The 121,896-nt window shown below is 45.0% G+C and overlaps 3 protein-coding genes, 1 long non-coding RNA gene, 1 other non-coding gene and 2 pseudogenes across 14 annotated transcripts; 6 read left to right on the top strand and 1 right to left on the bottom strand.

The window, feature by feature from the left end:
- Positions 1–21,193: 21,193 nt before the first annotated feature.
- SETD4 (SET domain containing 4) lies at positions 21,194–45,292 on the bottom strand. Of its 10 annotated transcripts, none has more exons than XM_031665721.1 (12): positions 45,179–45,292; positions 43,733–43,828; positions 42,003–42,098; positions 38,766–38,803; positions 34,560–34,648; positions 31,976–32,405; positions 30,162–30,336; positions 28,178–28,259; positions 27,237–27,317; positions 24,814–24,937; positions 22,739–22,905; positions 21,194–22,615 (listed from the first exon to the last, which is right to left on the bottom strand). In XM_031665721.1, the coding sequence occupies exons 2-11, from the start codon at positions 43,803–43,805 to the stop codon at positions 22,771–22,773; spliced, it is 1,323 nt and encodes a 440-aa protein (XP_031521581.1). In that variant the 5' UTR covers positions 43,806–43,828; positions 45,179–45,292; the 3' UTR covers positions 21,194–22,615; positions 22,739–22,770. The 10 variants fall into 10 exon arrangements, with proteins under 10 accessions (XP_031521581.1, XP_031521582.1, XP_031521577.1 ...); XM_031665722.1 differs by having other exon boundaries at positions 43,733–43,841; positions 45,179–45,283; XM_031665717.1 differs by lacking the exon at positions 45,179–45,292 and adding an exon at positions 44,969–45,043.
- Positions 45,293–45,496: 204 nt separating this feature from the next.
- Positions 45,497–47,522, top strand: LOC116274609. The gene is made up of 2 exons (XR_004183383.1): positions 45,497–45,610; positions 47,008–47,522. It is a non-coding gene; the product is annotated as an uncharacterized LOC116274609 (long non-coding RNA).
- Positions 47,523–51,340: 3,818 nt separating this feature from the next.
- On the top strand, positions 51,341–51,443 carry LOC116274728. The gene has a single exon (XR_004183509.1). It is a non-coding gene; the product is annotated as a U6 spliceosomal RNA (small nuclear RNA).
- A 3,099-nt stretch (positions 51,444–54,542) lies between these two features.
- On the top strand, positions 54,543–57,856 carry CBR1 (carbonyl reductase 1). Its single transcript, XM_021935529.2, has 3 exons — positions 54,543–55,109; positions 55,643–55,750; positions 57,134–57,856. Exons 1-3 carry the CDS (start codon positions 54,821–54,823, stop codon positions 57,568–57,570), a joined length of 834 nt encoding a protein of 277 aa, XP_021791221.1. The 5' UTR covers positions 54,543–54,820; the 3' UTR covers positions 57,571–57,856.
- Positions 57,857–75,292: 17,436 nt separating this feature from the next.
- LOC116274610 lies at positions 75,293–75,933 on the top strand (annotated as a pseudogene).
- Positions 75,934–76,090: 157 nt separating this feature from the next.
- Positions 76,091–107,839, top strand: LOC101017796 (annotated as a pseudogene).
- Positions 107,840–109,238: 1,399 nt separating this feature from the next.
- Positions 109,239–120,923, top strand: CBR3 (carbonyl reductase 3). Its single transcript, XM_003895515.5, has 3 exons — positions 109,239–109,909; positions 112,190–112,297; positions 120,437–120,923. Exons 1-3 carry the CDS (start codon positions 109,621–109,623, stop codon positions 120,871–120,873), a joined length of 834 nt encoding a protein of 277 aa, XP_003895564.1. The 5' UTR covers positions 109,239–109,620; the 3' UTR covers positions 120,874–120,923.
- The last annotated feature ends 973 nt before the right edge of the window (positions 120,924–121,896 follow it).

Consider the following 121,896-nt stretch of genomic DNA (forward strand, 5'->3'; position numbering starts at 1 on the left):
AGAGCGAGACGCTATCACTACAAAGAAATTAAAAATTAACCAGGAGTGCCGGTGCACACCTGTAGTCCCAACTACTCAGGAGGCAGAGGTGGGAGGATCGCTTGAGCCCAGGAGTTCAAGGTGACAGTGAGCTATGATCACATCACTGCACTCCAGCTTGGGCAATAGAGCAAGACCTTGTCTCTGAAACTCTTCAAAAACAAAAAGCAAAAACATTTCAAAGGAAACCTTGAAGATCGGCTGTCCCAGGCCACTTCATTCTCACATGGCAGAGACCCTGAGCCGAGAGGCAGTAAGCCAAGTACCTCCCTGGCCTTGTGGATCCCAGCCTCAGGCCAGGTAGAGAATAAAGCTCAGGGGTCTGCAGGTACCAGAAGCCAGCCAGGGATAGATAGCAGATGTGTCCCCGAGATAGTGCCTGAGCCCAAAGAACAGACCACAAGTTCACCAGTTACAGACAGGAGAATCAGCATAGTGGGGAAGCTGTGTAAACACGCAACCCCACCACACAACCTGCGACATTTTAGGGACAACACAAGGGGCAGCGCTTTGAGCATGTTTCTCTTTGGGCTGTTACCAAAAGAAGCTATGTAAATTCAATGGGGACTTTTTAAATTAAATTGGATGAGACAGATTTAAACGGGATGGGATTAGAAGTCATATTTTACCCAATAACCTGTGGAGTGGGTGCAGGAAAAGACCAGATCAAAGTAAAGGCAGGGTGGCTCAGACCTGTAATCCCAGCACTTTGGGAGGTGGGTGGATCACCTGAGGTCAGGAGTCAAGACCAGCTTGGCCAACATGGTGAAACCCCATCTCTACTAAAAATACAAAAAAAAATAGCCAGGTGTGGTGGCTCACGCCTGTAATCCCAGCTTTTCAGGAGACTGAGCCAGGAGAATCGCTTGAACCTGAGAGGTAGAGGTTGCAGTGAGCTGAGACTGCTCCATTGTACTCCAGCCTGGGCAACAGAGCAAGACTCCGTCTCAAAAAGAAAAGAAAAGGGGAGGGGAGGGGAGATGAGGGGTTACATTTTGTCTGTAGCATGAATTAAAGAGATTACCTGGCTGGATGCAGTAGCTCATGCCTCTAGACTCAGCTACTCTGGAGGCTGAGGCAAGAGGATGCCTTGAGCTCAGGAGTTCGAGGTTGCAGTGAGTTATGATCTCACTGCTGTGCACTAGCCTGAGTGACAGAGCGACACCATCTCTAGTTAATTAATTGGCTAATTAAGTAATTGGTGCTCTTCTTGTTCCCATTTTACAGATGAGGAGGTGGGGCACAGGATGGACGAAAACTTTCCACAGTCACAGAACTAACAAGTGGTGCTGAGGACTCAAACCCAGGGAAGGCCACTGTAGAGCCCATGCTGGTCATCCATATCTCCAAGGCCCTGGTCAGAACATAGCTAAGCAGACGACTTGGGTCATCAGGGTGTCATTACATCCAAAGGAAGACAACCTGTGACGTTTCAAAAGCAAAAGTCCCCTACCAGTCAGTGAAGTTACCTGATTTCTCAGTATCTTATGCCCAGTGACACGATCTGCCCTCAAAACTTAAAAAAAAAAAAAAAGTAAACATAAACACATAACAGCAGCAGCAATAATTAAAGATGAGATGAGAACAATTAAGAAAAAAGGAAAGTTAGGTCTCCTGTGAGTGTTGTATTTTTAGGGAAAGAAAGAGAGGAAGAAGAATGATTTTTCTTTTGATGACTATATCAAACTCTGAGGTTTGATTAAAGAAATGACCTTGAACCACAGTAAAGAAAAATAAAAGACGATTTCCAGTAAGTATGCCGGTTCGAATTAATGATTTACTTTTTATTTTTAAACTGAATTCAGCAGAGATTTACATGCATTAGGTTACGATGATTAACATCTGAAATTTGACCTTGAAATAATCTTTACATTGTAAATTCTTAATGATCAAAACAAGGTTCTCAGTGATTAAAACATATTAGTAATTAATTATTAAAGGAGAATAATTGCAAATACAACATTCCTAAAATCTCAAGGCTTTTAAAGCATTTGTACAAATGACTGGACATTTTTTAAATTTGAAAAAAAAAAAAAAAAAGCCCTCCATCTGATTCTCATTTTCATTGTCAATACAACAACAAAAAAGGTATGCAATTCTCTTCTCATTTTCCATTGTCTTGCAAGCTAGAAATTCTCACAAGTACCTTTGATCCCATCAAAGCCAAAGAAAGAAAAGAAAATTGTCCTGTACAGATCTATGACATTAAAAAGTAATCCCCAAAACGTCTTCTCTAAGGTTAATAAAAAGTCAGCAGTTTTGATCATTTTTTAAAATCAATTTATAAATAATTTAGTCACTTATAGATGGGACATGATCTTCCTGCTAGCCCTAACTACTCTCATGCCAAAACTGGTCATAGCACAAGTGGAGCTACCTAGCAAGCTGATCCGCCCAAATCATTTCTACTGGGTTACAAGATTTTAAGAAATAACCATGTCTCACACCATAGAGAACAATAATTCAACCAGATATCTATCCCATGTATTGTAGGTACTCTCTCTCAAAGCTGTAACTCTTTTTAACTTGGATAGTCTCACCTAGAGTAGATCTCCTGTTGACTGAAGGAACCCCAGAATGTGTACAGGCCAGGGCTGATTGTGACTTCCACTGGCTGAGGTTGTCCCAGGGCCAGGACGAGGGTCACACAGGTGCACTAGCCTCCCAAGGGCTGAGCATGTGTGGTCAACCATCTGGAGGAAGATATAAGTACATCCCCTAAATTCTCCCCAATCCAGTCCCTTGTCCATGGAGTTTCATTAGAAGTGACAAAGTTGAATGAAGAAACACAAAAGCATTTGATCTCTGTCATTTCCTGCATTGTCAAACATTACTTTTTGCAATTTGCTCTTTGTTGATATTTAGCTTTTTTTCCCAATATAAAGGTGCAATATTTGAAATGGTACCTGTATTAATTTTCTATCACTGCATAATAAATGACCATAAACCTAGTTATCTTAGCACAATACGAATTTATAATCTCACAGTTTCTGAGGCCAGGAGCCCAGCACATGTTAAGTGGGTTCTCTGCTCAGGGTCTCACAAGGCTGAAATCAACTTGCTAGCCAGATTCATCTTCATGTGGAGGTTCAACCAGGAAAAGTGCCATCTTCAAGTTCCATCAGATCGATGACAGAATTCATTTTTCTGTAGCTCTATGACTGAGGTCCCCATTTTCTTGGCTAGCCATCATCTAGGAAGCATTCTCAGTGACTAGAGGCTGCTTTCAAGCCCTTGACACATGGTGCCCTCAATAGGCCCTCTCCACTTCAGATCTATCTCTTCAGGAAGGATCTAAAGATCTAGTTAAGGACTCACCTGATTAGGCCAGGCCCACCCAGGATAGTCTTTCTTTTAATTGCCTCGTAATCAGTTGATTTGGGACCTTGATTATACCTACAAAACCCTTTCACATTTGTCTTATAACATGGTATTCACTGTCCCATCCACACTTCAGAAGGAAGGAGATTATATAGGGTATGTTCACCAGAGGCAGGAATTGGGGCCATCACAGAATGTTATTGGTTGCATTCCTCTGGAGAACCCTGGCACATACACAAGGTTAGTGTGTGAGTTACAATTCGGGTCCACTGTGCATCTCCCCAAACCCAAACTGTCCCGTGTTTTAACTACCTTCACACGAGGGGCAAGAATGTTAACCCTCAAGGATGCTTAAACGTTCAGTTCAGCCCAGAGGGCTCCGGCAGACTTGAATTCCATGTAACCTTGAGGTTGTCATTGGTTTACTTTACCCAGAAACCAGTGACTATCACATCCCCCTTGGGAGACTTTTCTGTAGGCACAATTAGTGTTCTCAGCCTGATGACACAGAAAGTGGAAGACAATAAACAGAGAATGCTCCTATTGCAATGGATATGATATTAACTATCAGATATGCTTTCAGCGGCAAATGACTAAAACCCTAACCAAATGGGGCTTAAACCACAATAAAAACGTGTCCATATGAGGTATGGAGACAGAGAGGCTCCAGGTTGATTATTCAATTGCTCATAAAGTACATGGGTTCTTTCCTTCTTTCTCCTCCGCCACCCTTAGGATGCTGACTTGGGAATATCTCCCATTATATTCCCAGAGAGGCTGCCATAGATCCAGGTATCACACAGTGATGAAATCTAGAGGCACAAGGTAGTCCTTCTCACCTGCCTCTTTTTACCTTTTAGAATAGAGGCTGAGAAGAGCTAAATTGCACTGCAAAATAGTGAAAAACACCAATGCTTCACAAATTATTCCACAAAAAGAAGACGAAACACTTCCCAACTCACTCTGTGAGGCTAGTATTACCATGATACCAAAACCATCACAAAGATATTACAAGAAAAGAAAACTATAGGCCAATATCCCTTATGAATAGAGATACAAAAATCCTCAACATAATACTAGCAAACTGATAACAGCAACATAAAAACAGGTTTATGTACTGTGACCAAGTGGGATCTATCTCAGGAATACAAGGTTGGTTGATATGAAGATCAATCAATGTAATACACCTTAATGGAATAAAGTGCAAAAACCACATGATCTGACCTGAAAAAAGCACTTAACAAAACCCAAAACTCTTCCATGATAAAAACAATGAATAAAGTAGAAATAGAAGGGAACTTTCTCCACCTGACAAAGGGCATATAGAAAAACTCATAGCTAATATCATATTTTTCATTGTAAATTTACAAATCGTAATTGTATATATTTATGACGTACAAAGATTTATGATATATTTATACAATGTGGAATGATTAAATCAAGCTACTAACATACCCATCACCTCAAATACTTATCATTTTTTTGTAGTGAGAACATTTGAAACTTACTCTCAGCAATCTTGAAATATACAATACACGGCCCGGCGCAGTGGCTCAAGCCTGTAATCCCACCACTTTGGGAGGACGAGACGGGCGGATCATGAGGTCAGGAGATCGAGACCATCCTGGCTAACACGGTGAAACCCCGTCTCTACTCAAAAGAATACAAAAAACTAGCCGGGTGAGGTGGCGGGCGCCTGTAGTCCCAGCCACTCGGGAGGCTGAGGCAGGAGAATGGCGTGAACCCAGGAGGCGGAGCTTGCAGTGAGCCCAGATTGTGCCACTGCACTACAGCCTGGGCGACAGAGCAAGACTCCGTCTCAAAAAAAAAAGAAATATACAATACACTATTGTTAATTATAGGTGCCCTGTTGTGCAATTGGTCTCCGAAACTTATTCCTTCTAACTGAAACTTTATATCCTTTGACCATAACCTCCCTGTTCTCACAACCCCATCCTCCAGCAACCACCTTTCTACTCTCTGCTTCTGTGAGTTTGATTGTTTCAGATTCCATATACAAGTGAGATCATACGGTATTTGTCTTTTGGTACTTGACTTATTACATTTAGCATAATGTCCTCCAGGTTCATCCATGTTGTTGCAAATAAGAGAATTTCCTTCCTTTTAAGGCTAAATAGTATTCCATTGTATACATATACCACATTTTCTTTATCCATTTATCCACTGATGAACATTTAGGTTGATTGTGAATAATGCTGCAAGGAACACGGGAGTGAGGTATGTCTTTGACATACTGATTTCAAATTCTTTGGATACATTCCCAGAGATTACTGGATCATATGGTAATTCTATGTTTAGTTTCTTGAGGAATCTTCATACAATTTTCCATAATGGCCGTACTAAGTTATATTCCCATCAACAGTGTACAAGGAGTTTCTTTTCTCCACATCCTTGCCAACACTTAGCTTGCATCTTTTTTATGATAGCCACTCTGATAGGTGTGAGGTGATATTTCATTGTGGTTTTAATTTGCATTTGCCTAATGATTAGTAATTTGAATTACTAATTAGTAAATTGAATTACTAATTAGTAAGTTGAATGCTTTTTCATATAGCTGTTGGCCATTTGTATGTCTTCTGGTTTTTTTTGTTGTTTTTTTTTTTTTGAGACAGAGTCTCTCTCTGTCGCCCAGGCTAGAGTACAGTGGCATGATCTCAACTCACTGCAACCTTCACCTCCTGGGATCAAGTGATCCTTGTGCCCTGCCACTTGAGTAGCTGGGACTACAGGCGTGTGTCACCACATCCGGCTAATTTTATGTTTTTGGTAGAGACAGGGTTTCACCATGTTGGCCAGTCTGATCTGGAACTTCTGAGCTCAAGCGATCCACCTGCCTCGGCCTCCCAAAGTGTTGGGATTACAGGCGTGAGCCACCATACCCAGCCTGTAGGTCTTCTTTTAAGAAATGTTTATTCAAGTCCTTTGACCATTTTTAACTGTATTCTTCGGATACAGTCAACTGTATTATTTGGATATTAACCCCTTATCACATGTATGGTTTGTAAATATGTTCTCCCAATCTATAGGTTGTTTCTTCACTCTGTTGTTTCCTTTGTGGTGCAGAAGCTTTTTAGTTTGAAGTAATCCCATTTGTATATTTTTTTTGTGCCTGTGATTTTGGAGTCAAATTCAAAAAAATAATTGCCCAGACCAATGTCATACAGTTGGACCCTTATCTCTTAACATATACAAAAAGTAATTGAAATGAATCAAAGTCCTGAATGCAAGAGCTAAAACTCTAAAACTCTTAGAAGAAAAAAATAAGCCTTCAAGACCTTCAATTAGGCAACGGTTTCTTTGATATGACACCAAAAGCACAGACAACCAAATGAAACAAATAGATAAATCGGACTTCATCAAAATCAAAAATTTTGTTCTTCGAAGGACACTGTCAGGAAAATGCACAGGCAACCTACAGAATGGGAGAAGATATTTCAAATCATATATATCTGTTAAGGGTCTAGCATCCACAATATATAAAGAAATCTTATAACTCAACAATAAAAGGATAAATAATTCAATTGTTAAATGCAAATCAAAACCACTAGATACTTCCTCACACCCACTAGGATGGCTTCAATCAAAAAGACAAAAAAACAAGTGTTGGTGAAGATGTGGAGAAACTGGGACCCTCATACATTACTGGTGGGAATGTAAGATGATGCAGCCAATTTTTTTTTTTTTTTTTTTTTGAGACAGAGTCCTTGCTCTGTCACCCAGGTTGGAGTGCAATGGCATGATCTCAGCTCACTGCAACCTCCGCCTCCTGGGTTCGAATGATTCTCCTGCCTCAGCCTCCCAAGTAGCTCCGACTACAGGTGCATGACACTAAGCCTGGCTAATTTTTTGTATTTTTAGTAGAGATGGGGTTTCATTATGTTGCCCAGGCTGGCCTCGAACTCCTGACCTCAAGTGATCTGCCCACCTCAGCCTCCCAAAGTGCTAGGATTACAGGTGTGAGCCACCATGCCTGGCCTGTGCAGCCACTTTTAAAAACAGTTTGGCAGTTCCTCAAAATTCCACTCCTACTTATATATCCAAGAGAATTAAAAACACATGTTCACACTAGAACTTGTATAGAAATGTTCACAGCAGCATTATTCGTAAGAGCCAAAAAGCGGAAACAACCTAAATAAATGTTCATCAACTGATGAATGGACAAATAAAACATGGTATATCATACAATGGAATATTATTCCACATAAAAATTAATGAAGTACAGAGACATGCTGCAACATGGATGAACTTTGAAAACATTATGCCGAGTGAAAGAAGCCAGTCGCAAAAGGCCACGCATTGTATGATTCCTTTACATTCCTTTGTTATATGACCCAGATTCCTTTATTATATGAAATACCCAGCTTCCTTTATTATATGAAATACCTAGAATAGATAAATTCATAGAGACAGAAACTAGATTGGTGGGTGCCTGGGGCTGAAGGGAGGCTGTGGTAGGCACTGACTGCTGATGGGTATTTCTTCTAGGGGTGATGAGAATGTTCTGGGATGAGAGTAGTCATAGTTGTACGATGTTGTAATTATACTAAAAACTAGTGAATTTTGCACTTTTAAAGAGTGAATTTTATATGTGGATTATATCTTGACTTTTTTTTTTTTTTCTTTGAGACGGAGTCTCACTCTGTCACCAGGCTGGAGTGCAGTGGCGTGATCTCAGCTCACTGCAACCTCCTCCTCCCGGGTTCAAGCGATTCTCCTGCCTCAGCCTCCCAAGTAGCTGGAACAACAGTGTGTATCACCATGCCCAGCTAATTTTTTGTATTTTTAGTAGAGACAGGGTTTCACCATGTTAGCCAGGATGGTCTCGATCTCTTGACCTCGTGATCCGCCTGACTCAGCCTCCCAAAGTGCTGAGATTACAGGTGTGAGCCACCACGACTGGCCTATATCTTGATTTTTTAAAACACAATGAGAATTCGAAGTTCCCAAGAATGTTCTGAAAGGGATGTCGTCAGGATACGAGAGAAAAGAAGGAGAAGGGGTGAGATCATGAGGTCATGAGGAGTACAGGCTTATGGGCTGGTGCAATGGATAAGAAGTCAGCTTCACAAGGACTGGAAGGCCTTGAAACGCAGAGCTGCTAAGGTACAATTTTAGGTTGATGCTGCTGTGTGTAACAGGGCTCCCCTCCAATCCCTCTTGTGAGACCGAGGACACAAGCTCAGAAAACAGAAGGGAGCCTCACACCTAGCGAGGAGAAGGCACGCATGGGCGCTTAGTGTAAGGCGTGTTGGAGTGACGCAGTGAATGTCTTAATACTCTCAGCAGGCCGGGTGAGGTGGCTCACACCTGTAATCCCAGGACTTTGGGAGGCCAAGGCGGGTGGATTACTTGAGGTCAGGAGTTTGAGACCAGCCTGGGAAACATGGCAAAACCCCATCTCTACTAAAAATACAAAAAGTAGTTGGTCGTGGTGGTGGGCGCCTGTAATCCCAGCTACTCAGGAGGCTGAGGCAGGAGAATCGCTTGAACCCAGGAGGCGGAGGTTGCAGAGATCCAAGATCGCACCAATGCACTACAGCCTGTGCGACACAGTAAGACTCCATCTCAAAAAACAAACAAACAAAAAATCCTCCAAAGAGACTGAAACTCCTGTGGGGGCCATGCTCCCTTCAATAGCATACTGCTCCAGGATCATCCAACCTGTGTCCGAGTTGTGAAAACAGAACTCCTCGGGGATCTGCTATATCCAAACTATTCCAGAGTCCCAACTGATGAGCTTTTACTGCAAAAGCCATTGAGAAACAGATTCTTTTCTCAGTGCTCTTCTGAAGGGTGAGCAAATCAATCTTACTTCCTAGATGTGTCAGCTGGATCAAGTTACCCAGGAAGAACAGGAGAAATGAGTCCCTGACAGGTCCAGGTGGAAGTTCCGTCCACGGCTCTCAATCCAGCATGTTTTGTTCCAATCCACTATTTCTTTAAAATTGCTGAGTAAAATGTTGGATATGACTCAGGCATCCCGAAAGTCTCAAAGCTCTGAATATTCAACATCAATTTAAAGAAGACATAAGATACTAGGCTTTTTTTCCCCCATTGTCAAAATATGGGGCGTATGCCGTTGCAGGTTGAGTAAAAAACCATGATGCTATTTTATAGTCATGGAATCAATCACGAGAATTCACAGTCTTGTGAACAGGGACTTCTCATATTTGATAAATGACTTGATTGCTGTGTTTCTGATTAGTGGCTTTTCAAATGCATTACAAATGTTGCAAACATCCATTAGTCAGTATTTATCAACATTTTAGGAACTGATTAAAGTGAATCAGTGTTTCAGAAACATAGAGGAACTACTTGTGCTGTGAACTCAACAATGAAGACATCCAACAGATCCTTTGGGAAGAGAGAAATAGACAAGAATCTTAAACCACCTTTCTTTTGTTGTTGTTGTTAGACAGAGTCTCACTCTGTCACCCACGCTGGACTGCAGTGGCATGATCTCGGCTTACTGCAACCTCTGCCTCCCAGGTTCAAGGGATTCTTCCTGCCTCAGCCTTCTGAGTAGCTGGGATTACAAGTATGCATCACCACACCCAACTACTTTTTGTATTTTTAGTAGAAACGGGGTTTCACCATTTTACCAGGCTGGTCTCAAACTTCTGACCTCAAGTGATCTACCCAGCTCAGCCTCCCAAAGTACTGGGATTACAGGCGTGAGCAACCATGCCTGTCTTAGAAAAAAAAAATTATTTACAAAAATAGAAACTGGCCATAGGTTGCCAACTCCTGGTATAGAGTTTTGTATAACATCAAAGTGGCTCTTGGTATGTGATTGTTCCAGAATTCTCCCAGCACAGCAGATACAAGGTGGTCCTTCCCATGAGGAAGGACCTCAGTCCCTGGACTGCGTCATTTCCTTTGGGGATGTGCACGTGTGCCCCTGGAACATGGAGGAAGGCATATTAATAGGGGGTAGTATGGGTTTAAAAGCCTCAAAACTGTGTCATTGATGCTATGCTCTGTTCCTGGAAGGGAAAATGCACAGACAGAGGAACCAGCTGGTAGAGTATGATGATAACACGTTTAGGGTGCCCAGTCACCCTTCACTGCATGGCCTCAGTCACGTTATCCCTGCTCTCTGGGCCTCAGTTTAATCAGATGATTCTCATTTGCTGGCTATATGATGTCCTGCTCTGGAAAAGCATGTAGCTTAGAAATGAGACAGCATGTGAAGGTGTTACACCACCCCCCGTGGACGGCTGCCACCATCCTTCAGCATATTTTCATCCAGAAGAATAAACATCCTCAGAGAAATACACATGAAATGCAAAGCTTGAAGTCATAACTCAGTACATAACAACCTGCAAACCAGTGCAGGTTTACGAGCTAGCTAATAAAATAAATCATAGTCGTGTTTTTAAAATGACTTTTCATGTGTTGTCGTTACTTCTCAGGCATACTGTAAATTAACTGTGAAGTGCTACTTCCTGCAGGGAGGTTTTCCCCCCCCAAATAGAAAGAGGTTGTAAGGCTAAAGAATGCAGACACACATCATGTCTGCAAAAATCATTTTTAAAAAAGATCAAATGTAATATTTTCTTTCAACATGGACAACTGCTTTGAGATTTTCCATTCAAGCAGCCTTGAACACAGCCTCCAGCATTTGCCAATTACTCCTGACAAATACCATTTGGGCCTGAGTGATGTTGTAAGTGAAATAAAACAGTGGAAGGAAAAAAACCAGAACATGATAAAAGGAATTTTTTTTTTTTTTTGGTCTGCTGAGAACTTACTGTAAGTTATACATTCAGGAGGGAAGGTCCTGCTTCCTGCCAGTGACGGACTCCATGTGAGCTGGAGTTTGAAGGTGACTTTTGTTTGACAGTAATAGGAAGGGAAGACAAAACTCAGTTTTCATGTCCCTTGAAAGGGAGTCAGCTCTTTTTTCTCCCTCACAAGGAGGAAAAAAAGTATATAAACAAAAGAAGGGAAAAAGGGACACTAGGCCCTGTTCCCCGTCATTCTGCACAATACACACTAATGGCTGAAAACAATCCCATGAAATCAGCCAGGCCAGCATGCCCGGGCGGCCAGCAGCCCCGCCTGCCTCCATACGTGAGCTCTGAGCATGTTCGAACCAGCTGAAGGCAACCAAAGCCACAGGAAAGAGAGGGCACAGTCAGCTTTCAAAGTACAGTCATCTGTTCCCCCCCACACCTATATCTCCTGAAGTTTCCTTTTTATTTTATTTATTTATTTATTTATTTTTTTTTTTTTTTGAGACAGAGTCTCCCTCTTTTGTCCAGGCTGGAGTGCAGTGGTGCAATTTCGGCTCCTGCAACCTCCACCTCCCGGGTTCAAGCGATTCTAGTGCTTCAGCCTCCCAAGTAGCTGGGATTACAGGCATCCACCATCACACTCGACTAATTTTTGCATTTTTAGCAGAGACGGGGTTTCACCATGTTGGCCAGGCTGGTCTCAAACTCCTGACTTCAAATGATCTGCCCGCCTTGGCCTCCCAAAGTGCTGGGATTACAGGTGTGGGCCATGGCGCCCGGCCAAGTTTCCTGCTTTTCTGAGGTTCCTGTCCCAGAATCTACGATGGCCAAGACAAAGGAAAGGTGAAGTCCGCTCCCCCTCCACCACCGCCTTTCCCAACATCCTTCTCTGCTCCCTGTTCTTTAAGACTCTGGCAAAACTCAAGCTTGACCTCAGTGCTGTGGGGAATCAGAGAGCAGCCAGGGGAAATGACTGGAAAGAGCCTGGGTGGTGACTGTGCATGGTGGCTCATGCCTGTAATCCCAGCATTTTGGGAGACCAAGGTGGGAGGATCGCTTGAGGCCTAGAGTTTGAGACCAGACTGGGCAATATGGTGAGACCCCTGTCTCTACAAAGTATGTTTAGAATTAACCAGGTGTGGTGGTGCATATGCCTGTAGTTCCAGCTGCTCAGGAGACTGAGTCAGGATGGTTGCTTGAGCTCAGGAATCTGAGGCTGCAGTGAGCCATGATTGGCAATTGCACTCCAGCCTGGGCAAAAAGCAAGACCCTGTGTCTCAAGGCTGCGTGGAGACCAAGTGCCCGCATGGTATCCAGCAGACCGGGACCCAAAGCTGGTCTGTCTATCCCAGCCAGGAACCTCGGACAAGGAAGGGACTTGGCTAGCTAATAAAAATAAGCTGGACTGACGGACTGAGCTGGACTTTCCCCATCTGTTGGGAGGAGACTAGTGTAGCCACTGAGGATGAAACTGATTCGGGGCTGGCAGCCTGTGGTACCGTGCTGGCACCTGGAAATGCTAAGTCAATGCCACGGCCCAGTCTGAACATCCGGGGACCCCTCCAATCAGGGTGCACCAGTCCTAATGCAGCTGTGGGGCTCAGAGATTTTTGTAACCACACTGCTGCACTGGAACCTGTTTTTCCGAGTGAATGAGAAACTCACAATTGTGCGTGATTTAGGCTGGAGGTCGGCAGCCCCAGGGCACACAGGCTCCCCAGCACGTGGTGTAAGGGGCTGGTGGCTTTCTGTCCAGCTGCCTCCCACTTCAGGGTCTTTGGGAACTGCCATGCGCCAACGTAAAAGGGGAAAACCATGATCATCGTGCTGATAATCGGGTTTCGTAGGTCCTCTGAGCAGAACCCCAGCCCCGCCTCACTTTCTGTAAATGAGCCATCTCCACTGGCACCTCGTGTCAAGGAAGGGTGAACCACAACAGGGCTGAAGGGATTGCCGATGGACAGCCCAGAAGACGGGTCATAACCTATCCAACTGGCTTGATCCCTGGAGTCAGTCACACCTCTAAGACACTGCTTTTCTAACTTTCACATACATAGGAATCTTCTTCCAATGCAGATTCTGATTCAGTGGGTCTAGGCAGGGCCTGAGATCCTGAATTTCTTTTTTTTTTTTTTTTGTGAGTATGTGCGTATGTTTGTTTGAGACAGAGTCTCGCTCTGTCGCACAGGCTAGAGTGCAGTGGCATGATCTCGGCTCACTGCACCCTCCACCTCCCAGGTTCGAGTGATTCTCCTGACCTCAAGTGATCCGGCTCAGCCTCCCCGAGTAGCTGGGATTATAGGCGCCACCACCACACCTGGCTAATTTTGGTGTTTTTAGTAGAGACGGGGTTTCACCATGTTGGCCAGGCTGCTCGTGAACTCCTGACCTCAGGTGATCCTCGGCCTCCCAGAGTGCTGAGATTACAGGTGTGAGCCACCGCGCCCGGCCGAGATCCTGAATTTCTAATAAGCTCCCAGGTGCTGCTGATGCTGTGCTCTCAGATCAGCCTGTGAGGAGCAGGGTTCTAAGGCAAACAGCCCCAGTCAATGAAGCTGAAAGCACTTATTTAGCTTCCTGGGGGACATTTTTTGGTGGTAGTGGCCTCCTTTATAGACGTCTGCCCTGGGGACCTATAAAAGAAAGAAGATAAATCCTAGCAGTTGCCCCCTGCCGGTACTTTCCTCCTGCTGGTATCAGAGACACTGCCTTCTAATTCAGAGACGGTATTTCTTCTCTCGCATGATTGCTGCTATGGTTGAGTCAAGACTCCCCAACTGGACTACATGGTGGCTACCTATTCTTAACATTGAACCACAACAATCAAAAATCACTTGTGGCCAGCTGTGGGTGGCTCACGTCTGTAATTCCAGCACTTTTGGGAGGCCAAGGCGGTTGAATCACCTAAGGTCAGAAGTTCAAGACCAGCCTGGCTAACATTGCAAAACCTGTCTCTACTAAAAAAAAAAAAAAATACAAAACATTAGCTGGGAGTAGCAGCGTAGTGCACGCCTTCAACCCCAGCTACTTAGGAGGCTGAGGCAGGAGAATCACTTGAACCCAGGAGGCAGAGGTTGTAGTGAGCTGAGATTGTGCCACTGCTGCATTCCAGCCTGGCGACAGAGCACGAAACTGTCTCAAAACAAAACGTGTTATTCCAACCTGAATACTTTTTTTTTTTTTTTGAGACGGAGTTTCGCTCTTGTTGCCCAGGCTGGAGTGCAAAGGCATGATCTCGGCTCACCACAACCTCCACCTCCCAGGTTCAAGCGATTCTCCTGCCTCAGGCTCCTGAGTAGCTGGGATTACAGGTGTGAGCCACCATGCCCTGCTAATTTTGCATTTTTAGTAGAGATGGGGTTTATCTATGTTGGTCAGGCTGGCCTCGAACTCCTGACCTCAGGTGATCCGCCTGCCTCAGCCTCCCAAAGTGATGGGACTACAGGCATGAGCCACCACGCCAGGCCTACTCTTTTTTTTATTTTTTATTTTTTTATTTTTTGAGACAAATTCTTGCTCTGTCGCCCAGACTGGAGTACAGTGGCATGATCTAGGCTCACTATAACCTGGGCCTCCCAGATTCAATTTTCATGCCTTGGCCTCCTGTGTAGCTAGGATTACAGGCACGAGCCACCACACCTGGCTAATTTTTGTATTTTTTAGTAGCGGTGGGGTTTTGCTGTGTTGACCAGGCTGGTCTGGAACTCCTAGCCTCAAGTGATATGCTCACCTCAGCCTCCCAAAGTGCTGGAATTACAGCCATGAGACACCGTGCCTGGCCCCAACCTGAATACTCTTAAATAACGTCTGAATTCCATATACATAACCACCATCACCAGTGAGACAATTCCAATCAGATAAACAGTAATGTATACCTTTCTCTACTCCAATTAAAAAACAAACAAAAAAACCCCTTCAATATTGTGATATTGAATATTGGCCTCATCGAGGTCTTGGTAGCACTCTAGATCAACATGCCAAAGAGAAAACAAACTTCCACTCAAGACGAAGCCAGAATGTGTATCAACTGCACGGGGCCAGGGAAGAGAAGGGTATCAGGAGGGAAGAAAAGCATTACAGCAGCTTCCCAGTTCACAAGTTGAATTTGTCTGCACATAAAAGCAGATGACAGAGCCTCTGATCAAGTCCAGCTGACCAAAGAAATCATTTCAAGTGAGGCCACCAGCGTCAAGTCATCGTGTGATACTGTACTGATGTTGTACTGAGTCAGTCCACATCACCAGCCATTTGGGGATCTAGTGTCTCAGTCACCTGTGGACAGAGAAGCTCAAGGGCACCCTGTTTTTTTTTCACTCTACCTTGAGGCCCCAACCTCTGATCAATCATGCACCTACCTCTAACAACAGACGGGCCAGGCCTCCCCTTGGTCAGCAGAAATGGATTCTTTCCACCTTACCACAAAATGCTTCACGTTCTTATTCTAGAAACACCTGGCAGATAAGAAGCTGGGAGTCACTGGATGCGTCCCTCTGTCTTTGTTTGGGTGGTCAGTTTCAACTCCTTAAAAGCCATCCTTCTGGCCGGGCTCGGTGGCTCACGCCTGTAATCCCAGCACTTCCCAGCAATTTGGGAGCCCAAGGCAGGTAGATCACCTGAGGTCTGGAGTTCAAGACCAGCCCCATCTCTACTAAAAATGCAAAAAATCAGCCAGGCTGGTGGTGCATCCCTGTAATTCCAGCTACTTGGGAGGCTGAGGCAGGAGAACCACTTGAACCTCGGGGGTGGAGTTTGCAGTGAGCAGAAATCGCACCATTGCACTCCAGCCTGAGCAACAAGAGTGAAACTCCCGTCTCAAAAAAAAAAAAAACAAAAGCCGTCCTTCTTTTCTTGGTCTGCCTGAAACAGCCTGAGTCCACCTGCTATCAATTAGGATAGAAACTGAAACCTGCTACCCGGTGTGACAAGTCCTTTCCTTCTCAAAAGTAAGGGCTAAATATATGCCTTTATTTGTGGGCCTTCTGTAGGCAGAGCCAGGATGGTTCCTGCATGGTTCTCACCCCTCCTCCTCTCGCTATGACCTCTGAGCCACCGCTGCCCTCTCCAGCCCCTGCCCCACCTGGCCAGGTCCCTTCCAAAGCAGCTATCACCTTGAAGTGGTGTTAACCGCCCAAAGGAGAAGGTGAACGTTGGCATTATCTCCCAGAAGAAACGCAGAGAGCTGCTTTTGCCTTGTTTAGATGCTACTACTATTTGGGAAAACCACTCTCTGCTGCCTGACTTGACCGAGCCTCCGTACCCAGGTCAGCTCGGCGGTCCTCTCGCGCCATCTAGCGTCCCAAAGGTGGAAGTGATTCAAGCACGTTGCAAAGTCCCACCAGGATTCCACAAGATCCACCTGGTACTTCCCAAGCATCAGCCGACACACTCTGGACACGGAGAGGTGTGGCGCCTTTTAAGGGAGACACGTGGAATTAACATTTGCTAATCACTTGTTGTGGGCCGGGGGCACTCCAGCTGTATTTACTGAGCCAAATGATAAAGAGTTGATCTCTGGATTCGTCTGTGCTCAACATGAAGTGGTACTGTTTAAAAGACCACTTAGGCAGCATGAACTTGTGTAGTATAAGAATTGACACTCTTGGTTAGGCCTGGTGGCTCCCGCCTGTTATCTCAGCACTTTGAGAGGCCGAGGCGGGTGGATTGCCTGAGCTCAAGAGTTCGAGACCAGCCTGGGCAACATGGTGAAAACCCATCTCTACTAAATACAAAAAATTAGCCGGGTGTGGCGGCATGTGCCTGTAATCCCAGCTACTCGGGAGGCTGAGGCAGGAGAAGTGCTCAAACCCGGAAGGCAGAGGTTGCAGTGAGCTGAGATCACACCATTGCACTCCAGCCTGGGCGACAGAGCGAGGCTCTGTCTCCAAAAAAAATTAAGAAAAAAAAAAAAGAAAAAAAAGAATTGACACTCTCCAGCTTGCCTCCCACACCTCCGAAAACCAGAAAGTTCCAGCTGGGAAAAGGTAAAATCACTTGCTCCCATAACCCAGAGGTTCAGAAAGGGGACTTTGGTGAACATCGGTCACGTGGAAGCTTTAAATCTCCAACACCCCGGCGCACCCCAGGCCAACTAGCTCAGACCCCTGCAGTGGGAACCCGGCCTTAGAAGTTGTTAAAGCTCCGCGTGTGATTCCAGGAAACAGCAAAGCCGCCAACCACTGCTACAGCCTTTACCATCAGAGGCTTGGAAGGCAAAGACGTCCAGTGACACAGGTCTCAGCCACAGCGCGAGAAGCAGAAGTCTACGCTGCCTGTCCCAAACACACTCCCCTAGACCCAACCTGCTTCCTCTGTGACATCCTGAACTCCCTTTTATCTGTCAGCAGTTTAGTCTCCCTTTGTGATTATCACAGCAAAAACTGGAATTGTTGACTGTCCCAATCATTGCTGAGTAGGCTTTGTTTCTCTGGTCTTGGCCCTATCTTCTGAATCTGGGCATTAGGAAGAGATTTCAGGGTTCTGAGCAGTTTGTGTGGTACCGAGACAATGTTTTCAACGGCAACAGGAGAGCCTCTCCCCCAGCACGAATTCCACAGAAATGGGAGAAGGCCTGCTTTGGGCTCACTCACCCCTTCTCGGCCCTCTAATAACAGGTATGCCCTGTATGAGATCCGGGTTGTCAGTGTGATGAGGAGGGGGCTGTAAAACTGAAATGGGACCATTCAAGGCGAGGCTGCAGTGAGACAGACTGGCTCGCTCTTTGCCCTGCGGCTAGGCCAGGGGGTGGAGCTGCCCGGTTCCTCCAGAACAGCCTGCAAGGTGAGGCAGTCACGCGGCCTTTCACAAAGCAAAAACCAGACAACACAAATTGCTGGAAGGTGGCAGGTCCCCTCCAATACCCTAGACTGCCTAACTCAGGAGGCAGAAACAGGTATCACACATCAGAGGCAGGAACTCAGACACCAGACACTGCTGGGTTCTAATCCCTGCCATGTGATGTGGGAGAAGTCGTTTGACCCGTCTATGCCTCAGTGTCTTCAACTCTAACAAAAGATGGAATACCTACCTCATAGAGCTACTGTGACAATTAGATGAGAAAGGGATATCATGCCTGGCACCAGGAGGACACAGTGGCTGTGAGTCCCACTCCACCTTTTTTTTTTTTGACAGACAGGGTCTCACTTGTCACAGGTGGGTGACAACCATTTGGGTCAGTGGCATGCAGGGGTAAAAGAATTTACCAAGACAGCTGTAGGTAAAGAATGGCAGATTTACACGAAGAAGAATGAAAACACGTGAGGAGGCAACGGGCGGATCAGCAGAGGAGGAGCTGACTGCCAGAGACAAAGGTTCCTAGAGATTTATAGGATGGTTTCAGCTGCAGAAGGCTACACGCAATACTGATAACGCCAGGGCTGCAAGGAGCTAACGTGCCTTTTTCTATCAGCCAAGGTGTCTGATGATAAACGGAAGTGTTTGATGTTAAGTTGGGTGCAGGAGGACTGTGGGTAATGTACGTTATCTGCACTGGAGGGCTATGTGTCCTGGACCATGAAGAAAGGAAGGCTGATAACTTACCTGCTTTATCTCTTTAACTCCCTCAGTCCCACCAGCCTGACTCCTTTGGCCTAATTAGGTCTCCACAGATTTGTCATCCAGGCTGGAGTGCAGCTGTGTGATCATAGCTCAATGCAGCCTCAAGCTCCTAGACTCATGTGATCCTCCTGCCTCGGCCTCCAAAGTAGCTAGGACTACAGGCACGCAGCACCACACCCAGCTATTTTTTTTTAATTTTTTGTAGAGACGGGGGTCTCACTACGTTGCCCAGGCTGGTCTCAAACTTCTGGCCTCAAGTGATCCTCCCACCTCAGATAGTAACAGCACCTGTTACTATCTACCTTGTTAATTACAGCCATCAAGGTGTGGAGTGGTAACCTTACATTTTTATTAAATACATTGTATTTTGGGGACTTTTTTGTTTTTTGGTTTGAGACGGAGTCTCACTCTGTTGCCCACGCTGGAGCACAGTGGCATGATATTGGCTCACTGCAACCTCCGCCTCCTGGGTTCAAGTGATTCTCCTGCCTAAGTCTCCCGAGTAGCTGGGACTACAGGCGCCCGCCACCACACCCAGCTTATTTTTTGTGTTTTTAGGGGTTTCACCATGTTTGCCAGGATGGTCTCAATCTCCTGACCCCGTGATCCGCCCGCCCCGGCCTCCCAAAGTGCTGGGATTCCAGGCGTGAGCCACCGCGCCCGGCCCGGGAGTTGTTTTTCTTTTTTGTTTTTTGTTTTTTAATTTTCTTATAGCCTAATGTTAAAACTACATAGAACAAAAGGATACTAACACAAGAAAATAGTGAAAGGTTGTAACATGAAGATGAGAAACGCCCTCTGAAAGGTGAGAGGGATGAGCACAGGAGAGGAATGTGTTGGTGAGGGCAGGCGCTGGTGTGCTGTCGGTGGGACTCAGCATGTCTGGGGGACGCTGGCATGTGTGTGAGGGACACAGGAGTGTTGTGTGGGGGATACTGGCTTGTGTGGGAAATGCTGGCGTGTTGTCTGCAGGGACACTGGTGTGTTGTGTGAGGGGTACTTTGATGTGTGTGTGGAGGTTGCTGCCCTACTGTGGGGGGCTCTGATGTGTGTGTAGGGGTCGCTGTCCTATTGTGGGGGGCACGGATGTGGGGGGGCTCTGATGTGTGGGGGTCGCTGTCCTATTGTGGGGGCGCTGATGCATGGATAGACAGTGGGCCGGGCTGGAGAAAGATGCATTGTTCCTGCTCCTTCTTTCCTCCCTTTTTTTCCCTTTAGTTCCCACAGGGCGTTCTGGACTGTGGGCTGTAAAACAATCCTTTCACAAGGGATTCCTGACAAGGCTGTTCAAATATCAGCCCACAAGTCACGGGTTCTGCTACAGGTTCCCCCTCGGGACAAAACCTGCTGTCCAGCATTTACCTACAGTATGGAAGGCAGCAGCTGACCACCAAGGAGGAGCCAGAATTGCCTCTCTGGACCCCAAGGGCCCCCAAGGGGCACGGCCAGGAGTTTCAGTGAGAAAGCCATTTTCACAGAATTACAGACCTATTTTCTATTTCTATTTCCTCAAACATCACTGCCAGCCTCCAGACTTCACACCCTCCACAGAGGAGGGCCTATTCTATGCTTAGCTGGGAAGAGTATCGAGGAATGCCTCCAATCTCCAATCATCCTCAACCTCTTGCGGTCTGTCCCCTCAGGCCAAGTCAGCAGTTGGAGGTTTACCACCCAAACTCAGAACCTGACACCAACAGGGGTGCGAGTCTTTAGGAGCCTCAGGCACACCCAAAGCACCAGCAAAGAGAAAACCAAGAAAGAAAGATGGCAGGGGGCGTCCGGGAGGGCGGTGGTGATTAGAGAATAAGGAAGAAAACGGCGCCATTGGTTAAACAGCAGTGCAAGCTGCCTCTCCCTAGGTGGGGACAGATGGGCTTGCTGCCCTCAGAATGATTTTACAAGAACAGCTTGCCACTGGAGTCTTGGAGTCCAGAACAAAAGAGCAGCCAAAAGGAAGTGTGTGGAGGCACAGGTTTCTTGCAAAGGGTCTGTGACTTCACATAACTAGCATTGTCTACAGTCTCATACTACTATTCTTCAAATAAATGCAGATCTGCTGTGCTGATGGAGTATTACTCAGCTGTAAATAAATGCAGATCTGCTGTGCTGATGGAGTATTACTCAGTTGTAAACGTTTCTGGGTAGCTGCTTTTTGTCACTGTGTTTTTAATTTTTATTATTATTTTGAGAGACAGGGTCTCACTCAGTTGTTGGCCAGACTGGAGTGCAGTGGCGCGATCCTGGCTCACTGCAACCTCAAACTCCCGGGCTCTAAGCCATCCTCCTGCCTGACCCTTCCGAGTAGCTGCGGCTACAGGCACAGGTCAACCCGCCCGCTCATTTTTTTAATTGTTTTGTTGGGGGGGGGTGGGGGAGGCTCATTATGTCACCCACGCTGTTCCTGGACTCAAGAGATCCTCCCCCCTCAGCCTCCCCTAAAGTGATTACAGGTGTGAGCACTGCACCCACCCATTGTGCATTTTTTCTAATCACTAGATGAGGAAAGCACAATGACCATGTAGGGTCTGCAAAGTTTTTAATGTTCAAGGGGCTGTCCATTTTGAAAGGTGTAAAAGAATTAACATATTTAGGTGCATTCACAGGAAAGAGGAGAAAGAAATTCTGGCACAGCACAGGGGTCAGGAAACTTACGGCCCACCACCTGTCACTGTCAATAGTTTCCCGGGAGCCCAGCCTTGCAAGTGGTTGACATGCTGCTGATAGCTGCTCTGCAGAATCGCTGGGACTAAGGCCACAGGTCCAGAAAGCTTCAAACGGTCACTACCGGGCCCTCCAGAAGAGTCTGCCCACTCTCCATACAGCGTATGATGAAATACACTGCATTATACTGAATATTAAAAAAAAGAAATATACTGCAACTATTGAAAAATAAACACAAACTGTATATACAAACAGGGAAAGATGTTCAAGAAATGAGAAAGTTTTATTTTAAACTCTGCCTGCCTTCTGAGGCCAGCAGGCCCCGTTCATTTGGTTTTGCTGGGCTCCAGTGAGAAAGGAATTTCAGTTCTTGGGAAGAATGAACCCTGGGAGGGTAAACAGGACCCTGGGCAACACTGTCTACGCAGCGTCTCCGGCATGGGCCTGAACAGGACCAGCAGCCCCAGCGTTACTTATGCAGGCAGTCCCGAGGCCACAGGCAGCTGAGAGCTGTGCAGGAAGCGCCACTTTTCCCCACCCAGGGTCTGAGCAGGATCAAAACTCAAGAGTAAGAACAGAGGCCAAACCACCACCGTGGTTTGCAATCAGCTGACCTACACTGAACCCCAGAATCAAGCAGACAGGCCCACCGCGGATGGGCCAGCTCCCCAGGTTGAAAGGCCTGCCCAGGACAGCCACCAGAACAAAGCAGAAAGGGCCGCTGGCTAAGCCAGTCATTCTTCCCAAGTGAATAATTAGACAAGCGCCGCCTTGGGAGGCCAGGAGCATGTTTAGAGGACATTCCCTCCTCTTGGAAGCCCTGTGTCCCCTAGGGGACTCTTCAACGCCCACCTCAGTGCAGTCACACAGGGAACGGCTGGCAGCTGGGCCACCCTGGCGGGAACCCAGGACTACCTCACACTTCCCCACACCCACCGCCCAAAGCCACCCACCGCCAACCTGCCCCTTAACCCAACGGTATCAGAGCATCTTAAAAGCACAACCGCTAGACTCTGAGAGCTGCTGTGTCAGATAAGAAGCAGGCCCCGTGGTGACAGACCACACACGGACGCTCCTGGCTCCCTGGCAGTCCGCCTCTCTCCTCACAGTTCAGCACTTTATTCGGAAGAGCATTAGACGTGCTATCCAGACAGCTTGTCCACCTTCACTCACAGCCTCACAGTCCCAGAACCTGTGCTGCCCCCTGCAGAAATCCTGCACGTCCTGGGGGCGGCCACCGCCCCAGGCCACGATGACGCTCTTCAAATTAACTTCTGTTTCTGTAGGAAAAGCAAAAAGAAAAGGATGACGTTCCTAATTGTTGAGTAGATGCCACTCTCGACTCTAAACTATATAAATTTAGTCCATCAAACCTTAGTCTAAAATGTGTGACTAACACCCACCAGAGGAGGTGACCAAACGCACTTTGGTGAAATCAGGTAAAAGCTGTTTGCAAACTGTGCAGGGTCTTGGCGGATGCCCTGAGAATCTTTAGCTCTTCCGTCCACAAGGATTCCACCAAAGTTAGTTGATTTATTAGGGCCTCTTTTTCATCCTTCATATGCGACACCTGAAAGATATTTTTTAATTATTATTGCAGTTATATATATATATCATAGAATGTACCTTTTTAAGTGTACGGTTTTTTACACTTTTAAGTGTACGGTTTTTAAGTGTACGGTTCAGCAGCATGAAGTATATTCGCACTGTTATAGATCCACCACCACTCTCCAGCTCTGGAACTGTTTCTATCACCCCAAACAGAAACTCTATAACCATTTATCAATAATCCTATTCCCCTCTTCCCCAAACCCCCAGTTACCTCTACTCCACTCTCTGTCTCTATGAACTTGCCTGTTCTAGGAACCTCACAGAAGTGAAATCATACAGTATTTGTCCTTTTGTGTCTGGCTTATTTCATTTCCATAATGTCTTCTACATTAAAATCACTCCTTAAATCCCAGGCATGTTTTCATACGAATGAGCTGATTTCTCATTTAACTAAAACATTTACTAAATAAACGCATCAATGAGAAAAAATGCTTGAAGTCATACAGTAACGTTTACTTTTTACCTTTTTTACTTTTTACCTTTTAATAAAAGGTAAAGGCAAAGATATGGAGTCAACCTAAGTATTCATCAACAGATGAAGAAAGAAAGAAAACGTGGCATATATAGCCAGTGAAGTACATTCAGCCTTATAAAAAAAAAAAAAAGGAAATTTTGTCATTTGTAACAACATGGATGAACCTGGAGGACATGTTGTCACAGGGCAATAAGCCAGCACAGAATGACAAATATTGCATGATCTCACTATATGTGGACTCTAAAATCGTCAAACTCATAGAAGCAGGGAGTCAAATTGTGGTCACCAGAGGCTGAGGGGTTGGAGGGGGATTAGGGAGATGTTGATCAAAAGACACAAAATCTCAGCTGGACAGAGGATTAGTTCAAGAGATCTATTGTACATCGTGATGACTAGTTAGTAACAACATATTATGTACTTGAAAATTGCTAAGAGTAGATTTTAAGTGTTCTCACCACAAAAAAATAAGTATATGTGATCATGCATATGTTAAATATCTTCATTTAGCCATCTACAATGTATACATATTTTAAAACATCATGTGGTACACTATAAATACATATAATTAAAAATAAAGAGGCCAGTTGTGGTGGCTCATGCCTGTAATCCCAGCACTTTGGGAGGCTGAGGTGGGTGGATCACCTGAGGTCAGGAGTTCGAGACCAGCCTGCCCAACATGGTGAAACCCCGTCTCTACTAAAACCACAAAAATTAGCCAGACATGGTGGTGGGCGCCTGTAATCCCAGCTACTCAGGAGGCTGAGGCAGAAGAATCGCCTCAACCCAGGAGACGGAGGTTGCAGTGAGCCGAGATTGTGCCACTGTACTCCAGTCTGGGAGACAAGAGCAAGACCCTGTCTCAAAAATAAAAAGAAAAAATAAAGAAAAAATTGAGAGAAAAAGCATAGGGACAAGGTTAACAGTCAAAAATGGAGGCCGGACACAGTGGTTCAGGCCAGGCGCAGTGGTTCACACTTGTAATCCCAGCACTTTGGGAGGCTGAGGTAGGTGGATCACCTGAGGTCAGGAGTTCGAGACCAGCCTGGCCAACATGGTGAAACCCCATCTGTACTAAAAATACAAACATTAGCTGGGCATGGTGGTGGGCACCTGTAATCCCAGCTACCTGGGAGGCTGAGGCAGGAGAATCGCTTGAACCTGCGAGGTGGAGGTTGCAGTGAGCCAAGATCGTGCCATTGCACTCCAGCCTGGGCAACAAGAGTGAAACTCCATCTCAAAGAAAACAAAAATAGAGGTAATTACATCAACATTTATTTATTTAAGGGACTAAACAATGCTCTTATGAAATGCACTATCCCTAACAACATGTACAAAACAAGGAATTGCTGAATCCAGACCCTTCTTTAAGGATGTCACATTCTGGAAACATACCTTTTGAAGCATAGCATTAGTCTCTTCCATGAAATAATAGCATATTTTCTGGGCTATGTCCAAACTTGTCTTCTCATTCGTATCTGAAATTACTTCCCCAAGAAGTACTTTTTTCCAGCATGTACTAGAACCAAAATGTTCCATGACACAATTTTAGCAGGCTCTCAAAAAGCAGACTTTTCTATTTCAATGCAACACATAAACTCCTTCTCCTATTTCTCCAGGAGCATAATACAACTCTTTCCATAAGCAGACTCCCCAAACCTCCACGCCACTTGTAGCTCCTGTGTGGAAGCCGACCAGGTAATAAGAAAGGAGGAGGAGGAGCTGAGAAGAAAAAGCACGAGGGGTGGGTGCTCTCTGCAGGCAAGGACTGAATGTTATCATCATGACAAGCCTGTGTGACCCATAAGTGAATGAAGTCCTGCCCCCAGCCATGGGAACGAAGCCAGTGACAGAACAAGAGGGCGAGTCCACAGCCGAAAGGCAGAGGACTAAGGAGCAAAGGTGGGAGTTTTCCTTCTCTTCAAGTGACAGTCTGTCCAAAATAGTAGCAAACTGGGACACAATTCACAAAGCCAAATGCTCCACGTCTGGAAGGAGGAATCTACAGCAAGCCTCTATCCCCATGCAAGTCATTCCAAAGCTCTACTGCAAAGGCTCGTAGGAAATGGGGCTCAGTCAGCAGGCAGGGCCCACTCTGGCAGGTCTGCTGTGGCAGGTGCAAGGGAGCCACAGCAGGATGTGGAGCAGAGGTGGCAGCGCCAGACCTAGACACTAGAAAGAACTACCGGGAGAAAAGGATGGAGGACCGGATTCTGAACACCGAGAATCTGGAAGTGGAAGTGGCTTCGAAGGGGAGGAAAGATGGCTGCTGTGGAAGTAAACAGGAGCCCATTAGAATTCAGAACAGCTGGCAAGACACAGCCCGGAATAGTCTCAGAAGGCTTCAGCGTCAGAGATGACAGGTGAAATGAGTTCTCAGGAAAGAAAAAAAAATGATTGTCAGGCATGGTGTTCATGAATAACCATTATCTAATTTAATCTTCACAGTTACCTAGCAAAGAAAGCACGATTATCCCCATGCCAGGGCTCACTCAGGAAAGTTGAAGCACCCACCCTAAGTGACAGACCTAATGAGAGGCAGAAAGAACTGAAAACACGCATCAGCCAGAGCCCACACATGTTTTCTCCACCACCCACTCAGTAAGCAGTAACTCAAATGGAAGAAAAGAGGCCTAAGGAAGACCTCTGGGAAACAGCCAGTTGTTGTATTTAATTTTAGGCTGAAGTGTCCAAAAAGGACTCATACCTTGTTGCCAGAAGGATTTAAAGAAGCTTACATGAATGCACACGAAATTAAAGGTAAGATGAATGAAGGCAGAAAACAAGACAAAGGAAGAAGAGGGGAGAAAAGACAAGACACAGCAGGAACGGGCCAGTGTGAAACCGCACGCCCTAACATTAGGTACATTTGGATGGACCTCAGATTTGCCTCTCAGTTTTCCAGCGAACAAGAAAAAGAAGGAAACATCAGTTAAAGAATTCATAGTATCTGTAAGATAAAAACACTCCATTTGCTAAGAATAAAAACAAAAACTATATTTGGTGTTGAGACCAGGGAGAAATTTTACTCCAAAAGTTCCTAGAGAAAAAGAAGGAAGCAACATCATCTCATCCACAAGAAGAACAGGCATCACGGAAGGGGCACCGACTGCTCCCAGGCACTGTGCCTCATCTCAGTCAGTCCTCCCAACTGCTCAAGGACAGCCTGCACCATCTTCAAGAGGTTCTCCCTGGATATCTAGCAGCAGAAGGTTGAAGGCTGCTCTCCCTGCCAGGGACTCAGGCCGAAGCTGCCCCTGTACTGGGTACAGCACAGCTGGATGTGCCGACAGGTGGCTGCAGGGAGCAGGACTGACAGCAGGCAGGAACATGAGGGAGCCTGGCCAGGATGCAGACCCACACCGGGTGCTCCCCGACCTGCCTCCCCCATGGAAAAGTCCAGCTCTTCAGCCAGGCTTCTGGATCTGCCCCAGGGCAGGACCGACGTTAGGAGCTCGAGCTCTATTTGTCCTGGGCAAAACCTACCTACTCTCAGACTTTCCTCTGAACGGTGCCAATGCCCACACTTTCTAAAGGATTTCAGGTCACCAGGAGGAAAATATGAGTAGAAACAAAAAAATTATCAGAACTATGCATTCTGATTATGATTCTAAAACCAGAATTCCAAAACGGTTAAAACTGAGAAATGAAACATTCACTACATGGGCAAGTTACATAACAAAAAAGCAACTTCAATGTAGGACATTCCTTTTTCCACCCTGGTTGGGTATCTGAATGCAAGCCAAAACACAAACAAACGCTCCAAAGTTATATCTAGCCTGTTGCCTCAGCTTAAGACCAACACATGTGAAACTTACAATTTTTCAGCTTCCAGACATAACAACTTAAGGGCTGTGAGTAGCCTCCAAGATGGTCCATCCCATCCGAATGTCAAATTTCTGAAGCAGAAAAACAAATAATGACAAATCCGTCATTTCAGTATTTCATGACCTCATAGCAAATGACTGAAGAGTCAAACACATTTTTAAAGGGGTTGCTAAATGTCATGTAACCTGCAATCTTGGTCAAAGGACAGGAGAAAATCAGTCTGCAAATACTTAAAAAGAAAACCTAAGTAACAGAAAATTCTCTCCCCATTTTTTTTTTAAAGAGTAAACAGCTCTTTTGCAATAATTTTAGTAAGAAGCTTGAACATGAATGAGGGGCCTGAGGCAGGGCCCATGAGCAGGAGTTCCCAGTAAGAGAAACGCTTAAGAACTGGAACTACCCGGGCATCCCACAGATGGCAGCCATCACTGCCAGGCTGCTCTCACACCATGGCAGGATCATTTCAAACTTAATTTCATCCAGAAAAGAAAATCCAAAAGGGAGAGCCTTGAACCCCGTTTAGCCACTTGGCATGGAATCACCTGGCTACCCACCTACCCCAAGAGCCTGCACCATGGTGCCAGATGCCTGGGCTCTCCTGAGGGCCAGCCTGGCCTTTCCACATGACCACAGGGTAGACAGACTCATCCTGGGCCACCCATCAACACATCCAAGCTCTCTTTTGGTACCGTAATTTAATATTTCTAGCTTGTACCTTATGTCCCTAAAGAAGTTTCTTTCAAGTGTCTTCTACTCCTTATGTCCTCCACATCATCAAGCACAGTTTTACTGCACATAGTAAGTGCTCAATACCTACCCGTCAGCTGACACAGGGTCAAGAGGTGTCTCACCCCCATGGAAAATTTAACCCCAGGTTTTCCATGAACATTTCCTAAAGGAATAATTCTAAGAGGGAAAGAGAAACACTTACTCTATATAGCCATGATCCTTTAGAATAGAAATCTTTTTGTCCATCTGTTTATCTCTTGATGGAAGATATTTAACAAGTATTTCTATATTTAAAAAAAAATCAGACTGTTAGGGCGTAAATGTGGACAAAAGTATGTCTTCATTCCCTTCTCAACTCACCTCCTTTCCCCTTAGCAACCCAGACATGCACAAACAATTCCACCTAATTCAGAAGGAAGTCTACTCTTCGAGTCCAATTCAGTCACATCAGTACTGAGTCCCTGAAAGGCTATCAGAATTCCAAGGCTGGAGGACTAAACACGCATAACCTCAGCTCGTGCTCCCACTAAGTAAATCCACCAAAAACAAGCAGGTCATTAGGACATCAGCATGACTGTTGGAAAATTACAGTCAACAAAAGTAGAGGCCATGCAAAAACATGAGGAAAGGTTTACAATACTGAGCTTTTTCCAAACCAGAATTCAAAGTAGTCTGGATATTAGTGACTGCAACTACAAAAAACTTAAAGTAAATATGCACAAACTAACAAAGCTATTTGGAGAAGCAGGGTAATGAGAGATTTTTCTATTTTACTTTTAAAATGGAAATATAACTAAAATATAATTTTTGCTCAAATTAATTTATTCAACAAATGAATTCTTCTTGGACATCAATATTAAATTTATCAGGATTTTGAAAACATGAAGCCAATCTCAAAGCTGGTTTTCTAGCAGCAAGACCCAGTTTTTGCTTTTCTATTTTTATTTTGAGAAATCACATTATTATTCTGCCTTATAAGATGGAGTAGTAACAGCTTGGCCAAGTTTCTATTTCCAATCAAATCTATATTAAAAATGCATCAAATTATGTATTTAATAAATCTCTTGCCATTTTTTCATGGCCTAGAAAACTGCTTCTCTACTGTTTCACAAAGGGAAAAATCAGTCTTCTATGTACTTTTTTAACACTATATTTGGAATTTTCACATTTTAAGTGTAATGGCTAACTTACTATTTTAAAATAATAAAACTGGGCCAAGTACGGTGGCTCCCGCCTGTAATACCAACACTTTGGGAGGCTGAGGCAGGAGGATCTCTGGAGCCCAGGACTTGAAGACAGCCTGGGCAACATAACAAGCTTGTCTCTATCATATGAAAAAACACAAATTAAAAATAATAATAATAAAACCAGGCCAGGTGCAGTGGCTCACTCCTATAATCCTAGCACTTTGGGAGGCCGAGACAGGTAGATCACTTGAGGCTAGGAGTTCAAGACCAGCCTAACCAACATGGTGAAACCCCACCTCTACTAAAATTACAAAAAGTAGCCAGGCGTGGTAGCGCATGCCTGTAATCCCAACTACTCCCGGAGGCTAGGGCACAAGAATCGCCTGAACCTGGGAGGCGGAGGTTGCAACAAGCAAAGATCACGCCACTGCACTCCAGCCTGAGCAACAGAGTGCGACTCTGACTCAAAAATACAACCAATGATAAAACCAAAAATAATAAAACCAAAAACAAAAGAACATAGATGAAATCAAATGTCATCATGGCATCAACCTCCAGAAAAAAGGACTATAGATTTATCTCTGTGATTAGCACAGTGTCTTACACACAGTAGGTGCTTAATAAATATTTTTTATTCATTGCTCTCTAATTCTATTGTCTTTAGTGCCAGTGACAACATCTCAGTATAAACATTTCCATCCTTTAATACTGTATTTATTTCCTTAGCAGTTTTCCTCTTCTTCTATTCTATATTTTGACCCAATGCAATGAAAACTTCTTAATTCTTCTTATCCTAAATATCAGTCAGAGCTTTGTTGTTTTTACTTCAACACTGAAATTACAGTCAGTAAGAGTAAGGCTAGGCCTACCTAGAAGAAAATTAGTGATGTGTATGTCAGTCTTACGGTTTTGATATTTTTATTAAAACTGAAAATACACATCTCCAACTGGGAAAAAAAATTATACAGTGTTTATGTTAAGAACAAAGTTGATTCCCACCTCTTGAGACATAAACACAAGCATGAGGATTATGGACGGAAACAAATCCATATTCCAGGAACAGCCGCTGATTATCGTGAGGGCCGTAACAGATGAATACCTCTTCATGCTTTCTCCAACGTGAAGTCGTTCTAATTTCATAAGAGTGAGTTTCTTCATTAAATGCTGCTTTTACCTAGAAAGAAAAACTGTTAAAGGTTTTTTTTAAAGTAAGGTGTAAAACTACAAAAACTGATTAAGTTATTATGTAATATTAATGTGAGTCAAGTGCAGCTTTCAAACACCCATCAATAAATGTAACTATGCATAGGGAACATGCCACTTCCGGTTTCATCCACCTCGACTTCACCCTGTTGATGAGGGAGGGAGTCCTGCCCTAGGGCGCTGGGGATGGCCACACCACATCACCTGACACAGCGCAGATGAGATCATCAGCAGTTTATTGGTCACGTCCACTCATAGCCCAGGGAAGGAGGACATGGTGGTGCCAATAAACTTGATCTGTAAAAAGCTAGAGAGTAAACATGTTCAGCTTTGCCAGCCCTATGTGGTCTCTGTCACAAGTTGTATTTTTACAATCCTTTCAAAGTGTAAAAACCACTCTTAGCTCAGGGCTTTCGGGCCACATGCCCACAGGCTGTAGTTTGTGGTGTGGTCTTCCTACAGTAGACTATAAAATCATTAGTTCGGCACATAAATGCACCAAAAGTCCCAATAAAAATAAATCACTGCACTGGGGACAGACGGAGTTCCCATGTCTAGCATCCTATCACACTACACACCCCTGATATTATTTCATCAACATCAACCACAGAAACACTCATCTAATCCCAGGCTCCTTTGCTCCTGATTGTTAAAGATACTTCTTTCTACAAAAGTAACAAGCAGACAGCCCTTGTTCCTGGGCTAAGAAAGCAGAGCGGGAACCTCCCTAAGCTCTGATCTCATGTGGAGAGCACATGAGCTTAGCACGTGGGCTCACAAGGCATGACTGCTCTTCTCACAGTGGAGTGTCATGTAAAGGTGACAGCCAGGACACGGATCCCAGCCATGTCCCTCCACAACACACCCCAAAAGCGTTACAGGTGAGTCGACTGATGGACATTCTCCTGCTCTCCAAGCCAGGCCTCTACCCCTGCATGCCCTGCAAATAACACTCGTTTCCCAAATGAGCCACCTGGGGAAAAGGCTTGGGAGGATGCGATCTGTGACCACCTCCCAAATCGGGTTTCTTTCATTATTTCCCAGAACCCTTTCCCCACAAATACCCATCCATTCAATAAACATTTACTGAACACCTGCTATGTGCCAGGCCCTGCCATGAGCACTGGGGTGACAAAGAGGAACAAGACAAAGACCCCATTCTCAAAGATTTCAGAGCTCAGTGGGAAAAAAATCAAGTCAGTCAGCGATCAGAGCAAAGAGAAAAGCTGTGACAGCTATAACACCAAGTTTAAAAGCGACAGGGCAGGAAAGCAGGCTGGGCTTCAGTCCTGGTCTTGAAGGAGGAACGAGGTAGAAGGAAGGAGGGCTCTGCACCACCTGCTGGGAAAGACCGGACAGGGGATGCAACATGAGGTTCTGTAGGCCTGAAGAGCAAAGTGGAGAAAATGGGCAGAGGCAAGCACTGCAAGAGGGACAGTGGGGTCTGGAAGAACAACAGGAGCCTCCTGACGGCAGGCCATCCCAACAGGGTCACCTGAAGCTGCCGACGCCTCTCCCTGTGGTGTCACTCACCATCTACAGTCACAGGTTCCGGGCAGTGGAAGCTTTCCTATCCAAATAGAATAGCTGCTCCCTTGTCAGCTTCTCACCTGGACATGTGGGCTATGATTCAGCAGGTCCAGGTACGGAGCGAGTGCACAGGTGTCCGGCTCTGCAGAAAGGCATTCCCGCTGCCTGGGCCTCAGGTACACGGCTCTGGTGTTGACGGTGCACCAAGCCCACAGCAGGGCACTGTAGCTGAAGATGCTGTCAACAGCCTCCACAAACAGAGGCTGCAGAGAAGAGAAAAAGTCTCTGGAGGAAGCAAAGAACTCCTGCACATGGGCTCTCTGCTCTTCAGCCTTTGCTTTTAAAGATTTGGGAAGAAGGTTCACCACTTCCGGCTCCAAACAAACAGGGCAGGTATAGGCCTTGGGTAAAATCTCCAGGTAAGGCTTCCAAAGAGATCGGTCCCCAGCATGCTTCTCTGAAACTAAAAAGGTACACAGCGCCAGCAGAGGAGACGGAGGCGGCTTCCACCTTTGAAAATTAAAAGCCGGTTTAAAGGAATTACTTTGATTCAAAATATGAAATAAGCCAAGCAGTTTGTTTTGCTGCCAGAGGGAGTGTGTTCAAACTGTCAACACACTCAGTTTACTTAACAGACTCAAAAGAGTTCCTTCCTTCCTTCCTTAAGGCTCTTCCTCTCCGGGGGAGCACAGCCCCAGTGCCAGTGCTCTGAAAGAGCCATACTTACATGTCAGAAAAACTGACTCACTAGGCCAAGTTCCAGGTTTGTTTGCAAGAGATTCCTCGTTGCAAAAAAACCTCTTTGCTTCCAACTTGGTTCTCCAGTTACAAAGCTTTTGACCTAACTCCATTTGTCTCACCTAAATAAAGATATAAAATATGGTGGGGAAAAAATGGTGGAAAGAACAGAGACCTGCACCATCCGATACAGTAATCACTGGGTACGCAGAGCTATTTAAATTTAACCCTTAATTATTTAGAATTAAATAATATTTAAAATTCAATCCCTCAGTGAGATAAGCTATGTTTTAAGTGCGCACTAGCCATTCAGAGCTAATGGCCACCATACCAGACAATGCAGAAAAAACATCTGTCATTGCTGAAAGCTCTGTTGGAAGGCACCAACCTTAACCAAAATGGAATATGCTCATATACACTTGTGCAGTTCTAACGCTTTTATTCCTAAGTTTACCTGCTCTATTACAAATTATGTATCACAGTATTTTTATTTGTTTTGCACAATTGCCAATAAAAAGATCTCATGTTGCCTGAAGGTATTTAGAAAAAGTTTTCATCAATCCTTCAAGGTCCAGATTCCTATACTGCCATACATTCTACTCAAAATTTCAGAATGATTCAGAAAATGTTTATAATGACAGCATCCTTGCCTCTACACGGGCCTAAAAGACCTATTCACCTTCTTCCAAAAATATGCCAGGGGAAGAAAGTCCAGAACTTACCTAACGGTTAAGAAACAGTATATGCCAGGCACAGTGGCCCTTTGCCTATATCCCAGCACTTTGGGAGGCCGGGGTGGGTGAATCACTTGAGGCCAGGAGTTTGAGAGCAGCTTGGTCAAATGGTGAAACCCCATCTTTAATAGAAATGCAAAAATTAGGCACGGTGGAGCATGCCTGTAATCCCAGCTACTTGGGAGGCTGAGGCATGAGAACTGCTTAAACCCAGAAGGTGGAGGTTGCAGGGAGCTAAGATCGCCACTGCACTCCAGCCTAGGTGACACAGCAAGACCCTGTCTCAAAAAAAAAAAAAAAAAGAAAAAGAAAAAAACAAAAAAGAAAAGAAAGAAAGAAACGGTACCCTCGTAATTTAGAAATCCCTTCCACTGCGGGTCTCTCACTCTGTCTTCAGAGATGCCCCAAAACAAAGGCCCAGCAGAACGTGTGCCAGAAAACAGTTCTCCCACATCAGCCTCCTCTCTTCTATACCCAAATAAAACTAATTCTTTCATAATGTCAACAGCTCTTCAAAGTTCAAGAAAAACTGAAGTACAGTAAGGGTAGAAATAAGAGAGAGTAACTTACATTTGTCAAGAGCTACTATGATGGAAGAGAACAGGCTACTAAGAACCAAAGCACTCAGCTGTGATTTACATATATTATCCCATTTAATTTTTATTTCTTAGTAAGTGATAGATGGTGGTATCACACCCACACTCCAGGAAGCCTATTAAAAACCTTAAAAATGCCATTTACAGTGAATTAAGAACAAACTTTCCGGCTGGGCACGGTGGCTCACACCTGTAATCCCAGCACTTTGGGAGCCCGAGGCAGGAGGATCACAAGGTCAGAAGTTCAAGACCAGCCTGGCCAAGATGGTGAAACCCTAACTCTACTAAAAATACAAAAAAAAAAAAAAATTAGCCAGGCATGGTGGCGGATCAGGATCAAAGTCGGGATCATTTTCGATCGTTTTCGATTTTCTTTGCGGCAAACGTTGGGCAAGCAGCCGACCGACGGCAGGGAGGGGGAGGAGGGAGGGAAAGAGGAGGACAAACTTTCTAGAACAGTGGCATACATCAACAGGTATTTATCTGCTCTAAAAGGGACTGGGTATTAATGAATTATGTCTCAAGAGACATATTCGCCAATGACAGACTTTAAGGAGAAGCACTTGCACCAGGTAAGCATGTGTGTGGTCACTTACTGAGTAATGTATGCCCCTAAGTAGCTTCGAATCACTGTGTCCGCGGTGAGCAGGCAACTCTCAGGCAACGAAATAATCATCTGTCCCTCCTGGCCAAAAGGAAAGCAAAGTTGAAGATGCCTATGCTTTGGGAAGAACCCAGGAGTATGAGTCTGAAAAAGTCTTTGATCCCACAGTCACCTACCAAGAACCCACTATAACTCAACCAAAAGCCACTAATGGAGTCGCTCCCAACTCTGCGAGTCAGCAGATGCACATAAGGCTGCTCCAATGCCAGGTCCCCCCCAACAAAAATGAAAGCATTGACAGGCAGTCAACCCTTCACCAGAATGAGTGGTGGAAACATGTTGACAATTCAAATTATACTGTTTCTTCACTTTTTTTTTTGAGATGGAGTTTTGCTCGTCTCCCAGGCTAGAATGCAATGGCACGATCTCAGCTCACTGCAACCTCCACTTCCCAGGTTCAAGCGATTCTCCTGCCTCAGCCTCCTGAGCAGCTGGGACTACAGGCGCCTGCCATCATGCCCAGCTAATTTTTGTATTTTTAGTACAGACAGGGTTTCACCTGTTTCTGCACTTTCTTATGCCAGGAAATAGTGCTACCAATAGCAAACAAACAGAAACTGTGGGGAAAAGAAAGAGAGATCAGACTGTTACTCTGTCTACGTAGAAAAAGGAAGACATAAGAAACTCCATTTTGATCTGTACAAAGAAAAATCATTCTGCTTTGAGATGCTGTTAATCTGTAACTTTAGGCCCAACCCTGTGCTCACAGAAACATGTGCTGTATTGAATCAAGGTTTAAGGGATTTAAGGCTATGCAGGATGTGACTTGTTAACAATATGTTTGCAGACAGTATGCTTGGTAAAAGTCATCGCCATTCTCCATTCTCTATTAACCAGGGGCACGATGCACTGCGGAAAGCCGCAGGGACCTCTGCCCAAGAAAGTCTGGGTATTGTCCAAGGTTTCCCCCCACTGAGACAGCCTGACATATGGCCTCGTGGGAAGGAAAAGACCTTATCGTCCCCCAGCCCAACACCTGTAAAGGGTCTGTGCTAAGAAGGATTAGTAAAAGAGGAAGGCCTGTTTCCCGCAAGTCCCTGGGAACAGAATGTCTCGGTGTAAATCCAACTATTCGCTCTATTCTGAGATAGGAGAAAACCACCCTGTGGTTGGAGGAGAGATATGCTGGCAGCAATACTACTCTGTCACTCTTTCCTATACTGAGATGCTTGGGTAAAGAGAACAAATCTAGCCTATGTACACATCCGGACACAGTACCTTCCCTTCAACTTATTTACGATGCAGATTCCTTTACTCACATGTTTTCCTACTGATCTTCTCCCCACCATCACCCTGTTCACCCTGTTCTCCTGCCCCACTCCCCTTGCCAAGATAATGAAAATAGTCATCAATAAATACGGAGGACACCCGGAGACCGGCGCTGGTGCAGGTCCTCGCATGCTGAGTGTGCCGGTCCCCTGGGCCCACTGTTCTTTCTCTATACTTTGTCTCTGTGTCTTATTTCTTTTCTCAGTCTCTCATCCCTCCTGATGAGAAATACCCACAGGTGTAGAGGGGCAGCCCCCTTCAGAAACTACCCCCAAAAAATTGTATTCAGTGAAATCCAAGTGGCTAGGCAATGGTCTGCTCTCTACATAACCCACGCCTAGGAGCTAAAGAAAGGCCAGCATGCCCAACGTAGTAAGGATCGAATTCTACCACTTGCAAGAGTATCGTTCTCAGTGTCTCCCACTGAGATAGAACCACAGAAGAAAAATTCGATGTAAAGTAATAGAAAACAGTTTAAATAAACACAACATGATGAAGCCAGATGTGAGATTCTCCTTTAATTCTAACTGGCATCTAAGTTGGTTAAAAATCTCAGCCAAGCCCGGGCATGGTGGCTCATGCCTGTAATCCCAGAACTTTGGGAGGCTTAGGCGGGTGGATTGCTTGAGGCCAGGAGTTCAAGACCAGCCTGACCAACATGATGAAACCCCATCTCTACTAAAAGTACAAAAATTAGCCGACCGTGGTGGCAGGCGCCTGTAATCCCAGCTACTCCGGAGGCTGAGGCAGGAGAATCAGTTGAACTCAGGAGGCAGAGATGGCAGTGAGCGGAGATTGCGCCACTGCACTCTGGCCTGGGTGACAGAACGTGACTCCTTCTCAAAAAAGAAAGAAAAAAAAAAATCTCAGCCAAAAAATCTTCTGGGATCAATTTCTGGTTTCCTCATCTGTAAAGCAAGATTAAGCTGGATGATCACCATGGTCACTTCCCATTCCAACATCCTATGATCTTATGGTTAGAAAATATTTGGGTAAATCTCTTTATCATCAAAATGCAAACTGTACACTTTGCTGTGCATTTCACTATATGTAAAATATGTCTCAAATTTCAAAAACTTTTGATAAAACAACCACATTTGAATGTACATGTGAAACAACTGCCAATTATTTCATGACCTAAACAAAGACTACCTGTAGTTACTGCTGCATACATGACATTTCTCATCCCCAAATTCTGCTACAGAATAAAGTCAATTACACTTTCCTCCAAAAATAAAAATACTGCACGACAATATGAAAGTACTTAATACTACTGAACTTCAAAATGGTTAAGATGTTAAGTTTTACGTTACATATATTTTACCACAATTAAAAAAATTTAAATGACGAAAACATTAACACAGCATAATAGAATTACAACATCAAAACATACCATTCTTTATATATTGGACTTCTTGTGTTTGTGATTTTCACCTGTTTAGGAAACATAACCTGAATTCCCTTGCTGACTGTGTTTGCATTTTAAAGAAATTATATTTTCCTTTAATATTTTAAAAATTTATCTTTTTAGCACAACATTTTTAACAATTAAAATTACCTTTGGACCAGGCATAGTGGCTCATGCTTGTAATCCCAACACTTTGGGAGGCCGAGGCGGGCAGATCTTGAGGTCAGGAGTTCAAGACTAGCCTGGCCAACACGGTGAAACCCTGTCTCTACTAAAAACACAAAAAAATTAGCTAGGCTTGATGGCACACGCCTGTAATCTCAGCTATTCAGGAGGCTCAGGCAAGAGAATTGCTTGAACCCAGGAGACGGAGGTTGCAGGGAGCCAAGGTCATGCCACTGCACTCCAGCCTGGGCGACAGAGCAAGACTCTGTCTCAAAAAAACAAAAATTACTTTTTATCTACTAACAAAACAAAACAAGATACCATTCCTTAGACTAAACGTATGTACACATCTGAGTATGAGTTTTAAATAAAGAATTTTTTAAAGGACAATTTTTAAATAAAGGAAGAAATTAATTTCTAGCTTTACAGAAAATCGTGCATTAGAGATCTTTAAAACAGGATCAGAAGAACGAAAAGAAACCTTGGAGGTCATCATTTACTTCCTCATTTTGTAGAGGAGGAAACTGAAGGCAAGGGTATGAGGGGGTCTCGGGTTGGGGCCCCCAGGCAGCTGAAGGCAACTCTGGCCCAAACCTGAGGCCTCATCCTCCCTTAGCTCTGGTTTCTACCTGCTGCACCACAACTGCCTCACAAACAGCAGCAGCTGCCTCAGCACACTTTAAACGTGATCTGACATGTAATGTGTTGTGGCAGAGATTGCTAGTTGCCTATCCCAACACGCCTTCTCACCCCGTCCTCACTAACAGAATCCTACTTAGAGGGCACGTGGCTGGAGAAAGGCCAGCACAGCTCTCCTCCCTTGCAGCTGGCTAGGGCTGTGTACCTGATCACCGGTCAAGGACAGAGGGACTGGAATTTCCTTAAAGGGAGGAAGCCTGCCCTTCCTCACCCCCTTGCTCTCTCCTGCTGCCCAAGTTCCAAGACCTGCACCCTGACCTGAGGGTGCAGTTCCCTTAAGGACATGAGAGAGCTGGAAGGAGTTGGGGCCTCCACGGACCATGGGACTGCCCCACCAGCTCGGGTCAGCCTACTTCAAGCTTGTTTCTATGAGTGAGAAAAAAATAAATTTCCATGCTGCTTAAGCACCTCAACTTTGGGCTTGTCTTTCATTGCAACAAACTTAATCCTAGTTGATAGAACCATATTCAAACATATCTATTAGGTAAGTAAGAAATGACTGTATGTCTGAAATTTTTTTAATCCACTTCATTTGAACCACAAAAACAAAGCAGCAAAATCTACACTGGGTTTCAAGGATCAAAGGAAAATTCTCACCTGCAAGGATGTTTGGCTCATCAGCCCTCTTCCTGTACCTAGGAAAGCAAAGACACAAAGAGTAAATCCTACTACACCTTCGAGGCCCTAGACATATCATTATGAAAAAAAAAAAAAATGTGAACTTCAAAATTACACAAGGCTGAAGCTGGATGTGTCTCAGTCTTTGATTCCAAGGAGAAACAGGGAGTCAGAAAGCTATTCCAGAAAATGTCTTGACCTCCAGTGAGTTATAATCCTTGAAGGGCAAAGTCAGCTTCAGAGGTGAGACCTAAAGACCACCGTGGACTTGATACAGACCTACTCCTGGCCTCTTGCAGAAAGCTTTGGCTGGACTCTCTCCCCTGGGGCCTACTGGCCAATAAGGTGCTATTCCCAATGCCCAGCCAACCTCTGAGGCTAGAGCCCCAGGCCACTTATCCCCATTACCAGACTCCGCTCTCCGGAGGAAAAACCTTGAGACCCCTTTGATTGGCTGGCTGGCCAGTAAACCCCACTTAAGTCCCCACAAAGCCTGCAGACATCCTCCCCTCTCTGATCAGGTAACCCATGAGATGGGCTCTCCATGACCTGGTGAGCTCAGCTGGGTAGGTCAGCTCCAGCGGGTGCCTGTGAGCCAAGGCTCCAGCTGGAGCACAGTCACCACAGTAACCTCAGCAGCTGCATTAATACCCCACCAGCTTCCAGAAGTTTCTCCCTCCATGCCTAAGCTTCTGCTCCTGGAGCAGTCAGACGAACATTGAAAGGATGCTCAGATGACAGCTTTTCTGGCAGGCATAGGTATTACATGATCATAAGAGGCCTAGAGCATTAACGTCTCCAATTCATCATTCCTCACCTTTCCTCTCTTAGCTGGGAGGGAAAATAATTCAGCCAAGTCAATGCAGGACTACTGGGAGCTCCTGGCTCACAGTGGGAACTCCTGCCTCAAGTCTTCATCAGTTTCCCGCAACTTGGATTTGATGCTCCTGGTTCATGGTGGGAATTCCTGCCTCAAGTCTTCCATCAGTTTCCTGGCAGGTTGGATTTGATGCTCCCGGTTCATGGTGGGAATTCCTGCCTCAAGTCCTCTATGGGTTTCCCAGCAAGTTGGATTTGATGAGTCCCAATTCATCTCCCCTCCCAGGAGGATACTGTCTGCTCACACAGCTGGTTCTAGTGCTGATAGCGTATTTCGTTGATTTCGTGTACCGCATTGTGGAGTTAATCACCCCTGTGCGCCAGAACTCCTCCTAGAATCAATTACTAACGGGAAGATTTTCTTCTGCGTGGTTATCCTTCCAAAACCTTACGTGCTAATCTAAGTGGAAATTCTCTCCAAACATACATGTGAACAAAAGCTGGCCTATGGAATACATCTAGAAGAGCCTTTACCTATATTTACATGATAGTGTTTAATATCAAAAAACACATAGTAATCTACACTTACTTTCATTTTCATATTGCATATATTAGGCAAAGTAGAAGTGGCCATTAGGAGCTCGTAAGAGTAAAGCTTATTACAAATGTCTCAAAGCCTCAAAATTTCCACTATCATCAATCTACATGGGAGGCCCTGACCTGGCTAGCGCTTTTGGTGGTGAAAGGAAATGCTGGGGTCAGTTTCCAAGGCAGAAAAGAAGAGTCAGTCTAAAGATGGAATCCTGCTTAGGAGATTTCCTATGCCCCTCCACAAACTAAGATGAATTCCCCAGAGTTCATACATTTTGACTGAAGCCCAAAAATGTTACCTCCTATCATACACTGATTAGGAGCTAAAAACTATATGAAGCACTTACAGAAGGTTCCTTGTCCCCAGAACTGTAAGCACTGGGCTCAGGTCACTGCCAAGCCACTGTGCTTTTGCACCTGCATCGCCTGAAATCTGGGGCTGGGGCCAGGGCAAGTTGTTCTCACTTTTAAAAATAGGAACTCTTTACTGCTCCAAATTACAAACAGATGACCTATTCTCAGGTATTCCATCTAAACCATCTGCTGATTCCTGCTTGATGATTTTAAACCCATCCTTCTTAGGGCAAATGACACCTGAGATGTGGGCAGGCCTTAGACACGGCAAGTCTACCTCTGACACTACTGACTCTCTTGATCATCTGGGGAAGAACTCTGTTCAGTATAATCTAAGAGTGTGGCTTTTACTGACCATCTTTGACACAGAAAAACAGAAAGGCAACCATTATGTTAGAGGCTGACAATATGGTTCATGACCATCAACTAGAAGGGGCCCTAAGAGAAAATGGCTCAAATCAAGCATTTTCGTTCAAAGTCATGATGTGTAACTGACTCATGGAAAACAACTTTACACACATCACCTCACTCAGCAAGGGGCACAAGTGGGAAATCATTTGCCTTGGTGTGGGGTATATGAGGAAGTTAATTTGCTCAAAGTTCAATTACCTAACGGGTACTTGAGTAATAATTCTGATGGACAATGGAAGCATTGTGTGGCATATGCCTTAACTTTTCTGTAAGGTGCAGCCTGCCCTGTGATGTAGAACTTTGGGGCCCTAATTGCACCACTATCTCTGTGCTGCAGCAGACTCCAAATCCTTGTAAAGAGCATCTTGGTCCTCCCTGTGGTTATCTCCTGCCCACCTGTGGGAAGAGTGGAGTGGCCATGTATGCAGGCACACACCCAGAGCAAGCTGCCCAACTTCTGTGAGAGAATGTTCCAGAAGAAAGTGGTTTTTGGTTTTTGTTAGTTTTTTGAGACAAGGTCTCACTCTATCGCCCAAGCTGGAGTGCAGGGGCACGATCATGGCTCTCTGCAGCCTCAACCTCCCAGGCTCAAGCAATCCTCCCGCCTAAGCCTCTAGAGTAGCTGGGACTACAGGGCACACCACCGCGCCTGGCTAACTTTTGGACTTTTAGTAGAGATAGGATTTCGTCATTTTGGCCAGGATGGTCTCAAACCCCCAAGCTCAAGTGATCTGCCTGCCTCAGCCTCCCAAAGTGCTGGGATTACAGACATGAGCCACTGCGCCTGGCAAAATGTTAACCTAACCTCCCTAATAAGCACAAGTTTCAGAAGAGAATGTCATTCTACCTCAGCTCAGTGCTGAAGCCTACAGCTCTGCAATTAACTGGCCACACAGAGGGGGGTCCTCCTCCAACCCAAGGGGAGCACATGCAAACCAGCTGAGGGACAGTATCTGCTGAGGTCCACTTGCAAGAGTGGCCCCTGCTGTCTACCTGGCTCTCGCGTGGGAAAGGGCAGGACAGCTGAAGGCTAGATCTTACCTGGAAAACAAGCAGGCACTAAGTGTGAATCTTGAAACTTCCTAGCTTTCAGCCACTTCCTTAGCTCTATAAATTCAGACTTGTGGCTCTCATTCACTATCAGGCAAGGAGAGAACAAATGGTGATTAAAACCACTATATAATCAGATTACCATTTTTAAAAGAACATGTCTGATGAAATGTGTCAGACAGACTTGCACAATAGTAAGAACTGGTGTATCTAAACATAGAAAAGGTACAATAAAAACACAGTATTGGCCAGGCACAGTGGCTCCCATCTGTATTCCCAGCATTTGGGAGACGAAGGCGGGAGGGTTGCTTGAGGCCAGGAGTTTGAGACCAGCCTGGCCAACATAGAAAGACCCCACCTCTTAAGAAAAAAAAAATACGGTATTGTAATCTAATAGGACCACCACTGTACATGTGATCCATCAACCAAAACATCCTTATGCAACATATGACTATATTCATTCAATGTAATCCTAATCAAAATTCAAGCAGGCTTTCGTACAGGAATTAACAAGCTGATCCCAAAACTCATATGGAAATGCGAAAAGCCTCGAATAGCCACGATGTCTTTGAAAGATTGATTTTAAAACTTATTCTAAAGCTACAGTAATCAAATTACTGTGATATTGTCAAGACAGACAAATAGGTCAATGGAACAGGACAGAAAACTGGAAGAGGCCCACATGTAAATGAACAACTGATTTCTGACAAAGTGTGAAGGCAAATCAGTGGAAAAAGGTAGTTTTTCAATAAATGATGATCCAACAACTGGATCTCCGTAAGAGAAAAAAAAAGTGAACTTATCCATATCTTGTACCATATTCAGTTGGATTTACATAGGACTTTCCAGATGGCCACTTTTATATTGAACAAGATACAGTATCTTCTTCAGACAAGGTTACCCCGAATTTGAAGTGATAAATTTACATCCAAACACTGATATCCTACAGGTGGCTGAAGGTCAAGACCAGAAAAAGAAACTTGGGAGTCACCCCCAGAGAAGACAGTTGAAACAATGAGTTAGATATCTTCACATTCCCACCAGGATCTAAAAGAATACAATGGCACCATTAAAAAGAGTGTTATTTAAGAAATATTCTCTTTGGGTTGGGCACAGTGACTCATGCCTGTAATCCCAGTGCTTTGGGAGGCCGAGGCAGGAGGACCACTTGAGCCCAGGAGTTCAAGACTGGCCTGGGCAACATAGTGAGACCCTGTTGCTAAAACTAATTTAAAAAAAACATTAGCCGGATGGAGTGGCATGTACCTGTAGTCCGAGGTACTTGGGAGGCTGAAGCAGGAGGGAGGCTAAGGCAGGAGATCACTTGAGCCTGGCAGTTCAAGGCTGTAGAGAGCCATGATCACGCCACTGCACTCCAATCTGGGTAACAGACTGTACCTTGTCTCCAAAAAAAAAAGAAAAGAAAAAAGAAAGATTCTCTTTGAACACTGTGTGCCTTTGAGAAAAGCTATGTGTTAGGCCGAGCATGGTGGCTCATGCCTGTAGTCCCAGCAACTTGGGAGGCTGAGGCAAGAGAATCACTTGAACCTGGGAAGTGGAGGTTACAGTGAGCCAAGATCACGCCACTGCACTCCAGCGTGGGCAACAGAGCAAGAATCCGTCTCAGAAAAAAAAGAAAGAAAGAAAAGCTACGTATGAACAAACAAGCAATCACAAAAGGATTTCTTTTTTCATCACTGTCACTAAAACAAAAACTGTACCTCCTCTTGGTTCAGAACTTCTGCAGAGTTTTCGTCTTCTGATCCGGCTTGTTCTCCCTTTTCCTTTCCACATGCTAAAACTGTAGTTTCTTCTTTCTGAAACACAATTCTCTTTTTTCAAAAAGGATAAAACTGTAATTTCTGTGGAAATGCTCAATCTAAAATAAAAAACATTTCTTTTACTTTCCAGTTATATGATAATCACTGTTCTTTGTACCTTTAAGTATACAAATGTATATTTTGGTAAACTGTTTCTCTCAAGTGTTTTTGTAAATGAAAGGTTTATACTGTAAGCTAAATCATGATCCCTACAGTTACAGAATTCCCATTATTATCAGTCCCTCTAAAACAGTTTTATCTTGCAGACCTAGTGACTACAGCTTAATCTACTAAAAATACAAAAAATAGCTGGGCGTGGTGGCACACGCCTGTAATCCCAGCTACTTGGGAGGCTGAGGCAGGAGAATCGCCTGAACCCGGGAGGTGGAGGTTGCAGTGAGCTGAGATCGCGCTACTGCACTCCAGCCTGGGCGACAGAGCGAGGCTCCGTCTCAAAAAATAAATGCAAAAATAAAAATAAAAATAAAAACAAAATAAGGGCCGGGCATGGTGGCTCATGCCTGTAAACCCAGCACTTTGGGAGCCCGAGGCGGGCTGAGGTCAGGAGTTCGAGCCCAGCCTGGCAAACATGGTGAAACCCCGTCTCTACTAAAAATACAAAAATTAGCCGGGACTGGTGGCAGGCACCTGTAATACCAGCTACTCGGGAGGCTGAGGCAGGAGAATCGCTTGAACTCAGGAGGCGGAGGTTGCAGCCAGACGAGATCACGCCACTGCACTCCAGCCTGGGCGACAGAGCGAGACTCTGTTACAGAAAAAAATAAATAAATAAAAATAAAATAAATCTACTTCTAAAATATACGGGGATAGAAATGAGTAAGAGACAAGAACTCCAGGCGGTATTAATAGCGCACTTGGGCAGTATAAGGTTCATTATTTGACCTAACGAAAGTCGGCTAGTCCAGCTCCAGAGGCAAGCGCGGCTGGTTCGGTCCGGGTCCCAGCGCTCAGTCCAGAGACCGCGCCGGAAAGTGTTTCCAAGACTCCCGGGCACCGCGCGAGCTGTCCACCCGCACCCTGCTGAGGACCACGAGGACACCGGCGACCGCCACAGACACAGGCACCCCACAGTCCTGAAACTCTAGCCGTGAGGCCGCCCTACGGTCCCACACACACCGCTCCCGCCGCCACAGTACAGCCAGGCGGGCATCGGACCCCAGGCCTCAGGCCTCTTAGCGTTACGCAGGGCGCCGGAGCAATACGCGCTATGTGAACGACTCCACACGATGAGAGGTTACTACAGCGCACACGATAACGTCCGCCCTGGAGGAGACCTGCGACCTGAACTCAGTTCTTTTTACGCTGATGAATGAAAGACTAACTCACCCGCGAGACTTTGCTCCCGTTACCCGGGCAACTGGAGGCCCGACCCGGAAGTCCTACCAGCTCAGCTAGGCGCCAGCGGCCGTTTCCAAGATGGCGGCTGCAGTGGGCGGGCCCAAGGCACGTGGAAACGCCAAACGGCCCCAAGTGAACAAAAGTTAAAGGAACGGGCCAAAGCTGCAGAGAGAGAGGCTGAAGGTCGTCGCGCCCGCCTGGTGTCCTTAAGCAATCCAAGTCCTCAGTCTCCCGGGTCGGCCCCTTCCGCCACGGGCGGCAGCTTCCGGCTCGCGCATGCGCAGTGTCCGCGGACTCGCCGCCAATGCCCAATAGTCTGGGACGAGGTCGGCACCCCTACACCCCCATAAGCCCTACGTCGAGTCTGGGGTCAGAAAACCCAGTAACCTGGAATTTAGGCAAGAAATGTATAATTTAAAAGTAAGTAGGCCTCCCGAGTGCTTTATGAAATGTCGCTAGAACTCTTGGCTGTACAATTTGCCTGCTTTGCAGCTAGGGAAAATCTAGGACACATGGAGTTAAATGCTGGGCTAAGCCAGACCTTATCTGCATTTCTGTCTAGGTCCTAGGCTCTACACCTAGCACATCATTAAAATCCCACTTACCAGGGTTCTCAACAAAGGTAAAGGTTGCTAAAAGTTAACAGTGCAACATGTATTTAAAACTATTAAAGAGACAGTTTATGTGCAAGGGGTGCATAAGGAAAATAAAATACACTTTTGGTAAAAAGTGTATTTTGGTAGGCATAAGAACGTGGATTTTTAACTTAGTTAAAAGTTTAAAGAATTGTTTTTGAAGGTTTAAGCAAGTTTCGAAAGGTTAATTGTAAAGGAAATTCTGTGTGTAAACATTTTGGCTAAAGATTGAAGGGGTGTCATCCAGCTTTTCTGTAAATTAGGCATTAAAATAAAAGCACAACGGGTTTCTCTTAAAGCATTAACCTGTTCTTTAACAAAAATTATAAAGGGTTAAAAAGAGTCTATGAAAATTTTACCTCATCGTCAAACATTAAAATCGGGTAACTATGTCTACAAAGTTTTATTAAAATTGAGTTTAACATTAATAGCACACTAATATAAAGGTAAAATTTAGCTTATTTGGTATAAAATCATACAAGGAAGCATTGCTAAATATAAAATGGTATTTGGTTTTCTTTGATCTATATTTATATGATAGGTTATTGATATGTTTTCCAGGGTTATAGGAGACTCTGATAATTCTGATATATCTTAGTGTACATTATCAGTAATAATTATAATTGTTATGTTAAACTTAACTGTGTGCCACAGAGGTAACAGCTATCCTTGTCAATTGTGTCTTTACCTATGGCCACCCTAAAATTTTTCTCATCCATACAATTGTCTTATTTCGGCGCTCCTTAAAAGGTGGTTTTATGATCAGCTATAAAGGTCTAACAGGTGCTCTTGAATGCAGGTTTCTGATAACTTTGGAAATTGTAACATCAGAATGGAAGAAAAACGTTCAGAACTCTTGAAAAGCTAAAATTTTCATTAATATCAAGCAGGACAGGAATTAACTGCATGAACTAAACTAATAGGAGACTGGAGTAATCTTGATGTTTTGCTTAAAATATTGCCAACGTTTTGTTTCGTTTTTCAAAGTTAAAGAAACTTTTCTTTGGAGATACTGACAGCTTTTAACAATTTAGTATGCGCCCATGAACAAAATTTGGAGCATACTTGTTTCTCTCTACCTGATTTTCTCCAGAATTTGGAAACTATCTGTGAGTATTCTTAAGTTATGGCAATATAGTTATTTGCATAAGTGCAATAAGTATCTGTTTTCTTTTGTAACAGGACACAATTGGAAAAACTGGTTATTTTACCAAGGCTTTGACTGGAATGGTGTGCTTTCCTTTGAGGAATCAAAATTTATGAAGCCAATAAAGCCCTTGGAAACTGGCCTCATATTCTGTGTACAAAGTTCCTGTACAGGGTTTCTGATCTGTGGCAAGTAAAGAATGTCCCTTTCTAACGGGCCAGGAACCCCAGGTTATCTTGGGACCTCAAGAAGAGACAAATTCAACAACTCATAGGTATTTGATGGTACAAATCTATGACTGGGCATGCCTTTAAAAAGGTCTCACCTCAGATTCTCTCTACAGAACAAAGTTCCATCAAAGCTAATTTAAAAGGCCTATGTAACAAATAATTATTCTTGCTGCACTGTATCCAGATAATTAAGCCACATATAATAAAGCAAACTAGGCGTACCATGATTTGTCTTTTAATAAAAATGGGAAACTGGAGAAAGAAAATTATGTTTCAAAAACTATAGCACACCTGTCATTAAATTCTAGTATGTTTTTCAATTTTTGTTATTTTCTTCATTTTAAATTAAATTCTAATTGTTCTGGCTACAAGATTCCAAAATAAGCTGTGCTTTCTTAAAGCCCTAGAAGCTGAAAACTAGATGTTTCAGCAGATGCTGCCTCTAAGCCCCCCAACCATGACAGGAGAAAATCTCTTCACTGCTGGTGCTGACAACTAATAACTAAGGGTTCCCGGAATCCTTCCCACCAAGTCTAGTGAGTCCATGGAACCCAGGGTAATTAAGAGGGTATCTGTTACAGGAATCAACTCCTAAATACATCACAGGCAAGTCAAAGCTTGGAAAGCTAAGGAAGCAACCTGAGAGCCCAAAAAAAAATCTTAAATATTAATGTAAATAAATAGGAAATCTTACACTGAAAATCATAAAAGATAAGTAACTAGGCTGGGTGCGGTGGCTCATGCCTGTAATCCCAGCACTATGGAAGGCCAAGGCAGGCAGATCACAAGGTCAGGAGTTCGAGACCAGCCTGGCCAATATGGTGAAATCCTGTCTCTACTAAAAATACAAAAATTAGCCAGATGTGGTGGTGTGTGCCTGTAGTCCCAGCTACTCGGGAGGCTGAGGCAGGAGAATCACTTAAACTCGGGAGGCGGAGGTTGCAGTGAGCCAAGACTGTACCATTGCACTGCAGTCTGGGTGACAAGAGCAAAGCTCCATCTCAAAAAAAAAAAAAATGAAGATAAGTGATAAGTAACCGAGAACTACTCACCTTAGTCTCATCCCTACCTCACCAAATAGTTTTTGTCATTCCTATCTCTCCTTTTAAGTCAAATGTGAAAACTTTTTAATGGAAATTACTTACTATACCACCCTTGTGGAAATTGCTTTACTCTACTATTTGCAGTAGGACTATATACTGTAGCACTCTCAGGGTGGAATATCGGACAGAAAATCTCAATTACTGTAGCATTTTGATTGATTATTATTAAGGAAAGGGCTAAAAAGGAAGTACCAAAACAACCAAATAAATGCTTGGTTTGGGAACAAAATCATAGCATGGGTCATTCCATTCCTGGGCCCTCTTCTAATAATATGCCTGGGACTAATGTTCTTACCCTGCCTAATTAACCTTTTTCAAAGAGTTTTAACCGACAGGATCATGGCCATTTCACAAACAACTACCCAAAAACATCTATAGACGGCATTGCTCCTACAGTCAACCCAAGACCAGAAAACTCTCTGTACCCTCATCAGCAGGAAGTAGCCAGAAAGAAAATGCTGTCCCTCCTCCTTTTTATAACTATAGGGTCTGGATTGACAGAGCAGGAGCATCGTCATCTTGGACAAGCCCCTCGTGCTAAAGTTCACCTTAATAAAAAACTGCCTAAATCCAAAGGGCATCAGCCGAATGGCTAAGGTCAGCATGACCATAAATCACAAGTAACATCTCCAACCAGAAACATTCCAAACTCCTTCCTGACCAGAGACATGCTAGACCCTAGATAAAGCCCCCTCCAGGCCGGGAAGATGCTGGCCCTGAGATAACCCCCCTCCAGGCCAGAAAAATGTCTGCCTCAAGATAACCTCCCCTCCTCCCCTTATGGCGGGATTCCAACCCCGCCATAAACTTATCCACACACATAAACATTCCAAGCTTGTGATAAGCCCCCTCACCCTAAAACCAATATATACTCTTAGTAAGAGAAAGGGCTCCGAACCAAAATGGGCCATCTAAAGTAAACCTGTCTCTAACTGCCAACGTATTTTTGCTTCTTTCCTCTTTCTCTAACTCTTACACAAAAGCCGTAACTACGGCTTTCATTAGATAAGAGACTGATTTCAACAACTTTCTCCCAATAAGAAGATCATGGACTATGGAATGGACTGGTTCTGGTTTACAGAGGCTGTGTACTTGTGTGCCTTGATGTCCTGAAAGACTTTTGACAGATAGGACCTAATCGTAATACACTTAAATGTCAAGTCACCATCCCAAACTGAATATACATGAGTCGTATGTTACATGCATGTTTCTTCAATATGCATGTATCAGGTCCACCTTCATGAATATTCATAGCCCCTCATGTAACCTGTTGAATGTGTAAGTTTAGCCAACCTGTGCAGTCTAAAGCTCCTGCCTCAAAGCCTCCCCCTTCAAAGTGCCTGTCTCTGAGTTTCTGCTGGAGTCAGCTCCCCAGCCTCCAGGATGGCTACCTTGCAGGTTGTACCCCTTTAGAAGAAATAAGGTCTCCATCTCCTTTTCTCAATTTATACATTGTGAGTTGTTTTTGTTTTTCTTTCTAAAAAAAAAAACACACACAGTTCAAGACTACATGGCTAGGATGACCCTAACACCTAGTATGACTCTAGTCCCTTACTGAGAATGTTTAAGCTGCCAAAAAAAATGTGGTGTTTGTAATAACCAACTTCTGACAATAGGTCCCTGACTGCCCTTTCTTAAAGCATTTACTGAAAACGGCTTACAGCTGTGAATTCTTCCTCTGACCCTTTGAGATGTATGTCCTACTCAGGAGTGTTTTTTGGCCAGGTGAGGTGGCTTACGCCTGTAATCCCAGAACTTTGGGAGGCCAAGGCGGGCAGATCACCTGAGGTCAGGAGTTCGAGACCAGCCTGGCTAACATGGTGAAACCCTTTCTCTACTAAATATACAAAAAGTTAGCCAGGTGTGGTAGCGCATGCTTGTAGTCCCAGCTACTTGAGAGGCTGAGGCACGAGAATCTCTTGAACCTGGGAGGCAGAGGTTGCAGTGAGCCAAGATTGCACCACTGCACTCCAGCCTGAGACAGAAATGAGAAACTCCGTCTCAAAAAAAAGAAAAGAAAAAGAAAAAGAATGTCTTTCTCAGACCTGAAAGCCATTCCTCTGAAATGTAATCATCAGAAATGATAGGGCCCCTGTCTTTCAGTCTTTGTAGTGGGAGAATAGAATCCCAACTTTGCTAATTGCCAGCTAACAGACACAGCTGGCCTAACCAACATTTCCACTGAGCAATCCTTGGTAATTTGTCATTTCCCTAATTCCTCCCCCTTCCTGATCCTTCATTCTCCCTTTAAAAGGCACAGTTACCTCCGTACAAATGAAAGTTCCTTTACACTAGACCCTCTTTCTATTATAGTAGTTCATTATTGACTAAAATCTGTCCTTACCACCTTAGTGTCTGGCTTTGTCTTTCACAGAATTCAGCAAATTGCTTGAGTTACATAACTACTAAGCACCTAAGCCACAGATTGATTCCAGGTCTCAAAGTCCATGGTCTACCACTTTAGAAAGGCTTATTGAATATCCTAAACAAACATAAAATGAAAGAGGAACACAGTCAGTGTCAAGCAGAGCTCCATGAGAGTAAATAATCAAAGGAACAACCCAGAGAACCTCACAATTCGTAATTTAAGAATATTATTTTCCAACATCTTTTCTTTTAATATATACCATGGAACTGTGTTTTAGGGTATTTTGTTTTTGTTTTTGTTTTTAGATTCAGGGGGTACATGTGCAGGTTTGTTACATCAGTATATTGCCTGATGCTGAGGTTTGGGCATCTAATGATCCCAAGTAGAAAACATAGTACCCAATAGGTCGTTTTTCAATCCTTACCCACTCCCTCCCCCTTTTGGAATCCCCAGTGTTATTGTTCCCTTCTTTGTGTCCCTGTGTACTCAAATGTTTAGCTCCCACTTATAAGTGAAAACATGCATTATCTGGTTTTCTGTTTCTGCGTTAATTCACCTAGCACAATAGCCTCCAGCTGCATCCATGTTGCTGCAAAGGAAATGATTCCATTCTTTTTTGTGACTGTGGGAACTGTGTTCTTTAATTGCTTTAAACTAGTGGGTAGTAGTGCTCGTTTGGGCAGCATATATACTAAAACTGGAATGATACAAGATTAGCATGGTGCCTGTAGAAGGATGACATGCAAATTCATGAAGTGTTCTATTAAAAAACAAAAAAAAGGTGGGTAGTAAAGATATGAATTCATTCCACAGGTTAATTGGTATTATAAAATTCTTGATCTATATAGCAGCCAATATAGTCTCAGACTTTTGATTCTCACAACTAAGGCATGTCTTCCAACTTAGCCAATAGCAGTAATAGCAGAGATCTGGAAACTCCATCTTTAAATTTCTGTTTTATTTCTTAAATTGTTCAGAATCCAGACAAGGTGCTGCATATTGGAGGCTCCTCACATATAGCACCAGAATCAAGACCCAGATATAACAGAGAAAACAATACAAAATCATCCAAGTAGAGCTTAATTCACAGGCTTTAAATTGTGCTTTTCAAAAACAAATTTTCAAAAAGTTTCCCATAGTCAAACCCATCAGACATTTACGATTCTTCCCTTATTTTTATGCTTATGAAATAAAGCATTTTCCCCTATTGAAAATAAAAGTTACTTTTGTTTTCTTTTATTTTATGGATTCATTTATAAATCACTGTTTCTCTTTCTCTCTCCAGAAATTATTTAGTGTATGTTGTAAGGGATCTTTTTTCTTTCCAATCACTATGCCCTTTCCCCAGTGCCAATTTTGGAATAATTATTTCCCTCACTAGTTGTTAAGGCCACCTTTATCATACAGTAAATTCTTGTTAATACATATTTTATATATTTTCCGGAGCATCCTGCCCAATGTACCTGTCAATTCTTATGTTGGTACCAGTCCTAAAAAAATAAACAAATCAGACTCAAACTCATGATTCATGCCCTCATAGGATTTGCCTTTTGAAACAGCAGGACCCTCACCCTGTCCAAAGTTCCCTGTACACCATGTGCTATTGTGACTGGCCCTCTTAATAAATTTAATCCATCCCACTCTTAACACTGACTCACACCAGCTACAGAAGACAGTAGCTGATGAAGTGGAGAGAACCCAGCCAATGACAGACCCAACCCCACACCCTGGGATAGGAAAGAAAATCCGAAACAGAGCTCTGAATTATCCTGAGTGGAAAAAAACAAAACAAAACGAAAGACTACAAACTGTATGACTCCATCTATGTAACATTTTTGAAACAACAAACTTGTAGCAATGGTGAACAGATTAGTGGGTGCCATGAAATAGAGTCGGTTTGGGGAGTAATAGAGAGGTATGTTTGGTGATAAAAGTGCAACAGGAAGGCTCTTTGTGCGAATGGAAACATACTCATTTAACTGTAGTGGTGGATACACAAACCAACATTTGATAAAATTATATAGGACTAAATATACAAAGTACACATCAAACTGGGGAAATCTGAGTATGATTGGTGGACTGTTTTGTTGTCAATATCTTCATTGTGATGCTGTACTATACTTCTGCAATATGTTACTGTTGAGTGAAACTGAGTAAAGGGTAAGGAATCTCTGTATTATTTCTTACAACTGCATATGAATCTATAATTAGCTCAACAAAAATTTCAGTTGAAAAAAACAAGGGTCTTTCCTTGATTACTAACTTGTTTTAAAGCAACTGATTGGAATCCTACCTTGAAATTGCAATGTAATTGCAATCTATTTAAAGCAGTGCTGTTCAACAGACCTTTCTGCAAGGATGGAAATATCCTAAATCTATACTGCCCAATACAGTGACCACTAACACATGCAAATATTGAGCACCGGAGATGTGGCTAGTGCAACTAAAAAACTGAATTACAAATATCGCTTAATTTGAATTTATGTTTAAAAGGCCACCTGTGATAGTGGCAACCTATGGGACAGCACAGAAATGAAACTTGACCTTATTCCCGATTCCCTTGTAAGTAGGAAGGAAGAAGACTCATTTTGAAACCATGCAATTGTCCCATAGGACGGATGTTTATGGTCTTTTTTTTTTTTAGTAGAGATGGGGTTTCACCATGTTGGCCAGGCTGGTCTTGAGTTCCTGACCTCATGATCCACCTGCCTCAGCCTCCCAAAGTGCTGGGATTACAGGTGTGAGCCACCGCGTCTGGCCTGGTCTCCTTTAAATAAACAAATTGACTCTCCCAGTCTAAAAACTTGAGAAATTTACATTTGTCTTATCTGAGTTCCTTTCTCAGGAAACTAGCCATCAGACCTCCCAGGTAGCACCTAGGAACTGAAACTTATCAGATCACCACATCTGGACAATCAGATGCCAGACCCCTCACCTCTAACAATTTCCTAACTGATGCCTGTTGATCCACTCCTCCTCATCTCTCCCCAAATCCTGCTGTTTTTGCACATGCAGTTACATTTCTTCCCTGCTATATCCTAATTTTAATCAGTTGAGAAGATAGATTTGAGACTGATCTCCCCCCATAGGCTGTAGCACCCAAATAATGCCTTCTTCCCTGACAATAATGGGGTCTCAGTGATAGGCTTTCTGTGCTGTGAACCACCGGACCTAGACTGAACCCCTGGCATTTCTCTATTTCCCACCACTGAACTAAGTTATAAACTCTCAGGATAGATCTCTGTTTCTTCATTTTAAGATGGGGATTAAAAGGTACATCCTGGAGTGTTATTTTCAGTGTAAAATATGGCTGTGAAACCTCCTACACCTATGCACAGGTAAACTGATGGCCCTGCAAATGCCCAGAGAAGTCACCTTGTAAAGATTTAATGAATGTTTCCCACCATTATTGGAAAATCTGGCTAAGTCAGTAGCTTTGTTTTCATATACTTAGGGGGGAAATCAACAAAAACTTGATACCCTGTCATTTCCTTCCAGTTTCTTCTGCAACTCTAGCTCCAAAGACTGCAGTTCCTGCAGTATGTATGTGTGTGTGTGTATATATATATATATATATATATATATATATATTTTTTTTTTTTTAACAGAAAAAAAAAACCATGCAAATGTACTATTTCTTCAAACACAACTAGGAATGATTGAACAGCTGGGGGAATAGGAAGAAAACCCCTCAGAGAACCAAGGACAAGCAGTGGCACATGGCCACTACGAATGGTTCTTCACTGCTATGTGGGCAGCCGGCAGCCAGCAGCTAGAGTCCGTCCTCGCTCTTCAGCCAGCAGTTCTGCAAAGTCAGGCCAGCTGGCTCCCCGCCCGCGGGCTCGCTCTTCAGCCAGCAGGTTCTGCAAAGTCAGGCCAGCTGGCTCTCCGCCCGCTCGGCACCCAGGCGAAGTTCGGGTGGGGAGGGGTAGGGGTGGTTCCGCTCCGCCCCGCCCCGCGCCCGCCCCTCCCCGCTAGGGGAGGAGCCTGCGCCTGCGCCTGCGCGCTCAGCGGCCGGGCGTGTAACCTACGGGTGGGCGCCCCACGCCCGCCAGATTCGCGCAGTCTCTGGGATACACGCCGCGCATCTCCAGGGCCTGAGCCAGGTCTGTTCTTCACGCAGGTGTCCCGCGCGTCCCATTCAGCCATGAAGTCCGGCATCCGTGTAGCGCTGGTGACTGGAGGCAACAAGGGCATCGGCTTGGCCATCGTGCGCGACTTGTGCCGGCTGTTCTCGGGGGAAGTGGTGCTCACGGCGCGGGACGTGGCGCGGGGCCAGGCAGCCGTGCAGCAGCTGCAGGCGGAGGGTCTGAGCCCGCGTTTCCACCAGCTGGACATCGACGACCCGCAGAGCATCCGCACCCTGCGCGACTTCCTGCTCAAGGAGTACGGGGGCCTGGACGTGCTGGTCAACAACGCGGGCATCGCCTTCAAGGGTACGGGGAGGGGACGTGGGCTCCCCGACGTGGGCTGCTCCTGTCGAAGAAGCGCTGCACTGGGGCTCCTACCGGCTGCGGGGTCCAGAAGGACTCCCTAGGGAGGAGAGGGAGGAGCTGGGAGATGTAGGGAGTGCAGAAATCTTAGAGAAAGGGAGTTTTCCAGCCAAGGGGAACTTTGTGTTTCCCTGGGTCGGACTTTTGGGGATCTCTTTCAGATTTTCTGCAGTTTTTCTGAATTGAGCTTTAAGGCCATTGAATGAATTTTGAACTGATTTTAAAATAAACGATAAATTGCAAAAAGAAAAAATGGTTATGCCAAGATCCAGTGTGTGCGCCCTTCATCCTCTTTCCCCCAATGGTACCATCTTACAAAAATACTAGAACGTTATCAAACCAATAGATTGGCACAATACTGTAACCAGACACAGACTTTAGACAGAAGGCACTAATTTTTTATTTTTAGTATCATTCTATAGAATTTTACCCTGTGGGTACAATGTGTTAACTATGTTCTCTTTTTCTCCTAAAAGTTGCTGATCCCACACCCTTTCATATTCAAGCGGAAGTGACAATGAAAACAAACTTCTTTGGTACCCGAGATGTGTGCACAGAATTACTCCCTCTAATAAAACCCCAAGGTGAGTCTGATGGGAAACAGCGCACCTTCTCTTTGGGGCTTGACTCTGGCCCCTGCTTGTCTGGGATTTCTCCTACAGGCTCCTGCTTCCTCTCCATGCTGCATGTGCACTGACCTCTGTGCTTTGTCTCCTGCCAGCTGATAGGTGCCATTCTGCCTCAGGACTTTGTCCTCACTTCTCCCACTTCCATGGCCATTCGTCCTCCCCATCCCACTGGTGTTTGCACACCTGGCTGACTCTCTCTTATCCTTCAGGTCTTAGCTCAAACGTCTCCTGAGAGATGCTCTTTCTTTGCTCCATGCCTCTCCGCGTGGGAGTCCATCCTGTAGCCTTTCTCTGCTCTTTCAGAGAGATGTTATTCAGGCTGGTGGAACCTTTACTACCACCAGTTCATTAGGCCCTTCTAATACCTGTCACCCGTCTGGAACACTCCTTAAGCTCCTGACCACATAGTTGTCTTGCTGCCTTCCGTCTCTTTCTGATGCCTTTCCCCACAATCTAAGATATTTCCAGAGGATCCCTGTCCTTTTCCCTAAGTTATCTGGGACACAGACCCCACCACCTACCCACCAGGATCGTGCAGGTCACCATGCCCCACCCCTTATAATCACTTACTAGGTCCTAGGAGTTGTGCTCACTGAGTTCCTCCTGAATCCATCTCTCCGGCTTTACAGCAGGCCCTCACCTGTCCCTCTGGACAATTGCAAACCCTCACAGGGCACCTCTGGTCTTGAGTCTTTTCCTTTCCCAGCATCCTGTATGCTGTCTGCATGGTCATGCCGCTCCCAAAAATCCTTCAGGAGGAAAGTCCAAGCCCTTAGCATGGTACACAGAGATGTCCATAATCTGCCGCTGCTTAACTCCGGGCCCATTTTAACTCCCCTTCAACGTGCTCAAGGTGCTGGATATGACTATCACATTTCTTTGGTTGTAAACTGCTGTAATGGTTACCCTAAGTAATGGGACAGGAGATGAACCCACCCATTAAATAAAGCAGCAATTAAGCAGCTACTTTTAGAAAAATTTAAATGTGTGGCTTCGAGTTGGGTACTTGCATGTATGGCTTACTCTCAGCTTTTATCCTGTTTCCCTGTCCTGTCATCCTATTAAGTTGTGCTACTTCTAAGGCTCTGGTTCACCAGGACCTCAAAGGGCAGCTCTTCCAAATCTCACCTGACTCTACTCAGCCAAAATTTGAAGGCAGGAATGAAGTTCTTTATACAACTACCACCACACTTGCTATGCGTATTCCTCTTAGAACTCATACCAGTAACTGTCTCTCATATGAAAATTTTCTGCTTCAAAATCCCTGCAAATTTGGCATTCACCTTTCTACAGGATTGTTGCACACCTTTCTACATAATGCTTTGTGGTGTATCTTAGGGAGAGTGGTGAACATATCTAGCATGATGAGTCTCAGAGCCCTTAAAAGCTGCAGCCCAGAGCTGCAGCAGAAGTTCCGCAGTGAGACCATCACCGAGGAGGAGCTGGTGGGGCTCATGAACAAGTTTGTGGAGGATACCAAGAAGGGAGTGCACCAGAAGGAGGGCTGGCCCAGCAGCGCATACGGAGTGACGAAGATTGGCGTCACCGTTCTCTCCAGGATCCACGCCAGGAAACTGAGTGAGCAGAAGAAAGGGGACAAGATCCTCCTGAATGCCTGCTGCCCAGGGTGGGTGAGAACCGACATGGCGGGACCCAGTGCCACCAAGAGCCCAGAAGAAGGAGCAGAGACCCCTGTGTACTTGGCCCTTTTGCCCCCGGATGCTGAGGGTCCCCATGGACAATTTGTTATGGAGAAGAGAGTTGAACAGTGGTGAGCGGGGCTCACAGCTCCATCCATGGGCCCCATTTTGTACCCTGTCCTGAGTTGGTCTAAAGGGCACTTACAAAGTCATAAATATCCTTATATAAGAAAAAAAAAAGATTTCTTATCAATTAGTACTCACTAATATACTACTAATTGAGCAGCCTACACACTCAGTTGACTACCTAAATCTGTCAGGTCTTTTGTGGTTTCTTCTGATGGAGGGAGAGGAAAAATTGTAATTGATGAAAATAATGAATGAAAATCAACAGATGAATAAATGGTTCTTTATAAGTGTCCATTTGTACGGATTGTTTAGATGCTAAATAATCTTTGTCTCAAGTACAGTCAACCTAAAATGTCAAGGGAAGGGACAGTACAACTCGGTGAGCGAACTCAGAGAGTAAATAAAGAGCCAGTTAGTCAATAGTTTCAATGTTGTAGGTCAAACAATGCATTGGAACTCCCCATATCCACATTATGTAACACAAGCTGACAGCACGTAAGCCTGTGAACATAGCTGGCTCTGGCCCTTCCCAGCCTCTAGGAAAACATGGACAGTATCACAAAGGCAAAGGCAGCTGACTTGGTCTCTTTAAAAAGCCAGAGTCATTGGGGAAAAACAGCTAGTTGCAATGTGTGAAACGTGAGCGTGCACTTGCATGAAATACCGAGCTGATGAGGGACCTATCAGATCTCCATAGGAATGTTATTTATGTAGAGATGAAGTGTCATGAGGTGGACAACATAAATGTGTTTCAGCACAGCATATACAGACTGATGACCAGATAAGGCAAATGTGACAAAATGTGCACGTTGTTGAACTTTGGTGAGCGTATGGGTGTCTGTTATTCTATTCTTGCAACTTTTCTGTTTGTTGAAAGCTTTCAAAACCTGGGGGTTGAGAGTAGAAACTCCTAGCTCTGCCCTCTGATTTCCTGACCTCAGGCAGAATACTGTATCTTGCTTTGTCTCTGTTTCCTCAACTATCAAATTGGGATGACAGTTATAGGATTATATGTATTGAGATCAAGTGTTGAGAACAAATTAGCTGGGTGTGATGGTGGGTGCTTGTAATCCCAGCTACTCGGGAGGCGGAGGCAGGAGAATCACTTGAACCCAGGGGGCGGAGGTTGCAGTGAGCCGAGATAGCACCACTGCACTCCAGCCTGGGTGACAGAGCGAGACTTCACCTCAAAAAAAAAAATAGTGTTGAGAACAGCCCCTGCTGTCATTAGTTCCTGTAAATGGGCCTGACACCGTCCCTGCTGGTAATGAGAAGTGTGTGTTTACTGTCTAACACCCAGTAAGTGCCCACGCCATTCTCTTTCTTCCACAGAATCACATTGTCGCGATCTCTCACACTTCACCGGTGAGAATTAAGGCTTAGAGAAACAAAAAGCGATCACCCGTGAAAAGAAGGAGAGACCCCTTATTTTGTCTTCTTTTTTTTAATTCTCCAAACTTTTTCAGAAGAGTACCTTATTTTATTTATTTATTTATTTATTTATTTATTTATTTATTTATTTGGAGACAGAGTCTCAATCTCAGCTCAGCGCAACTTCTGCCTCCCAGGTTCAAGTGATTCTCCTGCCTCAGCCTCCTGACTAGCTGGGATTACAGGTGCCCACCACCACCCCTGGCTAACTTTTGTATTTTTAGTAGAGACAGGGTTTCGCCATATTGGCCAAGCTGGTCTCGAACTCCTTGCCTCAAGTGATCTGCCTGACTCAGCCTCCCAAAGTATTGGGATTACTGACATGAGCCACCGGCCCCGGCCTAGTCCCTTATGTTAAAAGTGAGGTTTACTTTAACAAGTTTCACCTTTCAGTCGGGCCATTCATTTCTTCCTAGTTTTTGTAAACAGACACCAGAAACAACCACATCTACTACAGCAAGACTGGTATTCTCAAGTGCTACTTTAGAAACGTATACCTGTATTGCAAAGATATTTTTCCCTTAATACCTTACAAATAACACCTAGCTTCTTTAAGAGATTTAGAGAAAGCATTGTTCCAAATTCAAGTACCTGCTTACCTCTAGGGGGGAGGGGAGGAGGACACACACGTGGTTCCGTCTTTATTGCTAAGGATTTCTTATGCCAGGTGATAGGTACATGGTGCTAAAATAACATTTTCAGAAAAAGGTAAAATCATGACATACAGATATAAAAGTAGTATTCAAAAAATGTATTTTACTCCTGAGGGAACCAGGGAAATGTTATAACTGGTTCAAAGGAAAAGCTAAAAGGGCACAGATTATATGGAATCAACAAATGTTGAGCTGAATTGCAAATGACGACAACATTGGTGTTTTCACAGGGAGGAGGAGGTCAATTCAGTCACCACTAGACAGGACAGCACTTGCACCTCTGTTACGTACAATTTAGAAAGAGATGCAAGAATGAACAGGGCCATAGCTCGATGCTACGAGTCTTGCCTTGCAAACACCCTTCACTCTTGTGTGAGTCTGGCAAAACTCCCATCCCCAAGATTAATAACCATGCCAGCCTGCTCTAGCAGCTCTTAACACATGATGACGCTGGGGAGAAAGGAAACAAGAGGCTGACTGTGCTCTTATGTTTCCATCCCAATCCCAAACGGACAGCAATTCTAGCCAATGCTGTCTTTTCCCCTAATAAATTCACTCTCCTATGCTGTAAAATGATTATTCTTTCTGCATATCTCCCAGACTAATCATGCAAGAGGATGTCCTCAAATTGTTCCCTAAAAAAGAAATAGGTGCCCCTGAGAGTCGTTCAACATACCTCTAACCAGACAGCACACCATGCCCCGCTTTCCGTTACAAGAAGAGGCACACTGCTTCCCAGGCAGCGCTCCCACCTGAGTCCTGGTTTGTCCACTATCGCCCTCCCAAACATTTTGTTCTTGTAATTATTCCCTTTCTTTCCTTCACCAAATTCACCTCTCTGAGGTTACCATTGCATAAAAACATGCTTTAATATCTGTCCCAGCTTTTAAAACTAAGGAGTTGAGTCACACAAAGTAGGTTCTCTGACCACACTGGAATTACGTTAGAAATCAATAGCAAGGTAGCCAGAAAAATCCCCAAATAGTTGGAAACCAAAAAAATACACTTTCAAACACCCTTAGTCAAAAAGATATCAAAAGTTAAGAAAAAAACAAAAAATTAAAAATTTTTTAAAAAGATACTGAAAGTTAAATTCAAAAGTATTTTGAACTGAATGAAACTGAAAACACAACATATCAATGTTTCTGGGATGGCACTAAAGCAGTACTTAGAGGGAAATTTATACTACTTAACACCTATACTAGAAAAGAACTATCTTGGCCGGGCGTGGTAGCTCATACCTGTAATCCCAGCACTTTGGGAGGCCGAGGCGGACAGATCACCTGAGGTCGAGAGTTCGAGACCAGCCTGACCAATATGGAGAAACCCTGTCTGTACTCAAAATACAAAATTAGCCGGGCGTGGTGGCACATGCCTTTAATCCCAGCTACTAGGGAGGCTGAGGCAGGAGAATCACTTGAACCCGGGAGGTGGAAGTTGCTGTCAGCCAAGATCACACCATTGCACTCCAGCCTGGCCAACAAGAGCCAAACTACATCTCAAAAAAAAAACAAAAACAAACTCTCAAACAATGACCTCTAGTTTCTAGTAAGAAACTAGAATGAGAGCAAATGAAACCCCAAATGAGCAGATGAAAGTAAATAAAGATCAGAACAAAAATCAATATAATCAGAAGAAAGCAATAAAGGTAAAAAAAATCAATGAAGCCAAAAGCCAGTTCCTTGAGGAAAAAAAAAAAAAGTGCTAAACCTCTAGCCAGACAGATCAGAAAAAGAAAAAAAAAAATGAAAGACACAGATTACCAATGTCAGGAATGAGAAATAGCATCATTATGATTAATAAAAAGATAATAAGGGGTTCGGCAGTGACTCACCCCTAAAATCCCAGCACTTTGGGAAGCCGAGGCGGGTGGATCACCTGAACTCAGGAGTTCAAGTCCAGCCTGGCCAACAGGGTGAAACCCCGTCTCTACTAAAAGTACAAAAACTAGCCAGGCATGGGGGCGGACACCTGTAATCCCAGCTACTCTGGAGGCTGAGGCAGGAGAATCACTTGAACCCAGAAGGCAGAGGTTGCAGTGAGCCGAGATCATGCCACTGCACTCCAGCCTGGTCAACAGAGTAAGATTCTGTCTAAAAAACAAAACAAGGCCGGGCGCGGTGGCTCAAGCCTGTAATCCCAGCACTTTGGGAGGCCGAGACGGGCGGATCATGAGGTCAGGAGATCGAGACCATCCTGGCTAACACGGTGAAACCCCGTCTCTACTAAAAAATACAAAAAACTAGCCGGGCGAGGTGGCGGGCGCCTGTAGTCCCAGCTACTCGGAGGCTGAGGCGGGAGAATGGCGTCAACCCGGGAGGCGGAGCTTGCAGTGAGCTGAGATCCGGCCACTGCACTCCAGCCTGCGCGAAAGAGCAAGACTCCGTCTCAAAAAAAAAACAAACAAACAAACAAACAAACAAACAAACAAAAAAGATAAGAGCATATTACTAACAACCTCATATCATTGGAAGTAACTTACATAAAATGTACACATTTATTAATATTTAGAAAAACACTCAACTCACTGAAGAAGCAATGGAAAACCTGAATAGCTCTATGTCTGTAAAGTGAAATATCAAATACTCTCTGAAAAGAAAGAAATATTGGTTGGGGCATAAAGGAAACCACACCCAGCAGGTGCCCAGCTATTGACTTGACTTTGATAGAGAAAGTGGACTCAGGGTGGCAGGGCACAGGCAGTTCAGCCAGATCTGCTTGAGTAAAGCAGAATCATGATGAGACGGTAGCTCTCTGCTAATCTTGGAGTCACTAATCAAACACACTCAGATCAAACACGTGGGTTACAGTGAAGAAGATGAATGAAGGAGTCCAATTGACCGTCCATACATTGACACACCTTTGGCAATTCCTTCGTTTTATGAGTACACGTCTCATGGGGAGACGCCATATATTTTAAATATTAACTGTGACTTTGGATAAAACAAAAATGTAGATACTTTTAGCAAACAGGGGTTATATAACAATTAGAGAAAACATTCTAATAAATGGCTTACGGCATAGTAGGAGTTTCATAAACATTCTCTCCCATTTGAGAATACTAGGAACCACACAGAGATTGCCTGCCCATGCCTGGAAGTCTAATTACAGGACATCTTTTTTCTCTAATTCTTAAGTTTCAGTTTCTCTTAAGCAAGAAAGGGGATCTAACTGCTAACTAAAGCAGTTAGTGTGTAAATAATTTCATTGCATCTTAAGATAAAGCAAACATCTGCATTTCGCAGTGAGTGATGGGTGCACAACCAAGAAAATTACTTAGCACGTGTTTTCCTCCCTTTGGGATTCTCCCAAAATAGTTTTAATTCAACTGTCACCTGTCTCAGGCCCCCTACTGACCCATCATCATCAAGTTTTGCTTTCAGGGAGGCAGACCTCTTAGCCCTGCAAAGCATTGCTTGGCTCAGCCAGGATCAAAAGAGGGATGTGTCTTGGGATGACACAATACACAGCTCATGGAGAGGGTAGATCCGGGAGTCGGGGCATTAGAAAACTTTCTGGAACATTCAGCCCCTCCGGCGTTGCAGCTCTGGAATGCAGAACTTAGTTCTGCTGAACAGCCTCAACCCAGCCATGCTGGCCTGCAACCATGAGGCACCTTCAGGCTGGAACAATTCGGAGACTTGACATCTCTGTACACACAGGTCTCAATACCACTTCTAATGTGTACGAGGTGTTAGTCTCAGATAAACAGTACTGGGCATGTTGGCTGCAAACAAAGTAGCATCTGGTGGAGCACACGGAGGTAGAAGAGAAAGAGGAGTTGCTCATGACATGGGGTCAGAATCCATGCCTTCCATTAGCTGGGCTACTTACTTGGATCTCCATAATCCCAATATAGGTGAGAAGGTGTCTATACCCTGTGAAGTATAATTTTGGCAGAACAAGGTACATTTCTGAGGATATGGACTATCCCAGGAAGTCCATCCCTCACAAGGATTTGCCATTCAGAACTGCCCAGTCCTGACACTAAAAGACAACAAAGGAGATTTAGGGTCACACTAGCTATTGCAGATAGCCCCTAACGTGTAATCACAATTCTATAACTTTATGTCATCTATGCCATAATTCCCATTTTGGGGAACAGTAATAGATTGAAGACTGGCTGCCAGGAAGATATGTCCATGCGTCAGAATCTATGAATATTTTCTTTGGAAGAAAGATTTTTGCAAATGTAATTAAGGATTTCAAGCTGAGCTCATCCTGGATGATCTGGGTAGGCCCTAAATCAATGACAAGTGTCTTTTTACAAAACAGAGAGAGACAAGGCAGGCATATGAAGACAGGTTGGTTGGAGGGATGTGGCCAAAGACCCAAACCAAGGAAAGCCTGCAGCCCACAAAAAGCTGGAAGAGTCAAGAAGAGATTTCCCTCTAGAGACTTTGGAGGGAATGTGGCTATACTCACAGCTTGCTTTCAGACTTCTGGCCACCAGAACCGTGAGAGTAAATCTCTGTTGTAAGTCACCAAGTTTGGGGTTATCTGTTTCGTTTTGTTTTGTCTTTTGAGACAAAGTCTTGCTCTGTTGCCCAGGCTGGAGTGCAGTGATGCGATCTCGGCTCACGGAAACCTCTGCCTCCCAGGTCCAAGTTCAGGAGCAGCTGGGACTACGGACACGCATCACCATGCCCGGCTAATTTTTGTATTTTTGTAGAGACAGGGTTTCACCATGTTGGCCAGGCTGGTCTCAAACTCCTGACGTCAAGTGATCCACCTGCCTTGGCCTCTCAGACTGCTGGGATGACAGGCGTGAGCCACCACGCCCGCCCGGATGTGTTATGGTGGTCCTAAGAAAGAGAAACTGAAATCCCAACATAAGCAAATATCCTGTGACTGAAATTAACCCTCCAACAACTTCCCACTCTGGCCTGACCTAACTATAAACCTCTCTGCTCACTCATATAGACAGCCTTCCAAGTTTTCTCCAGTTCCCTGGAGCCTAGAAGCAAAAACCTATGACAACCTTTTTCTTGATCCAGCAGTGAAGACCCATCCACCTCATCTCAGAGCAGCAGTAGCAGCAGCAGCTGTGCCTGAAGCCCTCTGTCACCTTACCCCTGGAGCCTCCTTTAACATAGTGGGCCCTCCAGCTGCACAATTTTTGCTTCTCACTGAAAATAGTCAACCTGATTCACCTCCCGAGACATTAGAACGAGATCTCAAATGCCTAGAACAACTGACTGCTGCACGCGTCTTCACGTTTTTGTTCCTTACATAGCTTTGTTTTTATTTACCTTTGTTCCTTATTGACCTTTGCTCCCCCCCCCCCCCCCCCCACTTTCTCTGCTGCTCTAAGGTTCTGGATTGCAAATAGCTACGTCTTATCTCCTAACTATGTCACCCGTGTGGGCCCCTGTTCCTAATACTGCCTTTGTACCCCTCGTGGCTCCATGGCTTAAACCTAATTTAACCAACCATTGGAATTATGTCCACGTTTGATATGTTTTGCTATGTCCCCACCCAAATCTTATGTCAATAATCCTCCCAGTGCTGGATGGAGGTGGGTCCTCGTGGGAGTGACTGGATCATGGGGGCGGGTTCTCATGAATGGGTTAGCACCATCCCCCCCAGTGTTGTCTCATGATAGAGTTCTCATGAGATCTGGCTGTTTAAAAGTGTGCGGCCCCTCCTCCCTTTCTCTCTTCCTTCTACTCTAGCCATGTAAATCGTACCTGCTTCCCCTTTGCCTTTGGCCAGGATTGTAAATGTCCTGAGGCCTCCCCAGCCATGCTTCCTGTATAGCCTGTGGAACTGTGAGCCAATTGAACCTCTTTTATTTGTAAGTTACCCAGTCTCAGGAATTGCTTTATAGCAGCGAGAGAATGGACTGATACAACATCCCTTTGGGCATTTCCCAGTTTCTATTAGTACCAATCCCTTGTAGTGAATCAGTTGTGTAAATGGCAAATACTATAACAAGCCAGATGGCCAAAAACTGAGTACTCTTTATAAGGTCATGCAAAAAAATGGGAATTTTCTGTCTCGGTTAAAATGAAACTTGGGTATCCTTTCATAGAAATTAGCACTTCAACCACACTTAATAATAGAGCTTAGTAAGTAACCAACTGATGTGGGACTAACTGTACAAGTGGAAGATTCTTCTCTTACACAGATGCTTTAAGGAAGGTTTCTACTTACGCTTAGTCTCCTTGACTATGGAACTATGTGCTGATGTCTACATCTCACTGCCTGGTACTGGAATAGACTTGTGTTGACTTGTGTCAAAGCTGTAGGACAATTACACAACATCATGGGGTATTTTGGCCAACAATGGAACGTTGGGTGGCATCCAGTGACTGATAATGGATTTATGCTACAAAAGCTAATTGGCTACTGCCCACAAATTGGACAGAGACTTGCCAACCCTATAAGCTGATGCCAACTATCAGGAAAGTTCCTGATATTTCTCTGAGTCCCTTTGGCCCATTGATTTCCCCTCATTTAAAAAAAAAAAAAGTCTTCAAATCTCTTAATTCAAGATAAAGAAGCCAGGCATGGTGACTCATGCCTATATTCCCTGCACTCTGGGAGGCCGGGACAGGAGGATTGCTTGAGGCCAGGAGTTCAAGACCAGCCTGGGCAATATAGTGAGATCCCATCTCTACAAAAAAATTTAAAAATCAGCTGGCCATAGTGGCACATATATGTAGTCCCAACTGCTGGGGAGGCTGAGACAGGAGGATCCCTTGAGCCTGGGAGTTTAAGGCTGCCGTGAGCTACGATCATGCCCTGCACTCCAGCCTGGGCAACAGAGCAAGACACTGTCTCAAAAAAAAAAAAAAGAGAAAAGAAAAGAAAATATGAGCTTCAATTTAAAACCCTAAATCTTAACCTTTGAGGAACAATTCTGTGCTGCTTTATTCTGTCTTCAGGCATACCTATTTCACACTTTAAAGAAGGCCCAAAAAGTGGCTCAAAAAACCCTATGTGCCTTGGTTCAGAGACTGACAGAGAACTAGAGAGTGTAATTAAAGCCAGAGGTCTCCTTGCCTAAGAAATTCACAGGACTGGATTGACAGTGGGTTAAAAAGAGTCATTCTAGATATACTACTGCCTTCTCAAGGCAGAACAGGCGCCATCTTAGAGAACGTTAAACTTCCATCCTACAGTCTTTTCTATGATCTTTAATATTATAGAGATCTGGGAAATAAAGACATTAGAAAATTCAGCAATCTGGGCTGGGTGTGGTGGCTCACGCCTGTAATCCCAGCACTTTGGGAGGCCCTGGTGGGCAATCACCTGAGGTCAGGAGTTCAAGACCAGCCTGTCCAATATAGTGGAACCCTGTCTCTACTAAAAAAATACAAAAGTTAGGAGATAACACCTGGCTAATTGTGTATTGTTTTTAAGTATAGATGGAGTAGTGCACAACTGTAGCCCCAGCTCCTTGGGAGGTTGAGGCAGGAGAATCACTTGAACGTAGGAGGTGAAGGTTGCGGTAAGCCTAGATCATGCCACTGCACTCCAGCCTGGGCAACAGATCGAGACTCCATCTCACAAAAAAAAAAAGAAAAAAGAAAAAAGAAAATTCAGTAATCTGGTCGACAGTCTCACATCCAGTTCTTCGGGTTCTTCAAACAGAGCAGATAGCATCAGCTTTCTTGGCTTAAATTGTGCAAATTTGGTTCCTGGCTGAGAAGTAGACGACAAACAAAGTTCTTCAGTGTTTCAGTGATCAAACATGTACTTCTACAGAATCATAAATGTTGCCACACAGTCGCTATTTTATCACTGATCTTATTGACAAAAACAAGAAGACCTAGTATCTATTGAAACTGAAGTGACTTCCAACCATGAATACTTCATCCAGTGCTGTAGGTCAAAGATGTTTTCTCTTCCATAGATGTGGTTGAAATATGATTCAAAAATTATGTCTCAGTAATAGAAAGGTGAAGAAATTATAACTTGTCAAGCAGATTAACTATATAGAGACCACAAACTTAAAATCCAGATAGACTGGTTCAAATTCAAACACCTTGAGTGTCAGTTTGTTTGGTGGAGTCATGTTTTAGAAAGATAAGCTCATAAACGGTTCAAATACAGACAACTTTAGCACCTCTCCTAGTTTACAAATTCTGGCCAGCCACAATTTAAACCTCAATTATGAACTTCTGCTCCAAGATCACCCTATGACTAACCATCCAAACATAAAACTTCGTGGCTGAAGACCCTGGGAGAGTCTATTGGGTGGAATTATTCAGCCAGTGGCTCCCTTGCCTAGTAAGCTTCTAATAAAGTTAGCTTTTTTTTTTTTTTAATAATAATCAGGTTTTTCTGGTGGTCTTATACAAGTCTTTGAAAGCTCATTGTGTAATATTCAGGAAGCAGTAAAGAAGACTTTTTATACCCTTGAACTCGCCTTCTTTCATACTGTTTATAGTCAATGATTCTGGGATAGATAATGTAAGAATAGGGAAGTTGTTTGTTCAAATTACATATTGCCTTACTTTCCCCAATCTCCAACAAGATCCTGCCACACAAACCAAAACAAACTCAGAAGCACAACTGCAGTAAGCCAGTACCAGTGAAGGAAGTAAGTTGCTTCTCCAGGTAGTGCTAGAGAAAGTGTCAAAACCATTGGCCATATTGAAATCATCCATGCAAAACCATGTTAAGTTAGAGATGTGACAGTGAGTTAGTATAACATTTGCTGGGGCCAGGCACCATGGCTCATGCCTGTAATCCCAGCACTTTGGGAGGCCGAGGCAGGTTGATCACCTGAAGTCAGGAGTTCAAAACCACTCTGGCCAACGTGGCAAAATCTTGCCTCTACTAAAAATACAAAAACTTAGCCGAGCCTGGTGGCACGCCTGTAATCCCAGCTACTTGGGAGGCTGAGGCATAAGAATCACTTGAACCTGGGAGGCGGAGGTTGCAATTAGCCTAGATCACACCACTGCACTCTAGCCTGGGCAACAGAGTGAAGCTGTGTTGCAAAAAACAAACAAACAAACACACACACACACACACACACATTTGCAAAACACATAACTTCAAAGAGTAGCTCTTCGAGTCATTACTCCCATCTCTCTATGCCATGTGATATCACCTGCTTTCTCGCTGGGTGAGGGTTTGGCGGGGGTGGTTACAAGGAAGAACACATCAGGGGGAAGCACCAGAGGTAGCAAGGTCACAAGTGTGGGGCCTAGAAGCGTCATCGCTGCTCACATTAGTGCTGCTGGTGCTGGTCCTCACCCCAATCCCATGTCCAAGCTCAGGAGCACTAATGTTCTGCCGTCCCTCCTGCGCCTCCACTTCATGCTAGAGGCCTTAAAGGACTGCAACCACTGGAAACACAAACAGGCCCCTGGCACGGCTGGTCTTTGGACAATTGTGAAAGACACAAAAGAAGACAGCTTGTAGGGGCAGGCGTGGTGGCTAACGCCTGTAATCCCAATACTTTGGGAGGCCAAGGCAGGTGAGTCATATGAGGTCAGGAGTTCGAGACCATCCTGGCCAACATGGTGAAACCCTGTCTCTACTAAAAATACAAAAATTAGGCCGGGTGCGGTGGCTCACGCCTGTAATTCCAGCTACTTGGGAGGCTGAGGTAGGAGAATTGTTTGAACTTGGGAGGTGGAGGTCTAGTTTTTTTCCTCTGTGGTCAGAAAAGAAACTTGATATGATTTATGTTTTTTTGAATGTCTTCAGACTTGTTTTGTGACCTAAGATATGGTCTATTCTGGAGAATGTTCTATGTGCTGATGAAAATGTGTATTCTGCGACAGTTGGCTGAAATGTTCTCCTATTGTGAATTAGACCTATTAGATATAGTGTGTAGTTTAACTCTGATGTTTCTTTTTTGATTTTCTATCTGAATAATCTGCACATTAAAAGTCTTCTACTATTATTGTATTTCAGTCTGTCTTTCCCTTAAATCTATTCATGTTTGCTTTATATACTTGAGGGCTGCAGCGTTGGTTGCATATATGTTTGTAATTGTTTCACCTTCTTGCCGAATTGATCCTTTTATCATTATATAGGGACCTTCTTTCATTTTAGTCTTTGATTTGTAGTCTATTTTATCTGATATAACTAGAGCTACTCCTGTTCTTTTTTGGTTTCCAATTGCATGGAATATCTTTTTTCACACCTACACTTTCAGTCCAAGTGTGTCTTTATAGGTAAAGTGGGTTTCTTGTTGGTAAGAAGACCCAATTTATAGGTAAAGCGGGTCTTATTTCTTTATCCATTCAGCCTCTCTATGCCTTTTCATTGGAGAACTGAGTCCATTTATGTTGTTTCATTACTGACAAGTAAGAACATACTACTGCCATTATGTTGGTTGTTTTCTGGTTGTTTTGTAACTCCTCTCTTCTTTTCTGTCTTCCTTTGTGGTTAAGGTATTTCCTCTGGAGGAAATACGTTTTTATTCATTGCTGTTTATTTCTGGTGAATTTATTATAGGTTTTTGTGTTGTGGTTACCATGAAGCTTACAAAAAACATCTTAGAGTCCAGGTGCGGTGGCTTATGCCTGTAGTCCCAGCACTTTGGGAGGCTGAGGTGGGCGAATCACGAGGTCGGGAGTTCGAGACCAGCCTGGCCTACATGGTGAAACCCTCATCTCTACTAAAAATATGAAAATTAGTCAGGCATAGTGGCAGGCGCCTGTAACCCCAGCTGCTCGGGAGGCTGAGACAGGAGAATCACTTGGCCCTGGGAGGCAGAGGATGCAGTGAGCCAAGATAAAAAAAAGAAAATTCATAGACTTAGAACAAGTTATTTTAAAGAGAAGACAACTTAGATCACAAAGAAACAAAAAACAAAAGAAGTTTACATTTTAACTCCATCCCCTTCCACATATTTTGACTTTTAATTGTCTCAATTTATATATTTTATATCACCTCTTAACTAGTTGCTATTGCTATTATTATTTTTTGATAGATTTATCTTTTGGGTTTCATATGAGAGTGATGAGTGGACCGCACATCATACTTATAGCATTAAAATATTCTGGGTCTGTCCATGTACTTAATTGTACTCATGGGTTTTATACCTTCAATTGCTTTCTCTTTTCACATTAATGTTTTTTCTTTCAAATTGAAGAACTCCCTTTAGCATTTCTAAATGCCACGGGCCTAACAGTGGTGAATTCTCTCATAATTCAGTAGTGCTTATTAGCTTATTTTTATATGTAGTAGCTTTAAAGATTTTGTCTGTCTTTGAGTGAGATTCTCTGCCTCAGATTTGATCCATGGCCATCCTTTCTTAAGTTACTAAGGCACACGGTAGGCTTGGCCTCAGCCAGCCCCCAGTGGTACAGCCCATGCCCCCAAGAGTCCCCTAGTCTTCTCCCACATCACACAGGGACACTGGAGTTGTTCCCAGGGTGTATCCTTGGACTGGGTCATTTTCTGTGTTGAGATGACATCATGGCCGGCGAACAAAGACAGTGTTATCTGTTGCTCTTTTTACACAATGCCAAGTACCAGCCTACCCAAGCCTCCATCCTACTACTGCCAGCCAGCGTGGAAAGGCCTCATTGGCATTCAGCACCAGGCTTCCAGACACTCAGGCAAGCCAACAGTTGCCACCATACCTCAGCTGCCTGCCCTTTCACACAGAGGAGCAAGGGCAAATGAGAGCTCATATTTCCCACCAAGGAAGGGATTTATCAGGCAGTGGGAGAGGGAGAAGCTTAAGAGAAGAAGAGACTAGAAGTTTCCCTCTCTTCCAGTCCCTCATTCACAATCTCTGCAACCTTCAGAGAATGGCTCCTCTGTTCCTGGATGCTGAAGAGTTAGTGGGTGACTGGACATTGCTCAGAGAGCTCGTGGCCGTCTGCCAGCTGCCCTCAGGAGGATCTGGGGCCTGCCAGAGTTAGCTATAAAGGGATGCTGGGTTTTGGAAGGTCCAGTTGGACTTAAGAAGATAAAATAAGAAACTTACGCCAAAATCCTTTAAGGCTAAGCTCTTGGATTTCTTTTCTTTTTCTTTTCTATTTATTTATTCATTTTGAGACAAGGTGTCATTCTGTTGCTTAGGCTGGAGTGCAGTGGCATGATCATATCTGACTGCAGCCTCAACCTCCCGGGCTCAAGCAATCCTCCTGCCTTAGTTTCTTGAGTAGCTGGGACTACAGGTGTGGACCACCGTGCCTGGCCATGGGTTTATTTTATTTTATTTTATTTTATTTTTTATTTTGTTGTTTATTTTTTTGAGACAGACTCTCACTCTGTCACCCAGGCTGGACTGCAGTGGCATGATCTCAGCTCACTGTAACCTCCACCTCCCAGGTTCAAGTGATTCTCAAACTCCTGACCTCAAATGATTCACCTACCTCAGCCTCCCAAAGTGCTGGGCACCCGGCCCTTGGGTTTACTTTCTAATGCTTGAGGCAGTATGTAAATATGAGTTGTCTATTTAGTTAATTTAACAAACCTCTGTGGTAGGTTAAAAGAAATGCCCTTCTCTCCCTGCCAAAAATTTCTATTTCTTATCCCCAGGAGCTGTGAACATTATGTATTGATAAAAGAGTTAAATATTACCTTACATGGCAACATGGGATTGAGTTAAGGATTTTTTTTTTTAAGATGGAGTTTCGTTCTGTTGCCCAGGCTGGAGTCCAATGGTGCAATCTCAGCTCACCACAACCTCCATCTCCTGGGTTCAAGCGATTCTCCTGCCTCAGCCTCCTGAGCAGCTGGGATTACAGACATATACCACCACGTCTAGCTAATTTTGTATTTTTAGTAGAGATGGGATTTCTCCATGTTGGTCAGGCTGGTCTTGAACTGCCGACCTCAGGTGATTCACCCACCTCAGCCTCCCAAAGTGCTGGGATTACAGGCGTGAGCCACCGTGCCCAGCCGAGTTAAGGATTTTGAAGGAAGAGATTAATCCTGGATTATCTGGGTCAGCCCTAACCACAATCACAGGTATCCTTATAAGGAGAAAGGAAGCAGAGGGAGTTTTTACAGACTAGCAGGAGAAGGTGATGTGAAGTCGGAGTCAGAGACTACAGTGATACAGCCACAACCCAAGGACCACCTTCAGCCACCTGCTATAGGAAAAAAAAAACTATCTGGGGAATGTGAGCCCCTTTAAATTATCAGGCCCAGAGAGGCATTTAAAATATGACACCAGGCTAGGCGAGGTGGCTCACATTTGTAATCCCGGCACTTGGAAGGCCACCTTGGAAGTCCGAGGTGGGTGGATCACTTGAACTCAGGAATTCAAGTCCAGCCTGGGCAATACGATGAAACCTTTTAAACATAAGTTCCAATTTCAAATCATCTCTTTGTGAACACATATGACTGTATGCTTTCAGAAAAAGCCAGGTCACACTGAGTGCTTTGCTGCTTAGAAATTTCTTCTGACAGATACCCTAAGTCATCTGTCTCAAGGTCAAAGTTCCACAGATCTCTAAGGCAGAAACAGAATGCCACCATCTCTTTGCTAAAGCATAGTGAGAGTGACCCTTGCTCTAGTTCCCAATAAGTTCCTCATCTCCATCTGAGACCACCTCAGCATGGACTTCCTTGTCCACATCACTATCAGCATTTTGGTCAAAACCATTCAGCAAGTCTCTAGGAAGTTCTAAACTTTCCCACATATTCCTGTCTTCTTCTGAGCCCTCCAAACTGTTCCAACCCAACCTCGGCCTGTTACCCAGTTCCAAAGTTGCTTCCACATTATCAGGTTATCTTTATAGCAGTATCCCACTATCCCAGTACCAATTTCCTGTATTAGTCTGTTTTCACATTGCTATAAAGAACGCCCTGAGACTGGGTAACTTATAACAAAAGAGGTGTAATTGACTCACAGTTCTGCATGACTGGGAAGGCCTCAGGAGACTTACAATCATGATGGAAGATGAAGAGGAAGCAAGGCACATCTTATGTGGCGGCAGGAGAGACAGCACAAGATGGGGGAACTGCCAAACACATTTAAACCATCAGATCTCATGAGAACCCACCCACTATCATGAGAACAGCATGGGAGAAACTGCCCCCATGATCCAATCATCTCCCACCAGGTCTCTCCTCCAACACATGGGGATTACAATTTAAGCTGAGATTTGGGTGGGGACACAGAGCCAAACCATATCAGCGTTCTTAGTCATGATTTTATCACATCTTCAGCTTTTTGGGGGACTGATTGTACAACGGGAGGCAAAAATAAGGGCTAAATAAAGGGACACTATGAACAAGTGCACAATCACAGAGTGGCTCACACCAAGGAGGGCGCTGTGATGCCTCCTCCACCACCAGCTGCATCTGGGACACACCGTCCCTCAGTGGCTCTCGCTGAGCTCAGAACACCCACAGGCAATTCTACATTCTGCCAACTGCATTTGAACCCACAACTTTAAGCAAATCATTTACAGAAGTGTTTGATTCATGAAAATGAAGATCTTGGCTTGGTGTGGTGGTTGACACCTACAATCCCAACCCCTTGGGAGGGTGAAGCAGGTGGATCGCCTGAGTCCGGGAGTTTGAGACCAGCCTGGGCAACATAGCAAAACCCTGTCTCTACCAAAAATACAAAAGTTAGTCAGGTGTGGTGGCAATAGCAACAGGGGATGGCCAAATGCCTAAGCAGATAGGGATGGGTCCCCTAGGAAACCCCACCTCCAAGCCGAATACAGTTTAAAACCTGAAAGCCAAGCTGCAAGTTCAATCCATGGACTAGATTGAGACCTTGTCTTCCCCTTTGGCGCACTTTCCTCTGATTAATCCCCACCCTTCTCACCTATTTTACATATATCTACCCTCTCCTAATTGGTTTCCTACACTGCCATGCCCACCTTTGAGTGATGTCTTCACTTTAACCTTTTTCACGTACCCACAAACCAATCAGCACACACTCCCCATTCTGAGTCCATAAAAGGCCCCAGATCCTGTGGAGTTGGGGGTAACTTTCCCACCTTTGAATAGGTGGACCAACCCTGAGTCATCCCGCTGCTGAAAACCGTTTTCATCACTCAATAACATTTTTCTCTGCCCTCCTCATCCTTCAACATCCTGTGTATCCTCATTCTTCTTGGATGCAGTACAAGAGCTCAGGAACCACCAAACTCAGGTACAAACTATGACACAGACAAGCTGCGGCATGCCAGCATGGCCAAGTGTGGCCTGGGTAGGATATTGCCCAGGATCCCTGGCTTACAAAGTGACTGAGAAGAAAAATTCTACATCAGCCTATAGTCCCAGCTACTGGGGGAACTGAGACAGGAGGATCACTTGAGCCCAGGAGGTTGAGGCTGCAGCGAGCTGTGATTGTGTGATTGCACTCCAGCCCAGGTGACAGAGTGACCACACCTAGTCTGGTAATTTATTTTTAGAGTCCTTATCTCTTGGAGGAACATAGTGACTTTTCTTTTTTATTTGTTGACAGACTCTCACTCTGTTGCCCAGGCTGGAATGCAGTGTCACAATCTTGGCTCACTGAAACCTCTGCCTCCCAGTTTCAAGTGATTCTCATGTCCCAGCCTCCTAAGTAGCTGGGATCACAGGCATGTGTATTTTTATATTTTTAGTAGAGACAGGTTTTCCCCTGTTGGCCAGGCTGGTCTCGAACTCCTGGTCTCAAGTGATCTGCCCACCTTGGCTGGGATTATGGGCGTAGGCCACTTGCACCTGGCCCATGGTGAATATTTGTGGAGAAAATAAGATATCTTTGGGTTCCCAGTGTTCCATTGTCACAGTTGGTGGGCAGTAACTGAACCAAGATGCTGTGGAATCTACTGGCTGTTTATCAGATTGCCCAGAGGACCATAAGCACTGCTTTTTATAGGTATTTTGAAAATAAAGTTCCAGAAAAGCAAAAGCTGTTTCAGGAGGATAATGGAATTCCAGTACATTTAAAGGGTAGGGTAACTGATACCCTCCTCTACAGAGTAACCATGGTTCTTAGAGTTGGTGGGATGGCAAACGCCATAAATCTGCTGGCCATGGCTTCCTTTCCCAAGAAGCAACACTGACTTTGGTTATCCCAGCAATCACTTGGTTCAATTTCATTGAGCTCTATATGGACCAATTATCTGAGCTCTTCTTTGGGTATCAATATTTATTGACTTATACTTACTGTCACCAATAAAGCAGTTTTTACCACAGGGGGTGGGAGATGTCTCTGATTTTAGAACAAATCTGTGGGGTGAAGAATGTGGGAGTGAAGGGAGATATTCATGAAACAAGACCATCAGTGTGTTAATTGCTGAAGCCAGGATGATGGGGGATTTTGCTTATATAAAAGCCAAATGAATAGATTATTCTCAGATTTCCATAATAACATTGCTAAAAATGAGCCATTCATCAAAGAAAATTGTACCTGTTGGCCAATTTGCCAAAAATACTTTCTTTTATTAAACTTATCTCAGTGAAACAGCTGAGTCAACAGTAATTAGACCAGTCCTTGACTTCAGTCAAAATATGATAAGAGGGTAAAGGTCTAAAAACATGGCCTTTCATTTTCTATAGATATGAGCGAGGAAGGCGAGGAGAGTCCAACTATCCCGTACTGCCCAGTTCCAAAAGATTTGATGTGCAAGTCTCAGGAAGGCAGTCTCCCAGGTCACTGCCGAGAGCCTCGACTGCGAGAGAGTTGACTCCAAGCTTGCTGTTTGGGAAGCCATCTGACTTTGAAGAATCTGAGACTCTAGGTTTAAATATATATATATGATGAATTTATGAATTGATGAATTATTAAGATGTTTAGGCATGTTTTTAGGAAGAATATTATCAGATGGCAAGAGGATATCTGCATAGCAGAACTGCCAAAATGGGAAGTGTGGACAAGAAACTACCAAGCAAACAATTGATATGGTGAACTCATATTGATGACTTCTAAACACCAAAGAAGCTGCATAAACAAAAGAAAAAACAAACAAGTATAGAGAACATTTATAGCCTCATGAATAGGACTTAATATCCTCGATAATATAAAGACCTTTGACAAATCAGTAAGCAAAGAGGGACTGTGGTAGAAATGATGAATTAGCACTGAAAACTCATGCCCACCTGCTACATGCCTTCCTGCACCTACAAAGGCCAGAAAGGTAAAAGAAGCTCTATACATTAGCTGTCTTTAAGTAACAAACCACCCCCAAAAAACTTAGTGGCTTAAAATGGCAACAATTTATGATCTCTCAAGAGTCTGCAGCCATCTCATCTAAGCTAGGTGTACCCACAGGTCTGTGGTTGCTTGTGGAGCAGTTCATCTAGGTTGAGCTTAGCTGGATATGGCTCTAATCCATATGGTTCAATCTCTTTCAGGGACAGCAGGCTAGCCCAGGTATGTTCTCATCATAGCACTGGCAGGGGTATAAGAATAGCAAGCCTCAGCTGGTAGTAGTGGCTCACACCTATAATCTCAGCACTTCGGGAGGCCAAGCCGGGCCGATCACTTGAGGTCAGCAGTTCGAGACCAGCCTGGCCAACATAGTGAAACCCCATCTCTACTAAAACTACAAAAATTAGCCAGGCATGGTGGCACGCACCTTAATCCCAGCTATTCAGGAGGCTGAAGCAGGAGAATCACTTGAACCAGGGAGGCAGAAGTTGCAGTGAGCTGAGACTTCACCACTGTACTCCAGCCTGGGTGACAGAGCAAGACTCTGTCTAAAAAAAAAAACAAACAAAAAAAAAAACAAGCCTCAACACACACACTTTTCAAAACTAGGTATCACATCTACCAATATGTCACTCACTAAAGCAAGTCATTATAGGGGAGAGAGAAAAAAAACTTTCCTCTAGCCCCTCAGGTTCAATGGCTGGGGCCCTGCAAATTAGAGTGACAAAAGACAGGAGAAAAGGTTTATCATTACATATACATATAGAGGTCTTCATAAAAAAGTGAAGACCCAGGGCAGGGCGCCCTGACTCACACCTGTAATCCCAGCACTTTGGGAGGCTAAGGCAGGCAGATCTCCTGAGGTCAGGAGTTTAAGACCAGCCTGGTCAACATAACCCTGTCTCTACTAAAAATGCAAAAATTATCCAGGCATGGTGGTGCATGCCTACAATCTCAACTACTTGGAGACTGAGGCACAAGAATCACTTGAACCCGGAAGTGGAGGTTTCAGTGACCCAAGATCACGCCACTGCACTCCAGCCTGGGCAACAGAGCAAGACTCTGTCTCAAAAATAAATAAATAAATAAATAAAAGAATAGAAAAGTGAAGACCCAAAGAAGCAATTAGACCCAGAATATGTACCATTTTATCAAAGAATGATAAATTGTGGAAACAAGACACGACAAAGGGAAAGGGTTTTGAGCTTCTATGGGGCAGTAAGTTGTGGGAAGGTAAATATATGGGGGAAAGTAATAGAAGATAAGGGTTATTTTAGTAAGGTTTATTTGCAGACTCTTCCCACTGCATATCTTTCATGGCCATAAAACCCACAACACTAAGCCACCTAGCCAGTGGAGAGAAAAAGCTCTCCTCCATAAGGAAAGGTCCTAAAACTGCTCAGGGATGGAGAGGCAACCTGGCTGGACCTGGCCTTCCCCCACACAGGGCACTGGCATGCCCCACACAGGCATGTGACTGAGGTCATCTTGGACCCTCCAGCCAATCCCAGCCAGCAATAAATATCACCAAGGAATTCCAATGAACACCACATAAAGCAAAAGAACTGGTCATCTATGTCCTGCCCAAATTCCCTGATCCACAGAAGCATAAGAATAGTTGTTATTTTAAGCCAATACATTTTGGGGTAATTTGTTACATAGTAACGGACAGCTAGAACCCCTGACCAATATAACTCTTAGTAGGAAATGGGCAAATATCTTAAACAGATAATTCACAATAGAAGAAATATAGACTACTGAGAATATGGAGAAAGTGTGTCCCAAATTCATTATTAATAATAAAGAATAAACTGAAACAAATAGACTATGTGTCAACTTGAGAAGTTTGTGTTTTTGTTTTTAATACCTAGTATTTGCAAGACTGTGGTAGAAGTGTTATTTTCTTATACTCCTGATGTTATGGTCTGAATTTTTGTTCCTTCTAAAACTCATGTTAAACCGAGGCAGGTGGATCACTTGAATTCAGGAGTTTGAGACCAGCCTGGCCAACATGGTGAAACCCCGTCTCTACTAAAAATACAAAAACTAGCTGGGTATGGTGGCAGGTACCTGTTATCCCAGCTGCTCGGGTGGCTGAGGCAGGAGAATCACTTGAACCCAGATAGCAGAGGTTGCAGTGAGTCGAGATCATGCTACAGCACTTTAGCCTGGGTGACAGAGCAAGACTCCATCTCAGAAAACAAAACAAAACAAAACAAAAAACAAAAAACTTAACCCCCAATGTGGCAGTATTGAGAGGTGGGGCCTCTAAGATGTGATTGGTTCATGGCCCTGTGCCACGAGTGGATTAATCCATTCATGGACTAATGGGTTATCACAGGAGTAGGACTGGAAACTTTATAAGAGGAAAAAGGACCTGAGCTAGCATGCTCACCCTACTCAGGACTCTACAGAGAGTCTCCACCAACAAGTAGGCAGATGCACCCCTTTGACCTTGTGCTTCCCACCCTCCGGAAATATAAGAAATAAATTGGTTCTTTATAAATTACCCAGTTTCAGATACTCTCTTATAAGCAATGGAAAATGGATTAAGATACCTGACTATGAACATGTCTGGTTCTTTTTTTTTTTTTTTTTTTTTGAAACAGGGTCTCACTCTGTAACCTAAGCCTGGAGTACAGTGGACACAGTCACAGCTCACTGCAGCCTCAAACTCCTGGGCTCAAGGGATCCTCCCATCTTGGCACCCAGAGTAGATGGAACTACAGGCACACACAACCACACTCGCCTATTTTTTTTTTTTTTTTTTACTTTTTGCAGCAATGGAGGTCTTGCTATATTGTCTAGACTAATCCGAAACTCCTGGCCTCAAGCAATCCTCCTGCCTTGGCCTTCTTTAAGCACTGGGATTACAAGTGTAAGCCACCATCCCTGGCCCAAATATAAGGCTTTATGAAGAATTTTCTCAACAGGCTTCAGCAGCCTTAGATTTTTTTTTTTTATATACATATATACACTGTGACTGTTAATTCTACTTCTAGGAGTTTATCCTCCCCCAGAAATAATCAGATGTGCATAATGCTTTACAGACACAATAATCCCTGATACACAATTAACCAGAGGAGAAAACTGGACACAACTTAAGAGTCCAAAAATATAACAGTCATTAAATTGTGGCACGTCACACAATGAAGTATTTTGCCAATATTAAAAATAACGTTTAAGAAACTTATAAAAGTATAGGTGAATTTTATTTCCTTTATAGGTTATTTTTCCTCTGAAACATTTTTCTGTTTTTTGTTTCTGTTTTGTTTTTTTTTTGAGACAGGCTCTCACTCTTGCCCAGGCTCAAGTGTGGTGGCATGATTTCAGCTCACTGTAGCCTCCACATCCCAGGCTTAAGTGATCTTCCCACTTCAGCCTCCAAAGTAGCCGGGACCACAAGGCATGTACCACCATGTCTGGTTAATTTTTGTACTTTTTTTTTGTAGAGATGGGGTGTTGCTGTGTTGCCCAGGCTTGTCTTCAACTCTTGGCCTCAAGCAATCTGCCCACGTTGGCGTCTCAGAGCTCTTGGGATTACAGGCATGTGCCACCATGTCCAGACTAAAACATTTTCTAATTATAAAAATTGTATGCACCATAAAGCTTTAAACTTGCTTTTCAAGACAAAAAGAATTAATTTTGAAGAAATAAACTGCTACAAAACAAAAAAGAATGGTAGGAAACATGTAGATTAAGAGATACAGTGTATGCACCTTATTTAGATCTTAATTCAAATAAAGTGTCTTTTACAAAAGAAACAATTGTGGAAATTTAAATACTGTCTGGATATTTGATTAAGAGTTTATTTTATTTTATTTTATCTTATTTTGAGATGGAGTTTTGCTCTTGTCACCCAGGCTGGAGTGCAATGGCACGATCTTGGCTCACTGCAACCTGTGCCTCCCGGGTTCAAGCGAATCTCGTGCCTCAGCCTCCCAAGTAGCTGAGACTACAGGCACCCGCCACCAGACCAGGCTAATTTTTGTATTTTTAGTGGAGATGGGATTTCACCATGTTGGCCAGGCCAGTCTCAAACTCCTGACCTCAGGTGTCCCGCGCCTCAGCCTCCCATAGTGCTGGGATTACAGCGTGAGCCACTGCGCCCTACAAGTTAATTTTTTAAAAAAACATGAAATTATGATATTGAATTTACACTTTTAACAAGAGTTATACTTTACAGATTAACACACACACCCCTCCCAATAAGACTAGTAGACATTTCACCTTGAGTATTTGAGGAGAAAGTGGGGATGGACCTGAGAAAGAAGACACAGTAAAAGTGTTTCCCAATGAGAAATAAAAAAAATCGGCCAGGTGCGGTGGTTCATGCCTGTAATCCCAGCACTTTGGGAGGCTGAATGTGGGTGGATCACTTGTTGCCTGGTCAACATGGTGGAACCCTGTCTCTACTAAAAATACAAAAAAATTAGCCAGGCGTGGTGGCGCATGCCTGTAATCCCAGCTACTCAGGAGGCTGAGACAGGAGAATCATTTAAACCTGGGAGGCGGAGGTTGCAGTGAGCCAAGATCATGCCACTGCACTACAGCCTGGCTACAGAGTGAGAATTCATCTCAAAAAATTAAAAATTAAAAAATAAATTCTAAGCCTCTCAACGGACTAAATGGATCCTCTCTTGGCCAAGGGGACTCCAGAGAAAGCTTGGAAGCTGAGTTCACAGCCATAAGATAGGAGATTGAACACACCTCATTATACCTACTCTCTCGCTAACAGTACTTAGGTTTTCTTCCATAAGGGCTAAACAGGAACCAGTCTTTGCAAAAGACTACTAGCTCATCTTCCCAGGCACAGAACAAGGACAAGATGAAACTAATCATTCCTTCATCCCTTCCCAAGACTCAGCCTTTTCTATTCGCTTTTTCTCCAGATCTTCACCTTATCGTTTGTAAAATGTTGGTTCCCTGGGCGCTAACTAAAGTCTTACAAGTATGTAATCATTTGCCTCACTGCTGCCCCAACCCCCTTTTTTTTTAAGGAAAATGTAATAAATAGTAAATTTTTTTTTTTTTTTTTTGAGACAGAGTTTCGCTCTTTTTGCCCAGGCTGGAGTGCAATGGCGCGATCTCGGCTCACCGCAACCTCCGCCTCCCGGGTTCAAGCGATTCTCCTGCCTCAGCCTCCCGAGTAGCTGGGATTACAGGCATGTGCCACCACCCCGGCTAATTTTGTATTTTTAGTAGAGACGGGGTTTCTCCATGTTGGTCAGGCTGGTCTTGAACTCCCGACCTCAGGTGATCCACCTGCCTCGGCCTCCCAAAGTGCTGGGATTACAAGCGTGAGCCACCGCGCCTGGCAAATAGTAAATTTTTTAAGAACCTCTTTGGAAAAAGCAGCCACAGATTCTATGACTCATGTTTTTCCCCTGTGCATCCTCAAGCTGGCTTAATAAACCTTGGTGGTGTGAGACTTAGTGCCTCAGTCACTCATTTTGGTTATAATTTTGGTAACCATGAAAGGATTACAGAGAAGAGATTAGCTCCTCTGACCTGCAGCAATTCTCCTGCCACCAAGAGATTCTCTCTGACTGTGCAAACTGCAAAGGTTCAAAAGCTTGCTCTCTCTCCTGAGGTTCCCTGATCTCCTGAAATTTTTGGTTTGAGATTCGAGGTTTATTTTGCCAGGGAACTCCTCTAGAAAAGGAGTTTGCTCACTTCCGATAAGGAAGCTGAGTTTGCTGCTTTCGTGCCAACAAAGAGCAGTCTTCAGCTTGGGCTGCACCTCCAAGTAAGGAGGTGGCTTGGGATTTCATTTGGGGATTTGGTAGCTGAAGGTCAAGGTTTATTGACAGCTGGCTGTAACTTCTCCTTTATACTCAGAGATCCCAGCAATAGGTAAATTTTGCTATTGCTTTTTCTGCATTTTTCGTTTCTTCCATCTTCTGTTAGATTTGACCAAATCTTACCATGCCCCCCATGTTGAGTAAAACCCCTGCAGCTACAGAAAATCAAGTTTCAACCTTAGAAACACTGGCTGGTTAAAATAAATCAATATTTTACCCCCCAAAATATTTAATATATATATATTTTTTTTTTTCTTTCTTTCTTTTTTTTTTTTTTTTTGGATACAGAATCTTCTAAAAGAGAAGAGGCTACCACCATGCCCGGCTAATTTTTTGTATTTGTTGTAGAAGTGGGGTTTCACCATGTTGCCCAGGCTGGCCAAAATATATATCTTTGACATATTTTAAAGTAGCTCTGCCAGACTTTCTGTAGTCTGAATCTCGGAAAGGTTAGCTAAGGCCTTCATTCCGAAGGCTCCTTTGCACACACGTTAAATAAATGTGCATGCCTTTCCTCATAATCTGCTTCACACCAGTGATTTTTTTCAGTGAACTTTTAGGGGGCTAAGGGCCTATGACTCCCACAGTGTGGCACAGCAAGCAGGGTGGCCAAAGCCATTCTTCTCTTCTGGAACCCACAGTGAAGAGAACCCAGGAGCCTGATCTGCCAGCCAAGAACTAGGAATTTCTCATCAGCCAGGCTGTCTGTGGACTCCAGCTGGGTGGATGGTAAAAATCACTGTCTCATCTCCAACGTTCTTCTTTTGTTTTGTTTTTGTTTTTGTTTTAGATAAGATCTCACTTCATCACCCAGGCTGGAGTGCAGGGGTGCAAACACAGCTCACTGCAGCCCCAACCTCCAGGGTTCAAGTGATCCTTCCACCTCAGTACTCCCAAGTAGCTGGGACTGCAGACGTGCACCACCATGCCCACGTAACATTTTTAGTATTTTTTGTAGAGATAGGATTTTGCCATGTTGCCACCTGGTCTCAAATGCCTGGGCTCAAGTGATTCTCCTGCCTCAGCCTCCCAAAAGTGCTGGGATTACGGGTGTGAACCACCATGCCCAACCTCACCTGCAAAGTTTTGATTATAGAAAAAAAGGATTTGTATGATAGTCTTGCATTGTGGTGACTCTGCTGTAATTCTGGTATTTTGTGTTATGAATATTCGCATCATTTGATCCCTTTTCCTCTAATATCCTTTTTTGTTGCCACTTTTCTTCTTCTTTCTGTGTTCTTCTGTCAGAATGAAACTGACCCAATTATCCCATAGAAATTTACAGTTCACCATCTCATAGATGTTTACAGTTTCTTTTGAATAAACATAGAAATTTACCTTTCCAGTCTTGACACTTGAGAAAGTTATATTCACCTTATCTGAGTTCCTTTCTCAAGAAACCAGCCATCAGGTCTCCCAGATAGAATCAAAGAATTGAAACTCATCGGATCACCACACCTGAATAATGAGATGCCAGACCTCTCTCCCTTTATGATTGACTAACCCACCAACTGCTGCCTGTTGACCAAGGCCCCTTTCCTACCCCTTCCTAATTCCTGTTTTCCTGCATGTTGTTACATTTCTGCTGTATAAACTCCTAACTTTAGTCAGTGAGGAGATAGATTTGAGTCTGATCTCCCATCTCCTCTGCTGTAGCACCCAATTAAAGCCTAGCAATACTGGTTGTCTCAGTGAGTGGCTTTCTGTGCAGTGAGCAGCAGGACTTAGCCTAAACCTCTAGGGTTTCAGTAACAATAAAGGGGGGTACCATAGGGTAGAACACGGGCCTAGAACTCTTGTAAGCCCCTGTAAGCCTGCTGTTCAAAACGGCGCTGCTGCCTGGTCAGTCTTTTGTGGTTCTGACTGGACCAGTGTCTGTTAAGACAAACTTTGCTGTGGGTCTCTGAAACAAAAACCAGACGAAGTTTCCCAGCCTTCTTGTTTCATGTCCTTGAGAGCTTCACTCTGTGACTAAGGGGGGATACTCTTAGTCTCTGCCATCCAGAAAATGTGATTTTTCAGGTCCTCATCTGATTTTCTGAGGGTCCAAGACACATAATATTTTAAGAAGCTCATTTTTTACTCTGAATGTATCAGGCTCTTATGGGAGTTTTGTCTTAAAAGGTTCCCTCCCTACAGGGCTTTTGTCACCTTTTGCTCTTTTTATTTTTTCTTGGTGTTTTTTTGTTTGTTTGTTTGTTTTGTTTTTTTTTTTGAGACCGAGTTTTGCTCTTGTTGCTCAGGCTGGAGTACAATGGTGCGACCTCGGCTCACCACAACCTCCGCCTCCCGGGTTCAAGTGATTCTCCTGTCTCAGCCTCCTGAGTAGCTGGGACTACAGGTGTGTGGCACCATGCCCAGCTAATTTTGTAGTTTAGTAGAGATGGGGTTTCTCCATGTTGGTCAGGTTGGTCTCAAACTCCCAACCTCAGGTGACCCGCCCGCCTCAGCCTCCCAAAGTGCTGGGATTACAGGCGTGAGCCACCATGCCTGGCCATCTTTTGCTATCTTAAATTTATTTCTAAGAGTAAATTTTGGGGCATCATGAAGATGCCTCCTCTATACCCTTTCTAGGAATATCTCTTGTTTATATGATAAAAAAAAAAAAAAAAAAAAACCTGGAAAATTCCCACCTAGGCTTGAAAGGAGCTTTTGGATTGAGTCACTGTTGGAACTAAGTAAACCACTGAAAATAAAAAAAAAAATGTTGGAGATATCTTATTCCAAGCAAAGTCAGGAAGTTACCCTATATGGTCTAAAAAGGAGAGGCATGAATAATTTGCCCCTTGTTTAGCATATAATCAAGAAATAACCATAAAAATGAGTAACCAGCAGCCCTCAGGGCTGCTCTGTCTATGGAGTAGAGTGCTTCTGTGGTTTAGAAGCAGAGATCACTGGAAAGGATCCTGTGGGTTTCTTTAAGGTGCACTTTGTTCTCCCTCCTCCACCTCCCATGGCTGCCCCTTTCCCAAACCTATGAAATCAAACTATGACTCACCTCATGCCAAATGACAAAAGCAAGGTCCCAGTAGTAGAAATAGGAGACCTAAGGCAAACCATTAAAACAGGGTATAAAAATATAAATGCCTGGTTAAAATGGATTAAATATTCTGTCCACACGTTAAACAAAGGCAACTGTTATGCTTATGCACATGGCAGGCCAGAAACCCAGACTGTCCCCTTTCCACTAGGGTGGTCCTCTAGTTGACCGGGCATGGGCTGCATGGTAGCTGTTTTCCAGGATTATTCAGCCTGGGATAACAAGTCATGCCAAGCTCTCTGTCTGCTATATCCCGAAGTTCGACACCCTGTGGGTCAGCCCCCAAGGGCCATCCAGCTTCTGTCTCCCAACACTAAGTTCACTTCGTATCTCTTACAACTGGGAGGAAACTCAGCATTCCTTGGAGACCTGAAGGGATGCAGTGAGCTTAAGAATTTTCAAGGACTTACTAATCAGTCAGCCCTTATTCATCCCTGAGCAGATGTGTAGTGCTATTATGATGGACCTTTACTGGACACTCTGCCGAGTAACTGAAGTGGCACTTACGCTTTAGTCCAATTGGCTATCCCTTTCACCCTGGCATTTTATCAACCAGAGAAAGAAAAAATAAGATATCGTAAAGCAAAAGAAGCCCCTTATGGGTCTCTCGACTCTCACATCTATTTAGACACAATTAGAGTCCCACAGCAAATACCAGATCAATTAAAAGCCCAAAATCAAATATCTGCAGGATTTGAGTCAATATTTTGGTGGGTGACAATAAAATATAAATTGGATAAACTACATTTATTACAACCAACAGCCATCCATTAACTACAGTAGAGATGCTGTTAAAGGAATAGCTGAGCAATTAGGGGCTACTAGCCAGATGGCTTGGGAAAAATAGGATAGCCTTAGACATGATACTAGCAGGAAAAGGAGGAATTTGCATCATAATTAAAACTCAACATTGTACCTTCATCCCCAAACAACACCGCCCCTAATGGAAGTATAACAAAGGCATTGCAAGGTCTGATTGCTCTATCCAATGAGTTAGCCAACAACTCAGGGGTAAATGACCCCTTTATAGGATGGCAAGAAAAGTGGTTCAGTAAATGGAAAAGAAAAATAGCCTCAATTCTTACTTCCTTCGCAGCCATCATGGGAGTACTTATTCTTGTTGGGTGCTGTGTCACACTAAGGAAGGAGACCACTACTACTCCTGCTGCCCTCCTCCCCCAACCTTGCCTAGTTCATAAGATGGGAGGAAAGAGAGAAAGCAGAAAGTCAGAAAGAAACAAAAGTAAGATAAATAGTCAGACAACTTTGGCACCACCACCCAGCCCTAGGAGTTAAAAAAGTAATAATAATATCATCAACCCCTGACCTAAACTACTTGTGTTATCTGTAAATTCCAGACATTATATGAAAAAGCATTGCAAAGCTTTCTGTTCTGTTAGCTGATGCCCTCTTCTTCTTAGTGCCTCAATCACTCATTTTGGTCATTACCAGAAAGGAACTCATATTTAGCTGGAATCTATGCCAGGTAATGTTCCAGAGGGTAGTAGTCAGACATGAACAGGGCAGGAGAAGGCCCCCACACCCCACCAGGAATGTCAGGTGATGGTCCAGCAGTTGTCACGCTGCCTTTCTAAAATAATAACTGGTCTAAGCCAGCACCAGGGAAAGACAGTTTCCCAATAGATTGAAAAAACACCTGAAACTGGTGATTGGCAGCTTCCCGTTAAGATCTCAGGAATTGGGTGAGTGGGCTCAAGCATGTGCATTAAGAGGCAAAATAGCAGAGTTTAACTGGCATATGACCTTCCAGGTGCATTCCACCGGAAAAGGGAAGAACACTTACCTCAGCGGAGCATGCATATGACGCTAGCAAACACACTGCGCATGCTCACCTCCCGAGCCTAGCAGGCCACTGCGCATGCACGCGGCTCCCCTGCACCCTAAGAGAAGAATGAGGGGAAGATGCACAAGATGCTGAAAGTATGCCGGCACCTAAATCCCTAAATCCAAGGTCAAGAGGGGCACTTGTCCTTCAGGTTGCCACTTGGGCCTCCTCCAAGTGTGCTTTCCTTTCTTTCATTCCTGTTCTAAAGCTTTGTAATAATCTTTCACTCCTGCTCTGACAACTGACTCCGTCTCTTATTCTGCCTTATGCCCTTCTGCCAAATTCTTCTGAGGAGGCAAGAATTCAGGGAGGAAGAGAGGGAGGGACGGAGGGAGGGAGAGAGGGAAAAAGGGAAGAAAGGGAGGGAGGGAGGGAGGGAGGAAGAAGGAAGGAAGGAAGGAAGGAAGGAAGGAAGGAAGGAAGGAAGGGAAGGAAGGAGAAGGGAAGCAGGGAAGGAAGGAAGGTGAACGGAAGAAGGGAAGGAAGGAAGGAGAAGGGAAGTAGGGAAGGAAGGAAGGAAGGAAGAAGGAAAGGAAGAAGGGAAGAAGGAAAGGGAAGGAAGGAAGGAAGAAAGGAAGGAAAGAGATATATGGAGGACCAAATGGATAAAATGCCCTATAGGACAGGGGGTGGCCACGGGAAGCCAGGGGTAATGACAAAATGGCTTACTGGCTGGGTGCAGTGGCTCACGCCTGTAATTCCCGCACTTTGGGAGGCCGAGGCAGGTGGATCACTTGAGGTCAGGATCCAACCTGGCCAACATGGTGAAACCCCAAATCTCCTAAAAATAAAAAACATTAGCTGGGCGTGGTGGTGGGCACCTGTAATCCCAGCTACTCAGGAGGCTGAAGCAGGAGAATGGTCTGAACCCACGAGGCAGAGGTTGCAGTGAGTTGAGATTGTGCCATGGCACTCCAGCCTGGGCAACAAGAGCGAAACTCCGTCTCAAGAAAAAAGAAAGTTTACAAATTCCATCATAACCCTAAGGCAATCACTTTGAGATCTGTTCACAAGAGCCATAGATTTATCATGTAACTTCACTTCATGTGGTACAATGGTTTTTTTGGAGCTGGCCCCATTTGGGAAAATCAGAATGTAGATCTGGAATTTAAATATTGCCTACAAAGCTAAATAGACAAAATACAGTTCTTTCTTACCCGAAACAAATGTTTGTGGCATCTAAGGACTGATAGTTTGGGACAGAATTAAGATAGCGTTAGGAAAGGGTGCCCTAAGGTTGGATTGAGTTGCCCTTTACTAGGAAGAAGAGAGGCCTGGGAAAATTTTCTAACCAGGAAGGTAGACATTAATGTCCATAGTGAACATTAGTCAATGGTTACTTATGAGGTATGCTATTTTTAGCGATGTTTACGTACACTCTCATTTAGTTTTAATACAACTCATAATGAGCTGGTACTATTATAACCTCCATTTTACAGAAGAGGAAACAGGCTTCACATGTGTGCAGAAATCAGTGAAGCCTGCCTGTCACCCATACTTGCTGGGTTCAACGTGAATGGCACAGGCAAGGAGAAAGCCCTGTGACCAGCGGCACCAGAAAGAGTGAAAGGGCGCCATCTAGTGACTGTCATGGTGGTTGGCAGTACAGTGTGTGTGTGTGTGTGTGTGTGTGTGTGTGTGTGTTGGCAGTACAGAGAGTGTGTGTGTGTGTGTGTTGGCAGTACAGAGTGTGTGTGTGTGTGTGTGTGTGTTTTGCTCTTGTTGCCCAGCCTGGAGAGCAATTGCTGATTACTAATTTCAGTTGTTACTGTCTATTGGGAAACTGCCGCTCCCTGGTGCCAGCTGCAGCCAATTATCATTTTAGAGCGGCAGTATGACAACCTCCGGGCCACCACTTGATGGTCTCCTGACATTTCTGGTGGGTGGGGGGAGCTGTCTCCTGCCCTGCTCATGCCCCCACTAGCTACCTACTGTAACATTCTTGGGTATCTTGAATACAGTACTAAGCACCTAAAAAAACTCCACTGGTGGCTGGCACGGTGGCTCATGCCTGTAATCCCAGCACTTTGAGGGACCAAGGTGGATGGATCACGAGGTCAGGAGTTCGAGACCAGCCTGGCCAACATGGTGAAACCCCAGCTCTACTAAAAGAAAAAATGAGCCGGGCATGGTGGCACGCGCCTGTAGTCCCAGCTACTGAGGAGGTTGAGGCAGGAGAATCACTTGAACCTGGGAGGCAGAGGTTGCAGTGAGCCAAGATCGCACCATTGCACTGTAGCCTGGGCAACTAACAGTGAAACTCTAACTCAAAAGAAACAGACAGACAAACAAAACCACATACACACACAGAGGCAAAACGGCGGCAGAGGGTAACCTTCTGGGGGCCATTCCACCAGAAACGGGAAGAACAACTCAGGTGAGCACGCCGGCAGCTCCAGTGAACACACGTAACTCCGGCAAACATGCTCGCCTCCTAAGCGCAAGCAGGTCACTGTGCATGCGGGTGGCTCACCCTAAGGGAAGAATGAAGGGAAAGGGGTGCGAGACGCCGGAAGCCGGCCAGCATGTAAAATCCTAGGTCCAAGGTCAAACGGAGCACTTGACCTCCAAGGTTCCCCCTTAGGCCTCTTCCAAGTGTACTTTCCTTCCTTTCATTCCTGTTCTAAATCTTTTTCATCAACTTCCGCTACACTCTAAAGCTTGCCTCAGTCTCTTTTCCTGCCTTATGACACTCCGTCTAATTTTTTCTTGTGAGGAAGGAAGAGTTGAGGCTGCTGCAGACCTGTACAGATTTGCTGCCAGTATCTCAGATAATTTCCACTACTAGCAAGAAAGCAAAAACACCACATCAATGAACCACCACCATGAAGCTTAAGAGCTTTAAACCTTCTTCACTTTTCCTTTTTTTTTTTTTTTTTTTTTTTTTTTTTTGTGAGACAGAGTCTCGCTCTGTCACCCAGGCTGGAGTTCAATGACACAATCTTGGCTCACTGCAACCTCCACCTCCGGGGTTCAAGCAGTTCTCCTGCCTCAGCCTCCTGAGTAGCTGGGATTACAGGTATGTGCCACTACACCTGGCCAACTTTTTGTAGAGATGGGGCTTTGCCATGTTGGCCAGGCTGATCTCAAACTCCCAGCCTCAAGTGATCCACACGCCTCAGCCTCCCAAAGTGCTGGGATTACAGGTGTGAGTCACTGTGCCCGGCCAATTCTTTACTTTTTCAAGTAAATAGATGCACACTGATTAAAAACCCAAATGAACGAAGGCTGGATACAGTGGGAAGTCAGCCTCCATATCTCCCAGCTACCCAGTCCTCCCCAGAAGCAACTGCTGTTACCAGCTTCCTATGTCCCCTTCCAGAGACAGTGTAAGTAAGCAAATATTTTGATACAAATAATAGCACACCAAGGTAGCCGGAATAAAGCCTCCTCACCAAGATGTCCGTGTCCTAATGCCTGGGATCAGTAAATATGTGACACGGCAATAGGGACTGGCAGCTGATTAAAGTTAAAGACCTTGAGATGGCAGATTAGCCCGGATTATCCAGGTGGGCCCCATGTAATCCCACAAATCCTTAAAGCTGAGAACCTTCCCAGGCTGTAGTCAGAAGATGTGACTTTGGGGTTAGAAAGACCTAGAGTTGCTGGTACTGAAGATAGAGGAAGCCAAGAAATGCAGGTGCAAAAGCACTGATTCTCTCCTTGGCCCCGGTAAGGCAGGAAGCCCTGCTGGCACCTTGGTCTCAGGCAGGTGAGGCTTGTGTCAGACTTCCTACCCCAGAATCAGAAGGTCATAAGTTTGTGTCTTCAGCCCCTAAATTTGAGACCATTTGCTACGGCAACAATAGAAAACTAATAAATACACTAGTACCCTTTTCTTTCCTTCTTTCTTTCTTTCATTTTTGTTTGTTTTTTTTGACGGGGACTTGCTCTGTCGCCCAGGCTATAGTGCAGTGACGTGATCTCGGCTCACTGCAACCTCTGCCTCCCAGGTTCAAGCGATTCTCCTGCCTCAGCCTTCCAAGGATTACCCTCAGCTAGGATTACAGATGCACAGCACCACACTTGGCTATTTTTTTTTTTTTTTTTTTTTTTGCATTTTTAGTAGAGACATGGTTTCACCACATTGGCCAGGCTGGTCCGGAACTCCTGACCTCAAGTGATCCACCCACCTCAGCCTCCCAAAGTGCTGGGATCATAGACGTGAGCCACTGCGCCCACCTGCTTCTTCTCCTTCCCTCCCTCTCCTCCCTCTCCTCCTTCTCCCCATCCCCTTCTCCTCCTTCTCCTCCTCCCCCCTTCCTCCCCCCTTCCTCCTCCCCTTCCTCCTCCCTTCTTCCTCCTCACGACCCCCCCCCGTCCCCCCCTCCCCCCCCTCCTCCCCCCTCCCCCACCCCCTCCTCCCCCTTCCCCCTCCCCCTCCTCCTCCTCCTCTTGCTTTGTTGCCCCGACTGAGTGCAGTGGTGCAATCATGGCTTATAGCAGCCTCAAACTCCTTGGCTCAAGCGACCCTCCTGACTCAGCCCCGGGAGTAGCTGGGACCACAGATACGCACTACCACACTCAGCTAATTTTTAAAAATTGTTTGTAGAGATGGGGTCTATGTTGCCAAGGCTAGTCTTAAACTTCTGGCCTTAAGCAATCCTCCCACCTCAGGCTCCCAAAGTCCTAGGATTAGAGGCATGAGCCACCGTGCCCCACCTTCTTTCCTCACTTAATACATTTTGAAGCCTTTTACAATATTTAGAGCTGCCTCATTCTTTTTAATGGCTGCATAGCATCTCATCATGTGAGTATTTAATCGTTCTATTAAGGATGGTCACGGGGCTACTTGAGATGTATAAATAAGTTATAAATAAGTCTGTAATGTCATACTTCCCAATTATTCTCATCTCTTAGCACACACAAATATGTTAATATTTATATAACACACGGAAGCAAATTGAAGGCACTGAGGTCGTTTACCTTGGACCTTGATGGAAAAGGTTACTAATAATATATTTTCTTTTTCTTTTTCTTTTTTCAATGAGACAAGTTCTCATTCTGTTGCCCAGGCTGGAATACAGCGGCATGATCACGGCTCACTGCAGCTTCAGCCACCCAAGTACCTGGAACCACAGGTGCACACCACCACACCTGGCTAATTTTTTATTTTTAGTAGAGACAAGGTCTTATACGTTACCCAGGCTGGTCTGGAACTCCTGGGCTCAAGCGATCCTCTCACCTCAGCCTTCCAAAGTGCTGGGATTACAGGCATGAGCCACCATGCCCAGCCTATATTCTTTATATTATATAGTTTTGTTAGTTTTTTCAGACAGGCTCTCTCTCTGTCACCCAGTCTAGAGTGCAGTGAAATGACCTCAGCAACCTCCCCCTCCTGGGCTCAAGCTGTCCTCCTGCCTCAGCCTCCCAAGTAGCTGGGACCACAGGCATGCACTACCACACGTGGCTAATTTTTGTATCCTTTTGGTAGAGACAGGGTTTCACCATATTACCCAGGCTGGTCTCAAACTCCTAGACTCAAGCAATCCACCTGCCTTGGCTCCCAAAGTGCTAGGATTACAAGTGTAAGCCACCACACCTGACATATAGTTATGAAACACACCAACACACATACAGGAAAATATATTGATATTGAATTTATATATAAAACGTTTTTAAACCAAGGGTCCCACTCTGTCACCCAGGCTGGAGTACAGTGGCATGATCCTAGCTCATTGCAACCTCAAACTCTAGGGCTCAAGGGATCCTCCCACCTCAGCCTCTCAAGTAGCTAGGACTACAGGTGTGCGCCACCACACCCATATAATTTTATTTTATCTTTTTGGAGTCAGAGTCTCTATTGCCCAGGCTGGTCTCAAACTCCTGGGTTCAAGTAATCCTCCTACTTCAACTTCCCAAAGTGTTGGTATTACAAGCATGAGCTACCACACCTGGCCTATACAAAACTTCTAAGTCTTTAATTATTTTGAAGAAGTTGATTTTTTTTTTTTTTTTTTTTTTTTGTGAGACGGAGTCTCGCTCTGCCACCCAGGCTGGAGTGCAGTGGCCGGATCTCAGCTCACTACAAGCTCCGCCTCCCGGGTTCACGCCATTCTCCTGCCTCAGCCTCCCGAGTAGTTGGGACTACAGGCGCCCGCCACCGCGCCCGGCTATTTTTTTGTATTTTTTAGTAGAGACGGGGTTTCACCGTGTTAGCCAGGATGGTCTCGATCTCCTGACCTCGTGATCCGCCCGTCTCGGCCTCCCAAAGTGCTGGGATTACAGGCTTGAGCCACCGCGCCCGGCCTGAAGAAGTTGATTTTTTAAAAAATTTTTAAATTTATAATATCAGGCTTTATAAGATTTAATATTTTAAATATCAGGCTTTATGCCTGAAATAGTTGATTCTCATTATTCACCACAGTTATGTTCTATAAAGTCACTGCAAACACTGAATCTGTTAATACTAAATTATTGCTCCTAGTGGAAATACAGGGTTAAGTTCCTATGAGCCTCTGGCCACATTTTTGTAAACTGGAATGCCACTTGTGGTATAGGTTCATTTGCCAACTTCCTTGCATAACAAACCAGTTTCATTAGCATTGAAAACCTGTTCTTCCACAGGATGCTTTTCCTGTATAACACTCGGCAGGTATTTTAAAAATTCTTCCAGTCTCCTGATCTGCAGAACATGCCTCACCTGCAACTTGATGTTTTTCACTCCATGTCACCTTCTGAAACACGTTGCTGACCAGCAATGGCTGAGAAGGGTTTAACAATGTTCTGATCCTGTATTGCGTGACTGGAAGTTTCTTGGGCTTTCAGCTTCACAGTGCTGTCTGCTATGGTTGGTTAAATGGGTCGTCATCTCAGGAATCCACAAATGTAGCCACTTCTCCATAGCTTCATCATAGATTGGCAGTCTTCCTCTTCCTTTTTCTGGATGGACTGTATTGTTAACTCATTCACGCTGAACTCACAGCCAACAGCACTACAACTCATACCTGACACGAAGACTACTGAAGGCCCATCCCAGCCTTCCTGTGCCAAGGAATGCTGGACAGCACTTCAGCACTCTGTATGGAGCCATTTTGAACAGGTGCAGTGGCTCACACCTATAATCTCAACACTTTGGGAAGCCAAGGTGGGTGGATCACTTGAGGTCAGGAGTTCGAGACCAGCCTGGCCAACATAGTGAAACCCCATCTCTACTAAAAATACAAAAATTAGCTGGGCGTAGTGGTGCACACCTGTAATCCCAGCTACTAGGGAAGCTGAGGCAGGAGAATTGCTTGAACCCCAGAGTGCAGTGGTTGCAGTGAGCTGAGATTGCGCCACTGCATTCCAGCCTGGGTAACAGAGCAAGATTCTCTCAGAAAAAAAAAAAAAAAAAAAATCACCACCAAAAGGCACAAAAATGTGAAAAATGTGGCACTAAGACCACAAAAAGGACACTGATTTACAATATGAGTGCAAAAGAAGAAGGCAGGGTGTCACCTTGTTTGACCTCATTTGCGAACATGCATGTTAGGTGATAAAAATTTTTGCCACTCTGTGCATATCTACAAACAGCTGCAAAAGTGCCAGGAGAACTGATTTTGGAGTTACAAGTAAATTTTAGTGAGTAGTTGAAATCACAAAATAGAGTTAATGAATAATGAGGACTCTCTAGATGCAATTGCTGATCAAGATAACTTTTTAAAGATGATCGTTTCCATTTTTTTTTAGAGTTACCATTGATTAGAAAATGTGTTTGCAGGCTGGGTGCGTTGGCTTACGCCTGTAATCCCAGCACTTTGGGAGGCCGAGGCAGGTGGATCACGAGGTCAGGAGATCAAGACCACCCTGTAACACAGTGAAACCCCGTCTCTACTAAAAATACAAAAAATTAGCTGGGTGTGGTGGTGCGCGTCTGTGGTCCCAGCTACTCGGGAGGCTGAGGGAGGAGAATGGCGTGAACCCAGGAGGAGGAGCTTGCAGTGAGCCGAGATTGCACCACTGCACTCCAGCCTGGGCAACAGGGCAAGACTCCTCCTCAAAAAAAAAAAAAAAAGAAAATGTGTTTGCTCAAGTAGGTGGGAACAAACAGGAGACTGTTTATCCCTATTTAAACATTTTCTGTTCTTGCCATTAACTAGATTTCAGATAACTTAATCTATTTAATTCATAGTTCAAAGCAATCGTCTAGTCCTGAAATCTAATAGCTTTTCTTTTCATTCACAAATTGACATTGTCTTGTGATATTGTCAATGAATTCTGAGTCCAGGCAAACTTTTCCATTTCAAATCATCACTAACCAAAAGAAACAGAATTTCAGCTACAAATGCAATCATGTCATTTCAAATTCTGTAGTCGCACATTACAGTAAAAAAGAAACATGTGGAACTAACATTTTAACATTTAATTTCACCCAACATGAAATATCATTGGAAAATGATGTATTTTGCAGTACGATCAGCATGAAAAACATTAGCGAGGTACTTAACAATTTTCTGTACTAAGTCTTTGGAAGTGTATGTTGATGCCAACATCTCGTTCAGGCTGGTAACATTAACAGTAAGTGCTCGCTATGGGAAGACCTTGTTGAACAGCACAGTTTTATTTCAAAAACAACACTCGAGCCATTCCTCAAGTACATGTAAATATTATTCTAGTAGCTATAACTTTTTTTAGAATTAAATTTGTATTAATAACACTGGCTAGTAGCTACTTGTAAACAATTCCTAAACTCACTTTTCCAAAGCTGAATTTTTGCTTTGGAAACACACACTTTTTCAATACACATTTGTATCTGTACATACATATGAAATATGTTCACATGATCCATGCACTATTCTTTTCTTTCTTTCCTTCTTTTCTTTCTTGTCTTTTTGTTTTTGTTTTTATTTTTTTTGGAGACAGGGTCTAACTCTCATAGCCCAGGTTGGAGTGCAGTGGTATGACATGATCTTGGCTCACTGCAACCTCCACCGGCCAGGCTCAAGTGATCCTCCCACCTCAGCCTCCCAAGTAGCTGGGACTATAGGCGTGCACCACTGCACCTGGCTAATTTTTTGTCTTTTTTAAAGAGATGGAGTTTTACCATGTTTCCCAGGCTGGTCTGGAACTCCTGGGCTCAAGCTATCTGTCTGCCTCAGCCTCCCAAAGTGTTGTGATGACGGACATGAGCCACTGTGCTTGGCAATATTAATTTTAAAAAAAATTTTTTAGGATCAGAGGGTCACTCTGTCACCCAGGATAGAATGTGGTAGTGTGATGATAGGTCACTAGCAGCCTCAAGCTCCTGGGCTCAAGGGATTCTCCTGCCCCAGCCTCCTAAGTAGGTAGGACTACAGGTGCACATCTGGCTAATTTTTTAAATGTTTTGTGCAGATGGCTAATTTTTAAAATTTTTTGTGAAGATGCGGTCTCACGACGATGTGCAGGATGGTCTCAGACTCCTGGCCGCAAGTCATCCTCCCGCCTTAACCTCATAAGGTGCTGGGGTTACAGGTGTGAGCCACCGTGCTCCGCCTCCCTAATCTTTACTGTATTACCTACTGGGCAATGTAAGTGATTTTTTGACTGCCAGTCTAGGGAGTCAGATGACTGTCCAGCTTGTGGTGGCCGGCCTCCAAGACCGTCCCATGATCCCTGCCTTCTGTTCTTCAGACCCTGTGTAGGCCCTTCCCACACTGGATCAGACTTGCTCTGTGTGACCAGCAGACATGCGGAAGGAATGGTAGAAGTAACTAGGTCATAAAACACAGTTTGGCTTTCTTCTTTCTCCCTCTCTTGGGTCACTCACTCTGGAGGAAGCCAGCTGCAGTGTCTTGAGGCCACCCAAGGAGAAGCCCTCTTGGCTAAGAGCTGAGGCCTCGAGCCACGAGCTTTCTGCCCCCAGATGACTGCAGCCCCAGCTGACAGCAAGATGGCTCACGAGAGGCCCCGAGACGGAACTACTCAGCTAAGCTACTCTCATTTCTGATCTACAGAAACTGAGAAAATAAATGTTTTAAGTCACCGAAATTTGAAGTAACTCGTTATGTAGCAATAAGTTACTAACACACAGACTTAACTTTAAAAGTTATATTTAGCTGGGCACAGTGGCTCATGCCTGTAATCCCAGCACTTTGGGAGGCTGAGGTGGGCAGATCACCTGAGGTCAGGGGTTCGAGACCAACCTGGCCAACATGGGAAACCCCATCTCTACTAAAAATACAAACATTTGCCGGGCGTGGTGGCGGTGCCTGTAGTCCCAGCTACTCGGGAGGCTGAGGCAGAAGAATTGCTTGAATCTAGGAGGGGGAGTTTGCAGTGAGTGGAGATGACGCCACTGCACTCCAGCCTGGGCGACAGAATGAGACTCCATCTAATAATAATAATAATAATAATAATAATAATAATGTTATATTTAGATATAAAGACTGTAAGGGACTAAAGACTTTTCACAGTTTTTTTCAAACTTTTGAAATTTGATATTTCAAAAAATAAATCTTGGCCAGACACAGTGGCTCACGCCTATAATCCCAGCATTTTGGGAGGCTGAGGTTGGCAGATCACTTGAGGTCAGCAGCTCGAGACCAGCCTGGGTAACATGGCAAAACCCCATCTCTACAAAAAGATACAAAACACTAGCCGAGTATTGTTGTGCATGCCTGTAGTCCCAACAACTTGAAGAGAGACAGGAGGTTGAGGCTACAGCGAGCCATGATCATGCCACTGCACTCCAGCCTGGGCGACAGGGTGAGTCTGTGAATCAATTAATCCATCTTACATCAGCCACTTCTTAGGAATGCTTTAAACCAACTCAACCTTTTTAGATTAAGCATAGATGAGCGAAATACAATATAGAAATATTAGTTTTACTTAAAATTCTGAAAAAGCGACAAAATTTTATATTCATGTAGAATCAATTGTGACAAAAACTGATTCCTGAAGTCACAAAGTCTATTCCTTTATTGTATCAACTTTATGTTCAATTAATATTTTTCAGAATATTTCTATGAACTAAAAATTCATTATAAACCCTATCAAGAATCAAACTTACTAAATGTTAACTTTAAAAGACAGTAAGATGCTACAACACAGATGAACCTTGAAACATACTAAGAGAGGCTGGGTGTGTTAGCTCATATCTGTAATCCCAGGGCTTTGGGAGGCTGAGGCAGGCAGATCACTTGAGCCCAGGAGTTCGAGACCAGCCTGGCTAACATGGTGCAACCTTGTTTCTACAAAAAAATACAAAAAAATGAGCAGGGCATGGTGGTGCACACCCATAGTCCCACCGACTCAGGAGACTGAGGTAGGAGGGTCACTTGAGCCCAGGGAGGTAAAGACTGCAGTGAGCTATGATTGCACCACTGGGCTCCAGCCTGAGCAACAGAGCGAGACCTGGTCTTAAAAAAGAAAACACACACACACACACACACATATACACACACACACAATGTGAAAGTCAGTCACAAAGGGCCACATCTTACTGTCTCATTGATCTGAAATGCCTAGAATCAGTAAGTCTATATAGATGGAAAGCAGGTTAGTGGCCGCCTAGGGATGAGGGCATGGAAGGAAATGGGGAATGACTGCTAATGGCTATAGGGTTTCTTTTAGGGGTGATGAAAACATCCCAAAATAGTGGTAATGGTTATACAATTCTGTGAACATACTATCAATCACTGAATTGTGTATTTTTACTGGGATTTAATTCATGTTACATCTCAATAAAACTATTTTTTAAAGAAGAAAATGTTCAAAGAACAAGGGTTGCTAAATAACGGAGGATAACTGTTGTTTGACAGCAGCACAAAGGTTCTTTCCCAAAAAGTGTAATGTCCCTGCAGAATGCGTGCAACAGGATCTTCTCTTGAACCTGGATAGCTGGCTGTCCTGAAGGCGGTGATACAGAACTGAAAGCAACAAGATAGCTATGAAGGAAAAAGAAAATCAGTGTGGCTACCAAGACATTTTAGTGTCTGCTTTCAAGAGGGTCCCACCCATGCTTGGCTCATGATATGGGGTAAGTCTCTTGTTAGAGTGGAACACATAGGTCAGTGTAAAGTGTTGAGAGAGGCACCTGACTCTGAGCAAGAGCTCCATGAATATTAGATTTCTATTTTTAAAAACCTGCTAAAAGTCTGGGCGCAGCGGCTCATGCCTGTAATCTCAGCACTTTGGGAGGCTGTAGTGGGTAGGATCATTTGAGCCCAGGAGTTTGAGACCAGCCTGAGCAACACAGTGAGAACCGATGTCTACCAAAAATTTATCCAAGTTTGGTGCACGCTTGTAGTCCCAACTGCTCAGGAGGCTTGAACCCATGAGTTTGAAGCTGCAGTGAGCCAAGATCATGCCACTGCATTCCAGCCTGGCCAACAGAGGGAGCCTGTCTCAAAAAAAAAAAAAAAAAAAAAAAAAAGAATAAAAAAAATGAAGTCACTAACAAAGGAGGGTAGGAAATAGTTAACAATGCAGTTATATTCTCTTTAGAGACACCCAATACCAGATAACAAAAACAGTAAAGCTGGCTATCTTAGTCCCTTTTCTGTTGCTATAACTGAATGCCTGAGACTGGGTAATTTGTAAAGAAAATACATTCATTTCTTACAGTCTGGAGGCTGGAAGTCTAAGGTCAAGGAGCTGCGTCTGGTAAGGACCTTCTTGCTAGTGGGGACTCTCTGCAGAGTTCCAAGTTGGTGTAGGGTCACATGGCAAGGAGTACACAAGAGAATGCCAACTGACTCTTACAACAGACTCGGTCTTATAATAACTAACCCATTCCCAAGATAACCCATTAATCCATTAACCCATTAATCCATGATATATTAATCCATTGGTGAGGACAGAGCACTAATGACCCAATCACCTTGTACAGGCTCCACCTGTCAATATCGTTACATTTGGGATTAAGTTTCAACGTGAGTTTCAGAGGGGAGAAGCATTCAAACCATAGCAAGCTCCTAGGATGATAGAAAAATATAAGAGCAAACTGTACCAAAAGGAAACTAAATTTTATATATACTGCTATAGTTTGAATTATGTGTCCTCCCAAAATTTATATGTTGAAACCTAATCACCAAGATGATGGTATTAGAAGGTGGAGGTTTCGGGGAGGCGATTGGGTCATGAGGGCTCTGTCCTCACAAATGGGATTAATGACTTTATAAAAGATATATAAGGGAGCTGCCTCCCTCCTTTTCGCCCTTCCACCATGTGAAGACAAAGCATCCATCCCCTCTGTAGGGCAAAACAACAAGGCATCATCTTGGAAGTACAGACCAGGCCCTCACCAGACTTCCTAGAACATTGACCTTGGACTTTCTAGTATCCAGAACCACAAGAAATAAATTTCTATTGTTTATAAATTACCCAGTCTCACGTATTTTGTTATAGCAGCACAAATGGACTAAGACATGCAGACAAGAATTTACGATAGGCCAGGCACAGTGGCTCATGCCTGTAATCCCAGCACTTTAGGAGGCCAAGATGGGCGGATCTCCTGAGGTCAGGAGTTCGAGAACAGCCTGACCAATATGGTGAAACCCCATCTCTACTAAAATACAAAAATTAGCTGGGTGTGATGGCAGGCACCTGTAATCCCAGCTACTTGGGAGGCTGAGGCAGGAGGATCGCTTGAACCCAGGAGGCAGAGGTTGTAGTGAGCTGAGATCATGCCACTGTACTCCAGCCTGGGCAACAGAGCAAGACTCCATCTCAAAAAAGAATTTATGATAAACAAGTCAGGCTGTCCAGATGCAATGGCTCATGCCTGAAATTCCAGCACTTTAGGAGTCCAAGGTAGGAGGATTGCTGTAGCCCAGGAGTTCAAGACCAGCTTGGGCAACATAGCAAGACCCTGCCTCTTAAAAACATATATAAAAATAAAAAATTGTCCAGGCATGGTGGCACACACCTGTAGTCTCAGCTAGTCAAGAGGCTGAGGTGGGAGGATCGCTTGAGCCTGGGAGGTCAAGGCTGCAGTGAGCCATTATCATGCCACTGCATTCCAGCCTGGGCAATAGAGCAAGACACTATCTCAAAAAAGAAAAAAAAAAAAATTCATGCTAAGTAATATATTAGACCAATTGAAAGGGATCAATAGAAACATTAAAGAAAGATTCTATAGTGGGTTAATTCTGTAGTGTCCCCTCAAAATTCACGTCCACCTGCCACCTCAGAATGTGCCCTTTTGGTACTAGGGTCTTTACAGATGTAATTAGTTAAGATGAGATTATGCTGGAATACTCCTTATAATAAGAGGAGAAGGGTCAGGCACTGTGGCTCATGCCTGTAATCCCAGCACTTTGGGAAGCCGAGGCGGGTGGATCACTTGAGGTCAGGAGTTCGAGACCAGCCTGGCCAACATGTTGAAACCCTGTCTCTACTAAAAATACACAAATTAGCTAGGCATAGTGGCGAGTGCATGTAATCCTGGCTACTTGGGAGGCTGAGGCTTGAGAATCACTTGAACACGGGAGACGGAAGTTGCAGTGAGCCAAGATCATGCCACTGCACTCCAGCCTGGGCAACACAATGAGACTCTGTGTCAGGAAAAAAAAAAAAAAAAGAGGAGAGGAGAAGACACACACAGATGCCCAGCAGAGACGGCGGCCGTGTGAAGACAGAGGCAGAGGTTGGTAAGTATGATGCTGCCCCGAGACAAGGAACGCCAAAGATTGCTAGCAACCACCAGCAAGTGGAAGAGGCAGGGAAGGATTCTTTCCCAGCGCTTTAAAAGAGAGCATGGTCCTGACAACATTTTGATCTCAGACTTCTGGCTTCTGGAACTATGAGAGAAGGAACCTCTGCACCCGTATTTGCTGTTTAGTTATGGTGACCCCAGGAAACTGATACATATGCCATGTAGTGCAGCCACTCAACCACAAGGGGCACTGTCTGGCAGCAAGTTCTACAAACACAAACGGTCCAAAATAATTACTGAAGTTCACAGAGAAAGCCATACAAATAGCATTCAAATATTTTTAACGATGATCAACAGGCTACAATTTATCATTTTAAAAAACATAAAACCATTATCATCTTGCTGAATAATTTGTGACCTTTGTAACAAACTGGCTGGGAACCGCTTTTAAAGAACATCCTGGTCCTGCTATCATTACACACATGGGAGGGTATCTGTAGGATAAATTCCCCCAACAATTCCCTTTCCAGGAAGAGATGCATATTTTTAATTTCGATAGACAACAGCCGAATTGCCCTCCAAGGAGAAGGTACATTACGCTCGCCAGAAATATGTGTGAATGGCTGTTTTCCCCAGCCTTGGCAATACTTTGCCAAGCTAAGAGGTAAGAACAGGCTTTAAAACAAACCCCGATGCAGTTCCCAAGGACAGGACTAGGGCCCTCGGACCCACATTTCCCAGCACAGGTGCTTCACCAGCCTGCCATGGCCCCTTCTCCGTCCAGTTTAGCAAGGGCGTGGCAGATTTCCTTTCAGGCACAGAGCCCAGCCTTCCAGACATCACACTTAAACTGGTTCCTACCACATCTGCAAGGAGAATCTCTTCCTCCAAGTCAGCAGTGTTTACAATAAGCAGTACGCTTTTCCCTGAGTCACTCTGAATATAGAGACCAGAAACCAATTCCAGGGTAGCAAAGGGACAGCCACTATGGTGACCTCAAGCATACAAATCACACACCTGCTTGTTCTGCCTGGTGAAGCCCTGTTGGGACCATGCATAGTCCTGTCCTCAGTGCTTAGGCACAGAACACTTAGGAGAGGAAGGCGAGGTTTTAGCTGCATGAGGTGGCATCATAGGAATTGTCTTCTCCCTGACACCCCCCAATGGCACTCAACAGCCTCACTGTCCTGACCCTAAACCACTTTGTGATTCACCCCTGGGAAGGGCAGGCAGTGAAGAACTACGGATAGGGAAGAGGAGTTGGGGAGTTACCAAGCTGTTTGCTGACCTCTTCGTTTGACTCAGAACCTGACCTTAATCTTGCTTCCAGAAAAACAATGGGCCCCATTCCTGCCCAAGCTTGCCTTCTGCAACCCAGACTATCTTAGAACACGATGGGAGTCAAGAACGCTTTCTTTAAGGTGAAGCTGTAGACAAGTTCCCCTCACCTCCCACCTCTGCCCACATTATCTGCCTCTAGCAAATAATGGTAGTCATGACTGTACCTGTTACCCAGGAGAACACCAATCAATGGCTATAAAGACATGAACGTATGGTTTTAGATAGTGTCTGCCTGCCTTTGCTGAAAAAGGTAAGAAGAGCAAACATTTATATATTACCATTTGTCAGTACTGCTCAAAGCACTTTTATAATATTAAACATTCATGCTGTACTCCTTACAGCAATCACAAGAGCAAGGCACTAAAACTATTCCCATCGTACAGATGCGCAAACTGAGACACTGAGAGATTGGGAACTTTGCCCAGTGAGTAAGTAGGAGATACAATAAGGAGCCACGAGGGCAGCGAGCTCCACTCCTGCCCTCCCCAGCCCTCTGTTCACTCCTGAGCATTACTGGTACCTCACAGGTGCCTTGACAGCCCATTGGATAAGCAGATGAGGGAACAGCTGTGGACATTCAACCCCAGACCAAAAGGGACTTTGAATAACTTGAAGAATGCTAGTGTTTGTTTCTAATTCTAATTATCTGTAAACACAAAGGGACAATAGCGCTAAGTGATAGCAAAGCCAATCTAAACAGAATCACAGCAGTCAACCACAAGAACCCACAACGTTTCTTTTTCTTTCTTTCTTTTTTTTTTTGAGACAGAGTTTGCTTCTTTGTTGCCCAGGCTGGAATGCAATGGCGCCGATCTCACAACCTCCCACCTCCAGGCTCAACTCAACTCCTCCCAGGCCGGGATTACTGCACAACAAATCACACCCACCATTTTTATTTGTAGAGATAGGGCTTTACCTATGTTGGGTTTTAGGTTGACTCTGTGCTACTCACGCACCTCAGTCTCCCCAGTGCTGGAATTACAGGCATGAGCCACCGCGTCTTGAACTCCTTTGCTGTTTATGAGATTTGAGTTCTACTTTTAGGCTGCAGCGCACAATCTCAGCTCACTGCAACCTCTGCCTCCCAGTGCTCAAGGACCTGCCCCTAGCCTTCCCCGAGTAGCTGGGACTACAGGCGCGTATCACCACACCCAGCTGATTTTTGTATTTTTAGTAGAGATGGGGTTTCTGTGCATGTCGGCCAGGATGGTCTTGATCTTTGACTCAGGTGGATCCACCCGCCTTGGCCTCCTGTGTTGGGATTACAGGCGTGAGCCACTGTGCTCCGCCTCCAGTCTTTTTTTTCTGGCGATCTGGCCTCACACCCACCACGGTGCAAGCCTGTACTAAGTACAAGAGAAAAAGTGTTTCCTCCTCAGCCAGACAGAAAGTAGAATCTTCCTCTCGTCCGCAGTCCTTCCTCATGGCCACTATAACAAATTACCACAAACTGAGGGGGCGTGAGACAACATACATGTATGATCTTACCGTTCTGGAGGTTGGAAGTCCTAAAGTCTCAGAATCAGAGCCAAGGCCTTCTCAGGAGTCCCTGAGGGAGGAACCCCTCTGCTGTCCTGCCAACTTCCGGAGGCTGTCTGTGTTCCTTGGCACAGGCCCTTCCTCCATCTCCAAATCTCACCCTGACCCCCTGCTTCTACCACATCTACCCTGACCCCTTTCCATTCTCCTCTCTATGAAGACTCCTAGGCCTCACATCTGGGCCTAAATTCCCTTTGGATGAACCCTGGTATAGCCTCCCCAATGCGACCTGTAATCACTCTCAAAGTCCTCCTGTCAAGGAAAGCAACATTCACAGTCTCTCTGGATTGGAATGCAGACCTCTTGGGGGAGGGGCATTATTCTGTTGATGGCAATAACCAGAGCTCTATTTCTTTTTGAGACAGAGCCCCACCCCGCAGGGTTAGGTGGGGATCTTGGTTTGCTGTAACTTCTTCATATTGCATTCTTCTTTTCTTCGGTTTCCGGTGGATTCTTCATTTCTGTTTCAAGCAACTGATACTGTTGCGAGGACGCTAAACAATATCTTTTCCCCTTTTTCGGCGTTCCGCCTCCGCCCTTCCGGCAGCCGCGAGCGCAGTGGCGATTCTGGCTCACGCTCCTCGCCTTGTCTTCGCCACACCATCTCCGCCCTCAGACACCTGCTTTTTCGGGAACCACAGGCGCCCGCCACCATCGCTTCAGCTCAATTTTTTTTACCAGTGTTATTGCGTTCACGCCAGCCAGATGGCCCTAACCTGCTGGCTTCAAATGATCTCGCCCGTCTCAGCTCCCAAAGTGCTGAGATTACAGGTGTGAGCCACTGTGCCCAGCCCCTACCATTCTTTTTAAAGCCTAGAAAAAAAAAAAAAAAATCACTTTCCCAATCTGCAAAATGGCTACTGTCCTCAATTTCCCCAAACTAATGCCTCTCAATTATGACCTCAAATCTGTCACCCTCCAAAGAGATAGCAGATGCCCTCAGGAAGGCCTTAGTTTCCCCAACATGCTTGGGTCTAAACCCACACACTCTGCCTTCCCTTCTGTTACAAGAGAAGAAGTGCACTGCTTCCCCCTCCACGCCCCCACCTGATTCCTGGATCCACCGTGCTTGGTCTTCCCACACATTTTGTTCTTGTAATTCTTCCTGTTCTTCAACTGTGTTCTCTCTGAGATTATTATCATTACATAAAAACATGCTTTAAATATCTCTCTCAGCTTTTGAAATTATTTAAAAAGTAGTTAAGTTGTACAATGTAAGTTCATTGACCACAATGGATTTAAGTTAGAAATCAATCACAAGATAGCTGGAAAAATCCCCAAGTAAATTGGAAACTAAAAAATACACTTCTAGCCAGGCGTGGTGGCTCATGCCTGTAATCCCACTACTTTGGGAGGCCAAGGCAGGCAGATCGCTTGAGGTCAGGACTTCAAGACCAGCCTGGCCAACATGGTGAAACCCCGTCTCTACTAAAAATACAAAAATTAGCTGAGCATGGTGAAAGGCGCATCCCAGTTACTCAGGAAGCTGGAGCACAAGAATCGATTAAATCCAGGAGGTGGAGGCTGCAGTGAGCTGAGATTGCACCACTACACTCCAGCCTCGGTGATAGAGCAAGACTCTGTCTCAAAAGATAAATAAATAAGAATGAAAATAAAAATAAACTGAATGAAAGTGAAAACATATCAATGTGAGATGCCACTAAAGTCATACTAAGAGGGAATTTACACCACTTACTGCCTACATTAGAAAAGAAGTCTCAAATCAAAGCAAATCAATGACTCCTCACTTTACAGCAAGAGAAACTAGAAAAGAGTAACATTGTAATTCCTAGGTGACTCTGAGGCCGAGATGGCGACCAGCCGAGGTCAGGAGATCGGTGACCATCCTGGCTTAACATGTGTCCCGCCTCTATTAAGAAGTCACAAAAACTAGGGGCCGGGCGGTGGCGGGCGCCTGTGGTCCCCAGCTACTCGGGAGGCTGTAGCTGAGAATGGCGGACCCGGGAGGCGAGCTTGTGAAAGAGCTGAGTCCCGCCACCACCCAGCCCGGTGATGGTGAGAGCCAGACCCGGCCTCTAAAAAAGAAAAGAGTAAATTGAAAACCTAGTATAGAGAAAGGAAAGGGAAACAAAAGAATGTAGAATAGAAATTACTATAATTAGGGAAAAGAGAGAGAGAGAGACTTTATTATAAATCGGTAAAAGTTTGAGGAAAATCAAAACAATTGATAAACCTCTAGCCACAGACTAAAAAAAAAAAATACGAAGACAATAAAACTAATCTTCAGGAAAGATAGGTAGCATTACTTTACTACTGCGGATAAGGGCATATTATGAACAACTTTGTATCAATAGAATCAGCACCTTAGATGAAACATATAAAAATTTTGAGCTCTTTCTCAATGACCAGGGCCTGCGCTTAGGCATAGACGGGCAAGTGGAGCCAACACGCCAGCGGCCCGGAGCTGGGTTTGTCGTAAAACTTATGTGACCCCGCAGAGACCCTTCGAGAAATCTCATCTCGACCAAAAGCTGAAGCTGATTGGCGAGTATGGGCTCCAGAACAAATGTGAGGTGTGGAGGGTCAAATTTACCCTGGTCAAGATCCACAAGGCTGCCAGGGAGCCGCTGACACTTGACGAGAAGGACCCACGGCTTCTGTTCGAAGTCACTCCCTGCTGCAGTGGCTGGTCTGCACTGGGGAGCTGGTTGAGGGAAAGATGAAGCTGGATTACATCGTGGGCCTGAAGATCGATGATTTCTTAGAGAGATGCCTACAGACCCAGGTCTTCAAGCTGGGCTTGGGTAAGTCCATCCGCCAGGGTTGTGTGCTCATCCGCCAGGTCATATCCGTGTCCATGAGCAGGTGGTGAACAACCCGTTTTTCACTGTCCGCCTGATTTCCCAGAAGCAATCGACTTCTCCCTCTGCCTCCCTATGGGGGTGGCCACCCTAGCCACGTGAAGAGGAAGAATGCCAAGATGGGCCAGGGTGGGGCTGGAGCCAGAGATGACGAGGAGGAGGATTAATCCTGCTTGTCCCCTCCTGGGCTGGTGGATTGTCTAGTTTTCCTGCCAAGTGATAAAACAGGATCAATGCTTTATTTAACAAACTAAAATAGTGAAAAACAGAAATTAAGGTCACTCACGAAGAACTGGGGCACGGTGACACAAGCCTGTAACACCAGCACTTTGAGAGGCCGAGGAGAGAGAATTGATGTAGCCCAGGAGTTCAACCAGCCTGAGCAACACAGTGAGCCGCCCATCTCAAAAATAAAAATTAAACAAAAATTTAAAAATTAGCCAGGCATGACTGTGGCACACCTGTAGTCCCAGCTACTGGGGAGGCTAGAGGGGAGGATCACCTGAGCTCAGGAAATTAAGGCTACAGTGAGCCATGACTGCAGCACTACACTCCAGCCTGGGTGACAGAGAAGACCCTGTTTCAAAAAAAAAAAGAAATAGAAAATCTAAATAGCCCCATATCCTTAAAACAAGGTTCCAAATGATTTTGTTTTTGTTTTGAGAAGGAGTCTCACTCTGTTGCACAGGTTGGAGTGCAGCGGCATGATCTCGGCTCACTGCAACCTCCGCTTCCCAGGTTCAAGCAGTTCTCCTGCCTCAGCCTCCTAAATAGCTGGGATTACAGATACATGCCACCACACCCAGCTAATTTTTGTATTTTTAGTAGAGATGGGGTTTCACCATGTTGGTCAGGCTGAACTCCTGATCTCGTGATCCACCCGCCTCAGCTTCCCAAAGTGCTGGGATTACAGGTGTGAGCCACCTCGTCCAGACCAAATGATCTTTAGGAGAAAAAAGGAAATACTGGGGGAAGCACAGTAGGAGATCACAGCAGGGGCCCACCTCCGGAACCTCAAGTAAGGACCTGAGAGAGAAGGTGGAGTCAGAGTAACAGAGACACAGGCGGGTTAGCCAGCTCTGCATGGAAAAGACTGAGTCGTGATGATGTCACAGTTCTCCCCAAATCTCAAAGTCACTGATCAAACAACTCAGTTTACACTGAAGACGATGGATGGGGCTCTAATTTTGTGCCCACAGCTTGACACACCTTTGGGAATTTGGTTTCAGTTTAACTTTCTTTGCCGGTACACAGATCTCACTGTGAGAATATATGATCAATCCAGATCTCTATGGATCTATATCCTCCTTGGGCAAACCTAAATGCAGACACTTTTAGCACCCATAGGAGTTAAGTCAGGATTAAATAAGAACATTCCCTCCCACTTGGGGGCACATTCACTGGGAATCCCAGAGCGATGTCGCCTGCCCACACCTGCTAGGTGTGCTCACAGGGCATCTAATTCCCTCTCCTGAGTTCCTTTTAAGCAAGCAAGGGAATCTAAGTCCAGAGAAGCAGTTACTGTGTCTAAGTAAAGTTACTGCATCTTAGGAAAAGGCAAACATTCGCATTTTGCGTGCATGATGGGCGCACACCCAAGAAAATTACTCAGCACTTGTTTTTCTCACTTTGGGGTTTTCCCAAAATAACTTCTTCAGTCCAGCTGCCATGAATCTGGAGCCCCCGACTGACCCATCAAGGTTCGATTCGGCTTCAGACACCTCTCAGATCACCCTGCGGCTCAGAGCCCCGATCCTGCAGCGTGGGCAGGGGGCGGGCCCGGGAGTTGGAACAGAAGGCACAGACGGCCCCTCCTCGGAGGGGAGGGACCGAGGCCGGGGCCTTGTTCTTTAAGACTCGCAGCGCTGGATCCCAGAACTTAGTCTGCGCGGCGGCATTGATACTAGCTGGGCTCCTCAGGGCGCGCCCCAGGTGGTCCGAAGCCTGGTCCGCCCTCCACGCAGGTGTCCCGCGCGCCCGGGTCAGTCATGTCGTCCTGCAGCCGCGTGGCGCTGGTGACCGGGGCCAACAGGGGCATCGGCTTGGCCATCGCGCGCGAATTGTGCCGACAGTTCTCGGGGGATGTGGTGCTCACCGCGCGGGACGTGGCGCGGGGTCAGGCGGCCGTGCAGCAGCTGCAGGCGGAGGGACTGAGCCCGCGCTTCCACCAACTGGACATCGACGACCTGCAGAGCATCCGCGCCCTGCGCGACTTCCTGCGCAAGGAGTACGGCGGGCTCAATGTGCTGGTCAACAACGCGGCAGTCGCCTTCAAGAGTAGGTGCAGGGCTTGGGTTGGGGCCCCCTGGAGCGCTCCGAGGGTGCGGGGCGGCCAGCCGCAGGCTCCCCACCCATCCACTTGAGGGACCAAGGAGGGTGGCGCCGGCCCCTAGGGATGCGCTCAGCCCACGCCTCCCGCGAGGCGGTTTTCGCTTTCCGTGATTCGCTGAGCCCCAGGCGGGCCCGGGCGACAGACACAGCGCGCCCCGCCCGCCGGCCTGTGTGGGCCTGTGCGCGGCCCGGGGCCCTCCCCGAACTGTCAGCCGCTGCTGTGTGCAGGAAAACTGGTCTCCTGGGAGGCGGCAACGCCCTGCTGGAGTTCATTAGCTTTCCTTCCAACGCAAGAAACATTTTCTCTGCAAAAAAAGTGTCACCGCTGGCTTTGGGCTTTCGCTTTCCTTGAAAGGGCGCATTCATAGATGCCCGGAGGCATTTGCTTGGGGAAGGAAATGAATCGCTAGAACAGGATTAGCGCGCACTTGCACTTGGTGGACTTCACAATTTGTGTAATGCAGAGCTTTGATAGGCTCTGACCAAAAGGAAGCGAGCCCTCTCGTTCCCTCCCCCGGGGAGCTTATGTTTGTTATAAAACATGTGTGTGTGGTCTTAAAAGCATCTTCCTTAAGGAGAGGGGCGGGGATCAGATTACTTATTCTAACTACTACTGAAGAAAATTACAGGACGGGCGCAGTGGCTCACGCCTGTAATCCCAGCACTTTGGGAGGCCGAGGCAGGAGAAACGCTTGAACCTTGGAGGCAGTGAACCGAGATCGCGCCACTGCACTCCAGGATGGGCGACAGAGCGAGACTCCGTCTGGAAAAAAAAAAAAAAAAGTTACCACGGAGAAATAAACAGGCCGGCTTCACCTCCAACCTAGTTGGGGGGGGGGGAGCCTAAGAGGGAGTGAAATGAAGGATGGGGGAGCAGAAGTCTCCACTCATCCCTTTGGCCCTAAGCACTCCGCATTGTACACGGGGAACTGAGACTTTCTTTGACCCGCACCGGCAACTCAGCCAGCCGGCTTTCTGGGAGCTGGGGTGCAGGAGTGGGGATTAACACCCCTAAAGCAGCCCTCAGTCATGGGCTGAGAAATTGGCGGATAAATACCCGGCTTCCTGGACGACAGGCGGAGGGACTTCCCCTTGCCTTTCAAAGTGTAGGGAATGGACCAGCAGCAGCTGCAAACCCGGGCACTCATGGCAAGGCAGAATCTCCCGCCTTGCCCCATACCTGCTGAATTAAAATCTGCATTTCCGCTGGACCCAGTGGCTCATGCCTGTAATCCCAGCACTTTGGGAGGCTGAGGCAGGCAGATAACCTGAGGTCAGGAGTTCAAGACCAGCCTGGGAAACATGGCGAAACGCCGACTCTACTAAAAATACAAAAATTAGCTGGGCATAGTGGCTCACTCCTGTAATCCCAGCTACTCGGGAGGCTCAGGCACAAGAATCACTTGAACCCAGGAGGCAGAGATTGCACTGAGAGGAGATCATGCCCCTGCACTCCAGCCCCGGCAACAGAGGGAGACTCTGTCTCAAAAAAAAAAAAAAAAAAAAAAATCTGCATTTCAACAGAATTCCCAGCTCTCTCCTATGCACCTTTGAGAAATGGTAGTCAAAGCCAAGTGTTCTCAAGGTGTGGCTAGAGACCAATAGCTGTCACATCATCTGGGAACTTAGCAATGCAAACTCAGGCCAGGTGCAATGGCTCATGCCTGTATTCCCAGCACTTTGGAAAGCCGAGGCGGGTGGATCACTTGAGGTCAGGAGTTGGGGACCAGCCTGGCCAACATGGCGAAACCCCATCTCTGCAAAAAATAAAAAAATTAGCCAGGCGTGGTGGCACGTGCCTGTAATCCCAGCTACTCCAGAGGCTGACGCAGGAGAATCACTTGAACTCCAGAGGTGGAGGTTGCAGTGAGCCCAGATTGTGCCACTGCACTCCAGCCTGGGTGACAGAGTAAGACTCCATCTCGGAGAAAAAAAAAAAAAGAAAAAAAAGAAAAAAGAAAGAAAAGAAATGTAAATTCTGGAGCCCTACTCCAGCCCTTTGCAATCAGAAACTCTGATGGTGAGGCCCAGAAAGCTGTGTTTTAACAGCCTCTACAAGTGATTCAGATGCACACTAAAGTTTGAGAATCACTGACTTCGTTTTTAAAAATTGTTTTAAAATTAACTTTTTTTCCCTTTAGTTGTTCGGAGTTAGGATCCACATTGTCATGTGAGTTTCAGGGGGAAAAATATGACTTTCTTTCTGTTTCTTTCTCTTTCTGAAAGGTGATGATCCAATGCCCTTTGACATTAAAGCCGAGATGACACTGAAGACAAATTTTTTTGCCACTAGAAACATGTGCAACGAGTTACTGCCGATAATGAAACCTCATGGTAAGCCCAGTGTGTGGTCAGTCCGGTTGCTTCCCTCAGTAAGAAGCGGGCCACAGGCTCCTCGGAGCAGGGCTGCCCTGCAGAAATCACTCAGGGGTGCTAGTTCTCTGAAGGGGCAAAAATAGAAAATGGCTTCATTTTCCCAGTGTCTGGCTTCTCACTCCAACATTTTAGGTTTTGTTTTTTGTTTTTTGTTTTTTTTGCAGGGGTGTGGGTGGTGGGAAGAAATTTTGCTCTTGTGCAGGCTGTAGTGCAATGGTGTGATCTTGGCTCACTGCAACCTCCACCTCCTGGGTTCAAGCAATCCTCCTGCCTCAGCCTCCCGAGTAGCTGGGATTACAGGCACCGACCACCACCACCACACCCGGCTAATTTTTTATATTTTTAGTAGAGATGCAGTTTCACCATGTTGGCCAGGCTGGTCTCAAACTCCTGACCTTCAGGTGATCCACCCACCTTGGCCTCCCAAAGTGGTGGAATTACAGGCATGAGCCACTACGCCCAGCCTTAGCTTTAAGTTTCAAAGGTAAGTGTGACATATCAAAATGCTTTGGGATCCCTGTCATGAACTCAATCCCAGAATGATAGAATGTTGCGAGTTCCCAAAGGCCTCTTGCCTCTGGTCAATTTCATGAGTCCTCTAGCCCTCCAAGGTGATGGGCCCACATCTAGCTCATCTCTGGACCTTGGTATCTATTCTAGCATTACAACTTTTCGTATATTCCTTTCTTCTTGTACCAAACTTTCTCAAGTTGATTCAGAAAATCCAAAAGAAGTTTTCATTCTTTTTTTTTTTTTTGAGACAGAGTCCTGCTCTGTCATCCAGGCTAGAGTACAGTGGCATGATCTTGGCTCACTGCAGTCTCCACCTCCCAAGCTCAAGGGATTCTCCTGTCTCAGCCTCCCAAGTAGCTGGGATTACAGGTGTGCACCACCATGCCCAGCTCATTTTGTATTTTTAGTAGAGATGGGATTTCACCATGTTGACCAGGCTAGTCTCAAACTCCTAACCTCAAGTGATCCACCCGCCTCTGCCTCCCAAATGCTGGGATTACAGGTGTGAGCCACCGTGCCTGGACTAGAAATTTTCTTTATTAGGAAATATCTTGCCTATACCTGCAGGTGTTCAATAAATGTTACTATTATACTTTTCCTACAAATATTGAAGTGCCTGCCATATTCCAGGCATTATGCTGGGTTCTGGGTGTGCAATGGTGAGCATTATAGACAGGGACCATCTCATTTGTGGAGCTGAAAGTCTAGCAGGGGAGACAACCATTAGCAAAGAATCTGAAGTGTGAAATGACAGCTGGGCTGGGGGACAGGGAAGCTTGCTTCCTTGAGGATTTTCTTCCCCAAGAAGTTAACTGTGGATTCTTAGAACTGTGGTTCTTATTAAAATTGTGCTTTTTTTTTTTTTTTTTTTTTTTTTTTTTGACAGAGTCTTGCTCTGTTGCCCAGGCTGGAGTGCAGTGGCAGATTTCAGCTCACTGCAACCTCCACCTTCTGGGTTCAAGGGATTCTCCTGCCTTAGCCTCTTGAGTAGCTGGGACTACAGGCATGTGCCACTACGCCCAGCTAATTTTTATATTTTTAGTAGACACAGGGTTTTGCCATGTTGGCCAGGCTGGTCTTGAACTCCTGACCTAAAGTGATCCACCTGCCTCAGCCTCCCAAAGTGCTGGAATTACATGCGTGAGCTACTGCACCTGGCCAGAAGTGTGCTTTTCTTAATTTAACATTTTGAATAATGATTATTGACTGGGTGTGGTGGCTCATGCCTGTAATCTCAGCACTTTGGGAAGCTGAGGCAGGAAGATCACTTGAGCCCAGGAGTTTAAGACCAGGCTGGAAAACACGGCAAGATCCTCATCACTTTTAAAAAAACAACCAAACAAACCAAACAAACAAAATTATCTCTGGATGCAAAAACTTGTTTTTTTTTCTCTTGAGACAGTCTCCCTCTGTTGCCCAGGCTGGAGTGCAGTGGAACAATCTCGGCTCACTTCAACCTCTGCCTCTCAGGTGCAAGCGATTCTCCTGCCCCAGCCTCCCAAGTAGCTGGGGTTATGGGTGAGCACCACCACACCCAGCTATTTTTTTTGTATTTTTAGTAGAGACAGGGTTTCACCATGTTGGCCAGGTTGATCTGGAATTCCTGACCTCAGGTTATCCACCTTCCTTGGCCTCCCAAAATGCTGGGATTACAAGCTTGAGCCACTACACCCAGCCGTAAAAACTTCTTAACCTAAGAAGGTGAATGGTGAGAGATGCATTTGTACTCTCTCAGTTTCTTAGTGGGATGAGATCGTAGAAAGCCTGTAGGGAGAACTGCAGAAGCTTTGAAAGGGGATGGAGTTTCTAAATGCAAATCTAAGCCAATGTAAATGCACATTTTAAAAACTCTCCTTTTTACACAAAAGGTAACATTTCATACAAGGTTCGCCACTTGGCTTTCTTTACTCCCTATGTCTGGGGCTCTCTCCAGATTTGGTCAGGAAGCTTTTCTCTTTTTTGTGGCTGCATAGGGACGCAGCCATTGTAGGGATGTCTTTTACTCAGGGTTGGGAAGTTTTCTCCCGATAAATTTTTGAATGGGAACTTGAGAGCTGCAAGCTATTAAAGACACCTTTAAAACTCCATCCCCTTTCAGAGCACCTGCAGTTCTCCCCGCAGGCTTTCTACAATCCCATCTTCCTAAGAAACTGAGCAAGTACAAGAGTGCAAGTACAATTCTTACCATTCACCTTTTTAGGTTAAGAAGTTTTTGCAGCCAGGTGCGGTGGCTCACACCTGTAATCCCAGCACTTTGGGAGGCCAAGGCAGGTGGATCACGAGATCAAGAGATCAAGACCATCCTGGCCAACACGGTGAAAGCCCGTCTCTAATAAAAATACAAAAAAAAAAAATTAGCCGGGCGTGGTGGTGGGCGCCTGTAGTCCTAGCTACTCGGGAGGCTGAGGCAGGAGAATGGCGTGAACCTGGGAGGCAGAGCTTGCAGTGAGCCAAGATCGTGCCACTGCACTCCAGCCTGGGCGACGGCGCCACACTCCATCAAAAAAAAGGAGGGAAGGAAGGAAGGAAGGAAAGGAGGGAGGGAGGGAAGGAAGGAAGGAAGGGAAAAGAAAATATCATAAGAATGCACTTAATCCTGAGTAACATAGGGAGACCCCATCTCTACACAAAAAATGAAAATTAAAAGTTAGCTGGGCATAGCGGCATGCTGCAGCTTCTTGAGAGACTGAGGTGGGAGGATCGCTTGGGCCCTGGAGGTTAAGGCTGCAGTGAGCTATGATTGCGCCACGGTACTCTAGCCTGGGTGACAGAGTAAGACCTTCTCTCAAACAAACAAACAAACAAAAAATGCATTTAATGCATCTGACCTACCAAACACCATAGATCAGCCTCACATAGCTTTAAAGTGCTTTGAACGCTTACGTTAGCCTATAGTCCAGCAAAGTCATCTAACACAAAGCCTATTTTATCATAAAGTGTTGAGTATCTTCTGTAATTTATTGAATCTGTACTGAAAGTGAAATGCAGAATGGTTGTATGGGGGCTCCAAATACAGATTCTGCAGAATGCATATCGCTTTCCTCACCCATCAGTGAAATCAGTAAGTCCTAAGTGGAACCATCAGAAGAGAGGGACCATCTGTATTTGACTTGCTTATTTGTTCAAGGTTCTGAGTAAATAGGCCAAGCAACTACTAAGCCACTAGAGGGAGCAACTTGCCTACTCTTTCTAGAGTAAGGCAGCAGGTGTGTCGGGACTGGTGGGGCCACCTGGACCTCAGTGGAGGGTGGTGTGGGTACAGCCCTTCTCAGGGCGGGTGACCCACCTGGCTGACGAAGCTGACCGTCAGCCCCGGCCTCTCTCCCAGAGGGGTGCCCTCAGATCAAAGAGGACACTTCCTCCCCTTAAGAGGATTTGTTTCCTCGAAGGCACAGCTTCTAAGATCTGTGTTTTCTTTCTTCCTTTCCCTTTTACATTTAATTCCTTGTAGCCACCAAGTTTTTGAGAACAAAGCTGTTTAGAAAGCAATGAAAAACACAACATCACTGATGTAGTATTCCTGGCCAAAATATTGATGTGACTCTCATCATGAGAAAATCAGACCAATTCACTTTGAGAGAAATACTACCAAATAATGGTCTACAGTCTTCAAAAAAACAAAGGTCATTGCAAACTACTCTGCATTAAAATATATGAAAGAGATGAGACAATTAAATGCAATCCATGGGCCAGGCGTGGTGACTTACGCCTGTAATCCCAGCACTTTGGGAGGCCGAGGTAGGCAGATCACGAGGTCAAGAGATCGAGACTATCCTCGTTAACATGGTGAAACTCCATCTCTACTAAAAATATAAAAAAATAGCCAGGCATGGTGGCGGGCGCCTATAGTCCCAGCTACTTGGGAGGCTGAGGCAGGAGAATGGCGTGAACCTGGGAGGTGGAGCTTGCAGTGAGCGGAGGTTGCACCACTGCACTCCAGCTTGGGCAACAGAGCAAGACTCTGTCTCAAAAAAAAAAAAAAAAAATGCAATCCATGATCCTACTTTGGACCCTGGATTAAAACAAACAAAAACTATAAAAGAACGTTACTGGGACAATTTGGACACATTTGAATATGGGCTATATTTTAGATAATAGTGTCGTATAACGATAAAGGCCTGGCATGTGGTCACAACTGTAGTAATGTAGGGGAATGCCCTTGTTACCATATATAATACTAAAGTGTTTAAGATGAAGGTTTATGATATCAGCAACTTGGAGAGAAAAAGGGACAAAGAGGGCAAAGCAAACATAGCAAAATATTAACAATTAGTGAACTTAGGTGAAGGGTATAGGGTGTTTATCGAACTATTCTTGCAACTTCTCTGTAACAGGAAAGAAATACATACATTCACTTCATCTTTGAAAGTGAGAGAGAGAAGGAAGGAAAGAAATACTGAATAGTACTAGGTATCTGGGGGGATGAGTGAGGTGCTAGTTTCCAAGGACAGAGTGAGGGTCTCTCTTGTGGGATTGGGGTCCACAAGAATGTGCAACTCCCCTGCAATGGGAACCTGTGGGGAATGCCAATCAGAAAATGAAATAATATCTACAGATTCGGCCAGTGTGGTGGCATACGCCTGCAACCCCAGCACTTTGGGAGGCTGAGGAAGGCAGATCACCTGAGGTCAGAAGTTTGAGACCAGCCTGGCCAACATGGTGAAACTCCATCTCTACTAAAAATACAAAAATTAGCTGGGTGTGGTGGCACACACCTGTAATCCCAGCTACTTGGGAGGCTGAGGCAGGAGAATCGCTTAAACTTGAGAGATGGAGGTTGCAGTGAGCCGAGATCGTGCCACTGCACTTCAGCCTGGATGACAGAGCAAAACTCCACCTCAAAAAAAAACAAAAAAAACAAAAAAAAACTAGAGATCCTACTGGACACAGAGAATATGCATTCGGAATAATATGTAAGAAAAGAATTCCCTAAAATTAGTGGGGTTTGATGCTGATGAAGTGTGTAAATTAACATATTTACTGGTTTTTGGATTTCCACCAGTACTTCAAATTGTTGTAAAATGTTTGGCCTGCATATTTGTTTCTGTGGGCACGATTGTCTCTTTAGTAGCTGTGAATTATGATCAACATGAATATTCATATCTAATGAATATTATCAAATAGGGAATAAAAAGTAATGAAATCAGGCCGGATGCAGTGGCTCACGCCTGTAATCCTAGCACTTTGGGAGGCAGAGGCAGGCAGATCTCCTGAGCTCAGGAGTTTGAGACCAGCCCAGCCAACATGGAGAAACTCCGTTTCCACGAAAAATACAAAAATTAGTCGGGCGTGGTGGTATGTGCCTGTGGTCACAGCTACTTGTGGGGCTGAGGCAGGAGGATCATTTGAGCATGGGAAGTGGAGGCTACAGTGAGCTGAGATCTTGCCACTGCACTCCAGCTTGGGTGGCAGAGTGAGATTCTGTCTCAAAAAAAAAAGTAATGACATAAAAACCAGGATGGAAAAACAGCCCATTCCACATGTGAAGTGTCCATAATGAAGGACAGACAGAGTTATCCCCAGGGATTCCTTACTGCTGCTGGTTGTGGCACTAAGGAATTGGGGTGGCTGCCCACGGTCCTAGGAAATTGGGTGTGCCTAGGAAATTGAGAGCGTTAGTCCTTAGGGTGAGAGCACTGTCCCTCAGAAAGCAGGTTTATAAGTACTTGGAGTGTGTATGCTGAGGAGGAGTGGTTTTCTAAAACTGCCGGGGGCTGGGCACACGGTGGCTCACACCTGTAATCCCAGCACTTTGGGAGGCCAAGGCGGGCGGATCACTTGAGGTCAGGAGTTCAAGCCCATTATGGCCAACAGGTGAAACCTCATCTCTACTAAAAAAAATACAAAAATTAGCCGGGCGTGGTGGCGCACACCTGTCGTCCCAGCTACTTGGGAGGCTGGTGCAGGAGAATCACTTGACCCTGGGAGGCGGAGGTTGCAGTGAGCTGAGATTGTGCCACTGCACTCCAGCCTAGGTGACAGAACGAGACCCTATCTCACAAAACAAAATTTAAAAATTTTAGGCTGGGTGCAGTGGCTCACACCTATAATCCTAGCACTTTGGGAGGTCGAGGCGAGCAGATCACTTCAGATCAGGAGTTCAATACCAGCCTGGCCAACATGGCAAAACTCTGTCTCTACTAAAATTACAAAAATTAGCTGGGCGTGGTTGCGGGCACCTGTAATCCCAGCTACTTGGGAGGCTGATGCAGGAGAATTGCTTGAACCCGGGAGTCAGAGGTTGCAGTGATCTAAGATTGCACCATTGCACTCCAACATGGGTGATAGAGCAAGACTGTGTCTTAAAAATCAATCAATCAATCAATCAATCAATTTAAGTAAAAGTAAAAATAAAACTGCCTGGGGAATCTACAAATTTACTACCTCACCCATCTCTCAGAGAATCCCTGAGAAAGGGAGCCCTTCTCACTGATGGAGGTGCGTTCTTCCCCTTGGGAGCATAGGGCCAAAAAAATATCAAAACCCATGGGTGCATAGATTTTATGCCTTCTATAGTCACATTTTAAATTTTTTTTAAAATTTGATTGTTACTTTTTGAGAAAGGGTCTCATTCATGTCACCCAAGCTGGAGTGTAGTGGAGTGTAGTGGTGTGATCATGGCTCACTGCAATCTCTACTTCCTGGATTCAGGTGATCCTCTTACCTCAGCTTCCTGAGTAGCTGAGACCACAGGCACACACTACCACACCCAGCTAATTTTTGTATTTTTAGTAGAGATAGAGTTTTGCCATGTTGCCCAGGCTGGTCTTGAGGTCCTGGGTTCAAGTGATCCACCACTCTTGGCCTCCCAAAGTGCTGGGATTACAGGCATGAGCCACAGCGTCCAGCCACTTTTTTGTTTTTAATCAGCAATTAAACCTGCACAATGGCCAGGCGTGGTGGCTCACGCCTATAATCTCAACACTTTGGGAGGCTGAGGCAGGCAGATCACTTGAGATCAGGAGTTCAAGACCAGCCTGGCCAACATGGTGAGACCCTGTCTTTACTAAAAATACAAAAATTAGCCAGGTGTGGTGGTGTGCACCTGTAATCCCAGCTACTCAGGAGGCTGAGGCAGGAGAATTGCTTGAACCTGGGAGGCGGAGTTTCCAGTGGGCCAAGAGGGCATCACCACACTCCAGCCTGGGCAACAGGGCGAGACTCTATCTCAAAAAAAAAAAAAAAGGCAAGGTGTGGTGGCTCATGCCTGTAATTCCAGCACTTTGGGAGGCCGAGGCGGGCAGATCACGAGGTCAGGAGATCGAGACCATCCTGGCTAACACGGTGAAACCCGTCTCTATTAAAAATACAAAAAAATTAGCCGGGCGTAGTGGCGGGCACCTGTGGTCCCAGCTACTCGGGAGGCTGAGGCAGGAGAATGGCATGAACCCGGGAGGCGGAGCTTGCAGTGAGCCGAGATTGCGCCACTGCACTCCAGCCTGGGCGACAGAGCGAGACTCCGTCTCAAAAACAGACAGACAAACAAAAAAACCCCTGCACAATGACTCAATTATATGTTTGGTATATTCAACCAATGGTTGTATCTCTGTGATATGCTTTCATATTTTTCTCACTCTGTTTCAGGGAGAGTGGTGAATATCAGTAGTTTACAGTGTTTAAGGGCTTTTGAAAACTGCAGTGAAGATCTGCAGGAAAAGTTCCGCAGTGAGACACTCACAGAGGGAGACCTGGTGGATCTCATGAAAAAGTTTGTGGAGGACACAAAAAATGAGGTACATGAGAGGGAAGGCTGGCCCAACTCACCTTATGGAGTGTCCAAGTTGGGGGTCACAGTCTTATCGAGGATTCTGGCCAGGCGTCTGGATGAGAAGAGGAAAGCCGACAGGATTCTGGTGAATGCGTGCTGCCCAGGACCAGTGCAGACAGACATGGATGGGAAATACAGCATCAGGACTGTGGAGGAGGGGGCTGAAACCCCTGTCTACTTGGCCCTCCTGCCTCCAGATGCCATTGAGCCACAAGGCCAGCTGGTCCATGACAAAGTTGTGCAAAACTGGTAAACATCTGCTTCGGAGCTTGATGCTTAATAAAGGTTGGTGGAATGAATGAATGAATTGATGTTGTGGTTTGATTCTCTTTCTGTTCTTTTTTTTTTTTTGAGATGGAGTCTCGCTCTTGTCGCCCGGGCTGGAGTGCAGTGGTGCGATCTCAGCTCACTGCAACCTCTGCCTCCTGGGTTCAAGCTGTTCTCCTGCCTCAGCCTCCTGAGGAGCTGGGATTACCAAGAGTCTGCCATCACGCTTGGCTAATTTTTGTAATTTTCGTAGAGACGGGATTTCACCATGTTGGCCAGGCTGGTCTCGAACTCCTGACCTTGGTTTATCTGCCTGCCTCGGCCTCCCAAAGTGCTGCGATTAAAGGCGTGAGCCACGGCACCCAGCCTTTTTCATTTTTTCTTCTTCTTTGTTTTTGTTTTTGTTTGTTTTTGTTTTTGAGATGAAGTTTCACTCTTGTTGCCCAGGCTGGAGTGCAATGGCATGATCTCGGCTCACCGCAACGTCCACCTCCCAGGTTCAAGTGATTCTCCTGCCTCAGCCTCTTGAGCAGTTGGGATTACAGGCATGTGCCACCACACCTGGCAAATTTTGTATTTTTAGTAGAGATGGGGTTTCTCCATGTTGGTCAGGCTGGTCTCGAACTCCTGACCTCAGGTGATCTGCCTGCCTCGGCCTCTCAAAGTGCTGAGATTATAGGCGTGAGCCATCACACCCAGCCTCTTTCTGTTCTTGAAAAGGAATGTTCATAAGAATCTCCCTGGGAGAAAGGTGTCTAGTTCTGGAATCTGGAGCTGAACAACATTGCTATGCCCAACTCTTTAGCCTGAGGGGGAGAAGAACATAGTCTCAAATTTTAGTGGGCATCAGAACCACCTGAAGGGCTGATTAAAACAGATTGCTGGTTCTCCTCACCACACCAATTCACTTCATTTCTAACAAGTTCTCAGGTGGTGCTGACACTGCTGGTCCTGGGACTGCACTTAGAACCACTGGTGTAGCAAGTGGTTTTAGAACTATGGAGCCATT

Source organism: Papio anubis, chromosome 4 (genome assembly GCF_008728515.1).
Source record: "Papio anubis isolate 15944 chromosome 4, Panubis1.0, whole genome shotgun sequence".
NCBI classification, from domain to species: domain Eukaryota; kingdom Metazoa; phylum Chordata; class Mammalia; order Primates; family Cercopithecidae; genus Papio; species Papio anubis.

Bases quoted from the DNA above. Each gene is read 5' to 3' on its own strand.
- CBR3 (XM_003895515.5), top strand. From the start codon at position 109,621: ATGTCGTCCTGCAGCCGCGTGGCGCTGGTGACCGGGGCCAACAGGGGC. The intron at 109,910-112,189 runs GTAGGTGCAGGG...TCTTTCTGAAAG, and splicing joins CGCGGCAGTCGCCTTCAAGA to GTGATGATCCAATGCCCTTT. The intron at 112,298-120,436 runs GTAAGCCCAGTG...ACTCTGTTTCAG, and splicing joins GCCGATAATGAAACCTCATG to GGAGAGTGGTGAATATCAGT.
- CBR1 (XM_021935529.2), top strand. From the start codon at position 54,821: ATGAAGTCCGGCATCCGTGTAGCGCTGGTGACTGGAGGCAACAAGGGC. The intron at 55,110-55,642 runs GTACGGGGAGGG...TTCTCCTAAAAG, and splicing joins CGCGGGCATCGCCTTCAAGG to TTGCTGATCCCACACCCTTT. The intron at 55,751-57,133 runs GTGAGTCTGATG...GGTGTATCTTAG, and splicing joins CCCTCTAATAAAACCCCAAG to GGAGAGTGGTGAACATATCT.
- SETD4 (XM_031665717.1), bottom strand. From the start codon at position 45,002: ATGCCCGCCTGGCTGTACTGTGGCGGCGGGAGCG. The intron at 42,099-43,732 runs GTACAGTTTTTG...CTTGCCTGATAG, and splicing joins AAGTTCTGAACCAAGAGGAG to TGAATGAGAGCCACAAGTCT. The intron at 24,938-27,236 runs GTAAGTTTCACA...TTTTGGTTCTAG, and splicing joins TGTCTGGAAGCTGAAAAATT to TACATGCTGGAAAAAAGTAC.